Here is a 144,179-nt window from a genome sequence, read left to right as displayed (position 1 = left end):
TTGGAACTGTAACATGCTCTGGTATACAATCCCTTGATCTCTTTAGACGTCGCTCTAAATATCCAAAACAATCAGATTCTATCTCTAAAAAGTACAACGTGGACTGGACAGTAAATTGGAATTTATAAATTGATGCATCTAAGTATTACTCAAATAACCCAGCTCTAAAAATTAGCAATGATCACTTTTGAAACACAAAGCAGATTCAAACTACAGGGGTGCTACCGGTAGCCATGGATACAGTAATTGCATTAAAAGTGTGGGTGAAATTAGAAGTTCCAACTTGGAAAAAGAGCTTGGCTTTTCAAAACACTTTCCTGAAAAAGAAAGATCAAAACAGCTCAATAGTTTAGCACTCAAAAGGCAAACAAAAAAAATCTGTAAAATTGTCATTTGAAGCCTCTTTACTCAAAAGTTGGGGATTCTAACGTAGTGATTTTTTTTTATATAAGAATGAGTGAAAACACAACCAAAGCCTACCTTCCACAGTGTTGGCCACTGCAGTTAAATTAGGCCACTTGTCCAATAATCTGATCCCATTAATTGGTCATTGATCGGGCAATCTGAGGGGTTAGGAGAGCTGTTTACTGCTTATCTGTAGCAGATGTGAAGAGAGGGGAATAAATCAAATATTTATGGAACAAAGTCTGAAAGGTTAGATAAGCTATGTTTTCCTTGAGAGTTAGGCTGAGGGATCATTCTACAGTGAAATCAGATAGCACATCTTAGAAAGAATTGGAAATACATGCATTATGAAAACCATATACCATAATAATAAGTGCATCTAAGCCTTTCTCCAAGCTTAGGAGGAAATAAACACAGGCTATCGGATCCACTCATTCAAATACATGGAAAAACAGGACTCTCTGACTGTAGTTTCTAGAGTGCTAGAAAACAGATTTTCCTTTCAAAACATTCAAGATTATATTATTACATTCTTATATTCTTATAACAGTGACACTGTGTTTTTTTCAGAGTTATCACGGATTTCACCATTTTTTTATCACTTAAAAATAAATAGAGAAAACATTTGCATTATTGATGCACGCCCTGTTACACAGCATTTAGGAACCTGGCAGCCGGTTTAGTTTGGTTCCAGAAATTATTGAACACACTGCATAGAGCTGCATGATTGCTTTAAAATATCTTCAGTGACAAAGAAACTGGCTGCAGCAAAAATCTGAAATATTTCTGCTAAAGATCGCTCTGTCCCGTACAGGAACGGGACATTTCATGTATCTGTTTTTATTTTTACTTTTATTGATGTTTTTATTTGGTCATGCTTTATTTGAAGGGCTGTTATTTTTGTTTATTAACTGTTAACAAACAGCTAATAAACATGTTAATGTACATTATTTATTTTCTGTTACCTGTTAGTTAATAATATATAATAGGCTAGCTAAAACTGCAAACACCAGAGTCCTATGGTTGATCAATACCCAGTCAATCATATGCTTGAAATCGGTTCAAATTGTTACTGAAGTAATGTTTAGCAAAATTAAATCAGGTTTTTATTAACCCTAATCCATTACTCTAACCCTAACCCTAAGCTAAAAATTAACAATGTCAACAGTTCATAATTCACTGATGGTGAAAATAGAATGTCTATAAAAGGTGGACATAAAAAATAAAATATTGTACAATTTAGCATTTACTGTTTTTCACATAAGCATTTTATATATTTAGAAACATTTCTGGAGAAAATTATCAATTTGGAATGTGATGACGCTATTTTTTCTGCTTTAATAAATATTATGTTTAATCATTAAATATTTTGAAATACCTATTTTTAGACTGTGAAATGTCATTAAATAAGCATTTTTTTTTTTACCGTGAAAAAAATATAGCCATACTAATAATCTCAGCACTGCAAGCAAGTGTCTTTTCAAAAGAGCCAGGCTTGTCTCCATGTGTGTGGTTATAGAGCATTTATACTCATCTCACCGACAGGGGTCAGAATCCATCACGGCAGTGCATCACACAACACTGCCCGTTACAAATACCACTGCTGATATAGGCCCTGTCACATTCAAATAGATAGTCATCCTCCATGCACTCAACCTGGAACACCAGATAACCTCAGGAACAAGGAATGAATTACTTGTGGGTTAAAATAAACAATAGCCATGATGCAGGTTTCTTTAAATGCCAGAAAGCAGGTATGATTAATCCTGGATTCAGCTGCAGGTTGGTATTACAATGTATTTTGAAAACAAATCTTTTTTTCATATAATAGCTCAGTAACAGGGCAAGGAGCCCTGTACATGGATTTTGGTTATTTATTTTAAGAACGGGGTCTCCTCCTCTGCCCCTGTGCAGGTTATTATTTGGTGTTTGTGTATTATGATTTAGTTATTGTATTTATGTATTTATATGACGTCGAAGCGCCGTGGGTATTGTTTTTGTATTTATTTATTGTTTTGTAAATATGATGACGGGAGCTGTGTTTTTGTTATTGTATTGTTAAGTAGCGTGGATGGGTAGCCCCATCTACAGTAAATAAAAAAAAAAAACTTGTGCAGATTGTGGCCGAGGGGTAATAGAATAATAGCCAGATAGTTAAACCCCTCGGCCATGATATATAAACCTGCAGCTCTCTGCACTCGGGGTGGGTGTGTTCGGAGGAGGAACGGGAGAGCGAGCGAGCAAATTAAAAACCAAAACGTAAGGATCAGTGAATGCTCAGCCTGACCTTAGTGTTCTTTTGTGTTCGAGATCTGTTTAGTTTAATTATTTATTTTCACTCTGTGGGCAAATGTTTTCTGTTTAAACCGTTTTATTTATTTGTTCTATTTAAATAAACGGCGCGCAGCGTCTTTTTGAACTGCAGTACTTGCCTGGTGTCAGAGTTTTTGGTTCCTGCTTCTGACCTGACGTCACCACTCGTCCACCCTGTCACAAGCTCTAATCTCATTTTTGGGGGAATTCAAAATGTGTCTGAATTAGTGCTCAGGGTTTGTGATACTATCTCTTAGACTCTCATAGACCTGTCAGATTACATATGGATATAAACTGCTTAATGTAATACTGTAGACAGTTCCTAGCTTCAAATCTTACTGTTCATCCTACCATACACTTCTTTACAATTATTTAACTGTTTCATGAAGTCCAATGTGTTGACTTCAAGTTTATACTATGATTGATTTGCCATCAGTTGTTCTAATGTCATAACCACAATTGTCTTTCTTTTTTACTGTTCCCTTACCTTTTTATGAAGTTTGCAAACATAGTTTTCCAAATTTTTCAAATGTTACTAAACATCTACTAAAAATGTGTTGTTGTAACCCATACAGTACCAAACTCTCACGGTAAAATAACTCTTTAGTGCTCTGTTTTACTATGGATATGTTAAAAACCACACCGAGCTGAACAGTATTTTATTACTTAAAAGAAGATGATAAGTAAATGTTACTTTAGTGAGCATTTGAGACGATGGAGTTGGAAGTTTAGATGCAGTAGGATTGTAAAGAATTATTGTTTAATATATATTTTAAACAATTATACTTTATATAACCTACAACTTGAGAATATTTCAATTCTTACCTATTGAATATACTGGTGTATAAATCTGTACTTAGATCATTATTTGCCAGTCGTACTAACTAATATCCTTTTTAAACTGCAGTGGCTGCTTTGGAATAGACTCCCAACAGTTTCACAGGGTTAGTGGTTCCAAAATGACCACTACTGTTATGTCTGCCTTCTCTGCAGCATGACACTTGTGAGTTAGTAAATGGAAAATCATTGTACGGAATCACTGTTACAGAGGGAACAGGCACAATTTGCTATGAGCAGAAAAAAACACGTGCTGTGATTGACAAAATGCTCCTTATAATACCCAGTAACCATTAAGGGTTAAATGGTAACATAAAGCATAAATCACAGTGTAACGAAAGCAAATGTGATTTAGAGGTCTTTTAGATCAAGAAAAGGTACACGTTCAGGCTTACAAATCCAGATACATTAAAGCATTCCCAAGAGTCAAAGGAAAATGTGTCTGGCTCCCTGCCTTAGCATGTGAAGCATAATGCTGAATCCACCGTACCAGCATTAAATAATCCCTGTCTAGCGGAACTATGCATTTTAACTAGAACATTTTGAAGCTGAAAATGGGCATCAGGTGACCCCAGATGTTTGTTCTTTGAAACATGATTCCCAAAGTAGCCACTAGAGATAAACAGGAGTGTAAGACTGCAGTTGTATAGCAGAAAACAAAACTGCTCGCTCTGTAAAATGTTATTACATCTCCAGCTTGTTTCAGTTAGACACATGGAATGGTGTGAGACTATTTATTTTTGTGTATGGTAGACCCTGTGTGATGGGGTGCAGCCTATTTTGTGGTGGTTCTGTGTTTTTTTGTATTGTTTAGAGTGGATGTGAGTGAGTTTGGGGTGTGGTTCAGTGAGTATGTGTGAGGAATGTGTGGAATGTGCCTGGGCTAATGAGGTGCGAATTGCCCAATTAGCCCAGGCACCTGTATAAAAGGGAGTGGTTGGGTTTGTTAGGAGGAGAGTGTTTGTTAGGAGGAGAGTGGTTGTAACAGAGAGAGAGAGAGAGAGAGAGAGAGAGAGAGAGAGAGAGAGAGAGAGAGAGAGAGAGAGAGAGAGAGAGAGAGAGAGAGAGAGAGAGAGAGTGTGAGTGAGTGAGTGAGTGAGTGGTTTTTTTTTGGGTTTGTTTAAAGCCTGTTTTGTGTTTGTCTTTTTGGTTGGCCATCGTGCCTTTTTATTTGTGTTTTGTTAATTAAAATATTTTGGTTTCACTGCACTTTCTGTCTCTGAGTCTTCCCTCTGCCACTATCCTGCCACAGGTTGTTGTCAGAGGTGCGTCCACGGCCCGGAGAGGAGGAGCCAGTGCGTCCTAGGTCCGGAGGGGAGGAGCCAGTGCGTCCTTGGTCCGGAGGGGAGGAGCCAGTGCGTCCTGTGTCCAGAGGGGAGGAGCTGAAGGCCCAAACCCCTATTTTTTTTTGGGAGGGACGAGGGCGTGAAGCTCAGGCTCCACAGCAGCCGCTGTTTTTGCTGCTGAAGGGAGCCCAGCGGAGACGCCCGCCACCAGCTCTATCCCCGCTGTCGGAGGAGCCGGCAGCGCCAACAGCCCTACCCCTGCTGTCGGAGGAGCCGGCAGCGCCACCAGCCCTACCCCCGCTGTCGGAGGACCCTGATATTGATGTGACGCAGCCATCAGCATTTTTTTTTTATAAAGATTAGCTGTTTCTTTATTCTTGTTTAACTACATATACAAAAATAAGGTACCTTGTGAGATAATGAGTATAATATCTGCTTGTATCAACAGCATCCTATTTTATTTATATAAATATACTAGAAACTCTTTTAGCACTTGTTTACCTGATTAGGTTTGGTATCACCTTGGTGTGGAGAATTATTCTTCCGGTATACCCTGGATACCTGGAGTACCTTGATTCCTCTGGAAGGCAGATCGAATGCTGTATTTTACTGAGGCATCATTGCAGATGAAGTCCACCCAACATTTCTGCACTCGTACCCTGATAGCGATGGCTACTTTCAAGATGGCAGTGCACTCCACTGTGCCAGAACTGTGCATGAATGCTTTGAGGAGCATGACATTGACTTCAGGCATCTTGAAGAACTTGTAAGAACTTGCAAGAACTTGTAAGACCTAATGATTGAATGTATTAACATGCATTGAAACACTGAGCACCTTGTGTAGTTTATGCCACATCGTGTCAGTAGTGGAGCTCTGGACTCTTAACCGGAGGGTCGTGGGTTCAATCCCAGGTGGGGGACACTGCTGCTGTGCCCTTGAGCAAGGTACTTTACCTAGATTGCTCCAGTAAAAACCCAACTGTATAAATGGGTAATTGTAAGTAAAAATAATGTGTAAAAATAATGTAATTGAATGTAAAAATAACGTTATATCTTGTAACAATTGTAAGTCGTCCTGGATAAGGGTGTCTGCTAAGAGATAAATAATAATAATAATCGTGTCAAGGCTGTGATCAGGGCAAATGGTGGCCAACCCGATATAAGGTACATGTCCTAATAAAGTGGAAATCCCAGTGACAGAAGGGACAGAGACACAAAATTATACATACGGTTAAAAACAGAAGGAGAAGCATGTGATGTGCCAGGCAGTGTATATACACATATATAACTTTGTTCAAACTAATTCTCAACATGAATCCAGTGGAAGATATCTAGCATGACAGACAGGAATCTCAGATGCCTAGAACTGCTGCTGTAGTCAAAAACGAACCTCCTTCAAAAATGGAATGCCGTAATAACCCAGGCTGCAAAGAGTGAATGCTTTGCACACTTAATGGCTCAGGATGTTATAAATTGAAGGTAGAGCATTACCCCTTGTTCCTTCTCTGCATAACCTTAGAAACAGCACAGGTGAAATGACCAAGGAAGCAAAATACTAACTGGGAGCTTTCTTTAACCTGGTTGGTACCAGCTTTTTTAAACGAAATGCATGTTTTCTACAACAACTGTTTCTTTCAAAACTGCACATGTGAGACCTACATAGTTAACGGAGTTGCACGGCAGGTAAGAAATACTTCTAGAACCTTCCTGCAGAAGTAGTGTTGTTCTTGATTGCCGCAACTGGGAGTTATTCATGCTTCCCACTTGTGCTTCCTAAATATAGTGGGTGCATTGTTAGTGTCAAAATTCTGCAGATGCAGGCAGGTGATGATTTCCACATGGAGCTGAGGGGGAAAAAAACAGCCATCTGCTCACTTGATGTCACATGACTATCAGGCTTAATTCATTTTAATTTACTCTGCAATTACTACATTAAAGTTTAAATGGTACCTTTTCCTTTTTGTCTGAGTAGGCAATACATGCTTATTATAATGCATTGATGTTTTTCACTGGTGATTTGATCAGCTGATTGTTTGTTAATAAATAAGTGTTTGCTGCTTTATTTATTTGAAGATAATTAAACCTGAGGCTGAGATGGAACATCTTGTTTCCAGGGATTTCCTGTCTCTCTTTAATCTGGTAACTGGAGATGTGTTTGAGGAATATTGAGTTAGCATTGTTTTCCAAATCTGCCTTTAGCTTTGAACTTGTCTTAAGTATCCTAAGTGCCAGGACTGAACAGCATTCATTATTCCATTCAAATACACTATATATATCTACACTATGGGCCTCATTTACGAAGCATTTACCATACGCAAAACATGATTACTGTGTGCAGTTCTGTCCCCGTCCTATTTACTATTCCCATATATACAAAATGAAAGGGTAATAGTGCCACCACCTCATTTGTATTGAATTAATGATGTGTACGTATGCAAAGCAGCATGTTAAATACAGATAATGAGCTGCCATACATTCATGAGCTATTCACAAAGGACTGATAAGGATTTTGCGCAGGCAAAAATGATGCAGAGCGGAGAGCATAGGCGGCAGAAGCTGTGTACCGATTTGAAATGGCAGACATTTAATGTCCTGTGTAGCCAGAACATGTTAATGTGACACTATGGTTTATTTTGGGCTAATTTTAAGTAGACCAAGATAAAAATAAAATATGCTGAAATTCTATTTATGTTCAGTCGATTTATGTGTGTTTAGTAAAAATATTAATAGCCTAATAAATATTGGGGCATATTAAAATAACATTCATGTGTTTGTACACATGTCATTATGTAAAAATATAGATATGTGCAATGGGCTTCAACAGTACAGTAGTAAAATTAAATGAATACCTAGCAGGCTTTTTTTAACTAGTCTATCCTGTAATACAGTACAAAACAAACCATGCTGATACGTTGTAGGCTTCACGTTGTTGTAGGATGCGTAGATAATAAAATATTATTTTAAATTGAAACTAAATTATTTCAGCATATTTTCTTTTATCTGTCTCTCACATTTTTATCCCTGCCACCACCAGTAAGTAAGCTCCTTCACATGTTGTCAACAGAATAAATACAGTGTGCAACTTCAGACCTGTTGCCACCCACAATTTGTATGCTAATTAGAATTTTTCCAACTGGTATTTTTGCTTCTAATTAGTTAGTAAATAGGGTGTGACACTTTGGGAATTCTGGCCAAATTACCGCCGCTTAGTAAATGAGGCCCTATATATTTAAAATGGCACGAATAGAGGGAGCAATCTCACTGGCTAACAAGTGTTTTAACCTGTTCAGATATGTCACCATACCGGAACAGATTGGAGCTTTGGTTGATTCCCTTGAAAACCCATTCACTTTGGGAGGGCTGTGGTTGGGTGGGAGTGGATTTTATAAGCACAATAACACATTCCAGGGTGCTCACATATGAGCTAATATCGGCAGGCCTAGGCTGTTTAATGGAGGGGACTTACTTATTTTTCCAGCCATATTGGAGATGTTGTGTTGGTAGTCAAGAGCCAGCAGTTTGTTGGTTTGTATGTTGTCTGTGTAACTTTTTCCATTTGTCAGACGTATTTTCTTTTCGTTCCACGTGCATTGGATAGACGTGTTAACAATAGTTGTTCAGCAATATGCAGCAATGCTAACATTGCTTGTTCACCTATTCTACTATTGTTCAAACCAGTTTCTCGGTTCTATATTTCTTGTGTTGCTACTTTGGACATTTTTTTCAAACTGTTTCTGGATCGAGGAAAGATTCAACCACATGGCCTTACCAGCAGGATACGGACAGAAGGAATCAGCGCTGTGGATGCCATTACAGATAAACGGGTGAGATCAAACCTTTTTCTTCATTTAACAGCTACAGTGTTTTTTTTTCCCTTTATTCAGATGTTTTTTTTGTGTTTGGAGTACTTTTGAACTGAATCAAACCCTCTTTTGGACTTTTTGTTTGTTGTCAGAACAGGATTGGGACATTTCTTTGCTAGAGATATCTTGTATACTGCATTGTAGGTATATTTTTATTGTGTGGTCACCTGTTTGTTTTCTGAGCTGCACCGCTCCCTTGCTGGTAAATGATACTCTTTGTACCCTTTAAATTCTCTTATTACGCTGGAACTATTTACTTGCTGACTCCTCTATGTCTAATGGTTCATTTTGGGTCAGTTTTAACTAAGAAAATTGATATAACGTGAACACCATAAAATAGTAAGGGAAATAAGTGTGTCATGACATTTGAAGTAGCTAAGCCACTTACTCTTTAAAGGTCCATCGCAACAGTATCATTTTCAAAGAGAATCTTCTACCTGTACCAGCAATCATCTGCTCAAACCACAGTCATTGACCACAAAGGGAGGTGAGGTGTCCTTACCAGTCCTAAAGCAGGGTAAGATCTTCAAAGTATTTTACTCTACATTTGTAGGGAAACAAGAGCCATTACAATTATAAACCAAACAAAAATGTTTTTGTTACAAACCCTAACATTAAATTTCAGAGTTGTATATTATTGGGTACGTTTTTCGTTTCTGAAAAAAATGTGCTAATGACACTTAAATAGCTTTGAGGATGTAGTCCAACTCTGGCTCTCAAGATTAGGTTATTAGACTGGCCAAGTGTCAGTTAACTAATTTCAGGCTTGACTGGAAAGGACCCCCGGGGCCATATTATATTATATGAACTTCAGAAGCATCTGCTGAACTTGAGCAGCCATTGACAAAGGAGATCTAGAAAGAATATGTTTAGACTTGCTGTTACATATGTAAATATTCACACAAAATTAAACTTTTGTGGAATAGACACTTACACTCTTAAAATGTTTATCAATGTTTATTAATAATTAGTGTTCTCTAGTCTAAGCCGACCAGGCCAGAAAGCATACAATTAAATATATGAATACAGTAATACAGTGGTGCTTTGAGAAACACTCATTGATTTACACAGGTTCATGGAAAAGCAAACTAATTTAACAGAAGTGTTCATAATAACAGCTTTTTTATTACCTGTTTGGAATAATTAAGTGCTCCGACTGCCTACTGCCAACATTAAGCATCCTCTGTGCTTACAAACCTTGCAGTGTATACCAACAAAGAAATTTCAGACCTGATGGATTCAGCCTTTTGTAATGAACCTTAAAATAAGAGGCAACCTCTGTATAGAGGAGTATAACAGCAAACAATAGAAAGTGTCTTCTCAAGCAGCGAAAGCAAACATCCTTGGAGTGCACAGAGCAAGCCTCATTGTGAGCGTCCTTTGTGATAGTATGGAATAATGAATCATAATGGCTCTATTATAAAAATAAGATGGTATACAGTACCCTGGGAATATGCAGCTTTGAATAGAATGAAAATCACAACGCTTCACATTTAAAGATACATTGTCTCATATGGTTTTCAAAACCAGTGGCAGGTTAATTCCCAAACTTCTTATCGCCCCCCACCCCAAACACACACACACAATAAAACAAAACAACTGCCACGCAGGTGGCAACAATCATCAGCTTCTGCTTATGAGAGCCTTAGAATTGAATGGTTAGCTGGAGTCACCCAGGACTGTGAGGGAAAGCTCCCAGGGTGCCTACTCTAGCACTGTTTCTGACTGTACCGAGTGCCATTGTCCCTTCCCTTTGATTTGCACTGTTAATTTCAATGTTAAGAGTCTCTGGTCAAAAACAGGATTTTTTGATATACATTTTAAAGCTGGTTTTGTTGAATTTAGGGTTGACATAGGGTTCAGAGTATATTTGAGTACTAGTACTTAACATAATATGTTAAATGCGGCAGTGGTAAAACAAGAGGCGCTATAGCAGAAGGAACCATTTGTAGAACAGTACCACATTTTCAGATTCTGACATGGTATGAACCAACACACACTATTAATGAATAGCATTGCCATGGTATCATAGCGGTACCAATGTGCAACCTGTAATCAATTGGCATCTCAGCCCATTGAATTGAATGGAAAGGCAAGGGCTGGACGTGAACCATGTGGTTCAAAGACATTGGTGGAGTTTCCATGTGTGGTTATTTACACGTGAAGTGGTGATGCGCGTGAATGTTTGGGAGAACAACTTGAGAAGATCAGGTTTGTGGCCAAAAATAACGGCCACAGAGAGGGATAGGGTAAATCTCATTTACTTGTGAGCGTGACGTAAAACACGGGAAATCTACACCCATTTTCACATGGAAACCGGTATTTCATGTGAAAACGTCCACTGCTCACAATCCAGACTGCCTTGTGAGCATATGTGGAGCATACGTGGAGGGTGTCTGGCACAGATCTCTATAAATTAGAACCCACATGGAATCTCCCCCATTGAGAGGTAGTTGAGTGGTAAGTACATGTCTTATCCTGATGTCTTATGATTTCATGGCTGTGCAAAGTCGCCGGTCTTTACTGGGGATTCCAAAGGGAGCATCACATTGGCTCTGGCACTAACGTGGGTCAGGGAGGCAAAACCGTCACAAACTGTTTCTCCTCACCCTGCTAGAGCGGACCCTGCTGGCCAGATGCCTAGTGAGCTCAGGTGGACACATGCAGGGCTGGCCTTTGTCCTCCAGAGGCTGGGCTCGCTGACATGTGCTCTCGAGTTCCTGTTTGTAAAAGAAGAAGCTGGCTTGGTCGTGGGATCGGAGGAGACCCAGTGAACCTTCAGTGCTCTTAAGCTGTGTGAAAAATTGCAGTGAGGGGAAAAATTAATTGGACTTTCCAAATTAGAGAAAAAAATCAGGGATAAAATAATTCATAACTTTTCATCCTCCTGTTTAAGCTTATAGTGTACAATAATTACATATGTGTTGCTTTTCCAGTTAATGGAAAATGACCACTGGAAGCCCATAAAAACATAGCTCTTCATCATTATTAGCTCCATTACACTCATATTGAAAGAGGAGTGGTAGCCACTAAGCCAGAGTCTTGCATATGGACTCTGCAGTTAAAACTAATTAGATGTGTAATCAGTTTTGGAAGGCTAGCACATCAGTGTAAAAGGCTTTGGCATTTCTAAGAGTTTATTTGTGGATTCATCCATCTATTATGTTCTGACTGCTCATTGTAGCAGAAAATGTAAGGATGGTTACAAGCACAATAGCAAAAGCAATTAATTCAATTTAAGCCCACTGTCACCACCAACAATAAAGACAATTTCATATGTATAATCACAAGAGTAAATGTTAGGGTATGGTGTACCTTTCCTTCAGTGCATGCATAAGGAGAATCTTATAAACAGATAATGAAGCATGATAAGCAAGTGTAAAAAGAGCTGTTCCATTATCTATTATTGTTTTTTGCTTAGATAAGTATTTACCATGCTTACTAACCATTCCCCCAAACCATTACATTTCCAGGGGTGGGAAAGTGTCAGGCTCACTAAACAACGTCTGAAAAGTTTGCGTCCAGCCATTGCTTTTCCATTCAGTTCAATGAGCTGAGATGCCGATTCATTACAAGCTGAATTTCCGTGTAGGGTGATTTGAAAAATGACCATTAAGGGAGTGCAGCTGCCCCTCCGTAAACTTCCATTTATAAACAGTTCCAGAGAGGGCAGAAATTGGAATTATTTTCAGAAGTGGTCTTTGTTCTTGAAAAAGTACCTTTAGTAAGCCTGGTAAACATCAATCTAAGCAGAAACAGCAATACAGAAATCTCTCTCTCTCTCTCTCTCTCTCTCTCTCTCTCTCTCTCTCTCTCTCTATATATATATATATATATATATATATATACAGACGTGCTCAAATTTGTTGGTACCCTTACAGCTCATTGAAATAATGCTTCATTCCTCCTGAAAAGTGATTAAATTAAAAGCTATTTTATCATGTATACTTGCATGCCTTTGGTTTGTCATAGAATAAAGCAAAGAAGCTGTGAAAAGAGATGAATTATTGCTTATTCTACAAAGATATTCTAAAATGGCCTGGACACATTTGTTGGAACCCCTTAGAAAAGATAATAAATAATTGGATTATAGTGATATTTCAAACTAATTAGTTTCTTTAATTAGTATCACACATGTCTCCAATCTTGTTATTCGACATTCAGCCTATTTAAATGGAGAAAAGTAGTCACGTGCTGTTTGGTATCATTGTGTGCACCACACTGAACATGAACCAGAGAAAGCAAAGGAGAGAGTTGTCTGAGGAGATCAGAAAAAAAAATAATAGACAAGCATGGTAAAGGTAAAGGCTACAAGACCATCTCCAAGCAGCTTGATGTTCCTGTGACAACAGTTGCAAATATTATTAAGAAGTTTAAGGTCTATGGAACTGTAGCCAACCTCCCTGGGCGCGGCCGCAAGAGGAAAATTGACCCCGGATTGAACAGAAGGATAGTGCGAATGGTAGAAAAAGAACCAAGGATAACTGCCAAAGAGATACAAGCTGAACTCCAAGGTGAAGGTATGTCAGTTTCTGATCGCACCATCCATCGCTTTTTGAGCGAAAGTGGGCTCCATGGAAGAAGACCCAGGAGGACTCCACTTTTGAAAGAAAAACATAAAAAGGCCAGACTGGAATTTGCTAAAATGCATATTGACAAGCCACAATCCTTCTGGGAGAATGTCCTTTGGACAGATGAGTCAAAACTGGAGCTTTTTGGCAAGTCACATCAGCTCTATATTCACAGATGAAAAAATGAAGCTTTCAAAGAAAAGAACACCATACCTACAGTGAAACATGGAGGAGGCTCGGTTATGTTTTGGGGCTGCTTTGCTGCACCTGGCACAGGGTGCCTTGAATCTGTGCAGGGCACAATGAAATCTCAAGACTATCAAGGCATTCTGGAGCGAAACGTACTGCCCAGTGTCAGAAAGCTCTGTCTCAGTCGCAGGTCATGGATCCTCCAACAGGATAATGACCCAAAACACACAGCTAAAAGCACCCAAGAATGGATAAGAACAAAACATTGGACTATTCTGAAGTGGCCTTCTATGAGTCCTGATCGGAATCCTATCGAACATCTATGGAAAGAGCTGAAACTTGCAGTCTGGAGAAGGCACCCATCAAACCTGAGACAGCTGGAGCAGTTTGCTCAGGAACAGTGGGCCAAACTACCTGTTAACAGGTGCAGAAGTCTCATTGAGAGCTACAGAAAACGTTTGATTGCAGTGATTGCCTCTAAAGGTTGTGCAATAAAATATTAGGTTAGCGGTCCCATCATTTTTGTCCATGCCATTTTCATTTGTTTTCTTATTTACAATATTATGTTGAATAAAAAATCAAAAGCAAAGTCTGATTTCTATTAAATATGGAATAAACAATGGTGGATGCCAATTACTTTTGTCAGTTTCAAGTTATTTCAGAGAAAATTGTGCATTCTTCGTTTTTTGTGGAGGGGTACCAACAAATTTGAGCATGTCTGTATATATATGATTTTACACTATACTAGTCTCTCCCTCTCCCTCTCTCTCTCTCTCTCTCTCTCTCTCTCTCTCCTAATTAGTTCAGTCTGTTGTGCTGGGTTCCCTTCCTGCTGCCTACATTAACAACCAACTTACACCCCTTGTAACCATAGAAACCAATAAAACACAGCAACACTTTACATTAAGTGTCTCTTAATTACTGTGTATTTACACATTATTATTCAGTTATTATTTACACAGTATTATTATTCATACTTACAATGTACTTAAAGTATTTTTGCACAATATATGTAAGTACACAATTGTATCAGAAAAGGGTAGGGTTAGGTTTAGAGTTAGGGTTGGGGGACTAGGGTTAGGGATAGAGGTAGGGTTAGGATTGGGATTATATCGTGCAACTATGCATAATAACATTGTAATTGTGTATTTACTAAGTAACTACACAAAGAGACACTTAATGTTACCTAAAACACTACTAAATCAAACGGGGGCTTAAAGGGTTAATGAATCCATTTGTAAATTACTACCTTTCCTTGTAGCAAGTGTCTCCATCTAGAACTCTTATACAGGCCAGACCCTTTTATAATGCCCAACTGAAAATCCATTGAACCCGTTACACTGTGCAATAAGAAACATTGTAAAACATTCGATTCCTATGAGACATAAACCCTCGAAGACTAGTTATCTAAAATCAACTCCCCTTGCTGCCTTAATTGAAAAAACAATAATTTTCCTGTTTTTTTTTTGTTTTGTTTTACATTACGATAAATGATGGCAGTGATGTATGATGCAATTACTGAAACAATGAATGCTATTCCATGGTTACACTCTGTATATTCATCAGTGCCTATGGCGTCAGTCTTGATAGAGTTGGAAAAGAGTTCATTTTGCTTTTGTGTTTGGATATTAAACAAATTGCATAGACATTTTTATAGGCCAGGGTTATTTGTAATCGTGGAGAACTATGCCAGTAAAGTAGCATGCTGTATCAGCAGGGTGGTACAAAGAACAAGGTTAAAAGTAAGACATTAATCATGAGACTACAGGTAAGAGTTATGATGGTTAGGTATGTATTTATTTATTTTTCTGCAAAGCCTGGGTTTTTGTTTATGTTATAAAGATAAAGCTCTCCCCTGTGTAACAAAATATCACATTGCCTGACTTCACCATCTCATTGGATATACAGACAAATGGTCTTGATTGGTTAACACCACCAGCAATATCCTCATAAACAATAAGAGTTTAATTTACAAAACTCAATGAAACCTAGTACTTTTCTCAGGACGCTGTTTCCCATTGTAAATCTTTTGATTAATGTAGTGTAGTTAGAACAGTAGAACTGAAGAATGTCTTGTTACAAATTCAAAGAATATAATCGTTCTAGACCTTATTCAACGTGTTTAACCACTCGCTGTATGATGATTGTTTGGGAATGCATGCATTTTAATAAATAACTTCAGCCAATTCACCTTGCCAATACTAAATGAAGATTAGTACAGTCATAAAGCTTCAGGAAGTCTGATTTGTCTGGTATTATTATCTACCAGGATATTAAAAGCACAATCATGAAATATGTTCGGAGAAACGTGACGAATAACTACCTAACTGCTTTATTCATCCAGCCAGTGACACAACACTTTTCTTGTTCTTCGAATAATGAAAAAAAGCTCAAAGTCCAGAGCAGCCAGTAAAAAAAAAAAATACCAATGTGATTTCTCAGCTGCTTTAGGCAATTCAAGAAACAATCAATTATGGGAATGGAGGACTCCAGAAGGAGCTATTGACATACAAGGGAGCTGTAAAAACCAAGTGGTTTTCAGACTGTACTGTATCTCTCGAGCATTACATTGCATTGCAAGCAGTTACACTAGGTCTACCAAGAACATTGGTTGTATTTTCAACATTTTACGAATGACAGGAGGCCATTTAGCCCATCACTATTTCCTAGTGGCTGATTGATCCCAAAACTTTTCTTGAAGGATCCAAGTGATTCACCATCAACAACTTAGTAACCCATTCCATGCCTTCACTCCTCTCTGTGTAAAAAGGTGTTTCTCTGTTTTCTCTGTGTCCTCTGGTCCTGGTCTCTGAACTTTGCTTTAAATATGGGTTAGGGTTAAACTCAAAACTGTCAATCAAGTCTCTACCTCAACCCTTCTTTGATCTAGGCTAAATAGATTCTGTTCCCTCAACCTTCAACTCGTTCCTTTTAGCCCTGGGTTGTCTGATTCATCGCTCATCGTTTGACTCTCTTCAGGCATAGTGTTATTTTTGTAGTTCGGGGCCCAGAATTAGACAGTGGAAAGGAGACACATTCGGTGACACATGCTAACTATCGCACATGATTGGCAGCTCCTTGTATTGAAAATCAGAGGGCTAAACAAATGAAATTCATTAATTAAATTCACCACCAGGTAGATCAATTAAATGAACCCAAATGTACTTATTTGTAAAACTTTTTTTTTTTTTAAATGGGACTGTAACAAAAGATCGCTTGGGCAGCAGTGTGGAGTAGTGGTTAGGGCTCTGGACTCTTGACCAGAAGGTCGTGGGTTCAATCCCTGGTAAGGGACACTGCTGCTGTACCCTTGAGCAAGGTACTTTACCTAGATTGCTCCAGTAAAAACCCAACTGTATAAATGGGTAATTGTATGTAAAATATAATGTTATATCTGTATAATGTGAAATAATGTGATATCTTGTAACAATTGTAAGTCGCCCTGGATAAGGGTGTCTGCTAAGAAATAAATAACAACAATAGCTTACCCCAAGTTCTATACAGTTTGCCTCCATTGTTCGACAAGAAGAAAAACAATTGAAATGTGTATAACATTCTTTAACTGAATCTACTGTACCTAAACTCAGCTTGCTAGTTTTCTAACATTTAAATACAAATATGCTTTTGGTGTCAGTCTTTTAAAATCTTTTTATAAAGTGGATGGCCGGATTCATTCTTGATAACAAGATAAAATGTTATAAAGGATGGAATAATTATTTTTTTTATTACAAAGTGCTCATAAAGTTGAGCAAATACCCCAGTGTTCTCATAAATTAAGAAGTAATTAAAACCATAAGTCACAGTGAATATTTAAACATTTCAAAAAGGTACCTTACCAGAGCTGTCCTTGTATTTCATTATGCTGTCTAGAGGAAAATTGACAATATAGTGCCATTCATTGTAAACAAATTTGTTTACTGTTATCATTATTATTATTTATTCATTTGGCATATGCCTTTATCCAAGGCGACTTACAGGTGTTACAGGGCTTGTGGCAGGGATGGATGAGTGGTGACATCAGGCCAGAAGCAGGAATGGAAACACAAGCAGTACTGCAGGAAAAAAAGACGCTGCGCACCGTTTATTTATAATACAAAAAATTAAATAAAAGGCTTAACAAAAACACTTGCTCACAGAGCGAAAATAAAAATAAACAAAACAAACCACAAACACAAATAATATGATCAGGCTGGGCAGTAGCCTTCACTGATCCTAGATTACTTGCTTTTAGTTTCATTTCTCTCCGCTCGCTCTCCCGTTCCTCCTCCGAACACCCACACCGAGCTGGAGAGTTTCAGGCTTTTTATACCGTGACCGAGGGGTTTAACTAGCTGGTAATTATTCTATTACCCTTTGGCCACAATCTGCACGAGTTTACTAATTACTCCTGGCAGAGGACGAGCACCAACCTTGCCTCTGCCAGAACACGTTTTAAATGAAAACAAAACAAAAACAAAACAAACGCACGGCTACGCCGTCATATTTAAATTCAATAAATAAATACAAAAACAATACCCACGTGTGACAGAGAGAGAAAGAATTCAAACTGTAAATCTCCCTCCCGACCAAAGAAGGCGCTTGGTAAGGTGGATCGTATGCTTCCTCCTAGATGGACTGCCTTGACGGTAGGCGGAAACCGGAAGGTGACCATATTAGGGGGAGCGCGTAGTTGCATGTACCTGGAAGGATTCCATTGCAATCAGCTGCGGGGCGGGCCCCTATTGGAGAAACCATGGCAACGGGTTGTTTGCAAGGAGGAGGTTCTGGGTACAAAGGGGAAGCAGTTACGTTAGTACGGCCCCCTTTGCGCTGATGACGGTATCCAGCCGGAGCCTGTGTCTCTGTTATTGTTTTGTTTTGTCTCTGACAGAGGAGGAGTGAGAGTCGGGAGCTGCAGCCGCGGAGCCAGCATTAGACCCGGAGCACGTCCCTCACAGCACAACACAGCACAGCACCAGCACTCACCACGACCCCGGAAGAAAGAGCACAGTTTCGTGCACGGAGGATTGTGGTTCAGGAGTGTCATTCTTTTGTTAATAAGGACTGTAAACCTGCCGTGTTCCCCCCGATACCATCGCTGGCAAAAGGGGGGGGGGGGTTTATTATTATTATTATTTATTATAATTATTGAAATTAAAACACAGACGTTTTGGGAGAACTCTGGTCTGGACATTGCCTTTATTATCACCACTCACATCCTGTTCACAAGTGGTGTCAGAAACGGGATTTTACAATGGACCCTGCAGCACTGAACACCATGATGGAGGCTCAGGCACGTAGGCATGAAGAGACCTTGGCAGCGGTGATGGAGAGGATGAATGCCATGTTCCTCGCGGCCAACCAGAGGAGGGAACCGGTGGCCGAACCAGCAGTAGCGCCTCCGAAACCTAAAGTGGTGAAGATGTCGCTGGAGGATGATCCCGAGGCCTATTTAACATCCTTTGAAAGGCAGGCGACAGCAGCCCTATGGCCTCGGGAGTGGTGGGCTACCCAGCTGGGACCCAATCTGATCGGGGAAGCCCAGGCAGCCTACCACGCTTTAACCCATGAACAAGCCATGGATTATGATCTTGTAAAGAAAGCCATCCTTCAGCGACTGGACATCACGGAGGAGACGCACCGCCGCCGGTTCCGGGAGTACCAACGCCCAGAAGGAGTCCGACCCCGAGTAATGGCCCAGCAGTTGGTGGACCAGGTGACCCGGTGGCTCTGCCCTGGTGAACGCACAGCAGAGGAGGTGGCTGAGATTGTCACCATTGAACAATTTATACAGTTGCTGGGGCCAGAAGCCAGTAATTGGGTCAGCCGGCACCGGCCCACCACGCTGGACGCCGCGGTCAGGTTGGCTGAGGGGTACGAGGACTCTATGCCCACACCGCTGCCCACCCCGATACATTCCACGCCGACCTTCATCAGACCCAGGATGGCGGGCCCAAGGCCGGGGCCCCTTCACCCACACACACCCTTCACGTCTGGACCAGCACCCTCACGTTCCCCAACGGGTGGCCTCGCTCCACAACACTGGAGGCCGAGGTCAACCCCCAGCTGGGGTAGAACAGGGGCCCCCTCCCCGCTGTCAGGTCGGCAGCGGGACAATCAGGCTCCGTGGGCGCCTCTCCCTCTGGAATGTTACCGGTGCCATGGGGTCGGCCACCTTGCCCGGAATTGCCCCTCAGCAATGGAGTGTGGTGCGGCTTCGCATTATTTGGTACCGGCGACAGGTAAGTCCAGGGGTAATGATTGGGAGGGACCTTGTATTGTTGATGTGCGGGTTGGTAATGTGAGCACCCACGCATTAGTGGACTCTGGGTGTGGTCAGACCTTGATTTCGGAAACTCTCTTAGAAGGGGTACCTTGGTGGTCACGTGGGTTAGTGGTCATCTCCTGTATCCATGGAGATAACAAGGACTACCCCCTCACTAAATTAGATGTGACCATTGGTAGTCACACCCGCCGTGTAATTGTGGCGGTGGCAAAAAGGTTGCCATACCCTGTTATTTTAGGTCGAGACTGGCCATGTTTCGAAACAATTATAAACCAAAAGGTAGAGCCAGTCTCCGGTAAGGCCATAGGAGCAGCGGGGGAAACTATTGGAGATATTTTTCCGCTGCATGCTGATCTGTTCCCCTCTCGGTTCCGCCCAAAAAAAACTAAACGAGAGAGAAGGGTGGAAAAATGGGAGGGCGCATCAATGACACGAGGTTGGGGTTTGGTAGGAGACTCCTCCACGTCTGATAAACGCCAGGGAAAGGGAACTGGGATCCAGTGTGACCGACCGGGCCGAGTTACTGAGACCCCTAGTGCTGAGGCTACCATATCCCCGCTCGATATACCGAAAGTCTGGGACCGAGATGTTGATCTAGCGTACGAGCAAAAAAATGATCCTACGCTGGCTAACCTCTGGGGGCAGGTTCGGTCTATCGAGGGGAAGGAAGTAGATGGCAATCAGCCGCTCACATACCCTCACCACATTGTGCTTGGGCATTTGCTGTATAGAGTATCCCGAGCCCCGAGCACAGGGCAGACTGTAACACAGTTACTCGTTCCTCAGTCTTTTCGACATGAGATCATGCGGTTGGCTCATGATGTCCCTTGTTCGGGCCACTTAGGTAGCGAAAAGACTCAGGAACGAATATTGGCTTGATTTTACTGGGCGGGAGTGTACAGTGAGTTGAAGCGGTATGTGGCGACCTGTAGAGAGTGCCAACAGGTAGCGCCGGGGCGGGTTCGCCCGGCCCCATTGGTTCCACTGCCCCTGATCAATATCCCCTTTGAACGCATTGCAATGGACATAGTGGGCCCATTGAGCCAGTCTGACTGTGGATATACGCATATTTTAGTAGTGGTGGACTACGCGACCAGATATCCAGAGGCAGTACCATTGAGGTCCACTAGTGCATTAGCGATTGCAAAAGAGTTAGTGCAGATCATAGCGAGAGTAGGGATCCCCAAAGAAATTCTGACTGATCACGGAACTAATTTTATGTCACGGTGTTTAAAGGAACTGTATAAATTATTACAAATTCGATCCATTCGGACCTCCGTTTATCACCCGCAATCGGATGGTTTGGTGGAACGTTTTAATCAGACATTGAAGCAGATGCTGAGGCGGTTTGTCAACCAGGAGCAAAAACATTGGGCTAAACTCCTTCCCTACCTGATGTTTGCAGTGAGAGAGGTGCCTCAGAGCTCGACCGGGTTCTCTCCCTTTGAGATGCTGTACGGGAGACAGCCACGAGGGGTCCTTGATCTTGTAAAGGAAGGATGGGAGGAGCAAAATAAAGATGCTAAAAACATAGTGAAATATGTAATTATGTTGAGAGATCGCCTGCAATTGGTTGGTCAGTTGGCACACGAGAACTTAAAACAGGCTCAGCATCGGCAAGAGCAGCAGTACAATAAACAAGCACGGATTCGGACTTTTCGGCCAGGAGATAAGGTACTGCTGCTACTTCCCACTTCGGAGTCTAAACTGTACGCTAAGTGGCAGGGACCATATGAGGTGATGCGGGCAATTGGTAATGTAAACTACGAAATCAGACAACCCGATCGCCGGAACAAAACTGAAATTTACCATATTAATTTATTAAAACCCTACAATGAAAGGGAGGCCCTGTTTATAGCCAATGACAGTATAGAAGAGGATTTTGGTCCCTCTGTCAGTACACCAGCTACAGTTAACATTCCGATGGGGGAACAATTACTTCCTGATCAGAAGTGTGAACTCCGTGGGTTAGTGAAACAATTTGGTGATGTTTTTTCTGACTTGCCTGGCAGAACTAATATGATTGAACATGCTATTATTACTCCCGCAGGTGTCAGGGTTCGAGAGAGACCGTATCGAATCCCGGAGAGTCGCAGGGGTGCCGTTGGCCGGGAGGTGAGGGATATGCTCGAGCTTGGAGTCATTGAGCCTTCCCGGAGCGAGTGGAGCAGCCCGATAGTGATGGTGCCTAAGAAGGACGGCTCCACTCGGTTCTGCGTGGATTTCAGAAAGGTTAATGCCATCTCCAAGTTTGATGCATATCCCATGCCTCGGGTAGACGAGCTCCTCGACCGACTGGGAGGAGCGCGGTTGATTTCGACTTTGGATCTGACGAAGGGATACTGGCAAATTCCACTGACCCAGAGTTCGCAAGAGAAAACTGCTTTCTCTACCCCGGGTGGCTTGTTCCATTTCCAGACCATGCCCTTTGGGTTGCATGGAGCCCCGGCCACCTTTCAGAGACTGATGGACCAGGTCCTAGCGCCCCATCAGCAGTATGCCGCTGCATACATTGATGACGTGGTGATTTTCAGCTCTACCTGGAGAGAGCATATTATTAGACTTTCGGCCGTCCTACAGTCTCTGAGGGAGGCGGGGCTGACGGCTAACCTGGGCAAGTGTGCATTCGGCAAACAAGAAACCCAGTATCTTGGCTTCCTTATGGGTAATGGGCGGGTAAAGCCGATCGCTTCTAAAGTCCAGGCTCTAGTGGAGACGGCGATCCCGAGAACCAAACCGCAGGTGAGATCACTATTGGGGTTAGCAGGCTATTATCGCCGCTTTATCCCCGAGTATGCCACCATAGTTAACCCCTTGGTAGAGCTCACCAAAAAGACGGCTCCAAAAATAGTTAAGTGGACAGGGGAGTGTCAGGGGGCCTTTGACACGATTAAGAGGAGACTATGCCAGGCCCCAGCACTTATTTCACCAGATTTCAGTAAGGAGTTCATCCTCCAGACCGATGCCTCCCAGATTGGTCTGGGGGCGGTCCTGTCCCAGCAAGTTGACGGGGTAGAACACCCGATTATTTACATGAACAAAAAATTGGCTCCACGGGAGATTAACTACTCCGTCATTGAGAAGGAGTGTTTGGCCATCAAATGGGCCACTCATGCCCTTCGCTATTACTTGCTGGGGCGTTCTTTCACTCTTGTCACTGATCATGCTCCTTTAAGGTGGTTGCATACGATGAAGGACAATAACGCTCGGATAACTCGGTGGTATCTGGTGCTGCAACCCTTCCACTATACAGTGAAACATCGTGCGGGTAAGGAGCATCAAAATGCAGATTTTTTTTCAAGGGAGGGGGGCCCATTGGGGAACTTAGAATTGGCCGAGTGTGCCTTCGGCATCACTCTGAGGGGTGAGATGTGTGACAGAGAGAGAAAGAATTCAAACTGTAAATCTCCCTCCCGACCAAAGAAGGCGCTTGGTAAGGTGGATCGTATGCTTCCTCCTAGATGGACTGCCTTGACGGTAGGCGGAAACCGGAAGGTGACCATATTAGGGGGAGCGCGTAGTTGCATGTACCTGGAAGGATTCCATTGCAATCAGCTGCGGGGCGGGCCCCTATTGGAGAAACCATGGCAACGGGTTGTTTGCAAGGAGGAGGTTCTGGGTACAAAGGGGAAGCAGTTACGTTAGTACGGCCCCCTTTGCGCTGATGACGGTATCCAGCCGGAGCCTGTGTCTCTGTTATTGTTTTGTTTTGTCTCTGACAGAGGAGGAGTGAGAGTCGGGAGCTGCAGCCGCGGAGCCAGCATTAGACCCGGAGCACGTCCCTCACAGCACAACACAGCACAGCACCAGCACTCACCACGACCCCGGAAGAAAGAGCACAGTTTCGTGCACGGAGGATTGTGGTTCAGGAGTGTCATTCTTTTGTTAATAAGGACTGTAAACCTGCCGTGTTCCCCCCGATACCATCGCTGGCAAAAGGGGGGGGGTTTATTATTATTATTTATTATAATTATTGAAATTAAAACACAGACGTTTTGGGAGAACTCTGGTCTGGACATTGCCTTTATTATCACCACTCACATCCTGTTCACACCACGGCGCTTCACTGTCATATAAATACATAAATCATAAAATTAACAAATACAAAACAATAACCTGCACAGGGGCGGAGGGGGAGGCCCTGTTCTAAAAATAACATTCTAAAAATAACATACTCAAAATAACGCTCCTCGCCCTGTTACAGGGCTGTACAGGGTTACAATGCAAAATGTATATTTAAATACAGTATACAGGGCCAGATTAAAGGACGTGTGGGCCCTACGCTAGCCCATATTTTGGGGGCCCTATGCATATTATGGCAAATGGTGTTATTGGCATATTGGTTAATCCGGCCCTGCGTTGGGGACAGAGAGTGTGAGCAGAGTGGGGAGCAGAGCGAGTCAATTGTATATGGAGCGGGGTGGGATAGTTGCTGGAGCGGAGCGCAGAATGGACAGCTCCAGCCCACTCTTTCACAGCACTGAGAAGAACTGAGCAACAGATTTATTTTTCTTAAATACATGTTCGGCCATGGAGTTTGCACAAAATGTAAAAATGAAGGTGACAAATACAGATCCAGTCACTGTACAGTATTTTCCATCATGCCTGGGCATGGTAACCATTATTTTTCCAGTTTCAAACCAAAATTAGGCATTTTTATGCTTTGCAGACTTGAGAATTGCATTTTTTTAAAAAGCTTTTATATTCAAAGTGATTGGTGTTGCACGTTATAATTTATTATGGAGTATATATATATATATATATATATATATATATATATATATATATATATATATATATATATATATTCTCCTGATTTGTGGTGCTGCCATATACATATGTGAGAAACGTCATCAGTGTGTCCATCTGCTGCGGTTATTACATACCCTATATTGTTTTTTATACAATTCTACGGATATGCACCAAATACAGCTCTGTGAACACGCTTCATATTTTCTATCTTAAGGATAGTTCATACACTACAGTGGTCCATCAGCCCCGTTGAGACTCACCCATATGTGTTCCTGGGTTGCTTTGAGCTCCCTATGAGATATTCGGATACAAACAAGCCCAGCATAAAGCTAATTTGATACGAATCATATGATAAGTTTGAAATAGGTGAGTACACCGTAAACGACACTGTATGAACCTGTTAATTGCAAGATGATATTTCCTAACTTACTTTATTTTCAATGTATACATTTTTTCAGTACCAAACAGTAATAACAAATTGAATTAGATAACTTATCTGAGCACTTTATGTAGGCTTTTTTCTTTGCTGATCATAGCTGGGCATGAGGCTTGTTAAACTGCTATAGTGTAATTTGTGTATAGGTTAATCCAGCCATGACAATATAGTTAACAGTAAGTGCAAATAATACTACTAAAATACAAAATAGGATGCAACAAGTTATATTTAGAACAACATATTAGTAGTGCAATAATGCAAGGATATTGCATCAGCTGAGGATCCAGTAACGTGCGTAGGTCAGGTGAATGCATTGCATATTAGGATAGGTAGATCAAGAAATCTATAAGTGCAGTCTAATGTGGAGGAAGGCAGTGAGAGACAGAGCAGTCCTTGAGTAAGTACAGTACTCTATGATGTTCATGGTGTTTCTTCTATGTAAACTATGCTAAAGAGTGAATCATTTATTTTATATTAAAATACTTTCTTTTCCATACATTGTATTTGTTATATAAAATACTCCATGAATGTACATAGAGTGTCATGTGTATTTCACTCACAAGGATGATCGTAATTAACCCTTTCAGTTAGATTTTGCAAATCAACCCCCCCTTCCAATCAACTAGTATTCAACTACTTCAGATGATTACTGCGGTTGTTGCATCCCTAGTTTTGGTCAGATACAAACCCAGACCTCCTTAAGTATAAGACGTAAAAAGTAATTGAATTAGCTTGTTGTACCATCTTTTCCCCTGATTCTGTTTCTTCTAAGGTAACCAATTGACAAATATGTGTTGACAGTATTATTAGATATGGAATTCCTGCATGTTTCTCTTGAACACAGTCTGGTTCCCAGGTATAATGAGCTGCTTTCATTAGTATTCTAGTGCTGCATGGTTAAGTACCAGTAGGCAATTAAGGCCCAAATGAATCAATCATTTACTGCTTGTCATTAATCTACCTGTATTAGTGTCCTACCAAATGAAACAACCGGGCAGCAATTCTCATGCTGACACAAACATTCATTTATCAAACAAGGATTCTCTGGATATTGGGATGACTGCTAGTTTAGCGAGAATGTTTCCTTTTTTTCAAGGTGCATGGATGTCTTCGGTACATTTGCCACCTCTAAAATGACAGTTGTGTGGATCAAAATATTCACCTGACAATTAATCACCATTTAGCTGTATGTTTACAGTCCACTTGTTCTGATGTTTGCAATCTCTCAAATATGTTTTCAAAGTCGCTGTTAAGCTACTTTCACCTGAAGTCAGGAGTGCTATTAAATTCTAGTTTCCTGCCATTGATACGCGTTAGGCTATCAGTCAAAATATCTTCATATTAACAAGTGCCAGCACCATGTTGTACAGCAGTAGATGGCGCTGGCTCTTACTTCTACAAAGACACTTTGGCTAAATGTCATCCTATTGCAGGCAATTAGAGCTGAAAAGCAGCTCCTGTAGGTGAAAACACCTTATCACAAAAAAGACCATAGTATTTGAGTAACAGCAATAAGAACCACTCAGATTTCAAACATCATAAAATGGTAAGGGGACTACAGAGCATGTTAAAAGAAAAGAGTTATAAGCGAAAGGCCATTTATATAAATAGGTTTACAATCGGGATCGAACGGAAACATATTCAAACATGGAGATAGAAAGGGAGCTCCAGAGCCTTCGGCTGAATATACTTAATACTTGCAGAACACGCACATTTCATTCAGCCCTGGTCCAAAGATTCACTGGCATAGTCGAGAGATGACTGTTTCACAGAGCCAAACTGCCAAAAAAAACATTATCAGAGAAGGAAGCATCTATTGCTTGATAAATGTTAACTCACAAAAACCTAACCCTGCCCCATGTGGTGTGAATATTAAGCCTATCCAATAGCTCCATAGACGTGCGTTTACTTTGCTGCAGATCCACTAGAAGCTCTAGCAATCATAAGCCCTAAACATTTTCCTCTTAAAATGCACTGACTGTGATTATATATCTTTTTGTAATATGAAATGTTTGAATCTTTTTTAAATGGATTTTCAATATGCAAACCCTGTATAATATTCATCTGAAAGCCTCTTGTTGTTTGCTAGATAGTTAGTTATTATCCTGTTCAATTATTGTTATTATATTACTCATGAGCCATACACTTGATACAGTCTACATTTTACAGAAAATAACAATTACAAATACTCCACATATCTGCAGAACGTATGCAATTTTCAAACTTTCTGATTAATATGTAGCAGTAGTAGTAAACATGTAATAAGTACATTACACCGGACTGCAGGTTGATAGTTATTTTAAACATAAATAAATAAATACATGGATTTGCAATGCACATTTAAATGGGCTATATTATAATGAATAAATGTACATCCAACTGTATATGATAAGGTTATAATTTGTCAAGGGCTTTTTTTTTTTTAATAACTTTTATCAATATCATCAGAAACCTCACATGGTATTAAATTCATATAATCACTCAAAGTTTCATTGTTGCAGAATTTTCTTGAATTTGAATACATTTTGTCTTCTTCCTCGTAAATCAGGCAGTGATTCTGTACAGATTAAGATTTTGTACAGATTTCTAAAGTGAAGTTGGTGAAGATGTTAATCTTTATTAACTACAGATGACACATGCTGATTTATTATTATTATTATTTGTTTATTTACCAGACTTGTTTATTATCCAAGGCGACTTACAGAGACTAGGGTCTGTGAACTATGCATCAGCTGCAGAGTCACTTACAATTACGTCTCACCCGAAAGACGGAGCACAAGGAGGTTAAGTGACTTGCTCAGGGTCACACAATGAGTCAGTGGCTGAGGTGGGACGTGAACTGGGGACCTCCTGGTTACAAGCCCTTTCTTTAACCACTGGACCACACAGCCTCCTCCATTTATCATTTTACATGGGTCACACCACAGCTCTAAATAGTTTAATAAGCCGTAGACCCCTGTAGTTACTGAAGTAAAGGTTTACTACTGATTTTAAAACCTTTTTTTTTAAAGTTCAACAAAAAAGTTAGCGGACATTGAGGTATTCATTCTTTCATATGTTAATCTAATGTACAAAGATGGTCTCATAGCAAATTGCACTGAAAATAGCGTAGCTTTCTGAACTCTACTCTATACACTGTCCCCTGTGCTTTTAAATGAAATGTTCAGGCACACCATCACAGCTGCTTTCAGAATCTAGCCTGGGATTCATAAATTATTGTAGATTACATACTGTAAAATTCAAGGATGATCAAACCTCTGATTTTGAATCTATTGTAAAATATTTTCATCCTGTCTTTTGCTTTCCCATAATGTTAAGCATATTTGTAATAATTAAAAACAAATGGAGATGGTAATTATTCAGATCCAGTGGGAAAATGTAATGCTCATCTATTGAGAAAATGTTTTCTTTTCATTTAAATGTAATATATGTCACAAATGTTTCTCTTTGATTGGACAAACAAAGAGAGAAATAATCCACAATGTACCAAATGTTAATATTCCACAATGTACCAAACATCTGTGCATAAATATTTAACTGTTCATATCCACATAATAAACTGTATATTTCCCTGCCTTCTGAAATATGTCATTTGAAATGTTACATCTGTTTCTCCAATAGCAGTTTTTTGATAAACATTTGAGACATGCATCCGATTTAATGAGAAGATTGGATTATCAAGCATCTCTCCAAGAAGTGAGAGAGACATATGTGAGAAGCACATATTGCTTTAAACATCCTCGTCATACCCTGCCAGAGCTTTTCTGGCAGCCCATGGAGGCCTTATACCTGTTGTCAATTGCATGGCATTGTAACCTAAAACACCTTTATAATAATCCATATACAACAGAACCTCAGAGTTGCGAACACCAAACATACGAACACCCCACTTTTAGCCAGAAGTTTGCAAACCACCTAACCATGTGTGCAATGCAACCAAATAGGCACTCCTATAAGCAGTGTACTGGTCATGAAGGCAAAATTACTCTACCAAGAAAATGTATCCAGACAAAGGTGAGGCAGATTTCAAAGCAAGTGCGGGCAATTTTGCAAGGAACATTTTAGTTTTAAACAAATCACAGTTTTTTTTTTTTCAAGCCAAAGGAAGCTGAATGGCTGAGCAAGCTGCATGAATGCATTATGTTCAAAAACAAGCACAACGTTAACCCACATTTCCTGGATGTTTACATATGTGATTTTGCTGTAGCTGCTTCAATAGTCACTTAAATGTAGCATTTTTCCATTTGTAGTACCATTTTAAAGATTGTAGAACCATAACAATGTGAGTATTGCATCACTGTGCAATATCCCTGTATTATTCACCACATTGGGGCGGTAGATAACAGGTGTACACATGTATTAAAATCATTGAAAACTCATTTTCAGAGTTACGGCCATTTCAGACTTACGAACAACCTCCATTCCCAAGGGGTTCTTAACTCTGAGGTTATACTGTACTTTGATACTACTTTATTATTATTATTATTATTATTATTATTATATACAGTGGCTCTCAAAAGTATTCAACCCCCTTGGAATTTTATTGTGTTACAACATGGAATCAAAATGGATTTAATTTTTTTTTTAATTGGATTTAATGGAGTTTTTGCCACTGATCAACACAAAAAAAGTCCATAATGTTAAAGTGAAAAATAAAATCTACAAATTGTTCTAAATTAATTACAAATATAAAACAGAAAATAATCGATTGCATAAGTATTCACGCCCTTTGCTATGACACACCTAAATAAGCTCTGGTGCAACCAATTGTCTTTAGAAGTCACAAAATTAGTTGAATGGAGTCCACCTGTGTGCAATTAAGGTGTTGCACATGATTTCAGGTTAAATACACATGTCTCTGGGAGGTCCCACAGTTGGTTAGTACATTTCCTAACAAAAACTATATCATGAAGACGAAGGAACATTCAAAGCAAATCTGGAATAAGGTTCTTCAAAAGCACCAATCAGGGGTAGGCTATAAGAACATTTCCAAGGCATTGAATATCCCCCAGAGCACAGTAAAATCCATTATTAAGAAATGGAGAGAATATGGCACAACTGTGAATCTGTCTAGAACAGGCCGTCCTCAAAAACTGAGTATCCGGGAGAGAAGGGCACTAGTCAGGGTGGCCACCAAGAGGCCTATGGCAACTCAAAAGGAGTTACAGTCTTCCACAGCTGAGCTGGGAAACACTGTGCATACGGCAACAATAGCCCGGGTGCTTCACAAAACTGGCCATTATGGGAGAGTGGCAAAAAGAAAGCCATTGTTGAAAAAAAACTCACATCAAATCTCGGCTAGAGTTTGCCAGAAGGCATGTGGGAGAGTCTGAGACAAAGTGGAAGAAGATTCTATGGTCTGATGAGACCAAAATAGAGCTTTTTGGCATCAACGCTAAGCGCTATGTTTGGCGCAAGCCTAACACTGCACATCATCCTGAGAACACCATCCCTACTGTGAAGGATGGTGGTGGTAGCATCATGCTATGGGGATGCTTCTCTGCGTCAGGGCCTGGAAAGCTCGTGAAGATAGAGGGCAAAATGGAAAACCTGCTGAAGTCTGCAAGAGACCTGGGACTTGGGAGAAGATTCATCTTCCAGCAGGACAATGACCCCAAACATACAGCCAAAGCCACACTGGAGTGGCTTAAAAACAAAAAAGTCAATGTCCTGGAGTGGCCCAGTCAAAGCCCGGACCTCAATCCAATTGAGAATATGTGGAAAGGACCAAAGGTCCCCATCCAACTTGACGGAGCTTGAACAATTTTGCAAAGAAGACTGGGCACAAATTGCACTGTCCATATGTGCAAAGCTGGTAGAGACTCATGGCTGTAATTGCTGCCAAAGATGCCTCTGCCAAATATTGACTCAAGGTGGTGAATACTTATGCAATCAATTATTTTCTGTTTTGTATTTGTAATTAATTTAGAACAATTTGTAGATTTTATTTTTCACTTTGACATTATGGACTTTCTTGTGTTGATCAGTGGCAAAAACTCCTAATTAAATCCATTTTGATTCCATGTTGTAAAACAATAAAATGTGGAAAATTCCAAGGGGGGTGAATACTTTTGAGAAACACTGTATATATATTTTTGTGCCCAAATATTTTACTCTAATATTTCTCCCAAATGTAGAATATCAAAGCATCAAAGCATCAATCCCCACAATATCGCAGAACTAGTCTTCAGTGGATGACCTGGTCTTCAGTGGATGACCTAGTCTTCAGTGGATGACCTGGTCTTCAGTGGATGACCTAGTCTTCAGTGGATGACCTGGTCTTCAGTGGATGACCTGGTCTTCAGTGGATGACCTGGTCTTCAGTGGATGACCTAGTCTTCAGTGGATGACCTGGTCTTCAGTGGATGACCTAGTCTATAGTGGATGACCTAGTCTTCAGTGGTTGACCTAGTCTTCAGTGGTTGACCTAGTCTTCAGCGGATGACCTAGTCTTCAGTGGATGACCTGGTCTTCAGTGGATGACCTAGTCTATAGTGGATGACCTAGTCTTCAGTGGTTGACCTAGTCTTCAGTGGTTGACCTAGTCTTCAGCGGATGACCTAGTCTTCAGCGGATGACCTGGTCTTCAGTGGATGACCTGGTCTTCAGTGGATGACCTAGTCTTCAGTGGATGTCATTGAGCTACTAGCCCATGTAGAACAAGGTCAGCCCTGCAGGTATGCACTTGGAGCATGCTGGGCATTTGGCTAATAGGGTATTTTGTAGCATGATAAGGAGAAACTGTCAATATTGCCTCCCTTACCCACAGGAGTGCAAATGTAAAGCTTTCTGTGGAATTCCTAGTGAAGTTCAGCAACTTCTTACAGCCAGGATGCACACCTGCACTCCCCTGAAAGTATCACTCACCCTGCACACCAAGAGGTTATACCCTTACAAGGTGAGACTATCTGACACCCATGTAATACTACTTTTTCTATGTTCAGAAGTAGGGGAGGATAAAAGACCAAAGGCTATCACATTTCACTGTCCTAGGCTGCCACCAAAATCCATTCATTCACATAGAAAAAGTCCTCTGTCCTTGCCTGTAATTATATTCCATATTTAATAAGTTGAGCTTTTAACCACTTGCGCAGCACAATCAATCTTGCTGCAGACTTGTAATGGATTTCTTTCTCACTGTGGCAGTTAAATGAGAACTCACATTCATGGAATACTAAACAAGTATAGTGCTTGTTTAAAGTCCAGCAATCACAGTGAAAAATCCATTCAACTGTTCATATTCTGCATAGAATTGCAGGTTATGTATTGAGGGGTCATAATGGTGAGTTGGGCAAACATTTTTTCACAAGCCAAATGTATGTTATGGTGTTGGATTAAATGGGATTTTTCCTCATTGAGTGACTGCAGACAATTATGCTTTATACAGTAGTAAACAGCCAAGGACAACCAATACAATGCAAAACCAAATCAAAAGGCAGTGCATAATACACTACTCACAATTTGCTAAGGATCTTTTTTTTCATCCCTGGGCCCATAGAAATTGATCATGCATATAAATTGAAAAGTGTCCATGATCCTTTAAATCATCCAAGAATCAAGTGTAGGTGACTTGCAGTTCATTGTTCATGTGATAACCATGCATTTAAAACATAGGGTTTTCAAAGTCTGTGCAGTCACATAAAACCCTTCTGAACATGTCACAACAACACCAGAGGTTGCATTTACACCTGGCTGGCTCGTGGTATTGGAATGCTACAGGCTGGTGCATCCCAACGGCAAGTGGCAGCTCAGTTAAGCAAATTTTGAGTCATCATAGAAAACATAAAGTATGTGACCTTTAATAATCTGTTTGGATGAAAAATGTCAATGCTTGTACACTTCCTTGCTATTGGTATTATGTGTTTTTCCAAATAGTTTTAACCATACCGTACCCAATACCATGTCACTGCCTAACTAATCAAGGGACAGAAAATCAAGTAGGCAAGTTTTAGCTAGTGCCTTCTTCAATGTACACAGTAACACATGACCAGTACACAGTAATTAGGGGGGGGGGGGGACGGCATGGATGACACGACTCCCTGAACTGTGCATGAAACAGGTGCAGTAGTGAGGTCACATTATTTAGTGACTGGACCAGGGTGGTAAGATAAACAGACCTGCAAGCTAGATGGCAGTCAGATATATTGAGCAACATAGAAGGATGATACAACATCTCAGTATTAGAGCAACATTATTTGGAAACCATTCAATAACCATACTTAAAAAGGAAATGGAGGGGTACATTTCTACATGAGAAAAATGTCCTCTTTTGGAAACAGATAAATAGTAAGTTTCACAACACAGGGGTTACAATATTCATTCCTAATAAAGGCCACAATATGACAGGTTATATGTAAGGACAACCTATCCATCAACCCAAGAGTCCACCATCCCACAGTTCTAACACAGGGTTGTCTGCTTTCTTTCAGTTGGCTTTTTAAACACTCCTTCTGTTTCTGGACTTGGGAAGGGCTAAAACGTGCATGTCGCTGGAGTGTAATCTACGCAGATATTTGTTATAGGAATCACAGGGTGAAACAACAACTGTCCCCATTTATTTCTTTACAGACGGCAAACGCCACCCAGGGCATCCGCTCTAATGAGATTAACAGTTACTGTCACTACTATTTAATTGCCTTTACTGAAGAAATCGAATACAGGAGAGCTCTGATCTGTGTAACATCAAATGGAAAACAGGTGTTTGCTAATTAAAGCTCTGGATCTAATAAATGACCTGTACGATTCCCATGAATAAATACAGCTCCAGCATCTGTTGCATGACAGGGTTCCAAGTGCTTTATCCCCCTCCCCCCAGTACAGAATTCAGTAAAAACCAGCAGGTTTAATTGCTGCATCTCATTTGATCTTTTTCTTGCACTAATATTAAATTGCCTTTAGTAAAGGAATGCTATCAGTATTATGTAGTATGAATAATAATTTTTAAATGATAAGCTTTTCGGAAAAAAAAAGAGTGGGATTCAGTGCTAGTTCCTCAGACATCACTCACATTATAATTCATATTATGGTGTTTCGACCAACCAAGTCGCAGTATTGCCATGCTGTACCAGAGCAGCCAACCCCGTACTGTCATGTGACAATGATGGCATTGACGTCACTGCCCAAATTACCTTCTAAAAGCAAAGGAACATTCTTCTTTTGGTAACCCGACTGACAGCGAAAAAGAACAACAACTCTTTCTTTCATCCCACTTGTGTAATTTTGCTCATTTTAATGTGAGCACCATCTTTAAACAGCCTCAGTCTTCAATATGTTGTTTAGCATTATTAGACGATAGGTGATATTGCTTAAAGATGAAGCTCAGTTAAAAAAATGGAAACGCCTTAAAATATCTTTATGAAAAACAGAAATAAACATACAAAAATGGTCTCTCATTTTTTATACATGTTACTCGGCATACTCCTAGTATTTACTTATGTACTTACGTACTTATGTATGGCTTGTATCATTCCTCAGGCTTTGCTTCTCTAAATCCTTGGGTTTTAGGATGATCTGGTTTGTGAGTAGCCCAGTAATACTATACATGATTCCAGTGATTTTCGTTTCACGAGCAGAAAGACTACAACTGTATATCTCAACTCTGTTAGCTAAGTAAGCTAAATATTTGAAATCAATCCTAGTCCTATGTAAATTAACCATTTCTCATTGAGCTAATTCTCTCCAAAATAAAATATATATAAAAAAAGGTCGGCCAGGATGTCCTCAGCTCACCACGTACCAGCAACCCCCCTTGTCCTCTGATGCTGTAGCTCTGGATTGGCTGCATGACTGGCCTGCAGAGTGAAAAGAAGCAGTCATCTTACGGCACACGCTTCGGAGGACAGCGTGTGTTCGTCGTCGCTGCTCCCAAGTCAGCGCAGGGGTGGTAGCGGTGAGCTGAGCCTACAATTGGACATTTCAAATTGGAAGAAAAAACGGGGTAAATTCAATTGGCAACTACTAAATTTTATAAAAAATAATAATAATAATAACAAAAGCTATCAGATTCAAACAGAATGCATACATATAAAGATAATATTAACAATCTTAATTTAAACGTTAACATATCCCTACTTTTGTACACTGGGTATCAGACACCAAATATTCAAGAAAATTGACAGGAAATCATTGTGCAGTGATATTGCTACAGGCCTTAACTCTGTCAGACCAGAGTGTCCAGTAGCTATAATTAATCAGACTGAGTCTGTAGGTTGCTAATTAGAACTTATAGTTTTAATACATTTTCAGTTTAATCTGTAGTTAACATAATTATATTTTATTAATTATAACAGAAGCCCTATACATCTGATCAAATTCAGCACAGTAAACATGCTTCCTTTAACCTTTCCTTTACTGTGTAGTTTTGATTACCCTCACTGGTTTATTATGAATGACTGGGCATTTAACTTTAACTAGATTAACATTTTGTGAATACTTTTAAGAACTTAAGAAAGTTAATGAACGAGAGGAGGCCATCGGGCCCATCTAAGCAAAACATCTATTATAAAGGCAATAATGTATCTACAAATGTGCTATAGAGTTTACTATAAACAATATTGGGTACATATTAATAGTAATAACACACTAAAGCAAAATAGTGTTACAAGAAGCCTAACTATTACTTTATAACATGTGTGGCAGTGTGGAAGCGCTGCTTAAACACAGGTATGTGTATGTGTCGGGAATATTGGGTGGCAGGAAGGGAGATAAAATCAGGTGTATCTCGAACACAAACATAACACAAAACACACAGGTCAGGCTGAGCAGATTGCTTTCACTGATCCTATGTTTACTTTTAGTTTTGTTTTTACTTTCTGTCTCTGTTCGCTGTTGCACACACGTCCCTCCTCAATGAACACCCACCCCGAACAGGGAGAGCTGCAGGCTTTTTAAACAGGTGACCATCTCCCGATTAGCAACAAATTAATCACTTAATTAATTCGGGAGATGGCCACCTTCTACACAAGGTTTTCAAGTGGATGGGGCTTCCCAACCACACTGCAAAACAAGCTATGGCTTCTTGCCGTCATATATATATATTTCAATAAATACAAAAACAACCAGTAACACGGCTACATCGTCATATTTAAAAATAATAAAACATAATACAAAAAACAAATACACAGGGGCGAAGGGGTACCCCGTTCTAAAATTCTAATTCTAAATTCTAATTCAGCAGGGCTTTGCCCTGCCCCCTTTTCATGTGCAGGGCTTTCTACCACCCTGCTACAATGCGTAAATAAAATATTGCATTAATTATGTAAAACACAATAATTAGCGAAAATGATACAGTCATAAGCAACAAGTACTTATCTAATACCAGGCTCCCCTGTCAGGTCAGATCTTGAAAGTTAAAATGGCACTGAGATCTGTGCGAGCAGTCCTTTTGTACCCTCTGGGATGGGCATGACTGCATCACAGGCTCGGCAAAGCAGCTTTGGTGTATAATATTCAGGTTTCTGGGTCTTTAGGGAGTAAACCCATTAGGTAATGGTTACATGTCGTACTTGACTTGGTATTTACCCAGTTATTACCATGTTATTACATGGTTATGTATTGTAATGTATGTACCCTGTGCCATTAGTTCTAGGCACTACTTTCAGGTGTAAGGCTCCCACGTTCACGTGTAGTTGGTGGTGCATTGATACTATATTATGTCTTGTTAATGTTAACTATGCAGCTAAGCAGATATACATAAAGACTATAGTTACAGTTACTGGTGTGCATGTGTCGTTCTTAGGTTATAGTTGTGTGTGACAGAGAGAGAAAGAATTCAAACTGTAAATCTCCCTCCCGACCAAAGAAGGCGCTTGGTAAGGTGGATCGTATGCTTCCTCCTAGATGGACTGCCTTGACGGTAGGCAGAAACCGGAAGGTGACCATATTAGGGGGAGCGCGTAGTTGCATGTACCTGGAAGGATTCCATTGCAATCAGCTGCGGGGCGAGCCCCTAGTGGAGAAACCATGGCAACGGGTTGCTTGCAGGGATGAGGTTCTGGGTACAAAAGGGGAAGCAGCTACGTTAGTACGCCCCTTGCGCTGATGACGATATTCAGCCGGAGCCTGTGTGTTTGTTATTGTTTTTTTGTGTCGTTATCAGAGGAGGAGTGAGAGTCGGGAGCTGCAGCCGCGGAGCCAGCATTAGACCCGGAGCACGTCCCTCACAGCACAACACAGCACAGCACCAGCACTCACCACGACCCCGGAAGAAAGAGCACAGTTTCGTGCACGGAGGATTGTGGTTCAGGAGTGTCATTCTTTTGTTATTAAGGACTGTAACCCTGCCGTGTTCCCCCCGATACCATCGCTGGGAAAAGGGGGGGGGTTTATTATTATTATTTATTGCAATTATTGACATTAAAAACACAGACGTTTTTGGGAGAACTCTGGTCTGGACATTGCCTTTATTATCACCACTCACATCCTGTTCACAAGTGGTGTCAGAAACGGGATTTTACAATGGACCCTGCAGCACTGAACACCATGATGGAGGCTCAGGCACGGAGGCATGAAGAGACCTTGGCAGCGGTGATGGAGAGGATGAATGCCATGTTCCTCGCGGCCAACCAGAGGAGGGAACCGGTGGCCGAACCAGCAGTAGCGCCTCCGAAACCTAAAGTGGTGAAGATGTCGCTGGAGGATGATCCCGAGGCCTATTTAACATCCTTTGAAAGGCAGGCGACAGCAGCCCTATGGCCTCGGGAGTGGTGGGCTACCCAGCTGGGACCCAATCTGATCGGGGAAGCCCAGGCAGCCTACCACGCTTTAACCCATGAACAAGCCATGGATTATGATGTGGTAAAGAAAGCCATCCTTCAGCGACTGGACATCACGGAGGAGACGCACCGCCGCCGGTTCCGGGAGTACCAACGCCCCGAAGGAGTCCGACCCCGAGTAATGGCCCAGCAGTTGGTGGACCAGGTGACCCGGTGGCTCTGCCCTGGTGAACGCACAGCAGAGGAGGTGGCTGAGATTGTCACCATTGAACAATTTATACAGTTGCTGGGGCCAGAAGCCAGTAATTGGGTCAGCCGGCACCGGCCCACCACGCTGGACGCCGCAGTCAGGTTGGCTGAGGGGTACGAGGACTCTATGCCCACACCGCTGCCCACCCCGATACATCCCACGCCGACCTTCATCAGACCCAGGATGGCGGGCCCAAGGCCTGGGCCCCTTCACCCACACACACCCTTCACGTCTGGACCAGCACCCTCACGTTCCCCAACGGGTGGCCTCGCTCCACAACACTGGAGGCCGAGGTCAACCCCCAGCTGGGGTAGAACAGGGGCCCCCTCCCCGCTGTCAGGTCGGCAGCGGGACAATCAGGCTCCGTGGGCGCCTCTCCCTCTGGAATGTTACGGGTGCCATGGGGTCAGCCACCTTGCCCGGAATTGCCCCTCAGCAATGGAGTGTGGTGCGGCTTCGCATTATTTGGTACCGGCGACAGGTAAGTCCAGGGGTAATGATTGGGAGGGACCTTGTATTGTTGATGTGCGGGTTGGTAATGTGAGCACCCACGCATTAGTGGACTCTGGGTGTGGTCAGACCTTGATTTCGGAAACTCTCTTAGAAGGGGTACCTTGGTGGTCACGTGGGTTAGTGGTCATCTCCTGTATCCATGGAGATAACAAGGACTACCCCCTCACTAAATTAGATGTGACCATTGGTAGTCACACCCGCCGTGTAATTGTGGCGGTGGCAAAAAGGTTGCCATACCCTGTTATTTTAGGTCGAGACTGGCCATGTTTCGAAACAATTATAAACCAAAAGGTAGAGCCAGTCTCCGGTAAGACCATAGGAGCAGCGGGGGAAACTATTGGAGATATTTTTCCGCTGCATGCTGATCTGTTCCCCTCTCGGTTCCGCCCAAAAAAAACTAAACGAGAGAGAAGGGTGGAAAAATGGGAGGGCGCATCAATGACACGAGGTTGGGGTTTGGTAGGAGACTCCTCCACGTCTGATAAACGCCAGGGAAAGGGAATTGGGATCCAGTGTGACCGACCGGGCCGAGTTACTGAGACCCCTAGTGCTGAGGCTACCATATCCCCGCTCGATATACCGAAAGTCTGGGACCGAGATGTTGATCTAGCGTACGAGCAAAAAAATGATCCTACGCTGGCTAACCTCTGGGGGCAGGTTCGGTCTATCGAGGGGAAGGAAGTAGATGGCAATCGGCCGCTCACATACCCTCACCACATTGTGCTTGGGCATTTGCTGTATAGAGTATCCCGAGCCCCGAGCACAGGGCAGACTGTAACACAGTTACTCGTTCCTCAGTCTTTTCGACATGAGATCATGCGGTTGGCTCATGATGTCCCTTGTTCGGGCCACTTAGGTAGCGAAAAGACTCAGGAACGAATATTGGCTCGATTTTACTGGGCGGGAGTGTACAGTGAGGTGAAGCGGTATGTGGCAACCTGTAGAGAGTGCCAACAGGTAGCGCCGGGGCGGGTTCGCCCGGCCCCATTGGTTCCACTGCCCCTGATCAATATCCCCTTTGAACGCATTGCAATGGACATAGTGGGCCCATTGAGCCAGTCTGACTGTGGATATACGCATATTTTAGTAGTGGTGGACTACGCGACCAGATATCCAGAGGCAGTACCATTGAGGTCCACTAGTGCATTAGCGATTGCAAAAGAGTTAGTGCAGATCATAGCGAGAGTAGGGATCCCCAAAGAAATTCTGACTGATCACGGAACTAATTTTATGTCACGGTGTTTAAAGGAACTGTATAAATTATTACAAATTCGATCCATTCGGACCTCCGTTTATCACCCGCAATCGGATGGTTTGGTGGAACGTTTTAATCAGACATTGAAGCAGATGCTGAGGCGGTTTGTCAACCAGGAGCAAAAACATTGGGCTAAACTCCTTCCCTACCTGATGTTTGCAGTGAGAGAGGTGCCTCAGAGCTCGACCGGGTTTTCTCCCTTTGAGCTGCTGTACGGGAGACAGCCACGAGGGGTCCTTGATCTTGTAAAGGAAGGATGGGAGGAGCAAAATAAAGATGCTAAAAACATAGTGAAATATGTAATTATGTTGAGAGATCGCCTGCAATTGGTTGGTCATTTGGCACACGAGAACTTAAAACAGGCTCAGCATCGGCAAGAGCAGCAGTACAATAAACAAGCACGGATTCGGACTTTTCGGCCAGGAGATAAGGTACTGCTGCTACTTCCCACTTCGGAATCTAAACTATACGCTAAGTGGCAGGGACCATATGAGGTGATGCGGGCAATTGGTAATGTAAACTACGAAATCAGACAACCCGATCGCCGGAACAAAACTGAAATTTACCATATTAATTTATTAAAACCCTACAATGAAAGGGAGGCCCTGTTTATAGCCAATGACAGTATAGAAGAGGATTTTGGTCCCTCTGTCAGTACACCAGCTACAGTTAACATTCCGATGGGGGAACAGTTACTTCCTGATCAGAAGTGTGAACTCCGTGGGTTAGTGAAACAATTTGGTGATGTTTTTTCTGACTTGCCTGGCAGAACTAATATGATTGAACATGCTATTATTACTCCCGCAGGTGTCAGGGTTCGAGAGAGACCGTATCGAATCCCGGAGAGTCGCAGGGGTGCCGTTGGCCGGGAGGTGAGGGATATGCTCGAGCTTGGAGTCATTGAGCCTTCCCGGAGCGAGTGGAGCAGCCCGATAGTGATGGTGCCTAAGAAGGACGGCTCCACTCGGTTCTGCGTGGATTTCAGAAAGGTTAATGCCATCTCCAAGTTTGATGCATATCCCATGCCTCGGGTAGACGAGCTCCTCGACCGACTGGGAGGAGCGCGGTTGATTTCGACTTTGGATCTGACGAAGGGATACTGGCAAATTCCACTAACCCAGAGTTCGCAAGAGAAAACTGCTTTCTCTACCCCGGGTGGCTTGTTCCATTTCCAGACCATGCCCTTTGGGTTGCATGGAGCCCCGGCCACCTTTCAGAGACTGATGGACCAGGTCCTAGCGCCCCATCAGCAGTATGCCGCTGCATACATTGATGACGTGGTGATTTTCAGCTCTACCTGGAGAGAGCATATTATTAGACTTTCGGCCGTCCTACAGTCTCTGAGGGAGGCGGGGCTGACGGCTAACCTGGGCAAGTGTGCATTCGGCAAACAAGAAACCCAGTATCTTGGCTTCCTTATGGGTAATGGGCGGGTAAAGCCGATCGCTTCTAAAGTCCAGGCTCTAGTGGAGACGGCGATCCCGAGAACCAAACCGCAGGTGAGATCACTATTGGGGTTAGCAGGCTATTATCGCCGCTTTATCCCCGAGTATGCCACCATAGTTAACCCCTTGGTAGAGCTCACCAAAAAGACGGCTCCAAAAATAGTTAAGTGGACAGGGGAGTGTCAGGGGGCCTTTGACACGATTAAGAGGAGACTATGCCAGGCCCCAGCACTTATTTCACCAGATTTCAGTAAGGAGTTCATCCTCCAGACCGATGCCTCCCAGATTGGTCTGGGGGCGGTCCTGTCCCAGCAAGTTGACGGGGTAGAACACCCGATTATTTACACGAGCAAAAAATTGGCTCCACGGGAGATTAACTACTCCGTCATTGAGAAGGAGTGTTTGGCCATCAAATGGGCCACTCATGCCCTTCGTTATTACTTGCTGGGGCGTTCTTTCACTCTTGTCACTGATCATGCTCCTTTAAGGTGGTTGCATACGATGAAGGACAATAACGCTCGGATAACTCGGTGGTATCTGGCGCTGCAACCCTTCCACTATACAGTGAAACATCGTGCGGGTAAGGAGCATCAAAATGCAGATTTTTTTTCAAGGGAGGGGGGCCCATTGGGGAACTTAGAATTGGCCGAGTGTGCCTTCGGCATCACTCTGAGGGGTGAGATGTGTGACAGAGAGAGAAAGAATTCAAACTGTAAATCTCCCTCCCGACCAAAGAAGGCGCTTGGTAAGGTGGATCGTATGCTTCCTCCTAGATGGACTGCCTTGACGGTAGGCAGAAACCGGAAGGTGACCATATTAGGGGGAGCGCGTAGTTGCATGTACCTGGAAGGATTCCATTGCAATCAGCTGCGGGGCGAGCCCCTAGTGGAGAAACCATGGCAACGGGTTGCTTGCAGGGATGAGGTTCTGGGTACAAAAGGGGAAGCAGCTACGTTAGTACGCCCCTTGCGCTGATGACGATATTCAGCCGGAGCCTGTGTGTTTGTTATTGTTTTTTTGTGTCGTTATCAGAGGAGGAGTGAGAGTCGGGAGCTGCAGCCGCGGAGCCAGCATTAGACCCGGAGCACGTCCCTCACAGCACAACACAGCACAGCACCAGCACTCACCACGACCCCGGAAGAAAGAGCACAGTTTCGTGCACGGAGGATTGTGGTTCAGGAGTGTCATTCTTTTGTTATTAAGGACTGTAACCCTGCCGTGTTCCCCCCGATACCATCGCTGGGAAAAGGGGGGGGGGTTATTATTATTATTTATTGCAATTATTGACATTAAAAACACAGACGTTTTTGGGAGAACTCTGGTCTGGACATTGCCTTTATTATCACCACTCACATCCTGTTCACAAGTGGTGTCAGAAACGGGATTTTACAATGGACCCTGCAGCACTGAACACCATGATGGAGGCTCAGGCACGGAGGCATGAAGAGACCTTGGCAGCGGTGATGGAGAGGATGAATGCCATGTTCCTCGCGGCCAACCAGAGGAGGGAACCGGTGGCCGAACCAGCAGTAGCGCCTCCGAAACCTAAAGTGGTGAAGATGTCGCTGGAGGATGATCCCGAGGCCTATTTAACATCCTTTGAAAGGCAGGCGACAGCAGCCCTATGGCCTCGGGAGTGGTGGGCTACCCAGCTGGGACCCAATCTGATCGGGGAAGCCCAGGCAGCCTACCACGCTTTAACCCATGAACAAGCCATGGATTATGATGTGGTAAAGAAAGCCATCCTTCAGCGACTGGACATCACGGAGGAGACGCACCGCCGCCGGTTCCGGGAGTACCAACGCCCCGAAGGAGTCCGACCCCGAGTAATGGCCCAGCAGTTGGTGGACCAGGTGACCCGGTGGCTCTGCCCTGGTGAACGCACAGCAGAGGAGGTGGCTGAGATTGTCACCATTGAACAATTTATACAGTTGCTGGGGCCAGAAGCCAGTAATTGGGTCAGCCGGCACCGGCCCACCACGCTGGACGCCGCAGTCAGGTTGGCTGAGGGGTACGAGGACTCTATGCCCACACCGCTGCCCACCCCGATACATCCCACGCCGACCTTCATCAGACCCAGGATGGCGGGCCCAAGGCCTGGGCCCCTTCACCCACACACACCCTTCACGTCTGGACCAGCACCCTCACGTTCCCCAACGGGTGGCCTCGCTCCACAACACTGGAGGCCGAGGTCAACCCCCAGCTGGGGTAGAACAGGGGCCCCCTCCCCGCTGTCAGGTCGGCAGCGGGACAATCAGGCTCCGTGGGCGCCTCTCCCTCTGGAATGTTACGGGTGCCATGGGGTCAGCCACCTTGCCCGGAATTGCCCCTCAGCAATGGAGTGTGGTGCGGCTTCGCATTATTTGGTACCGGCGACAGGTAAGTCCAGGGGTAATGATTGGGAGGGACCTTGTATTGTTGATGTGCGGGTTGGTAATGTGAGCACCCACGCATTAGTGGACTCTGGGTGTGGTCAGACCTTGATTTCGGAAACTCTCTTAGAAGGGGTACCTTGGTGGTCACGTGGGTTAGTGGTCATCTCCTGTATCCATGGAGATAACAAGGACTACCCCCTCACTAAATTAGATGTGACCATTGGTAGTCACACCCGCCGTGTAATTGTGGCGGTGGCAAAAAGGTTGCCATACCCTGTTATTTTAGGTCGAGACTGGCCATGTTTCGAAACAATTATAAACCAAAAGGTAGAGCCAGTCTCCGGTAAGACCATAGGAGCAGCGGGGGAAACTATTGGAGATATTTTTCCGCTGCATGCTGATCTGTTCCCCTCTCGGTTCCGCCCAAAAAAAACTAAACGAGAGAGAAGGGTGGAAAAATGGGAGGGCGCATCAATGACACGAGGTTGGGGTTTGGTAGGAGACTCCTCCACGTCTGATAAACGCCAGGGAAAGGGAATTGGGATCCAGTGTGACCGACCGGGCCGAGTTACTGAGACCCCTAGTGCTGAGGCTACCATATCCCCGCTCGATATACCGAAAGTCTGGGACCGAGATGTTGATCTAGCGTACGAGCAAAAAAATGATCCTACGCTGGCTAACCTCTGGGGGCAGGTTCGGTCTATCGAGGGGAAGGAAGTAGATGGCAATCGGCCGCTCACATACCCTCACCACATTGTGCTTGGGCATTTGCTGTATAGAGTATCCCGAGCCCCGAGCACAGGGCAGACTGTAACACAGTTACTCGTTCCTCAGTCTTTTCGACATGAGATCATGCGGTTGGCTCATGATGTCCCTTGTTCGGGCCACTTAGGTAGCGAAAAGACTCAGGAACGAATATTGGCTCGATTTTACTGGGCGGGAGTGTACAGTGAGGTGAAGCGGTATGTGGCAACCTGTAGAGAGTGCCAACAGGTAGCGCCGGGGCGGGTTCGCCCGGCCCCATTGGTTCCACTGCCCCTGATCAATATCCCCTTTGAATGCATTGCAATGGACATAGTGGGCCCATTGAGCCAGTCTGACTGTGGATATACGCATATTTTAGTAGTGGTGGACTACGCGACCAGATATCCAGAGGCAGTACCATTGAGGTCCACTAGTGCATTAGCGATTGCAAAAGAGTTAGTGCAGATCATAGCGAGAGTAGGGATCCCCAAAGAAATTCTGACTGATCACGGAACTAATTTTATGTCACGGTGTTTAAAGGAACTGTATAAATTATTACAAATTCGATCCATTCGGACCTCCGTTTATCACCCGCAATCGGATGGTTTGGTGGAACGTTTTAATCAGACATTGAAGCAGATGCTGAGGCGGTTTGTCAACCAGGAGCAAAAACATTGGGCTAAACTCCTTCCCTACCTGATGTTTGCAGTGAGAGAGGTGCCTCAGAGCTCGACCGGGTTTTCTCCCTTTGAGCTGCTGTACGGGAGACAGCCACGAGGGGTCCTTGATCTTGTAAAGGAAGGATGGGAGGAGCAAAATAAAGATGCTAAAAACATAGTGAAATATGTAATTATGTTGAGAGATCGCCTGCAATTGGTTGGTCATTTGGCACACGAGAACTTAAAACAGGCTCAGCATCGGCAAGAGCAGCAGTACAATAAACAAGCACGGATTCGGACTTTTCGGCCAGGAGATAAGGTACTGCTGCTACTTCCCACTTCGGAATCTAAACTATACGCTAAGTGGCAGGGACCATATGAGGTGATGCGGGCAATTGGTAATGTAAACTACGAAATCAGACAACCCGATCGCCGGAACAAAACTGAAATTTACCATATTAATTTATTAAAACCCTACAATGAAAGGGAGGCCCTGTTTATAGCCAATGACAGTATAGAAGAGGATTTTGGTCCCTCTGTCAGTACACCAGCTACAGTTAACATTCCGATGGGGGAACAGTTACTTCCTGATCAGAAGTGTGAACTCCGTGGGTTAGTGAAACAATTTGGTGATGTTTTTTCTGACTTGCCTGGCAGAACTAATATGATTGAACATGCTATTATTACTCCCGCAGGTGTCAGGGTTCGAGAGAGACCGTATCGAATCCCGGAGAGTCGCAGGGGTGCCGTTGGCCGGGAGGTGAGGGATATGCTCGAGCTTGGAGTCATTGAGCCTTCCCGGAGCGAGTGGAGCAGCCCGATAGTGATGGTGCCTAAGAAGGACGGCTCCACTCGGTTCTGCGTGGATTTCAGAAAGGTTAATGCCATCTCCAAGTTTGATGCATATCCCATGCCTCGGGTAGACGAGCTCCTCGACCGACTGGGAGGAGCGCGGTTGATTTCGACTTTGGATCTGACGAAGGGATACTGGCAAATTCCACTAACCCAGAGTTCGCAAGAGAAAACTGCTTTCTCTACCCCGGGTGGCTTGTTCCATTTCCAGACCATGCCCTTTGGGTTGCATGGAGCCCCGGCCACCTTTCAGAGACTGATGGACCAGGTCCTAGCGCCCCATCAGCAGTATGCCGCTGCATACATTGATGACGTGGTGATTTTCAGCTCTACCTGGAGAGAGCATATTATTAGACTTTCGGCCGTCCTACAGTCTCTGAGGGAGGCGGGGCTGACGGCTAACCTGGGCAAGTGTGCATTCGGCAAACAAGAAACCCAGTATCTTGGCTTCCTTATGGGTAATGGGCGGGTAAAGCCGATCGCTTCTAAAGTCCAGGCTCTAGTGGAGACGGCGATCCCGAGAACCAAACCGCAGGTGAGATCACTATTGGGGTTAGCAGGCTATTATCGCCGCTTTATCCCCGAGTATGCCACCATAGTTAACCCCTTGGTAGAGCTCACCAAAAAGACGGCTCCAAAAATAGTTAAGTGGACAGGGGAGTGTCAGGGGGCCTTTGACACGATTAAGAGGAGACTATGCCAGGCCCCAGCACTTATTTCACCAGATTTCAGTAAGGAGTTCATCCTCCAGACCGATGCCTCCCAGATTGGTCTGGGGGCGGTCCTGTCCCAGCAAGTTGACGGGGTAGAACACCCGATTATTTACATGAGCAAAAAATTGGCTCCACGGGAGATTAACTACTCCGTCATTGAGAAGGAGTGTTTGGCCATCAAATGGGCCACTCATGCCCTTCGTTATTACTTGCTGGGGCGTTCTTTCACTCTTGTCACTGATCATGCTCCTTTAAGGTGGTTGCATACGATGAAGGACAATAACGCTCGGATAACTCGGTGGTATCTGGCGCTGCAACCCTTCCACTATACAGTGAAACATCGTGCGGGTAAGGAGCATCAAAATGCAGATTTTTTTTCAAGGGAGGGGGGCCCATTGGGGAACTTAGAATTGGCCGAGTGTGCCTTCGGCATCACTCTGAGGGGTGAGATGTGTGACAGAGAGAGAAAGAATTCAAACTGTAAATCTCCCTCCCGACCAAAGAAGGCGCTTGGTAAGGTGGATCGTATGCTTCCTCCTAGATGGACTGCCTTGACGGTAGGCAGAAACCGGAAGGTGACCATATTAGGGGGAGCGCGTAGTTGCATGTACCTGGAAGGATTCCATTGCAATCAGCTGCGGGGCGAGCCCCTAGTGGAGAAACCATGGCAACGGGTTGCTTGCAGGGATGAGGTTCTGGGTACAAAAGGGGAAGCAGCTACGTTAGTACGCCCCTTGCGCTGATGACGATATTCAGCCGGAGCCTGTGTGTTTGTTATTGTTTTTTTGTGTCGTTATCAGAGGAGGAGTGAGAGTCGGGAGCTGCAGCCGCGGAGCCAGCATTAGACCCGGAGCACGTCCCTCACAGCACAACACAGCACAGCACCAGCACTCACCACGACCCCGGAAGAAAGAGCACAGTTTCGTGCACGGAGGATTGTGGTTCAGGAGTGTCATTCTTTTGTTATTAAGGACTGTAACCCTGCCGTGTTCCCCCCGATACCATCGCTGGGAAAAGGGGGGGGGGGTTTATTATTATTATTTATTGCAATTATTGACATTAAAAACACAGACGTTTTTGGGAGAACTCTGGTCTGGACATTGCCTTTATTATCACCACTCACATCCTGTTCACATTGTGTAAGAGAAGTTAAATACACAACATGTATGCCCTGTCATTTAAAGTGGTTTAGCTAAACTTTGTTAAAGATTAATATAGAGGTACCAAGTCATTACAATGATCCTCCTATAAATCATTCCTAATTAATCAATAAATCAATCAGCCCCTCAGCCTAATTCTCCTATAAGCATAGAAGGATACAATACAATACAATAAAATACAAATGTATTTTTATATAGTGCCCTTCATGCCAAGGCATCCCAGAGTGCTGTACAAAGTTAAAAACAAAACAAAATAGCTCATGTAAACAGTACACTCCAGTTATAACCAATTATTTAAATTATTTTCAAAGAATCCAGTGTTTCAGCCTGCCTAATGGTAATCGGAATAGAGTTCCACAACTGAGGAGCACAACAGCAAAAAGCTCAGGCTCCAGCTGTTTTAAGACGACTTTTTGGAATAATTAAAAGTTCTGCATTTTCTGATCTCAAAGAACGACTGGGAACATACAGAGTTAGTAGTTCTTGGAGATAGGATGGTCCTAATCCATGAAGGGCCTTATAAGTTATTACAGCAACTTTAAAATCAATTCAGTGGATCACTGGTAACCAATGTAAGGACCTAAGCACTGTAATTCCGTCTATGGCTATTGCATGATTATAAACCATCTATAATGATTTATTAACATTCTATAACATAGTTATTAAGCATATAGTATATATTTATAAAACATTAATAAACAGCACCTTAATATAAAGTGTTACCGAGAAAGCAGTCTGGCAGCTGCATCCTGAACAAGCTGAATCCTTCTGAGTTTAGTGGCAGTGTAGCAGGGCAGGAGCCCTGCACATGAAGAGGTGGTTTGTGTGTGAACACATTGTTAATTTAATATTGTGTAAATGTGTGTAATGGTTATTTAATTTATTGCAGTACCTGACGCTCCTGGGATCGCCTGCCTGCTGTGTGTGATTGCCAGCTGTGGATGATCAGCGGGTAGGTGTGTTCCAGCACGGCGTCAGGTATAAAGAGGTGCTGTTTGTTCACCTCGGGGCTGAAGATCGTCCACGCTACCCAAGCATAGTGAGAGAAATAAGTTGCTGAAATCCTCCGATCGCCGTGATGGTGAACCGGGATTGGAGCCAAAAGAAGCTGCCAAAACCGCCGACGGCCGGAGTCGGGGTTTGTGTTGATACATAAAGATTAGTTCGGGGATGGTAGATCCCTTTATAGTATAGCGAAGTGAGCAAGCGGGACCTCCATGCATTAGGGAGTAGCGCACGCCGTTTTTACGGCACCTTTTATTTTATAGTTTTTTGTATTGTGTTTTATTTTGTTTTTCGTATGCTGGCCGTATGCACTCAGTGAGCTACCATGGTTGGTAGTGTCACGTGAGCTGTTGTGTGTATGTGTGTAAATAAAATCCTGCACGCCTGCGGGGCGTGTCAATTTCAACCTGTCTGGTCTCCTGCCTGTCACTCAGCAGCGAATGCACGCACCCACAAGCAAGAACTGTATTCAAAGCACTGTAAATAGTATAACGAAAGGAGAAATAGTCGGGTGTAATTAGGTTTTATTTATTTATTATATTATTGAGTATGTCACATAAACATTTATTTTCAAAACAAATCAAAACAAGAAAATGTAAATACATAAACATCTGAACAGACATTGGTTTACAACATACATATTTATAAAACTGAAACGATAGCAATACATTTTTTACTTTTCAACAGCAATCGGTTTATTATCAGATGAGCAAAAGCAACTGAACAATGTATACAAATAACCTTAGAAAAAAACATTTTACAGAAGCGCACAGCACAAGAAGTTATATAAAAAAGTCTAATTTATTATTCTTTTTTCGACAAAAGGGTATTCCTTTACCTTGAGTCTAAGGCTGTTCACAATCAACACAGACAATGCGCTTCTCAACGCCGCCTTTCTGCACAGGGCACAGCTGTCTGGTTTTATTTTTATTGCACTTGCCAACCTGGCATTGGCGTCTCTTGCGGCTCTCAGCTCTGTTCCAAATGCTTCTTGTGAAGTTGCTGTGCTAACTGTAAAATATATTATCTCCTTGGTAAATTATTCTCTGTGCATTCTTTGTAAAGTACCCAGAAGTTGATGGCTGCTAGGTCCAATACATTGTAAAACACCTGAACAGGCCACCGTCGGGAGCCAGCTTTCACAGAATACTTCCGTGCCATCTGATCCAAAACATCAACTCCATATTTGGTTGCATTGTAAAACTCCACGGTCTCTGGTATTTATTCTCACTAGTCCCGATGCTAATTGACTGACCAAAGCAGTGCAGCTGGCAAGCAGGCGCCAGTCTTCAAAAGGCTGATTGAATCAGATTAGAGACCACAGCTAAACACATTGCGGGCTGATAAATAAAAATAATAAAGTAGAATACTGTTCTGTATAATCAAAATACAATTGTGTTTTGAGTGGCCGTCAATGTGACTGCTCCCGGGGCTTTTAGGTATAATGTAATATATCTCCTTTATTTCTGCACTTAAGTGTTTCATGACTGCTGTGGCGCTTCTAGTGTTAATTTGGCAACATTTTTCAAATCTTTACGTTCCATCCTTCCCTGCCCTGCAAACAGTTGCACAATTGGTTGCATTGGTTTAGTACTTTCAGACTTGATCAACCATTGATGATGTCTTCTACTGGAGGTTGTCTTATATTTCATCTGTCTCGAAATGGATGCATATGTGGATAGAGTGATCATAAGCAATTTGGTTTGAGAAAGAGACACAGCTTTATTTATGCCCCTCTTCCTGGTCCATTAGTATGAGCTTGTTTGTGCTTGTTTGTGCATTCTTATGATTGTCTGGTCAATGTTCATCTTATTCTGTGGGGTCTGACTCCATTGAATAAGACATGACTAATATCTGACTAATCCTCTGACTTTTAATCCTTTATTGAGGCTACTCAAGGTTAACAGACTTCTGTTTACACAATTGATGGGTTTAGTTTTTACAGCACTGTTTAAATTCAGCATCTTCGTTTGCTGTCTTTCACTGTTTTGAGTCAGTTTTCTTACGTGAGTCTTTGATTCATGGATAATCACTTTTTAATTTAGTCCCAACTGTTGTTTCTGTGATTTGGGCCATGGTAGCGCATCTGCATAAAAAAAATACTCAATATGTTATGACCGCCAGTGACTGCAGTTTCCGGTGGTTTTCAGCACATGTTGCCGCTTCAGAGACTGTTTTGACACATTAGTCAATTTGGTCATTATGTTATGAATTAGTCAGTTATGAGGACTCCAACTATCATCCCCATTGGGAAGTCACAGAAATGATTTCACATGATTGTTGTGGAATAGTTGAACATAACTGCTATACAGCTTAGGTCTACTGGGTCACATGGCATGGGACTAGTAACTTTTTCCAGTTTTACCTACGTTATCTAATGCATTATCAGTGCAAGTGCAACGGTAGCATGGTAATTTATATTTTGACATATAAATGAAACCAACATATCCTTAACCAATATATAATGATGTACATCAGTGGTTGGCAATTAAATTTGATGGCAGGCCAAATGACCCTCGGGCCACTTGCAATACCACCAGCCGCCCTCATTAAATTTTTCATAACGGAACGAAGCATTTAAAATAAAAATGTATGCTACTTTTGGATTGTGTTTTATGTTATTCTGCGTTCCTGTTTATCATATGAGGATTCGAGTACCATAGCGAGGCATAAATGTATCATCACAATCAGCAAGTACTGTACTTTGGAAACGATATTGCAAAACACTTAATTTTCTGCTTACTCACAAGAAATATATGAAGGTCATACAGGGAATCCCCCATGACAGCCCCCTTGCGGTAATATTAAAATGAAGTTCCGCTGTCTTGGTACAGCCCTGCCAGGAGGCATCAGTGGGGCCGGATTTGGCCCGCAGGCCACCATTTGCCGACCAAATGGTACTTCCAATGCTATCTCAATATGTTACAAACATTTCTGTAAGTTTGTGTATCAAGTCTGAGTGTAGGCCAGCAGCTGTTTTCTAAGAATGTCCTCCAAAGTATGTTTATATCTAATAATACAAGAAAAGTACAGCAAATAGCAGACATTTAATGTAAGATTTACAATTCATGTATTGGCAGACAAGTCCTTAAAAAACAAACTGTGTTTTAATAGGTAGTCGTGGATCCCACAGGGCACTGTTCTCAGACTAGATAGCAGAGAGTTATGCCACTATTCAGCCTAAAGTTCCAACATCTACAAGCAGAGCGTAAAGACTTACTGAGAGGGAAATAGATCTTTTTAAACACCAAAGCATTTACTGGGCTTTATGAAGCAGTAAGCATCCCCCTGGCCTTGGTGAGAAGTGACATAGATCATTTATACTGCTTAGGCACTGTTTATTAAAAGGGGAGGAACCTAATGTAATGCATTTAATGCAGGAGTATACAGAATAATCTAAAGTGATAATAAATGTGTTTATTTATTAAAGGGACACTGATTGATCTGGATATTATACATGTTTACATGTTTTTTTTTCATTAATCTTTACCCTACAGCAGATATTCCCATCCAGGAGTAAATTCCAGGTGGTCCCAGAAAATTCCCAACATTAGTTTGTTGAGTCAACCCATTCCCATACACCAGGATCATTAATCTGCTCTCAAACTGTCAGCAGGCTCTATGCCTCCTCACAGCTTTCCATTGATATTTACCCATCTATCCTGAAGAATAGGCAACATTTCTCATTCTAGGGCCAATCAATCAATGCTAAAATGTAAAAGCGTGCTGCCGTCTGTGATTATGGACCCTGTAACAGGACGGCTTGGTGGTGACGTCCCCAGACCAGGAAGCTGACTGACACACAAGCACAGGCACTGCAAGCTGAAACGCTGGGGCGCATATTTATTATATTCCAAAAATAAACAAAACACTTGTACAAAACACTGCTCACAGAGCAAGATAAAAGTGCATACAAAAACAAAACCGATCACAAAAATAATCCCTTGACCCAAAACAAGTATCGTGCTAGTCCTTCCAGCACGAGTAGCAATTGTTCTTTTTTTAAAAATCTTTCTCCTTCACTCTCTCTCTCTCGTTCCTCCTCTTTGAACACCCACCGCATTCAGCAAACGCTGCAGGTTTTTATACATGTAGTCATCTCCAGATTAGCAAACACTTAATCAATCTTGATTACCACATTCTGCACGAGACTTTTATATCTGCGTGGTCGACAGCCAGTCTGTTAATAATTTATTCGCTGCTGACCGCGCATTCTCACGAGATGTCCGGCAGAGACGAGATGTTAACATCGCCTCTGCCAGACCACATTTAAACTAGAACCATAATACATTAAATCACCCATGCTACATAACCCCAAACAATATATTCAAATAATAATACATTTATCAGCAGGGCTTTTCACAGACCCTATTCACAAAGTTTTAACTTGTTTCATCACATGTCTGTATGTCTGAGTAAAATACTCTTTAAAATTCTCAAGACTGTTCTTGGCTGAAAATCAACAAGCCATCGGAGGTCTAGAAGAGTTTTGTGAATATAAAACTGTATTTTATTTATTATTATTATTATTATTATTATTATTATTATTATTATTATTATTATTATTATTATTATTATTATTTGTTTATTTAGCAGACAATGAGTCAGACTTACAGAGACTAGGGTGTGTGAACTATGCATCAGCTGCAGAGTCACTTACAATTACGTCTCACCTGAAAGACGGAGCACAAGGAGGTTAAGTGACTTGCTCAGGGTCACACAATGAGTCAGTGGCTGAGGTGGGATTTGAACCAGGGACCTCCTGGTTACAAGCCCTTTTCTTTAACCACTGGACAAAAACATACTTTGTTAAACGCTAATCAATGTTACATATCAACAAATAACCAGTACAGTAGTCTCCGCATATAGGAACACCTCTTAAGAGAACACTTCGGCTTGGGGAACAACCTTGTGGTGAAACAGAATTTTCCCATTTTAAATGCTCCGCTAAAGGAACAGGATTTTTGCTTAGAAGAACACCTTTTTGGCACATTTTATCAGTATGGGCAGCAGGTACTTACCAATGTTCATTCTGGGAATGGAGAACAAGTGAACCCGCTTTGTCCAGGGGATCTAGACGTTAGGTGTGAAGGTAGGAGTGAGGCCTCTAGTAGCCATTGGGAGGGATTTGGAAAAGGCCCTTGTTCTACCTGTCCTCGCTCTGACTGCCACAGCTCAGACTGCCCTTGGTCGTGTGGCCCTTAGACTGCCACAGCACAGACTGCCCTTGGTCGTGTGGCCCTTGGTCGTGTGGCCCTTAGACGGCTGCTGCTTAGAACAGCTGGTGTTCTAAGACACTGTTTGTCAATTTATACTATCCTGTAGGCCTATAGCCATATACTCTAGGCCTACAATATTCTAATCAACCTCACGATTCAACACAGCCGAGCACAGTTTACAAAACTTTAATTACAATTGTTAAAGGCAGGGATAGTTACCCCAGCAACAACGATTTTAACTAGCTAATTAAATAAAATCCACTTACCTGGTTATATGTTGAGTCGCCCAGCAGCAGCACGGAGTTCAGAAAATGAGCAGAGACACACAGCATGTGTGGCCTCGGTTGCAAGGTAAACTCCTTGTTTTTTTTAAGGCGCTACACACCGAGGTGGGCTGACCGAGGAAGCCGGTGAGGTCTACTCTACAGCGGGGCAGGTAGAAATGCAGCCCCGGTGGACACGACTGTTTCTTTTTTTTCTTTTGTCTATAAACTGCAGTGCAGCTAATCCACAGCACAACGCAGGCCAAGCGAGGTTGTGCGATTGGGTCACACACAAGTGAACATGTAACAACAGTAGGATATTATTTATTTTTGCCCAACTGCACGTAAGCAATTAGAATTGCTCAACGGCGGGGTTACAGCAGAACCTAGCCCCGGCGGAGGAACTACGTTCTCCCCAAAACTGTAGGCTGAAAAGACACACACACACTAATTCCTTTAAATCAATACTGCACAGGCAGTCGCATACAAACGACAGACAGTAAAGAAGCAAGTCTGCAACACAAGTGAGGCAGGCTGCTGAAGAAAAGAGACAAAAAAGAGACTGATTCCACGAAAGCGGCAAGCCAGCTTTCAGCACAATTGCAGGGGAACTGCAGTCGACCCGGAAAAGTTATTTTAGTGTACACTCAGTATCAGCACAGAATGTCTTACCTTTCCTTCTTGAGAGGCAAAAAGAGGAATGGCTTCTGTGGGTTGACTGTTTTGATCCCTCGGGCTTGACTGAGGACATCGCCCCAGGAAGGGGCCTATCGGCAGCTCTGATATAAAGAGCTCAGTAATAGTTAATGTATTACATTTTCTCATAATCATTGATTAGTACTGTAAAAAAGCATATACTGAAAATAATCGTAACACAAACATTAATACTGCAATGACTTAATGGCATGAAGCATATTCAGAAAGACATAAAATCGCATTTACAATTATACAGGTAGCAAAAAGAAAATCTGTCATTGTCACTTTTCAGTAATGAGTCAATCTGCAAGTAAATCATATTATAGAAAAAAAAAATGACCTGATGAAAACACAGCTTGAAATGCTGACAGGGTGACCCATTTACAGAGGAACTCTCCTTGGCTTAACACTCGCAAACTCGTATTTTGAACTGGTTAAAAATTGTGTTTGATGGAGAAAATCGCCAAGTTTGAAAGACATTCTTGTTCAATTGAAGACCTCAAGTAGTTTCAACTTACTGAAGCTCTGTTCACAAGATGCTGCCGTGACGGGTAAAATAAATACGCAAAGCTTTTTCAGTGTTGGGATAAGTGGCGCTCAGACAATACTGGTGAATGACGTTCAAAAGAATTTGTGGAGTGGCTGTAGAGCAATCTGGGAGGATGGTAGCAGCCTTGAACTAGAAACAATTTTAGCCACAATTTCAATTGCATGCAAATCCTTAGGGTACTTCATTACCAAGTCAGTCGTACACAAAGAGGCATGTTTGACAGGGCAGGCCTGGTAAGGAACTGGAAGTCTGAGGATATCTCAGACAGTGTCTCATATCACCACTGAAGTTGCGCAATCAGTGTGTCAGAAACGCTGTTTAACTGTATTTTGAAAGCTTGCTCAGCAGTGATTTTGAAACCTTTGTCGTGGGCTAGTTCTAACCTTCCATTTCCTTTTTTCAGGAAATTCTGCAGAAAGACACATGGATTGAGCATGGTTAGCTGCATCCTTCATTACTGGATCTACCCCTTCATCATGCATATGTTGCAGTCCGTTCCACAATCCGCTTATCGGTTTTGCAGCTTGGTCAACAGATAAGCCTTTGGTTTGCAAAGCTTGGCTGACACAGTCGATATTACTTAAAATTCGGTCCCACATAAACAGAGTGCAAATGAATTTGAAATTGATTTGCATTATGAGGCTCTGTTCGAATATTTCGTGCAATGCCTGGAGAACACCAGGCAGTTGCTAACATAAGGGCTTGATAGCACAGCCTTTTGATGACCACCTGGTGTCACTGTGACCTTTATTACATAGGTGCTTAATACGTGTTATGAAACATGTATTTACATTTCAGACTTTTTTATAGTGAATAAATAAATAAACAGTCATGTACACTGCAGGGGAGATGAACGACAAATATGCCATAATAACGAACTGGCAACGCCATGTTGTTGGTTTGGGTAGAACCAGGTTCTATATTCGTGCATGCAATCTTCAGACTATGCTGTGGGGGCGCTGACAGCTGTGTGAAAACATTGAGAACTGCAAAATTATTACTTTAGTGGCAATGCATTTCATTCATTTTTCTGCCCCTCATGGCTTTTTGCCCGGGGCAGCTGCCCCATTCGCCCAGCTGTAGTTATGGCTCTGGGTTTAGCCAGCTCACAGAGAAGAAAGAGACAGATCTTCTCTGAAACCCATCATCTCAGGCGAGTCTTCATGTTTGGCACTGAGATTATTATGTTGCAGAGGGATTACTACCTTGAAGACATACTGTATGTAACCAGTAGCTGAATGTATGTGCAAATGTCTGTACTCCTCTGTTGAGAAAGTGCTGTACATTTTTATTAAAAACTAATTTCCCTGAAGCATAACCTTTTGCCTGTGTATTTGTTTCAGTCTGTTGAGTCTATTCATTTTAATGTATTCCTTTACAACATTATTTTTTTTACTGACAGTTATTCTGTACCTTTTGTTTTCCTACATATGCTTTTTTTCTTTTTAACTCTGTTTATTGTTTTTCAATACCAATCAAACATTACTTCATCCACTGAAAGCAAATGCAAGGGTCTCTAGAAAGAAAGAAAGAAAGAAAGAGTGACACACTTAGTAATTCATTTATGAGGTTTATGGAAGTGATGGAAGATTAAGTTGATCGAATGTGCTAGGAAGGGTTGCCAGGCCTGATAGAACTTCTCAGTGGATCCCCTAAGTGTAAATGTTATCAACTCCAATTTAGGGAAATACATATGATCCCTGACCCTGTGAACATATGAGGGTGGGGCAGCCTGCTTTCAACCAAACAAAATCATCTGTCTGGCCAATAGGGCTGCGAAGCCTACAGATGTTTTTTTTTACTTAATTTGTTTTCAGTCCCTGTTTACTGTAGCACATAGTACAGAAGCAGCACTGTTAAATCTTGCGTAAAAGCATCTCAAAATTACAGATAATGAAGCCGACAGCCCCAAACCTTCTTAAAGTAGCTTTGAACCTACCCTGCTCACTTTTGCCCATATGTGTGATTAAATGCGAAGGTACCGGTGTCTTTAATAAAGCAATAGGGCAAAGTAGAAATATAAGTACGGATGAGCTGCGAGTTTCTTTGTTAACAGTGCAGTGTATTACCACCTGATTTCCACGGCAACCTCTTCATTGAAGGGTCACTTTGGTGGATAAAAATATGCTTTCTTTCTCATACTTATTATAAAGTGGGATCCATCTACATGTGTATTCTCTCTTATTGTCTTCCTCTTCTTACAATACAGTTACTTGGGGTGGGGGGCATGCTTGATCATGTGTATGATATATGATTGTAAAATCTTTGAAGGTAGTATTTAAAGAAGCTCCTTTTGATTTATCATCAAATCCTTTACTGAACAAGGTATTGATATTTTCGGTATTGCTACAGCCAGGCACTGATACAATTCTGCACCCAGACCTTGTAATGAATTGGCTTCTCAGCCCGCTGTATTGAATGGAAATGCAAGAGCTGGATGCAAACTGCAAACCATATGGTTCAAAGACTAACGTCTTACCATTCAACTAAGTACATGTCTTATGCTGATATCTGTATTATTAAAAAAAAGGTATAATATCTGCTATTGGCACAGTGTTGAAATCGATTTTAAACTAGTCCTGTTCAATTTCAATCAGGAGCAAGACATGATAGTAGCAGTTTTTTTTTCATTGAGACTGGGCTGGGCTCTCTCCAGGAGGATGTTCACTAATGAGCTCCGATGAAAAATTCACTATAAAAAAGACCTTTGTGTGATGGCCAGATTGGATAATTGACTATAGATTAGACCGGCAGTAGGCAGACCCAGTTTGAGTTACAGATATACTGTTTGTACGGCTGCTTCAGCTATATTCCAATTAGGACTGTTTTTCATGTTTTATTAATTTAATTGTACTGTGCTTGTTTTTAGCAATTTTCGAGTTTTATGTAAATCATTTTTTTTTTTTGGGGGGGGGGGGGGTTACTTTTTATATACTGTATGAAATTATTGTTTTCGGTTACTTTCCAAAATGCTTGGGTGTTTTTTTCTGTCAAAATATGTATAGTAAATTGATAATACTTGCACACTTAAGTTGTACCTTCTTTCCTTTGTTGTCTTCTGCAACGTAATCCTTATAGTCAAGGACATATTTTTTTGTGTGTAGACATTTTTTTACATTTCACCACAATTTGCAATTCTGTTTCAAATCCTCTGTATCTTAACTGTAATACAGCTTGAAATCCCTCAAACAACCCTCCATTCCTAATTGTAATCGCCCAGGTGAAATGTAGGAATTTGCTGCCACTCAGTAGCTGAGTTTAAAAACGAAAATCAGCAGCTCTAGGTATAATGAACCAAGATAAAAGCATGCCAAGTGCAAATTCAAAACTTGAGAAAAATAATGCAAATTAACTATGAAAAATGCTTTATGAGGAACAGAAGTATTGAAAAAGAAAAGAAAATGTACAAAATGGAACTTCTTTGACAGCCGTTTACATTTGTCATTAAGGTCAAAGCATCAGGAATCTAGTGCTGGCTGGCTAATCATGTTTTGAAGCCTGTGATAAGCTTTTTCTTCATAAACACTTTATAAAATGAAAATGAGCCAAAAGGTTAATGAGAACAGTATTTTCTTTGCAAATCTTTTGACTGCAAGATTCTACTTTGACCTGTTTGAAATCTGCTGAGTTATTTGAATGATTGAATAATGAATGCCCTTTACAGAAATTAGTGTAATTCTTTAATTACAAAATAAATACATAAAGAAGATAGATGGAGGGGCAAAAAGATACACATGACAGGATGACACCATCCCTGACAAAGCATCAAGTGCAATTAACCAAAGAACAATTTTCTTAGTCAGTATGGAAGCTGCTAAGGAATGATGAATTATAGGGTGGATTGTAGAAGCCAAACACCCACCAATCATCTTCAGCCCAGCCTATAAATGCAGTCTACCAGAAACGTTTCTTTCTAAATATCCACAGTCTGGTGAAAGTAAGAATTACTGCGTAGAACACATGTGGTACTTCTTATATCCACAAGCGGCAGAGAGCAGAAGCAGATGTTTTACTTGGGCATACCGTTTTTTTTTAGCTGTAGCACTGTGGATTAAACTGTGGATTCTGGCAACTCCTTTATAACTCAGTTATGATGAGGTTGCATAATGCACTCGTGAGACCACACTTAGAGTACTGTGTCCAGTTCTGGTCACCAGAGCACCAAAGGGACATTATGGCTTTGGAGAGAGTCTTCCTCTCGCCGTTAATTTTCTTATGTTCTTCTATAAGATGATTAGTGACCAGGAAGCAGAATATGCTACTAATCTATACAGTTATATTTGCAAAGTAGTTTAATTTATAAATCACCCTGTATCATATTATATCATATCAAGTATGCAATATATTCAACACATACCACATAGCTGGTGCAACAACACATTTTACTGTGTCAATAAGGTTAGCTTAAGCGATCTGTAACTTCCTTCGACAACAAACAAATGTTCTTAAAATACAGTAGATACAAATATATTCAAGCAACTATACCATTCAAATCGAGATTGTGCTCCGTTTGTGTTTAAATTATTTTACATTTCCTGGATAAGTATATATGACAGGGAGCGAGAGGATCGGAGCTGTAAATCTCTCTCCCAAACCAAGAGGGCGCTAAGCAGAGGTACTCGCACGCCTGTTCCAAGATCGGCCAGCTTGAAGGTAGGGGCGGAAAAAGGAGTCGGACATCTTTGTGCAGAGCGGAAGGACCATATTAGGGGACAAGATTATTGTGGTCAGCTGTGCTGCATTAGTCTCCATGTATATAAGGCAGTCATTCTGTGAGTGTGGGGCTCTGAAGACTTTGTGTTTGGCCTGTAGTGTCGTGTGCGTGTGCGTGTGCGTGTTTGTTTGTGTTCCGTGTTTATTTGTACTCGCCAGGACCAGGGAAGACATGAACAATTCCAGGAAAGTTGCTGCACTACTGCTAGTCCACACAAACCTGGAGACTGCTCACCCTGCACATGACTACTGTCAACCCGCACCCGAGCACCTCGCTGGGCTGAGAGATACTCGCCCAGCGTCAACTTTTTGTTGTTTACTTTTCTGTTGGACGGTGTTCCGGTTTTAAATAAAGTTCACCCCATTGCTGGTATCGGGGCTGTGGAATGAAGAGTATTGCTGGCGACAGTACCAGAGCTGTAGAGGGATGTTGTGGGAGGAGCTTGAGGGCAATGCATTCTGAGATTCCTGTTCTATTCTTTAAAAAAGGCACCTGTAAACACCTGTATTTTTTGTTCTCTGTTGGTTTGGCCAAATATAGAATCTTTTTTTTATTTAAATACGTGCCTGTTACACAAGTTTTCATTTAAATATGTATATAAATAAAAGACAGCTTCCACAGTATTTGTTTCTTTAAAAAAAAAAGTATACATTTTCTTGGTTTTTTTTGTTTGTTTTTTTCTGCTCTGAGGAAGCAAAGTGATGTGCTATGACGGCTCTTAAAAAAATCCAAAGGAGTGGCTTATTTTTGAAACATGACCTCAGGAACCCAGCACTACAGAGGGATCAAGCAATCAGGTTTAAAACTTCTGTATAGCAATAGAATACTGGGGCCTCTACTATTGATCTAATAGGACCCTTCATGACTTTTTTACGTATTGTTAAAGAGGGGAATGCACTCCAGAGGCTTACATGCCTGTTTAATCATTGTTGGTTCATATACTTGGTACGTAAAGAGCCAATTTTAATATACAGTGGTATTATTTAGATCTGCCACTGTTTATATCAATTGAATACAGCGTACTAGATCTTGGCTATTCACATGCACTGAGGATGGCATTAAATGGATTCTACAAAGCTTGTGGATAACACTTTACATTATGTGTTTCTAGTTACTGTGTATTTACGTAGCAGTTACATAGTAAATACATGTGAACTTAAACATAATTAAATTTATTTTATGCATAGTTACAATGTACTTAACATGTAAATATTTTTGCACAATATATGTGAGTACACAATTGTATCAGAAAAGGGTTAGGGATAGGGTTAGGATGGGGGTTATATCATGCAAAATAAGATTTACACGCCAAATACTAGGGATCCTCGTTTTCTGCAATTAAATTTTTTTTTTTTAAATTCTCCGATAAAAAAATAAAAAATTGACGTTATTCCGCAGTTTAAATAGAAGGCTAAAATTGATGTTCACGTCGATCACTAAGACTGGTTTTGTATATAGCTACCCTGGAATGCAAAGAATCTTTCAGAGTTCAGTCTACAATCATTCATGTCCCCAGGAAGCATTCTGACACCGATAACCTCAGTCTAAACTACTGTTCACTATGTGATATATATTTAAGCAGCGTCTGAGAGCAAGGATATGAGTACTGCCCAAAGCAAACATATAAAATGTATTCTTTACAAAGAAAAAAAGAAAGAAAAAAAAAATATATATATATATGCACACTGCTGTGCAAAAGTCTTAGACATTCAGGAGTTACAATATATATCGATGTTATGAGCATCAACAATTTACTCAAAGCCTCCACTAGTGTTTTCCACTATAACAACTTTAACTGTTATTAATGCAGCTTAGTTTGGGTGAGAAGAAACCAAGCTTGTCATTTAGCAATCTTTCATTCACATTGATCAGAATCTTCAAAAACTTGTGATCACAACAACTGAAAGTAATATGATGTGTTGTAGTAGCTAATCTATCACATTTACCCAGTGGTTCTCAACAAGGGGGGGGGGATGGGGGCGGTGCAAACCAATCCAAGGGGGGAGCAACAAGTGTAAAAAAAAAAAAAAGTGTTTTTTTTTTTTTTTTTTTTTAATGTATACGTGACAAGACGTTCTGTAGCTGGTGCAGATTGATTTTATGGTAGTATTAAAGCAGGTTGATTCTATGGTAGTATAACCCCAAAATTGCAAAATGCATTAGACTTTTACACAGCAGTGTATATCCCCTTATTTTGTTACAATATGTTAGTAACTTATTAAGGTTTGCCTCTGTAAAAGTAAAGTGGTAATAGCTAATAATTTGCAGATTCGTCCATGTTTTACAGATCTGTGGACAAATGTTGTCATTCAAGGTTGAGACAATGCATTCATTTAAGATCTCCTTACATCTGAGGACATATACTACCATTTAATTTGTTGTGCTTACAACCATTGCTTTATAATATGGGTTCATACTTTACAGTATGCAGGGGGAAAAACTGTATACATAGTGTGTATCCTATAACTGATAACATCTTTACAAAATAACAATAATAATAACAACAATAACCATACTGGTTTTCTCAGGAACTAGCTTCTTAAATCTATTGTTAGGTACGAAAGTGTTAAGGAAAAAAAAGAGACTATAGCTTTTTTTAATAACTTAAAATGTCAAAATTGCCAAGGAAAGTGACAAGTGAAAATCTTTGGAGGACTGTCAACTGCTTGCACTTTCCTATTGATGAATACATTTGTGTTCTTGCTACCTAATTTTTCTCTAGTCTTTTTTCAACGTGTTGTTTTTGAAACCTTGTGAACGTAGGCTGGCTTGCAGATTAAACAGGCTGTAGAATAAATATCGTATCTGGAAAAAAAAAATACAATTTCGTATTCTCTGTTGATCAATCCTCAGATAAAACATTGGCAGCTCAAATCCTCTTTTCATGGTTGCAGTGGGAGCATTCAGGTGCAAACAAGGATCTGGTGACTTCATATTCCAGCTGTTAATCAAAACGCTTGACATTTAACTATATGCACCAGCGCATGACAGAAAATGGAATAATCACGTCTCTCCAGCAACTTCCTGCCAGTACTCTCACTGCTGGTATCTGACATCTCCACCAGATGCCAGCTTAATGCTGAGAAGAGCACCCTGCTGGCTGACAGTCAGGTGATTAATATTACAAATCCGACCACGAATATACTTGTCAGTTTCTTTGTCTTCATTCTTGCTTTACACAGAAATCTAAGGAGACAAATGCTCATACAAAGCGGATGAATCACACTCCGCTGATCAGAGCTTGATGTCTGGTTAATACGAATGGAATGGTTACTGATTAGTTGGAGGTAACGTTAGGCTTCTCCACAGACTCACTAGCAATATCCCTCTTTCCCGGGTCTGTGTTTATTGAAACTAATGCAGCATATGATCTAAAACAGGGGATCTTTACTCATTTGGGTGCCCCTAAACAGTCTTCAATAAGGAACTAAACATGTTTTAAAACATCTCTCAGAGGTGGGAAAATCTCAGAGTGTCAATCTAAGAGTCATAATTTCTAGTATATGAACAAAAACAAACATGGCATCTAATAGAACGGCTTGTAAACATGGATAAAGAAAATGAATGGGATTTTTTCACAAACTGTAGTTAACACATTTCTATATATAGAGTGACCCATGGAACACAGCAATATCAGTTACCACACCTACCAGGGCCCTTCCCCCTATGTATTTGTTGAAAAGATTGAAGAAGGGTCAATGTACTATGAAGTGTTAAAGGATTATAAAATATGGCAGGAGTTTAAAATGAATGCGAAGAGAAAACGTGCAGCTGAGAATCATAGTAGATTGTGGGGTCTATTTACTTGCACTAAACAGTGGTGTACCTAATAACTGCCACCAAGATAACTTGTGTAACAGGCTTCTTTATACAACAGTATGGAGAAACCTTTCAAGAGCCATTATCAATAGTATCAATAGCTTCCTCAAAACAGAATCGGACTCAAGAAAGCAGGAAAGCACTATGTATGAAATCAGGAAAGCACTATGTATGAAAGCAGGAAAGCACTATGTATAAATATGAACTGTCTGTGAATAAATGCAGTTTCATTCCCAAAACCTGGGAGTTCCTCCTTTTATTTATTCTACTCGACAGCACACAGTTCTAGCAGCTCTTGTTGACTAGTTTGTACCTGAATTGTGCTTATTGCAACCTTGATTACTTGTCTCCCCCTTTCTCTTGCCTGATGAGTTAATTATCATAATTTAGAAAGGGGAAACATTTAAACATATGTAACTTTTGCTAAATCATTGTGATTATATTTTGAATTCCCGTTAATTTTTACATTTCTTTAGACACCTAATATGTCGGGATGCGGGATGCAAATTTTATTAGGGGTTTTCTACCTGGGTTATTCTGCGAATTTTAGGTGATTAAAGAAAAAAAAAACATTTGCATCTTTGTACTCGTAGTAATTTTAAATCAAGAGGATGTGAAATTGTCTTATATCTCTTGTTTTCTTTAAGCTAATTTAAAGTGTTTTTTTCCATTTCTTTTCTGCAGGCTTTGTGCTAAAGCCCCCTTCCCCCACTAGACATGATGATTCCACTGTAATTAAATCTCACAGAATGGGTTTGATTCATGAGTGCCTGGCGTATTCAAAGGGTTAGCTAGATAGTTATCACCAGGCAAAGCCAGACATATTAGATTAGATTGAATTAGATTTTGTTAACATATATAATATCCACAACAGTTAATAGATTTGTGATAACAAAGTCCATATGACCTACACAGGACAGCAAAATAATTAAATATGGAATTTTAAAAACATATTGTGTATAAAGATATCGTTCCCATCAAAAGGAATGAACAATGATTATATATAAGATGAAACATTAGTGGTGCTGGACCCGCATCCCAAAATATTGTTAGTGCACAGGCTCCACGCGCCCATAACCCAGTGCTTATGGGTGGTAGGTGTGCATAAATATTTATAATTTTCATACTGAATCCCTTTACATTGAATGCAAATGGGAACTAATTTACTGACCATATTTTCAATACAGAGAATCACATTATCTGTTTCTGTGATGCTGTTGTCATGTTGAGGTAGTCGACATTCTTCAGAGTGGTATAGTATTAGTTCTGCATGGTTTGGTTACAAAAATACAAAACTGTTTATGCATGCATAAGAAAAACAATCATTCTAACCATTGGTTGGATGTAAATTGGCTTCTTTTGAGAAAGCTTTAAGTTAATCGGTTTAGCACTAATCAAACTGTATGGTTAGTTTTAATTAGTCTAAAATGTATTGTACTTCTGTAGTGTAACACTTCGTTGGTTCATCACTTCTGTTTGAGTAGTGAGTACAGTCCAGTCATTTTTTGATACAGCTTTGTCAGGATAATTAATCAAGATTTCAAGGTTCTCATCCCTTTTGTACACCCACTCATTGCAGGTTGATTTTAATGAGCAAGCTTTGATGGAGTACCAGTCTAGACAGTTACCACTGCAGAAACAGAGAACAATTACACTGCATTGGTAGTAAATGAATAATAAACAGTCAAAAGGACATCGTCCTATGCTTGCTAAGCACCCATGTGTTACTGGATGGTACAGAACAATGTTTTTGAAATTGTAGTACCAGTGCACTGCTACCACTAAGGTTAGGCTGAGATTAAAGCTGAGTTTCTTTACATTTTGCTGTAGCTCCGGCTGAGATATGGTGTTGATGAATGGGGAGACGAAACAGAAAGATCAGTGGCATAAAAAAAAACATAGCAAAGTAAAGAACACATCACCAATAACAAAACATGAAACTACTTTTATCCTCCAAGCATTGCTTGTGGCTGAACTGTTCCTCTGATTGCTGTCCAAAAGAGCTTTCTTCCTAGATGGTTTTGCTTCTTAATGAATCTCAAATGAGCATGGCTAAAGGGTAGTGTGGCTGCTGATGTGCTATCAGGGAATCAGGGGGAACAATAATGAAGCCTTCCATACATCACAGCCATCTGCCATTAAACGTGATGTTCAGGGACACATTCTTTGTGTAAAGGAAATGAATAGTGCTGAGATGCTTGGCATTTCTTACTCTGACTAATTTAAATTGCACAGAAGACACACTGCTTCCTAAAACACAGTATTACAGAAGTATATATATATATATATATATATATATATATATATATATATATATATATATATATATATATATATATATATATATACACACAGTAACCTCCAAAATTATTGGCACCCTTCATAAAGATAAGCAAAAAAGGCTGTATAAAATAAACAACACAGGTAATGAGCTATATTTTATGCTCAATATATGGGAAAACCATATTCTTTTATTCTAATACAATTGCTCAGAGAAAAAAGTTTTTTATTAACAAGTAATACAATTTGTTCTCAAAAAGATAGGTGTCAGAATTATTGGCAGCCCTAAAGATTCTTATAAATAAAACCAAACACAATTAAATCTGCATTAACATTCTACTTCTTTAAGTTCATCTCAGTCTTAAGGAACTGTATTGTGGCCTTCCATGGCTTCCTGTTTCACTGGGGTATAAAAATGAGGTAACACACATTTGTCATCCATCACCATGGGTAAAGGCAAAGAACTCACAAATGAAAAGAGAAAAATGGTTGTTGACCGTCATAAATCAGGCAATGGGTACAAAACAATAGCTAAAAAACTAAATATACCACTTACCACTATTAGGGCAATAATTAAGAAGTTCAGAACCACTGGAACAAGTGGTAAACTTGCCTGGTAGAGGATACAACCTCTCTACCTGTCTGTCTGCTATTTCCTCCTGGATGCACTCGCATCACCTCAAACTCAACCTCTCTAAATCTGACCTCCTTTTCTTTCCCTCCTCCTCCCCCTCCTCTGATCTCTCTATCTCTGTTCCTCTGGAATCTACCACACTCTCTCCCTCTTCCTCCGCTAAGAACCTTGGAGTCACCCTGGACCCCTGCCTCTCTTATTCCCAGCACATCTCCACTCTGGCACGCACTTGCCGATTCTTCCTGAGCAACATCCGAAGAATCCGACCCTTCCTCACCAACTATGCTACCCAGCTCCTGGTCCAGGCCCTGGTACTCTCCCGCCTAGACTACTGCAACTCCCTCCTGGCTGGCCTCCCTGCGTCCGCCACCCGTCCGCTCCAGCTCATCCAGAACTCTGCTGCCCGCCTGGTGTTCTCTCTGCCTCGCTTCACCCGCGCTACTCCACTACTCCGCTCGCTCCACTGGCTCCCGATCACCGCTCGCATCCAGTTCAAGACTCTTGTACTAGCCTACAGATGCCTTGACCAGACTGCACCCAGCTACCTCCAGACCCTCATCTCTCCCTACACCCCCACTCGGCCTCTCCGCTCCGCCTGCACTAGAAGACTGGCTCTACCTCCGCTACGCTCCCCTGCCTCCCGAGCCCGCTCCTTCTCCACCCTTGCTCCGCAGTGGTGGAATGACCTTCCTACAGATGTCAGGACTGCCCAGTCCCTGACCACATTCCGGGGACCTCCTTAAGACTCGCCTCTTCAAACAGCACCTGTAGAACTCCTCTGTTTGTATCCTGGGACACTATCACCCTTCATTTAAATGTGCTTTATTTTGCTCTTATCTGCCCCCTATTTTACTGCATTTAATCCTGTACTTCAGGATATTGTAATCTGCCAAGTGTTTAACCTGTAGTATTTTGTACTTAATCATATCCTGATGTAACTATCACTATTTAATCATATCCTGATGTAACTATCACTATTATCTGCTGTATTATTGAATTGTGGTTTGTCACACTTGAACAAAAATTATTGTATTTCTTGCTCTTATTGTATTACTTGTATTGTAACACTTGAATGTATTTGTATTTGCTTGCGATTGTAAGTCACCCTGGATAAGGGCGTCTGCTAAGAAATAAATAATAATAATAATAATAATAATAATAATAATAATAATAATAATAATAATAATAATAATAATAATGCAGGTGTATCTTGCCCCCACACACAGTGAGGCGGATGGTTCGGGAGGCAAAAGGGAAATCTAAGGGCCACAGTTGGAGAATTACAGAACTTGGTTGCATCTTAGGGTCACCCAAGTCTCCAAATCTACAATTAGACGCCACCTCCATGCCAATAGGCTATTTGGAAGGGTTGCCAGAAAAAAAGCCTTTATTGAGAGCAACCAACAAAAGTAAGCTCCTTGAGTTTGCTAAAGGGCATTGGCACTTCGATTGGAACCGGGTGCTATGGTCAGATGAGACGAAAATAGAGCTCTTTGGCCACACACACCAGCAGTGGGTTTGGCGTCAAAAGAAGGATGCATGTGCAGAAAAGAACCTCATATCTACCTTAAAATATGGTGGTGGATCTTTGATGTTATGGGGCTGTTTTGCTTCCACTGGTCCTGGGGCCCTTGTTAAGGTCAACGGTATCATGAACTCTACCCAGTACCAGGACATTTTAGCCAAAAACCTGGTTGCCTTTGCCAGGAGGCTGAAACTTGGCCAGCAATCACAGGTGTGGCCATTCTCCATGTAGCTAAGTGAGTGCTAATTGGATAATGGCTATCTGTATAAAAGTAGTATAGTATTTGTTGCTTAGTTTAATAAATGTGCAAGCAAGTGCTTGAACTGCAGCTTCCTTGTTTCTGAGTCTCATTCTTGCCAACTAACATCTGGGTCCACAATGCTATCATGTCACAGACCCCCTTTTTTGCTTTTAGAAGACTATACACTTTCTATCCCGTCAGCACCATTAATTAAAAAGAAAAAGAAAAACCTCCATTTGTAGTTATCCCTCCCTTCCCTCACCCCTGAGCCCTGCCAACCCATAAACTGTACTGTCCTTGGACACTGCAGTCTCTCTTGGTAATATATAAAACCTTGACACCATCTTGCATTTTATCCATTTGACGAATGACACCCCTTTGTGCATTTGATGGGTAGTTTGCTTAATTATACAGCAACTTGTATTTATACCTTATATCTAAAGACAGTTAAATCAAGTAAATAGCATACTAAGCTACTATATTCATGTGTCATAGTTTGTCAAGTATAGTTCTGTAACAGTTCTGTATAAATCAATTAAAATAACTTTACTAGCTTTCACTTTAAAACCACATCATATGCTCTTTAGATACTATGGCAGGGTGACCTAATTAGACTGGTATGGAAATGAAAGGTTAAATGAATCAAGTTGGTATCTTCATAATGCTACCTTAATCTTCTGTTACAAGGATGCCCGCTTCCTTTATTGATTTTTGTTTTTGTGCAAAAGGAAGTTCACAGCGACCAGCTTAGATTAGGTTTGGCACTTTTGGTTTAGCCAGTAAGCTTGATGGCCAATGGTGTGTGATTTATAGTATGTCTAGAGATAAGTTGTGCATTTTTATATATACTTGTAAGTATACATCTGGGATATTATGTCTTACTGAAAACCCTGTTTTGTCCCAAGTGTAAGGAAATAGCAAAACAGTATCAGTGATGTTGTTATGTAGGTTAAGTAGTGAAGATGTAGGAAGTTATCTAGGAAGGTTTAAATACACTTTAGATACAGTATTGTATAACAGCATGCCTCATGCAGTTTGTTAGTGCAAAGTTTGTTAACTTTAAAAATATTAATGCGATGAGCACTTATCAATTAATGACTTTAACTCGAGCATCTCCTGTCCCCAAGTGTTGATCCAATCCAGGTTTAATAGGTAGAATGCAATGATAAGGGTTTAATTGATTACAATTAATAATGAAGGAATTGGCACTTTATATTAATTTGTCTCTAAATAACAAATTGTTGTGTATTTAATTACAAATGATCTAACTGGACACTGCTCTCCCATTGTTTTCTTTGGAGGTCAGTTGTTCTGTTATTACTCAGTAACGGAATTTCAAATAAAGCGCAGTTAAGATGACACTGGACCAACCTCGATGCTCGAGCCCTGCTCTCAAAAAGTTTCAGTGCACTACAATGATTATTTAAGACAAAAAAAAGCTTCTCTATGTAGTAATGGAACACCCTCATTAAAATAACCGGGAGTTCCATTATTACCTCGTAACATTCCACAGCAATACCATTATCCCTTAAATGTTTTCAGCTGCTATCGTCATTAACCCTGTAGTTATTTCTTAATGACATGTACTGTAATTATGCTAAGGTGCAGTTTGTCATTTAAGCAAGTCAAGATTAGACAGCATACATTTTAGTGATGCAGGACTACCAGATTTATATTGTATAGTACACAGCACATATGAGAAGATATTTAAGTTAGTGATTTCAAAGAGGTCACATGAATCACTTAAAATTAAAGGGATTTTCAGTATGTGGTTCAAGTTTAAAACAACAATTTGGCCTTTCAACCAGTTCTTTAGCAAACAGTCTCAACCTTTATTTAATCTGGCAGTTCACATTGAAAGCAATGGATGTGCAAACAGAGGCATTAAATTACATTCATGTGAGCTTTCCTTTCTTGACACATTTTCACACTGATGTAAACAGTACAAAATTAAACCATAAATTCACAGAATTACAGCCTTATTCGATTTAAATAACACACACAGTGTGTTGCCTGGGGGTAATAGTATACACGACCTTAAGACCAAAATGCAAAAACAGGAGTGAAAGCTGTGAAGGATGTGGAGACCCCTTCATTTTGAAGAATTTTCAAGTGAAATGCATAAACAGTAGTGTTTTTTTTATTATTATTATTTTAGCTAGCCAGGGGGTGCCCTTAAAAGATACTCTGGGAAGATTACCATGGTGTGATTGTGTAGTATTATCTCAGGGTTTACTGGAATTTAGGTTTGGATTAGATCATTGACTCTATTACCTTAAGACCCTACTTAAGACCCCATAGATCTACTGTAAATCATGTCAGCACTTCCTTTCTGTCATTACATATCACACCAATATAACTAATTCCAAACATATGCTATTTACATGGTGAAAATATAAACAATTGAACATTGAAAATTATAAACGTGAATGCTTATTGTACCATCATGTGAGTTCTAACATAGTCTAACCTTTCATTGTTTAAAACCTGCAATACAAGACCACCTGCTGTTAACAGGCAAGTGGAGGATATGGTCCTGGATGGTTTTGTGTTGTAACAGAAAGATAATTAATTCATGAGAAAACACTTGTGTCTTCTGTTAATAACTATTATTACTTTTATTATATGGCCACACATGGCCATCATGTATCATCCTCCATGAAAAATCAATACACATTTTTATGCCTGTACTGCATTGGTAGGGTACTTCACTTTCATGGCTTATTTTTGAGAAGTGTACAAAACCCTGTTTTAAATCAGTCATCTTTTGGAGTATTTGTTTTGAGCTGAAGTTTCTTCATTGAAACATTGTGAAACATGTTCATTGTCAGGATCCAACACTTAATGCGACCGGCAGATATACCAGGAAAACAATAGTGTATAGTCAATAAAACCACAGGGTTCAGTCCCAAAATGATAATAACAATAAACACACACTTTAAAACACCTACACGATCACCAGTCCAACAGTGAGTGCTCAGGGTGCAAGTGGTGTTGTGAATACTTGAAATAGTGCTAACAGTGGTGCAGTGCAGTCCGGGTCTGATGCTGGCTGAATAGCAACAGCTCCCAGATATTTAGCTGTCTACAGTGACAAATAACAACAGTTAATGACACAGACAATACAACACTTAACACTCACGGTTGCGTTTCACTCCTCACAGTCATTCCGTAACCATAACAGAGGAACAGATCACTCGGCCACACACCCTGATATACCTTCAGTCATGCCCCCTTTGGTAGCGAATACAATCACATCTCCTCCAGTCCGTGACTGACACATCGTCTACCGCAGTAAGGCGTTGACTTCTAGTATTGTGGCTTCGCCACCTTTTTGGATAGCTGACTTCTGACTGACCCTGGAATGAACTGTCAAACCATCCAGCCCGGGGCACACTGTTCCTATTATACCATGCCCTCACAGGTCGGGAAGGAGATTGTTGACTCGGATTCATTTGCTGTCTGTCACACTTCTGCATTAATAATGCAGTATGTTTTTGATTTTATTGTGTCCCGCCTTGTTCCAATAAGGATGTAGAGGGCTTCCAGGTTGACAAAGCCGGTGCTAGACATGATCGACTCCCTGCTTGTCTGCTTACCGTCCTGGATGTCCCCCTCCCTGCTACACTCAGGTGCTCAGAAAACAACAAATTAATTCAATATCATCGCATGATACAGAAACGCCTCGCCAATACCGCCAAGCTGTTACACAGTTAACAGGTTTGAATGATGTTTCAATAAAGAACAACTAAAATAACTATTCTTAAAGATAAGTGCTATATGACGGTATGTTTGCATTGCTTACACTGAAGGTAACAGGTGACTTGCTGTTTTGAGTGAATTTGCCCATTGAAACAGAGGAGTTGATTTAAGGAAACTAATTAGATCAGCCGCACCTGTTGCAGTTTCTTCTATTAATATTAATATGTTCCAATAATATTCCGACAGTCATTCTACAGTTTCAGAATTGAAGACTTTCTTTAAAAAATAACTTAGTGTAATTCAAAGAAAATCAGAAAATGAAAATTAGGATTTCGTGTGGTTTTTAAAGATATTTTGAAGTTGGTCATAAGACTTTGTCTTTCTTTTCAACTCCAGCAAAGTAGAGCCAGGTTTTAAAGCCATCAGCCCTTAGCGAGTGATCTGCAATGCAGTGACATTACCGTGAAAAGAAATCTCAAGCTCAATGACAGCTGCTGTAGTATGAGATATAGTTAGGATACTGGTAGCATTTTTATATTTTTTACTTCTCAGTGGTCTCACAAAGCTATGCACCTACACACAATGATAGTCAATTGCAGTACCAGTGTACCACAATACAGTGCTGTGGCAAAGTGGTTGCTGATTATGAACCGGTGCAGAGGTGATGCAGTGCAGGAATAAACAGACAGAGATTTGTAATCCGGTATGGAAAATAGATGTTTTATTTTTGTTATAATCCAGATCTGGTGACGAAATAATAAACTCTGGTTATACACAGCGTTGTATAAAACACGGAAAACAGCAACAGGGATTGCAGCCCTAAACAATAAACACAGTATCTCTCCCACAATATACAACCACGGTCACCAGTCCTGGGTGCGTGCTGTAGTGCTCGTGGTGGGTGATACAGTTTAAATAGTGCAGTGCTGTTCCGGGTTCAGTGCTGGCTCTTAGCAACAGCTCCGGAACGTGTTAGCCGTCTATAAACACACAAGTAACAATTATAGACAAGACAAACAAAACAAACTCACAATACTCTCAATACACAGTGCAAGGGTCTATTTCGAAACCAAAAGCGAAGGAAATGATTGGCCCCTTTATGTGATCATGCATGACCCCTTGGTAAATGATTGCAGCTGCTACCTCGTTTACCTTCCGGGTCAATACGTTCCTGCAACGGAGTCTCGCCTTCTTCCAGGCTGACTGACTTCCCAACTCAGGAAATTAACTGTCAGGCCAACCCGTCCAAAGCCTTTCCCTTTCGCTACTTAGCGCCCTCACAGGTCGACAGGGATTTACAACCAGAACTCATTATATTTCTGTCACAAGTGCTTGTTCCAATTCCATAGTGATTCCCATTTGCTGGTAATGCTGTGGTCTGCAAAAGGACGTGTTGGAGTTTTTTCATGATACCCCAGTTGTAATTTATGAAATTCTTCTGTATGTGTGTCTTATTTTCTGAGAACATTAGGGATACAGCATGTTTGTACTTCAACTAAAGTAACCAGTTCCATGATTATCAGGTGTGCTCCAGAGGTCTCTCATATTGGCCAGACCTGACTGCAGACTATTGATGTTGAAAGCCAGCAAACTCAATGCAACTCTTCCAAAATATATCTGAAACCGGAACACAAAGAAGTTGTTGATTTCACTTCTGTTTTTTTTTTGTTGTTTTTTTGGAAACAAAGCCCAGGTCTCTAACCCAGTGTTTCTCAACCGGTGTTCCGCAGAACAGTAGTGTTCCGTGGGACGAGTGCAGGTGTTCCGTGGGAAAAAAATGAAAACATTACTGTTACCTATCTAGCTAACGTTAGCTTAGTTAGTTAGCTAATGTTACTTTTACGTTAAGCCCTCATACACGTTTGAAATACGTAGCTAACGTTAGCTAATACAATGTCACTCAACAATTCTGCGAGAGCTATTTGCAGTTTGGATTTTCTTCAACGGGAGGACCATTGTATCCTCTTCCACTATGCCTTGTATGCGGGGAGAAACTTTCAAACAGTGCCATGGCACCAAGCAAGTTAAAGCGTCGTCTTATATCCAAACACCAGCATCTTGTCAGTAAGGACATTGACTTTTTCAAGCGTCTGAAAGTGCAGAAAGATAAGCAAGTGCGAATGATGGTGGACTGTACAACTGTTTCTAACAAAGCACTGGAAGCGAGCTACATGGTAGCTGAAATTGTAGCAAAAACCAAAAAACCACACACTATAGCAGAGATCGTAATCTTACCTGCTTGCAAAGAATTAGTAAGAATAATGGTGGGTCCTCAGGCAGTAAAAGAAATTGAAAAGGTTTCCCTGTCAGACAGCACGATAAGTCGGTGCATTGATGACATGTCTGGACATATCAAGACATAACTTTTTGATAAACTTCATTCTAGTGGAACATTTTCACTGGCAATAGACGAATCAACAGATATCAGTGGACCTGATGCTCAACTCCTTGCGAATGTGAGGTACATAGATGGGGAGAGAATTGAAGAGCATTTTCTTTTTTGCAAAGAAATGCCAGGGCACACCACCGGGGAGGAAGTATTTCATGTAACAGCAATGTACTTTAAGGAAGCCAACCTCGAGTGGAAAAATTGTATAGGTGTTTGTACAGATGGGGCGGCCTCAAAGACTGGTAAAATGAAGGGATTCATCAGCAAAGTAAGGGAACAAAACCCTGATGTGATGGTGACACGTTGCTTCCTGCACCATGAAGCTCTCATGGCCAAAACACTGCCAAACGATCTGTCTGAAGTGTTGAATGAATCAATTAAAATCGTGAACTTTATTAAAACACGTCCATTGAAATCTCGCCTCTTCTACATGCTGTGTAAAGAAACTGAAGCAGAGCACCAGTATTTGTTGTTACAGACAGAGGTACGCTGGCTCTCACACGGAAAGGTGCTTTCATGCTTATATGAGCTGAGAGAGGAGGTCAAAATGCTCTTAGCTTTAGAGAAATCGGTGTACGCTGATTTATTTGTGGATGTGGCATGGTGCGCAAAGCTTGCATACCTCACTGATGTATTCAGCCATCTTAATGAATTGAACAAGAAAATGCAAGGCAGAAAGAAGAATCTTCCCTCCAGCACAGATAAAATGAATGGCTTTAGGGCAAAGTTGTCCCTTTGGCGTACCAAAGTATCGGACAGCACAATGGAAATGTTCCCCCTGGCAAATAAGGCAGAAGCTGGTGGCTGCAGCCTTCTCAAATGTGTGTCAGAACACTTGGAGATTCTGGAGGAAAAAATCAACATATACTTTCCGGGAATTAATACTGATGATTTTGACTGGATCCGATACCCCTGGGGTTCAACTGCATTGAAAAACGCAAACAACGTGTCCATGGCTGCTTTAGATCAGCTCGCTGAATTGAGGATGGATCACACTTTGAGGATGCAGTATGACGACATGCCGCAGGACTCCTTCTGGTTGAGGGTTGGAAATGAGTATCCCGACCTTTCAAGTCTTGCTGTCTGTCTCAATTCTGTTGCCTTTTTCGACAACTTACATGTGTGAGTTAAGTTTTTCAAGCCTTACTTACATCAAGAACAAACAAAGAGAGCGGCTGCGATCTGTTTGAACAAGAACTCTGAGTGTCACTATCAACGATTCCCCTAAGGATTAAACACTTCTGTGCCACACAACAGGCAGAGGTGTCACACTGATTTTTTTATTTTTTTTTTGCCTTTCATAACAGACTATGAATAGCAGCATGCAGAACACTTGTCAACCAATTGTTTTTAATTTCACTTCAATCTTCAATTACAGTCAGAGCGCATACGCATACATTGTTGATAAACAATTTTTCATTTAAATTATTTATTTAAAATTATTTTTATAGACTGAACACGATTATGCCACGGGACTCAACAGAAAAGAATGAACTAATTAACTTCAATAAATATATAACATTTAAATAAATAAACAAAATTCATTCAAAAGTTGTGCATGCTGATGCGCTGGGGAGGCCAAATCTAGACTGATCCTCAGAGCCAGCATTGCATGATATAATAAAAATATAAGTTTATATAAAGTAGTGTTAATTAGAATTAATACAGATTCAAAGATAGAAGTAAAAATGATGTCACAATATATAGAACACCATTACATCATGTAAGAATAAATCATGGATTTGAATGTTGTAAACGATTGCACCACTCTCGGGTTCGTTGCCCCTTTAAAAATAGACCCAACACGACAGAAATGGATTTTTAAGCACTGGTGCGCTATGTTTAATAAACAAAAAAATAAACAAAATACAAAACAAACACCTAGCTCTGTACGAGCACTAACTAACACCCAGGAACTCCCTGACTAACACGGGACAGCTACGCTGTTTCCCCGTCCTCACAAAACACACTGGTTTGAAACAGCACTTTACCTCACGACTGCCAGGAAGCAGAGCACCCCTTTCTGCCTCCTTCTCCTCAGCAGCCTCGAACAGACTGCCTGCTCTCCTTTTAAACTCCACACCTGGGTCTAATTCCCCAATAACGCCTAGGTGCGGATGATCATTAATAAAACAATTAAACAATTAAATTTAAACAATAAACCAAAAAGTGCATTCTCACATGTTTCTTTTGCAGGGAGGTTTTAACCCCCTCCCTGCTGTCTCTCACAACCCGCTATCTTACAATGTAAACAATAACAAGTAGTTGTCATGCCGTCAAAAACCTATAAATACCTCCAATGTTTTGATTCAAACACAGGCTCCCTTGAGAAAGATATGTACAACATATCGAAACGTTGGGCAGCTGGCTCTTTGAGCTAATATATATATGTGTTAAGGACAATGCTTTCACTTTTGAGCATTCTGAGCATTCTGACATGGTTTTTTCTTGGCTTTTATAATGCCTAATTAGCAACATAAATTGAAGAGGTTAAACTAGTTTTTATTTGAATTAATAGTTTGATTAATAATTTAAAATGAATACAATGCTATATTAGCTTAAATCAGTTGTTTGTTTTATACTAAGTGTTTTGTTCTCGATTTGAATAGGAGTGCTCATTGCAATATTTATGATTGTCATTTGTTACATTTTAGTCCACGTCTTTAGTCAAAAACATGGATGCATAACGTATTAACTAAACTAACACAAATTATAAGTTTATAATGGTATTCTTAATTATTTTTGTGATTAATGATTTGCCCATTGGGAATGCAGTGCCCATAGTGCACTGATTGCCTATGTACAATTAATAATATAAAAAGCAATACCATCTATGATTAAACTACAGTTTTAAGATTATATAATGTGGTGTGCCTCAGAATAATTACAAGTGCCCGGGTGTGCCTTCCCTAAAGAAACCAGCCTTCAGGGAAAGGGATATTTGTTCAATTCAGTCTGGGCTACATTCCAGTTCCTACAACAAGTGAAACAAAGCCTGTATGGATAGTCCTCTATTCTCCTGGTTGTAGGCATAACAGTTAAAGCAAAGTGTTTTCATAAATTACCTTTTGTATGCAGACAAGCAGTGACAGACCTTTTGTTGCATGAGGAGTTGAATTACTGTTTTAGTTTTTCAATGAGTTGCAGAAGGATGCCACCCACATATAGATGTCCATGAAGCACTGAACACCTCTTATACCACATATCCATCTGCAACATGAAACCAGTCTGGCCTGTAAAACTGAATCTCATCTCATTATCAAACATTGCATATAATGTTATCTGCAACAGCACCATACACATCGGTCAAAGATTCCCTTGTATGCCCTTTTTTGTTTAATTCACATTTAAAAATTGATAACGGTCTGTTTTTGGTGGCAGTTTTACATTAAATATATCTAATTACTGTGTATTTACATATTAGTCACTTAGTAAATACATGTGTACTTACACATAGTTACAATGTTATTATGCACAGTTACAGTGTACTTAAGGCCTCATTTATGAAGCACTTACCATACGCTAAACATGATTACCGTGTGCAGTTCTGTCCCCGTCCTGTTTACTATTCCTATTGCCGTGTGGAAAGCAAGGATTTAGTGGATTGCATTGAATTAATGTGGTTTACATTATTATTATTATTATTTATTTCTTAGCAGACGCCCTTATCCAGGGCAACTTACAATCGTAAGCAAAAACATTTCAAGCGTTACAATACAAGTAATACAATAAGAGCAAGCAATACCTATGGAAAGAAGCATATTAACACAGATAATGAGCTGCCATACATTCATGAGTTATTCAGGATGGTCTGACAAGGATTTTGCACAGACAAAAATGACTCAATTCCGCCGACTGTATGCTGACACAAAGCGGAGAGCATAGGCGGCAGAAGCTGTGTACCGATTTGAAATGGCAGATATTTAAGGTCCTGTATAGCCAAAATGTGTTAATGCGACACTATGATTTATTTTAGGATAATTTTAAGTAGACTAAGATAAAAAAAAAGAAAATATGCTGAAATAGTTTCTTTTCAAATTAAAATAATATTTTATTATCTACGTGTCTTACTACAATGTGAAGCCTACAAGGCATCAGCATGATTTGTTTTGTATTACATGTATGATAGACTAAAAAAAAAGGCTGCTAGGTATTCATTTGATTTTAACACTGTACTGTTTAAGCCTATTGTACATATCTATATTTTTACATAATGTAATGTGTACAGGGAACACATTAATATTATTTTAATAAGTCCTCATATTTATTAGGCTATTAATATTTTTACTAAATAAACATAAATCGATTGAAAACATGCAAATACATATATAGTACTTTAATTAATTAACGGTGAAATAAATATATAGGCCTATCCAAATATATGCATAACGTACTAACTAAACTAACACAAATAAATAAAATCTCCCAAGATAAAGAAACACCTCCCAAAAACCTGAATAAAAAAATGTAGCGAAAAATGTAAATATATTCTTAACCTCAAACAAAAAAAAATAACAGAGGTCTGATCTACAATTGAATCTGGAGTCCTGAGAGCTACGCATTATACATGTATGTAGTGTGGAGTAGTGGTTAGGGCACTAGACTTTTGACTGAGGGTCCTGGGTTCAATAAAAACCCAACTGTATAAATGGGTACCAGAATTTGTATGTAAAATAACTGATTGTAAATTTGCTTTGGAAAAAAGCATCAGCCAAATAAATACATTTTTATTTTTATTATAAATAGGTGAAAGCGCCATAGTGTTATACCTTACGATAAATACCTACCTTTATTCATAAAACCAGCCAGAACACTCGGTTCCGAAGTTCCATTTGGGGTGAAAATGATGCAAGTAATAAAACCAAGTATAACAATACTACTGAAAAAACCTACCCAAACAACCTTTAAATACCTTTATTGATGTGTTAGAAGCAAATTTCAACTGTTTGACACAATGTTACAAGATTCATCACGGTTGTAATTAAACAGTTACTAAAACTGTAACTAAACAGTTACAATGTACATTTTTCTGTAGGTTCTTTCTGGCTTTAACAAAGTTGGGAGGTTACATTGTAACAATTAATCTTGATGAATCTTGTAACATTGTGTCAAACAGTTGAATTGAGTTCAAATTCTGGTACATATATTTGTTTATGTTTCTAATTAGCTAGTAAATAGGGCGTGACACTTTGGGAAATACCAAGTGCAGTCATCTCAGTTTTCCTCACACAATTCTGGCCAAATTACCACCGCTTGCTTTCCTAACATCATAGTAACAAAACATTAAAACCAATGCTATTTTGATTTCTTCCTGGAGCTCAACATGACAGTTAACGTTATCTCAAAACAAGCACATTGTCTCAGTAAAACTGAGAAACACGACAATATCCATCGCACATTACATAGGAGTAAAGAAAAACAAGCACACAAATAAATACAAAAAATGTATTTATTATTCAATTTGTAGTGATTTCAACACTGACACCTCGAAACTTGTGTTTTTCATGTGTTTTTATTCTTTATTTTTTAAATAATATTTATAATACTGTTTTGGGTGGGTGTGGCAAAGTGCAGAGTGGATACAAAACAGACAGACAATGATAAGCAAGCATTGGTGGTTCAGTGGTAGAATTCTCGCCTGCCACGCGGGAGGCCCGGGTTCGATTCCCGGCCAATGCAACCTGCTTTATTGTATTACTGGTACTGTAACACTTGAAATGTATTTGCTTACGATTGTAAGTCGCCCTGGATAAGGGTGTCTGCTAAGATATAAATAATAATAATAATAATAATAATAATAATAATAATTTCCAGGTGCAAGGGTGTTTATTGATTTAATTAACAATGTCCAGAGCCTTATAGTAGACACCTGCAAATAATAATGATGGAGTGATACAGCAGCGTGTATCATTCAGTATTTGTAAATCCCCGGGTTTGACCTGCAACCAAAAGTCCAGTTTTACACACCAACACTAAACACAAAACACAAACACAGTTCCTAGTGATAGTGAAATAAGTGCAAGTGGTGTATTACATTTCTCTGTGAAATGCAGGGGTGAAAGTGATGTCTGGGTTTTTGCTGGCTTCTGCTACAGCTCTGGATCGTGTTATAGGAAGTCTAGTTTAAAACAAACATACAGTTATAACAAACACTAACAGACAAAACAAACCGTTTTCAGGACGGTAACACAGGCTCTAACCATTTACCAAGGAACAGGTCATGTCAGCTATGACCCCTATTTATATCCTCGCTCATGACCCCTAGGTTAACAAGCGCATCCGCTCCTCCAGTCCTCAGATGCCACACCGTTTAACGTCTGGGTCATTGAGTTTGGATACTGTAGCTGCGCCCCTTTCCTAAATGACCAACTTCCACCTACCCTACAAAATAAATTGTTGTGCCATTTAGTTAAGGGTACTCTGTTCCCGTTACACAGTGCCCTCACAGGTCGAGAGGGAGATATCTGTCACAGTGGGTCATACAGCTACAACAAATTCTATAACTAACTGTAAAAGTGTAATTTTTCTTCACAACATATTTCTTTAGAATGTACCTGTAAGGATTATACATTTCTAGTAATGGTTGGGATGATGTACAACTTGACGTGATGTACGTGTGATGTACAAATCAAAGGGTTTCAGTTTAGCATAAATCTTGTCATGTTCTTGTACAACATGCCAAGCCTCGACAGCAATGCTGAAGTATTAAAAATGTGATGGGCTAAGGATATGAAACAACAGCATCTGCATGCTTACTAATGTCAAATTTGTTGATCACAGGGAAACGGTGGAATCAAATGTATGCATAAACAGGTCAAGTTAAGCCTCCAGCAATCAAAGATTTATCCTTCCATTCCAGGAAAATAAGAGTTTAATGAAAGTTTAATCTTGGCTGGTTGACAAGTGTGAGAGGTCATTTACTGTGGAGTTGCAAAGAATATGTGCATTTTAACTTCCTGTCTTCTGCATCCAAATCTAGTACTGCAGCTCTTTGTTCAAGCGATTAGGAGCTCTAGTCTCTGAACAGGTTAGGCATCCCACTACTACCAACAACTGTAAAAAAAGTTTCTTCTATAACCAAGCACAGTGGATCTCAATATATATATATGGTCTTCAGCTGAAGGTCATTGTCTATGTCACTAAGTCACTCTCAGCCAATCAAAATGCCAGATTTAAGAACATTCCAGTGCATCTTATCCAGTGATCACTACAATAGTGATCACTGGATGCAGTGAAAACTTGCAGAGAACGGAAAGCAAAAACACAGCCTTGTTTTTGATTGCATGCACATGACTGCAGGTACAGTAAGCCTTTGTCAGGCTGGAGAATCCAGGTGAGATTTCTAAGAAATGTCACCTGGCTGACAACAACCTTTTCAACTTTTTCTTCAAACCATTTTCTCTTTTCACACGTTCCAGGAGACAGATGTGACTTTTGAATCTGTAGATGGTCTTTGGAGGCCAAAGGTCTTTACTAGCCTACATAATAATCCACTTCGGTCTGTAATAGTGTACTCAGCTTTGCTTTGGGGATTTGGTGACATTTCTCTTTACTGCTCAGGAAAAGTCATTTAAAGGTACTCTATTATAAAGGTTTTCCTATTTTTTTCCACCTTCGTACATGTAAGACCAGTACAAGGAAGACACTTAATGTAAAGTGCTACCGGAAAGTATTTTATATAATGTATCACGACCCTCCCCTAATGTTTATGACTACCTCTTGGTTTTAAAAATATGTATTCTACTGCTCAGCTAACTTCTCAATATTTCAGAGTGGTTAACACAATGTTTTTAAGGGAATTGTATTTAAAAGCTAATAAGGGTTATACTCGTAGGTTACTGATAACATGGAAAAAGCACTTTGTGTTGTAAAATTAAGTGTTTTGAGTGGATTTTGTGTCTTGTAGCTAGTAAAACATTCAGGGGGAGATGTACTAAAGTGTTGCGGCTTTCACAATAGTCGTAAACCAGTTGCAAACAAGTCGGAAGTCTAGGGTGAAATACTAAACAAGCTCAATGCTGTTAGTGACTTTGTAGCGACGATGAATATGTAATTATGGGCGTTCCTGCATAAATTCGCAAAAATGGGATGGAGATAGTTCAAATATTATAATAAGATGTTCTAAAGCTACCAGCAATTCTGACACATACAATTGAATCAATTTGTTAAGAACTTTTGAAAGCATGTTTTAAACAGTCGCAATTAAAGGCAGTATGAAAAACACTATCCCCTAACCATAAGTGTTATATCAGCACAATGACTTATATATTTAAAATACATTTAACACTATAAATGTATGTTTGTGCCATTTTATTGTATTTTTAAAAAATCCGACACCTCCTTATTTTGGACTAACATGTCCAGTTTAGCGAGGAGCTACTGTATGATTATGAAAAGCTTTTTGGTAGAAACACATGTTTTATTTGGGGATAAAGTGGTTTGCAGTGTGCAGGTGCAGGAGTGATGCAGTGATTAATAACAGACAGACAACGATAATCCAGGTGCAATGGTGTTTTATTTATAATCCAAAGTCACTTGACAATGGTAAATAATAATGAATGGTAGTACACAAGGCTGTGTACTACACAGTTTAACCCAGGGGATGAGTCCCGAAACAATAAACACTAAATTTAATACACCCACGATATACAAACACGTTCACCAGTCGAAAGTGAGTGCTCATGGTGCAAATACAATTTATCGTGAAACAAGTGAAGTGTTGTCCGGGTTTTGTGCTGGCCAGTAGCGACAACTCCGGATCGTGTTCGCCGTCTAATAACAACAAACAAGTATAATTAGACACGACAAAACAAACACAACACTCATGACAGACAATACGGTTCTCCTTCTGGTTCAGTGTTAACCATAACAAAAGGAACAGATCACCTTTGTACGTCCCCTTATATACCATCAATCATGACGTCTTGGTTAACGATTGCAACTGCTCCTCCAATCCACGGCTGCCACAATGTTTCCCTTCCGGGTCGATGATTTAGTGTACTGTAGTGTACTGTAGATGGCCGGATTCTGCCTAACCCTGGGAGTTAATTGTCTGGCCATCCAGTCCAGGGCACTCTGTTCACTTTACACAGCGCTCTCACAGGTCGGGAGGATTTAATTAATTATTCAAAAAAATGCCGCTCGACTCTCGCAATGCTAGTATATTGCGGCTCTTTTCATTTACATATTTTCTCTTAGTACACACGAAAAAATGTATATTTTGTGAATTGCGGTATGTTTGCGCTGCGACTGGCCCATCTTACTACATATAACCGTTAATATTTATTATTATTATTATTATTATTATTATTATTATTATTATTATTATTGCAGAAGTATAATATAGGTTTGCCCAAATTTGTGGAACATAAATTACTGGGACATAAAACAATATTATCCATTTTGAAATTGAGAAAAACACATTTATGGAATACTGAAAAAAAACGAAATCATATTCAGTGAAATCATTCAAAGATTTAGCTTGTGCTTGAGATGGTGCACTCTCATGTGTATTTAGCCAGATTCTAAGTCCCCTCCCTTGAGTGTGTAACAAACCTTGTGAAGTTCGTTCCAGTCAATATTGAAGCATGGGTATACACAAATACAATTGTCAGCCAGCTAAGATGGAAGAGTTCACATTATCATCAAAAGCATGACTATGACCATAACACAATGAAATCTTGAAAAAGAAAATGTAAAACCATTTACTCTGAAATTATTTCAGAGATAAAGATACAACTTTCCAGAGAATATCGACCCCTAAGCCTACTTGTGAGACAGAGGCTTAGAATAATAATAAAAAATAGGATGGAAAGATTCAGGATTGAGAAAAATCAATGCCGTTATATGGTTTGCCCTGAACTCTGGCCAGCATCCAAGAAAAAAAAGGAAAGACTGGAAATGCCACAGACATTAATTACCCTTGTGTATAATCTTATCGTACCAGTCATTGTCAGAAACCTTGTACCACCAATACCTTTGAGGATTTCTTAGTTCTGTATTAAATGAATGGTCTGAAAAAAACACACAAAAAATCCAGAAAACATATGGATAGCTGGCAGAACTGAGAATCTGTAATGTTTCTATCCAAAGTAATAAAATTTTATTCATAAAAATGTTTCATGTATAATAATTATTTTTTAGAAATGTTATGAAAGGGGACTGGGGAGTTCTATCAGTCTCCTAGTTCCAGTAAAAAAAAACAACACACATTTTATTAGAGAATAAACACAGTTGACAGTTATCCTTCAGAGATCGGTTCTTGAGTTTCTGGATGTAAAAGAGGAAGGTGGCACGCCCACTGAACCTTCAGTTTTCCAGTTTTCCTGAGCTGTGTGGGGAATTGCTGCAGTGAGGGGAAAATGATTGGACATTCCAAATTGGGGAGAAAATTGGGGGTAAAATAATTAAGCGCACTATATTTAACATGTGTGTTGTATGAAACCACAAACTATGCTTGACTATATGTAGTTTGTAAGCAGTGAAATACATTTCACATGAATGATGGTGCCCCACAATCCTGCTAGTGAAGAGTGTTTATACTGGGGATCGCCAGGCTGCTAGGCCTAACTTTGCACCGCCACACCTCAGAAAATACACTTCACATACAATTATATCATTTTTGCAGAGTATTCCATGTGAAACTTTGCATAGCTTTACTGTCATCATTAAAAGAAGCTATAAAACATAGAATCAGTAGTCACATCAGTTTGGATTTCTCTGCTACAGAAAACTCAATCGAAAGCCACAGAGTGATTATGCCTTCAGGCTGCTCTTTCATTAAAATGTTTTTTTTTTTCCTGACAAACTAAGACATTATCTAACATATGTTACATATTTTTGATAAACCATGAGGCTAATCTTTTTTTAAAACTGCTATGATGAGGTGTAACAGAATATATATATATATATATATATATATATATATATATATATATATATATATATATTGTGAGGTTGCTGAAGACAGTTTACTGTCAAAAGTCATACACCATGGCAAGACTGAGCACAGCAACAAGACACAAGGTAGTTATACTGCATCAGCAAGGTCTCTCCCAGGCAGAAATTTCAAGGCAGACAGGGGTTTCCAGATGTGCTGTCCAAGCTCTTTTGAAGAAGCACAAAGAAACGGGCAACGCTGAGGACCGTAGACGCAGTGGTCGGCCAAGGAAACTTACTGCAGCAGATGAAAGACACATCATGCTTACTTCCCTTCGCAATCGGAAGATGTCCAGCAGTGCCATCAGCTCAGAATTGTCAGAAAACAGTGGGACCCTGGTACACCCATCTACTGTCCGGAGAAGTCTGGTCAGAAGTGGCCTTCATGGAAGACTTACGGCCAAAAAGCCATACCTCCGACGTGGAAACAAGGCCAAGCGACTCAACTATGCACAAAAACACAGGAACTGGGGTGCAGAAAAATGGCAGCAGGTGCTCTGGACTGATGAGTCAAAATTTGAAATATTTGGCTGTAGCAGAAGGCAGTTTGTTCGCCGAAGGGCTGGAGAGCGGTACACGAATGAGTGTCTGCAGGCAACAGTGAAGCATGGTGGAGGTTCCTTGCAAGTTTGGGGCTGCATTTCTGCAAATGAGGTTGGGGATTTGGTCAGAATTAATGGTCTCCTCAATGCTGAGAAGTACAGGCAGATACTTATCCATCATGCAGTACCATCAGGGAGGCATCTGATTGGCCCCAAATTTATTCTGCAGCATGACAACGACCCCAAACATACAGCGAAAGTCATTAAGAAATATCTTCAGCGTAAAGAAGAACAAAGAGTCCTTGAAGTGATGGTATGGCCCCCACAGAGCCCTGATCTCAACATCATCGAGTCTGTCTGGGATTACATGAAGAGAGAGAAGCAACTGAGGCTGCCTAAATCCACAGATGAACTGTGGTTAGTTCTCCAAGATGTTTGGGCCAACCTACCTGCCGAGTTCCTTCAAAAACTGTGTGCAAGTGTACATAGAAGAATTGATGCTGTTTTCAAGGCAAAGGGTGGTCACACCAAATATTGATTTGATGTAGATTTTTCTTCTGTTCACTCACTTTGCATTTTGTTAATTGATAAATATAAACTATTAACATGTCTATTTTTGAAAGCATTCTTGCTTTACAGCATTTTTTCACACCTGCCTAAAACTTTTGCACAGTACTGTATATATATATATATATATATATATATATATATATATATATATATATATATATATGTATATGTATATATATATATATATATATATATATATATATAGTGTGTGTGTGTGTGTGTCAGTTTAACCCCCTCAGGACCAAGCATTTTCAGTGGGATGCTGTAATGAAATGCCAGTACGGGGCACACTGTTCCTGTTATACCATATCCTCACAGGTTGGGGTTGACTCGGATTCATTCACTCTCTGTCACACTGATACATTTAGTTCATGAAATAGTATCTGCTTATACCCACTTGTTTCTTGATTTTCATAAATGTTGTAAAAATATATAAATACATACACATACACACACACACACACACATATATATATATATGTATATACATATATATATTAAAACACGAGACAGAGTAAATGTTCTAATATAACTAGGTCAAATACATCAGATTTACAGCATTTTTCCACGTCTTTCTTACAAGTTTCTCTGAAGCAGGTGATGTCTTTTTTCTCTGCGCTGCCAAAACTTTCTCCGCCCTTTAGACACTAAATGTCCCTCTCAGTGCCGTCACAGTGTTTCAAGCCTGTACTGCAAAATACGATGGCCCTGTAAGTCATCAAAACAAAGTGCTTTTTTATCGTGTTAACACGATCCCGGTCCTTAAAGGTTTAGAATGAGAAGACCTTTGTTCCCTGCAGTGTAATTATTTGACCACTTGATGTCACTAGTTTTTTCATATTCATTTTAAAAAATGTTTTTATTTTTCTTACTTAATTGTTTTTGCAGTAACAACAGTTTTCAATAAAAGGTTTTGAGAATCTAGCCAATGTTGTATTACTAGCACTAAAAGCCACAAGCAGGAACCTTATATTCTTGCCATACAAATGAAATAGATATATTATAGATCGGTTAGTAATTAATCTAGTCTCACTTCAACTCGGTTTTGTAAAACTATACCCTGTGGCTATTAAACAGAGGAAAAATCAATGGTTTCTACCTTACTTTGCACATCCATCATTTATTCTTTTTTAATGGTCACAGTCTTTCAATATACAGGATGTGTTATCAATTATTGTTAAAAATCAGTGCACTTGAGATTGAGTTATAAAGTGGTTGTCTGAAATCTTACCACCTTGAAGGCTGGTCTTATCTAATTGCAGATGCCAACTGCCCATCCCATGTCAAAGTAGATTAATATTGACTTGCCAGGGGTTTGATGACTTTCCTACCCCAACACCAAACCCCAAACCACTTCTGGTAACTAATCAGAACTTCAAATAAAAAAATCTGTAGGAAACATAACCCTGCCCACTTTGAGTGGTACAGATTCGAATGAGGATTCACTGTCAAATAATGTTAAAGGACTGCTGTGACAGAGATCGAATGACTCTTGGTGTTAGATCTCCCTCTCGACCTGTGAGGGCACGGTGCAAGAGGAACAGAGTACCCTTAATTAAATGGCACGACAATTTATTCCGTAGGGTAGGTGGAAGTCGGTCATTTAGGAAGGGGGCAGAGCTATGGCAAGCGGCGTGGCATCCGAGGACTGGAGGAGCGGATGCGCTCGTTAACCTCGGGGACATGGGCGAGGGTATAAATAGGGGGCATGGCTTGAGTGATCTGTTCCTTTGTAGATGGTTAAGCAAATAAACCTAGAAGGAGCCCGTGAACTTGAAACTAAGAAACCGTGAGTGTTCGCTGTATTCGTCTGTCTTGTAACACTGTCTGTTTTGTGTTGTTTGTCGTTTAAGAGTACTAGCACAATCCGGAGCTGTAGCCGTCGGCCAGCATTAACCCGGACTTCAGCACTCACTTCTTTCACTTCAGGACTGTCTTTTCACCACGAGCACCTAATTCACACACTGTAGAAACTGTGTCTGTGTTTGTGTTTTGTGTGGGTGAGGAAAAATGGGACTTTTTGGTTGCGGGTCAAACCCGTAGGATCTGTATAAACGGAGTGATACACGCCGCTGTACCACTTCCAACAGTATTATTATTTACAGGTTGTTGCCATAAGGCTCTGGACATTATAAACAATAATAAACACCCTTGCACCTGTACCATACGTTTCTGTGTGATTATTCCGCTCTGCACTGCACTCACCTGCACGTAGTTACCACTTTGCCACAACTGCCTGATGACATTCTGAGTGAAATGCATTTTTAAGATTAATCGAAGGACCAAGAGTATACAAGGAGAACTTGCCCCACACAATGACAAATCCAATCAGAGTGGCAGGTCCACATACAGGGGTGTGTGCTTTGGCAGATTAGCACTTTCAAGAAACACTTTTGAAAATAAATAATTAAATACGAGCGATGGCTTTAACATGTTATGTAGGCTGCTACTTTTTTTCTTGTTGTTTTTACATTTAATGTTGGGTCATTTGCTGCAATTAATTGTCATGAAACCAATTACCTAATTACAGGCCAATGACTCTCACTCATTGCAGAAATTAAATGCCATACATTTGTTATGAATGCAGATATTATTATTATTATTTGTTTATTTAGCAGACGCCTTTATCCAAGGCGACTTACAGAGACTAGGGTGTGTGAACTATGCATCAGCTGCAGAGTCACTTACAACTACGTCTCACCCGAAAGATGGAGCACAAGGAGGTTAAATGACTTGCTCAGGGTCACACAATGAGTCAGTGGCTGAGGTGGGATTTGAACCGGGGACCTCCTGGTTACAAGCCCTTTTCTTTAACCACTGGACCACATAGCCTCCTATAAATATTGTAAATACCACTTTAGATATCATCTAAAGTGGTATTTACAGTATTTCTCAACCGCTAACTCCCTTTTTTGGAAACTATGGCCAAAGATATCTAACGCATGACATCAGTTTTCAATTTCTTAAACTCATTTTCAGAATGTCTAATCCCTTTCTACTCTTTGTACATGAATAGCATATCCTTTTCACTGTTTTGCACAACTCTTAACACAAATGTCATCAGTGAATACAAGATTCACTTGAGAATGCTGTGCCTACAAATTGTTCACACATTGTTCGCAATTTAAGGAAATTAGTTCCATTTGTGTTAATTGTTTCAGCGACTGTGCAGACACAATAGCACAAAATACTTAATCGATCAATCAGCCCAAAGTCATCTATATAAGGAGATATAGAAAAACCACAGGGAAGGCAGAAGAAAATGGAAGCTCAGAGAGAAATAGTGAGAGGAAGGGGTGTGCGTGTGAGGGGAGGGAGAGGAGCGCAAGGTCGTCAAAGAAGTCATACCAGAACAACAAATGTTTCAAATGAAATCAGAGCCACAATTGTGGTCCATGTAATCAACCATGGCCTGAGCATGGCTGAAGCTGGCCGAAGAGTCCACCCAAATCTATCCAGATCGACAGTTTCATCTATCATGAGAATCTTTAGGATAGAAAATCGGTAAGTACTGTATCTCTACACAGCACAAACACTACAGCAATGTAATTGTGCACATATGCATGTATGCACTTCCTGTACTACAGCATACTGTACTGTACAATCCCTGTAATGTAATGGACATTGTTGTTCATGGACATTCTCCTCTAGGATTGAGAGAAGACCACACAGTGGGGTCCGAGGACACATGTTCACAGAACACCAGGAAACTGCCATTGGAAATATGGAGCGGGCAAATTGTTATCCGGCTGAGGGAAATCCGAGAGAGGATTATTGCTGACAATTATGTATTTGCTGATAGTCAGTATTGCCACAATAGATAGAGTACTGCAGAGAAATGCAGTAAGCATGAAACAAGTGTACATGGTGCCATATGACAGGAACAATGACAGGGTGAAGGATCTCTGGTGTCAGTATGCTCAGGTATGTAAATACATATGCTACGTATTTTCTTTACAGGCAATTTTTCCTCATTGTGTTGAGCACATTACGTACTATATGTATTGTAATGTAAACTTTCCTTCATCCTCAACACAGTATACTTTCATAGTGTATTGCACTACTGTAATACTGCACTTTCTATCTTTCTTCAGAGGATCATGGAGCTGGACTCAAGTGTGACTCCCCACCATTATGTAATTGTGGATGAGGCCGGATTCAATCTGGCAAAGACGAGATGACGCGGGAGAAACATAATAGGCCAACGGGCAACAGTGGAGGTCCCAGGACAAAGAGGTGGCAACATCACTTTGTGTGCAGCCATTGGACAAAGTGGGGTGATACATCATCATGCAGTCATTGGCTCATACAATGGGGACCGACTAATGAATTTCCTGGATGAACTTGCTAACAGGCTCTTGGGGGAAGAGGATGTGGTGGAGGGGCAACAACTTAGTGACTTTGTCATCATCTGGGACAACGTGAGCTTCCACCATGGCGCACACGTTCAAGAATGGTTCCAGGCCCAGCCACGTATGTCCGTGGTGTTCCTCCCACCACACTCTCCTTTCCTCAATGCTATTGAAGAATTTTTTTCAGCCTGGCGTTGGAAAGTTTATGATCGCCATCCCTATGACCAGGCCATACTCCTTGAAACCATGGATGCAGCCTGTGAAGACATCACTGCTGAGACCTGCCAAGCATGGATGTGACATACCAGGCATTATTTTCCACGTTGTCTGGCCAGAGAAAATATTTTGTGTGACGTGGATGAAAATTTGTGGCCTGACATAAATGTAGGAAGAGACATTGACAAATAGACCTTTTGTTGGTTTCATTTATTATTTTGATCTTTATGATTAAATGACTGCAAATGAATGCTTGTGTTTGATTAGATTATTTGAATGATGGAGAGAATTTTTATTTTGTTTTCTTGACCAAAGAGATATTTATGTTTGCATTAATTATTATGAAAGCATTATATGCTTATGTTGAATGTATTTGCAGTTTTGAATAAATAAGTACATTTTGCAAATGCATTTGCTATTTTGCAAACTGCAACAGATTTATGTGTCTTTTGTCAAATATTTCAAAAAGCAGCACCATAGTTTCAAAAATGCTTTCAAGCAGTCAAGAAATACTGTAAAACCTATAACTGCTTACTTACCTTTAAGTGCAATAGATACAAGTAATAAAATATTACAGTCTGAATGTGTAATATGAAAAAAAAAATGCATCTGGTCAGATTAGGTCTAGGAGGATATTGCAAGTCTGTACGATACTTAATTGAAACAGGTGGCATGAACTGCATTGCTTATTAAGAAAAGAAGTACATTTCTCAAAGCATGTGTTTGACAAATTACCTTGATTCGAGCAGACCAAATCACATGGCTTAGCATTTGCTTTCAGATGACAAGATACCTCCTTCAACAGCTGGTTATTCACCAATAGGAACTACTAAATTATGCTCTGGTCACGGTAAAGGTTCCAACCCAATAACACTCTCATAACTCTGCTTTTCTGTGATCAAATAATTTCAAAAGTATAACATGCACCCTGTGTAACATATGCACAACTGCATAGATTTGAGTATATATGGAATTTATCATAGACATTAACTAAACTCTATAGTGTTTACACCAGAAGTAATGACATGTTCATAATATTTCATTTATTATATTTGTATATCCAATGCTTTGTTTTCTCAATATTCTTTATTGTTGTTTCTGCTTAGATCATTTGCCAAGGCGTACAAACCATTCTGGCAACCACTGGGGATGCTTTGAAAAGACTCCTAAAATGTCTGATGGTTTGAAAGGGGTGTGCAGATGCAATCAGGTGATTTTGTGTAGAGATTTTCTGTTTACCAGCTGGAGTGCCAGAAAATTACTGCATGGACACGTGGTTGGATTGCTGCTACACCTTTGGGGTGACTTTAAACTGCAGCACATGAAACGATTAGGAAGCATCAACTTTGTATCTATTGTGTTGTCATAGAAAAATGTGCATATCCCAAACTGAAGTATAAAATACAAGCTGCCAAATTGGAGATATATTATCTTAACCCTGATATGTGGGAAAGAGTGCCCTACACCTCCCCGCCACCAGTCTGAGCTTCAGCTACAGCCTTTCTAGCTTACAGGACCCTAAATATATACCCCTTGGAAATGCCATTCTTCAGGTCCAGCTTAACTCATCAGGTTCCCAAAATAGCCCATGTATTTATCCATATAGTGAGCCACAAATACGGTCTCATCCCGCAACTCTAAGGGATACCCCCCAACGGAAATCCTGGCATCACTGCCAATTGTCCCAATTAAGGTGTCCCCCCTCAGGTGGTTGAAACAGTCCCCAGGCTCAGTCATCTGGGTGTTGATGACACACTACAATATCTAACCTCACAATTCCTCACAAAATGGCCCTCTTAAATTGCAAGAAAAGGCCTATGATCAGACTATTGGATTATTATTTTGATTTCCATTATGGGCCAGCAGTGTGGAGTAGTGGTTAGGGCTCTGGACTCTTGACCGGAGGGTTGTGGGTTCAATCCCAGGTGGGGGACACTGCTGCTGTACCCTTGAGCAAGGTACTTTACCTAGATTGCTCCAGTAAAAACCCAACTGTATAAATGGGTAATTGTATGTAAAAATAATGTGATATCTGTATAATGTGAAATAATGTATAATGTGATATCTTGTAACAATTGTAAGTAGCCCTGGATAAGGGCGTCTGCTAAGAAATAAATAATAATAATAATAATAATAATAATAATAATAATAATAATAATGAGAGTAGGTGTTAAAACTTCATGTTGATTTTGGACTCAGCTCTCGCCAAGATAAGCACCAACTAAGACGTAGCTTCTTTTACTGTAAACTAATGTGATCCATCTCTGTTTCCTTCCATCTGATGATGTAAATATCCTTCTGCCAGATGTTGATGGCTGAAGTGTAATGCTGGCTCCAGGGATCAGCCTATTTTGCCTCCCTGGCGCATCAGTACACACAATGGCTGCAATGCTGGCTCCAGGGATCAACCACAGTGCGGCCTCCCTAAAGCATCAGCATGACATCTGTCTGGACTGTGCTGAGTAGGGTACTTCTCTGGGGTCTTCAAGTAGGCACATTCCATCCTTGGTGTTTCGTCGACTAGGCCACGACACCTTAAGAGGGCTTGACAGTGATTCTGGCGTCCCAGCATAAGCCTCCTCCGTCCCCCACTCAGCTAAGCCCAGCTTACTTACATCAACATATTTTTTTTTTTATTTCTACTGTGCTTGGGGTCCCCAACCAGAATCTTTTCGTCTCAACCAGAGCCAGTTGCTGCTCCTCTCTGCTGCTTCAGATAAGTTCTTCACTATGCATCACAACTCTTGACCACTGAATCCGATGTCTCTGAGAAACTGGGTTGTGGAGTGTGCCACAAATCCTCGACAACCCACCTCCACTGGGTAAACCTGGAGTCTCCATCCTCACTGTTCTGCTTCAGCAGCTAGTTGAGCGTACCGAAGTTTCTTCCTTTCATACGCCTCATCCACAGCACCCTCCCATGGCACTGTTAAATCTACCAGGTGAACAAGACATGCTGATCCAGACCACAAGACAATATCAGGTCGAGAAATAAACTTTAGTTTAGTCACACACTCGGTAGGCACATTATTTTCCATTCGCATCAGTACATTCCATAACCTAACGGTGAATATTTTTTTTACAGTTTACTATTATTATTTAACTTCTTCAAATAATTACTCCTCTCCTGTAACTTTTGTCTTTCCTTAAGGTTGCTGTTTAAATCCTTGCTGTTCACCCTGGTCCACTTCTGACATGGAAAGTGATTTGAATGTATTTATGCGTGCCCTCACAAAGTGGGGTGTAGCCCCCTCAATTTTTTGTTCTGCCCCCCCTTCCACCTCATCATGGAAAGTCTGGCGCCCCCGCCGCTGATTGACGGGCAATCAACTGTCAGAATTTTAGACAAAAAGAAAGGAAATTCATTTTAATTTAATAGTTCTAAAAAAATTTAAATTAATAGCATGTAGTTTTAATGTCCTACATGGAGCCGGATCCTTCAAATCCATTGTGTCCTACATGGACCTTGATCCTTCAGATCTATTATGTATATATTTTATTGGTATTTGTATTATTAAATGGCAATCAGAAATCGTATCATTGTAAGTGGTTACCCCCAAGATACACACATCATGGACATTGTCTTATCTGGCCCTCCAGTGAATGTAATTGAATACCCCTGATGTGAATACACAGTAATTAGAGACACTTACTTTAAAGTGTTGTCCACAATACACACAAAAACACCATAGCACTATTATGTCATGCTGTCAGAGTTTAAATACTGTAAGCAGTTGAGAATGAGTCTCCTTGTGGCCAAAACAGGAGTTCAAAGCCAACAAAATCCAAAAGAACCAAATCATGTTCTATGTTATTTTCCAGTTTTCAGCAGTGAAACGGTTAATGAAATAACATCGCACTGGTAGTACCATGAAAAATGTTGAAAGGTTGCACCTATGCAAGCATTGCAAGATTTATGACGTGTACACTTTATAAAATGAAGTAGTTTATCTTGGGACCAACACCATGAAAAGCAGAAATGTGTGACCATTTTTCTTGCTTCTCAACCAAGAAGTAAACAAGTATTTTCATTTTGTATTCATACTCCAAATATTATCAAGAATAAAAAATATATATATTCCCATAAAGAGTATATTAGTACATATATGGAATAGCACAGTTATCCTAACTAATACATTCCTCTGAAGTTCACTTTATATATCAGTTTCTGTTTTATCACATCCTGGCAATCTCCTCCTGGATGTAAAAAAATACATCAGTAGGAATACATCATTGAACAAATGTGGTATTTCTTTAATCCACTGGGGAAGAACGTTGCAGGGGGACAGATTAATGGTTACACTTCGGTCTAACAGCTGTACTTAGAGAGAAGCCACATTTGAGAGTTCTATAGAGCGCTATACTAACTTTTATAAAGTCCCTAGGATGTAATGGCTGAAACAGAAAATGAAATACAAAGGGATTAAACAACAAGCAGATTTAAGATAACTGTTATATCAGAGCTGTACTAAGTTTATCTTTAATTTTCTTATTTTTTAATATTTGTTAATGAACTTTAGGATCCCACTTGGAATGCAATTCTAGCTTTGATGAGGGGCAAAAAAAAAATGAAATTACACCTCATTCTGTAGCTCAAAAAATGGTGACCCTCCCTTCTTTTTGAACATTTGAAGTTCAAGCATTTGTTTCAATCAGCTATTATGTTTAGTTTTAAAAATGAATGGACCTATAATCCTTAGGATATATATCTATATGGACAGTGTAGGTGTAATATGCTTCACAGGATTATTTTGAAGCCCAATTATCTGAGAGGAGTAAACAACTTAGTTGCAGAAAGCTGAGCAGTTTCTCTCAAGTACATTTGCTGGAAACTACTGCAAATGTGTCCACATTTGTGAATGGTAAACGGTTAGGTTAACTACAAGTGAAACTCTGAAAGTTAAAAACAAAACTTAATTGACTTTTCTAATGTGCAATGACTGTCACACATTGACATCACCTTTCCCAAACACCAGCACCATGGCAACTCTCAAGTGCCTGTATTTATAGTAGGCTCAGTTACCAATGAACATTAATTAACCCAGCTGGACTGCAATCTTCCTTAGTTAATCCCCAAATACTTGCAGATGCATGGAGATAGGGAAACACTCAAAACAACCTAATCCGTTGTAGTAAACAATTAAATAATTATAAACACACACACACACTGCACACAAGTAACGTTTTAAACTTCAATGCTGCATAATCATGCACCCACAAAGCACAGATTGAACAGATTGATTCATTGGTTATTATTTCTAGAAGATAAGCAGGATAAATCCTTTAATACCCAAATCAGTATCTTCCTAATGCGTCATTATCATCACATGTGGAAAACGTGATCGTTAATGGAGTGGACAATAATCCCACGGTTTCCATGCTTGTGGAAAAGGTATACGATGGAACATAACTGTTACAGGGACACCCTGCCATTATTAACAGTGAATGGTGAGGTAAACCAAGCCACTCTTATTGATCTGTATGGAAAAGTATCTTTTACACCATGTTTCCCATCTATGGCTGTCTTTGTAAGGTTGTATGGTTACAGATTGATATATTTGCCTACAGATTAACACGGCTTTGAAGTACAGGCTATTTAAAATGCTCCAATGACACAAGGGCTCTTGAAACGCAACATTTAACTTGCTATCTCTGAATCATGTTAAGTGATCCTCACTTCCAGTCCAAGTCCAATTAGTTAACATATTATTTAATTAAGGCTGCTAAGGGGTGATTAAGTAATTTAGGCTGTGTAGGGAGGAACACTGGGTTTACCTATACTATACCACATGTACGGATTCTATGCCAAAGCATAGGCAACATCTATATGTTCTTCCACATTAAAAAGATTATACAATCATTTGATGTTTTAATTGATCATTTTCCAAATCAACTTAGAACTGTGGTTTTGTCAAAAAGAACTGTGGATTCGACAGAAGATTGTCACTGCATCCACAGTAGTTAATTGCTAGTTTTCCTCTGTGTAAGTCGATCACTTTGAAAGCCAATATAGTATTCATGTATACGTGTTTATATAACACTTCTTACAAACCCAAAGTATTGGAATGGAAACAACCCTAACGCCATCCAAAAACATAAACAGTTTCACCAACTGTAGTGTATCCCTGTGACAAGATGGTTTTGTGGTGACATCAGACCCAGAAGAAGTAGCACACACAGACAGTACTGCAGGGTGTGAAAGGGCTGCTTGTGCATTTTATTAATAAATAAAAAGGTTGAACAAAACACAACACTTCACATAAACAAAAAAAAAGCATGGTGGCCAAAACAAAACAGACACTAAACAAACACTTACCAACCCCTAAATAAAAGTATCGTGCTGATGTCAAGCCAGCACGAGTAGCAATTCTTATTTTCGTTTCAGTTTCTCTTTCACTCACGTTCTTTCTCCCTGAACACACCAACCATGTTCAGCCAAAGCTGCAGGTTTTTATATTGTGGCAGAGGGATTAAATGGCTATTACTTACCTAGTTTATCCCTCTGCCACAGAGTTCCTCATATGTGTGATCAACAGCCAGTTTGTCAATAATCACCACGCTTCTCACAATTTAATCCGGATGGGGCATTTTAACTCCATCCAGGCTGTCAAACAATAACAATAAAACTACATGTTTTTACGCACAAACAATACATAATAATAATAATAATAATAATAATAATAATAATAATAATGAATACAAATACAAAATAATACATATGCACACAGTAAGCCACATATTGGTCAATAGCTGAAATCTGTCTTGCAGCACTCCTCTGGCAGGAACCTAACAGGGAGCAGAAGAATACTGGTTTTGTTCAACGAGGAAACAAAGTGTTCTGTTTTCGGCAACTGGGGGAAAGAAATTACCTAAAGGTGTTATTTGACCCTGCCAGCTGGACATACAGAATTGGGTTATACATTAAGGGCCTCATTCACTAAACCAGAATGACTGCATGGCAGGGGAAAGCCACACCGACGCAAACATGAAGCAGGGGTTGCTCTATTCACTAAGCTAATTATATACACAAATAAAGCAAGCTAAACTATTCATTTGCAAGTTGTCACATTGCGCGGAATTCAGCACGTGGAATTATGCACCAGGTTTACACACACTTTATTATAGTATATAAGGGCGCTTGAAAGAAAGTGTAAGTACGGTTCTGAGTTTGTCACAATGAGTGTGGGGGGAGAGGGGGTGTCTTGCTTGCCCCAAAGACTCACCGCGCCCTGCGAGACAGTCAAAGTGGAGAAAGTAATTATTAATGAAACATTTATGTTTAACTCTGCAAATCAAATAAATATTTGTTTGTTCAACTTGATCTCCCTCTGATTTATTTTGTAAGATTAATCAAAAGTTAGTGAAGCACTCGCTAACTTTTTTTTAGTCAATTAAAAGTTAATTATTTACATTTCAAAAAGTGTTTGGCGAAACGTCACTTTTTTAATGTTAAAAGTGATGTTGTTTGATTGCTTGTATTTATGACTGCACCTCAACTCTCACACTATTGGACCTTTACAGTTCCCATAATTTTCTTTTGTATATTTTAAATCTATTTTAAGCATACCCAACTTAAATAGCAAATATACATGGTGAGTATATGAATATATTAACACAGCAGAATTGTTGCATAGGGCAAGAAGCCAACCAGGGGCCCGTTTCACAAAAGCGATTTGTGTTAATTTGTAATCGCAAGCACCTTAAAAAATTGGGTTTCATAAAACTTTCGCAGGGCTGCGACATCACCGATTTTCACCAGAAACCTGCGACTGCCAGACAGCAATTTTCTGCCAAGTAGCAATTTTCATTGCAGATCCTTTAACATTATTCATTATATTTAAATGACTCGAACACTGTACTTTTTCCAAGCACTAGTTAGTGAATACAGTAGGTGTACAAAGCACGCAGCAAAGGAGCTTACTGCGTGCAAAACACATTACTGCTGTTTAGTGAATGAGGCCCTTAGTGTCTCTAATTACTATGTATTTATACATGTGTACTTAAATATAATTACAATGTTATTATGCATAGTTGCAATGTACTTAATGTGTACATTTTTTTTGCATGATATACTCTAACCCTAACTCTAACCGTAACCCTATTCTTAATATCTTTACTGATACTATTGTGTAATGTTAAGTACATTGTAACTATGCATAATAACATTGTAATTACCTATAAGTACACATATATTTACCAAGAAACGACTATGTAAATACATAGTAATTAGAGACACGTAATGTAAAGCGTTACCCAGAATTGATAGAAACCAGTTCTTTATATTGACCAAATAATAAAAAAAGCATTGTTGTTGCTCTAGCACCATGTTGAAATTGTTCACAGTTCCTGGATTTGCCCCAGTGATGTGTTTTTATTCTTGTATGCTTGAAGATTTATTCTCAAAAGTATAAGAAATAAGAATCACAATTCACCTTTAACCACCCAGCTCAGAATGAAAAGCAGAAAAATGTTCATTGTAGCAGAAATGAAAAGCAACACAAAATGCCAAACTTTGAAAAATGATGGGAGATTTTCAAAACTGGAGCTCAGATGTTGTGTGGAACCATCAAAGGACCACACAAAAAACAACCTATAATTAGCCCTTCTTTGCAATGCAAATTATTCTTTGGCTACACTTTACATTTACATGACTGGAATTCCAGAGTTATTATTCTTTTTTTAAACAAAATAGTTCTATAAATCTTACCTGTTTTACACTTCTATAGACTACAAAATTGTGCACTTTTGAAAGAAACACGTGTTTAATATTATCATTTTAAAACATGATATCTGGTACTACATTAGGATACATTTGAGAAGACTAGAAGCTGCTCCGACTAACAGGAAACACCTACTCCTTGGGAGATTGGCACGGCTGACTTTCGAGACAGAGCCACGCGGGGTGACAGGAATTCTAACAGAAAAAATAAAATTAACATGCAAAGGGACTAGAGAGGAACACTGGCATAGATGAAAGCAAGTTGTTAGTAAGAAATACAGGGTTTCTCCCTGGCTCAGGGATAGCATGTATGCTGGCCCCAGGGGAAAGAAGTGATAGAAAACAGAGATTTCAGAAAAGTGCAGGCTTGCCCCCTGGCTCAGGGAGACCCGCCTTCTCGGAGAGACTGAACTGATCAGCCTCCAAGGCTGAGGAGAATGTATGCCCCCAGGGGGAACCTTGAGTGATAGAGAGATTGAGAAGATAGATTTGGCCGGGTGCCCCCTCTGGCTCTCAGAGAACCTTCCTCTCGGAGGTCAAGGCCATCTAGGCTGGACCTAAGATTGGGGAGTGATCATCACTTGCCCCCAAAATAGGACCCCCAGCTCCCTGCTTCTGTAATAGAATTAGTGACAATCAGTCCCGGCGGAGAGATGGCCCCCAATCCGGGCATACTAGCAATAATGTAATAAATATTAGGAAGTGAAGAATGAATGCAAGATTCCACAGCGAAGAAAGACAAGTGCCCCATTTGTTTGATAAGGAGCTGGTTAACATTAACTTTAGCCTCTGAGGTTGCCACACCTATACCAAAGGAATGAGGTGAATAGAATTAAGGGGCAGACTAGCTGTAGAAATGTGAGAGGAAAGATGAGTAGAAAACCAATTTTTGTTATGATATCATAGATAGCATTGAGGAACAGAAGATCAGAAGGTTTGGAGGAGTTGTGGCAGGAAAGATAGCGAGATAGAGAGGAATAAAGACAAAGAGGAGAGTTGAGATCACAGAGGAACATGAATTGACCCTGGCGTAGCTGGTCTGTTTTGGAGATATGAAGAAAGGAGATAATGTGAATCAGGGACTAGAGTTAGGTCACAGGAAAGAAGGCCCAGGGACGGAAAACAGGCGGGGACAGCGAATTCAGAAACAACAGAGAAAACCAAAGAAGGCAGACAGACAAAGGGATTCCTTAACTAAATCATCGAAAGAAGAAAAACATCCTCGACGGAGGATTGCAAGTAGATGCAAGAGAATATCAGTAGTGGTGGGGAAATGGGAAGGCAGAGGAGTAGGGCCACCCCCTTAAGGAGAAGGCGGAGAGCAGGGATATATGCGAGACGATACTGGTAGTGAATGCCAGCTAGATAAGATTTTAAAGTTCCCAAGGAGAGGTGCAGCTTGTCTTTTGCATGAACGAGATAGGGTGAAGGGGATATTCGATTTTGCTTGCAGAAGGTCATGAAGGTGAACCAGCCAGTTGCATAGGAGGATCGGGCAGATGGAACAAGGGTAGCGGCCTGTGGCAATGTGCCCCGCCCCTGTGTGCATATTATGTGTTATATGTTGCGTGCGTGTGTAAATGTTGGTGTATAGATTGGTACACGGGATATAAACGGGTCTGTGTTTCACGTGTGATTTAAAAAGGTAGATTTATATTTAGGCACGAGGAGGGCACAAATCACTTCACGTGCTGGTTAAATGTAATATGTGAGCACGGGGTTGCACAGAATTAATTCACGTGCTGGGATTCAAGTGAATAATTAATTAGTAATTGAATCCCAGCACAACAGTATATATAGAGACACGTAGCATTCAGTCGGGGTTGGGTGTTCGGTGAGTGGAGAACGGGATTGGAGACGGAGGTATTTGTGTAAAGAATAATAGTTAAAATCTGCTCACCGTGTTTTGTTCGTCTGTCTGTGCACTGTCTAGTCCGTTTTGTTCGTCTATTTATTTTGGCCTCAAGTGCCGTGTGCTGTGTTTTGTTGTTTCAAACCTTTTATTTTCTGTTCTGTTTATTAAATGCTGAGCGAAAGCATTCGCTCAGCTTCACCAAACCACACATCTCTGTCTGTTTATTTCCTGCATCTGGTCTGACGCCACCCACTCCGGCCGTCTTTGTGACACGGCCATATAGTTTTGTGTGGAAGCGAGGAGATTACAAAGAGAAGACTTTAGTTGAGTATCAGATAGCTGAACGGAGGAACAGTCAGGGGGAAAGGATGAGCCGAGGGAACCAGACACCTGAACCGGGGAATCTGTACCAGGAAGATGGCAGGCTTGCAAAATAAAATTATTGGTAATTGAAATCCAGATGAGGTGGTGTTGGAGTTGCATGTTGAAAGGGGAGGAAGAATATTAATAATATGCACGGTAGATTGATTATCACAGAAGAATAAGATGGATTTTTCCTGCCATATTGGGCCCCAAAGATAGGCTGCGAGGAATAGTTCAAGGAAGGCTGCAGATTTATTCTGAGGGGATAGAGATTGGATTTCCAGAGGCTAAGCACTGGAGACCATTGATTGAGGAAAATGCAGCCGAAACCGGTGGATGAAGCATCCATATGAAGCGATGTAGAGGCAGTCACAAGCGTGAAGTTTGGCAGCTGGATAGCGAGGGCGGGCATAGCAGACATTGCTGTGGCTGATGCAGGGGAGGGGCGGATTTCAGACTCCAGACTCATAATCCTGTTCTCAAGCACTTCCAGGTCAGAGACTGAGGAAAAACAAGCATTGAGAGGTTGAATTAAGTGTTTAATGTCAGTAAATATTTGTAGACAAAAGTCGGAGAAAGAATCTGACGTTGCAGGGTGAGAAAGTACAGCAGGCTGTAGGAATGAATGCAAGGCAGGAGAATTGAAAGCTGGCACTGATGGGGAGGGGTGTCCGCTGACAAGCCTGGATTGCTGAACTGAAGCCAGTGGAGGAAAGACAGGGTTGTCTGAGATGCATTTACAGTATAAAGAAAATAAATAAATTAAATTGCTCCCTTTTGAAACTGGGATTCCTTTTTTAAAAATAATTTTCAAAAGCTTGTCGATGGACCAGTCTTTACAGAAATGCCGAGCTGGTGGATCTTCCCGGGATGTATGACATTTGGAACAACAGGGCGGATTGGAAGGGATGGGATCCGGGGATAAGCATGGCATGATCAACAGAAGTTGAGGCAGCAGGTTCGTCCGAGGCAAAGGGAGAGAGGCGGTAGATCGGTTTCAGCTAGAGTAGAAACAAAAGGATGGACGGATTTCTTTAAAGATTTGTTCCCTGGATTTTTATGTTAAGAATGACCAGCGGTAGGAGAAATGCAGTCGCCGCCAGAATCCAAAGAGAGAGAAAACTGCAATGGGTGAGTATCCATTTTAATATTCATTTTACTCTTTTTTAAATGTATTTATGTATTTATTATTTAACAATTAAGTATGAGTCTGCATGGTGTACGCAAATGAAAAAACAGACAGAGGATGAGTGTTCGACCCAGGGATTAAATAGGGAGGTTAATTGATAGATTGCTTGGTTAGCTAAGGAGAAAAACATACAATGATTAAAAAAAATGTTCTCAGGTTCCATGCCTTACCTTTAGGAAATGTGTTACACTTGCACTTCCTGGGTCATGTCACCTCAGCAGAGTCTTCTGGGTCAAAACATGTTAGTGTTCAGAAGCAAGTCAGTCAATAGGGATAGCAACTGGGTTGTTAATGACAGGAAATAAGCCATTGGAATAACCAAGGAAACCGTTCAGGTGAACTGACCAAGGAATTGCAACTTTATCTAGAACCATAATGCAGTACCAGCTATCATGTACATAGAAAAAGTGAATTTTAGACATATATAATGATTGGTAGTTTACAACAGGTAACATCTATGAAATTATTCTGTTAGGTGCAATCATTTTAAATTATCAGCTCTTTCTTTAAAATATCTCACTTGCTAAATATTAAACATAAAATATATAAAAAAGGTTTAAATAGATTTTACCTTTTTTATATATATTTTTATATAATATATTTTATATAATTATATTTTATATAATTTCAATGATTTGATTGACTTGGAGTTTATAATCCATAATTGATAGGATTGGCCTAGGCATTGCCCAGAAATGTCCAAATAAAAGCTTACAACTGAACTATAAAATATAAACCCAGGCTAGTTAAGGACCAGAATTGGGGTAACGTGTTACTGTAATAATATTACTTGTGTCACTAATTAAGTAATATAATGTGTTAGATTTTTAATGGCAGTAACACTTTTACAGTTACATTCCACAAAAAATAAACAAGCTCGTTTCGGTATCTTTTCTCTGTTATAGATCTACATTTCAGTTTAGTTGTAACCATAAATGTGAACTGCTCTTCACTGTATTTACAGTCAGCACCACAAACCGTCAAACCGGAAACACTTACGGCTTACGACAGTCCCTAAAGACGTACCTGTTATGTTCCTTGAACACATGGAAACCCTGCACAGCTTTCATTGTGTGCATGCGCACAATCAGGATTAACTGGCTTGAGTACAGATCTTAATAATGGCATAACACAGATCCCGACTGGTACATAACATCTTATTCTTCAGTAACCTAAGCTCCTTTTGATGCGATACAAGGACTATTTAGATTTATAAACAAAACATTTAAAATAGTGTGACTGAACGTATGCTTTGAAGAACTCAAATTGCATGCAAACAAAACATACTACAGTATAATTGATGCATAAGTATGTATCTACAAAATACATGTGTATGTATTACCAGTATTAGGTCCTCTGCTATTCCTAATCTACATTAATGATTTAGATTCTGGTATAGTAAGCAAACTTGTTAAATTTGCAGATGACACAAAAATAGGAGGAGTGGCAAACACTGTTGCAACTGCAAATGTCATTCAAAATGATCTAGACAGCATTCAGAACTGGGCAGACACATGGCAAATGACATTTAATAAAGAAAAGTGTAAAGTATTGCACCCAGGCAATAAAAATGTGCATTATAAATATCATATGGGAGATACTGACATTGAAGAAGGGATCTATGAAAAAGACCTAGGAGTTTATGTTGACTCAGAAATGTCTTCATCTAGACAATGTGGGGAAGCTATAAAAAAGGCCAACAAGATGCTCGGATATATTGTGAGAATTGTTAAATTTAAATCAAGGGAAGTAATGTTAAAACTTTACAATGCATTAGTAAGACCTCACCTAGAATATTGTGTTCAGTTCTGGTCACCTTGTTACAAAAAGGATAATGCTGATCTAGAAAGAGTGCAAAGAAATTATCCCGGGTTTAAAAGGCATGTCGTATGCAGACAGGATAAAAGAATTGAATATATTCAGTCTTCTGATTCAAGCATTCAAAATTCTAAAAGGTATAGACAATGTCGACCCAGGGGACTTTTTTGACCTGAAAAAAGAAACAAAGACCAGAGGTCACAAATGTAGATTAGATAAAGGGGCATTCAGAACAGAAAATAGGATGCACTTTTTTACACAGAGAATTGTGAGGGTATGGAACCAACTTCCCAGTAATGTTGCTGACACCCTGGGATCCTTCAAGAAGCTGCTTGATGAGATTCTGGGATCAATAAGCTACTAACAACCAAACGAGCAAGATGGGCTGAATGGCCTCCTCTCGTTTGTAAACTTTCTTATGTTCTTATGTTTGTTATACTCCAAACATTTTAAAAACCTGTTTCACACATTTAATACATGAATTTCCAGACATACAGTTAAATAGTAAACAACAGTCACAACAACTGTTTCACAGGACAAGACAAGAGAAAGAAATATAACGAGTAAAATAACGACTAATATAATGCACTACTTTTTTAAGTAATAAGTAAGGACATTATAAGTAATAAGTTATTTTTTTCAGTAACGTGCCTAACAATGCTAAGGACTAAAGATCCAGTATTAAAGCTCTCCATTATTAAACAAGAGAAAGGTCCATTGCTCAGGTCAGCTTGATGGATTTGTTTTAGTAAACCTGTTGGTCTAATTCCACCAGATCTCATCCACAAAAGTTCTCTTATAGAACACACTGTCGCGAAAGTGTCTTGTAATTCGCGACAGGCTTATTGGATTTTCATGCAGTGGCTTTACCTTCCACGAAGAGGATAATGCTCTGTGATATATTACCTTTCAGAATCCTGGATAGGAGACCTTCTTTCAAAATGCAAACAGTTACCGTTTGTGCAGCAGAGCTGTACGCTCCTAAGGGGATTTGTAATGAGGGTTGGAGAGGTAAACATGGATTGCAATTTTACGTGTGAATGGTATCTGGGCTAAATGTGTTTACCTTTGAAAAATGAATGCCTACAGAAGTGTACTGCTGTAAAGTTAATTTCCCAATAAGTAATCTCAGTTAAAACATATTACTTTTTGTTCCCTGTAAAGCACAGGTAAACCTGCATTTATTTTATTTCTTTTTTGTGATTGTGAATTAAGTGTACATGAAAATTTGAGACACTAATAAGCAGTTCTGGGCTTAGCCCTGGGTTTCCTAACTGTGTTTAGTTGAGTGTGCTATTTTAAAAATCATGACCCAGGAGATTGGTGTAAAAAAAACGTTCCATCTATCTAGCAAACAAGCAACTATTTTATTAAAACCTACAGATATATGTGTGTTTTTTTCATGCTGTGATGAGTGCTATAGATTTACCAGGGGCCTAATTGTTCAAACTGCTGGCACCTGGTCATTTCGATATCATACGTAAACCAGAGCTTGAAGTAAATCAATGTCTATGGCTCTGCCCTAGCTATACTTTATAATGGATCAGGCATGCCATCATTTTGATTTAATCCAGGTCCAGGGCAGTTCTGAAACCCAGAACTGGGTGCACGACTAGTGCTAGTTTACAGCTCTGTTTAAAACCCGAATCAGATTCAAAACCAGCCCTCCAGAGATGAAAGACACATTAGTTTGAGAATCAACAGAACCCTGTATAATGTATAACTCTAATACTATTGTATTTTAAGCAGTCCACATGCTTATTAGCAACATGTACGTGTCCAACCAAGTGATGTATGTTGTTATTGTACAACACCCCTCATTAATTCAATGAGGTCTGTCTTTCCAATTCATTGACATTACGATAAATTGAGCTGTGAATTTAAACAACACACACAATGAGTGGTGTGTTGTGTTGCAATGCAAATCAAAGCCTATACCTGTGTAGTTGCCAGAATCAACTGTCCTCTGCACTCGAGTAGAACTTTCACCGACTATGATTTATTTTCAATAGCATAGCTTCTCACATAAAAATGGACCAATCAATGGTCAGCTTCAAGATGGATTACATGTATTATTATAAAAGATCCTTGAAGAAAGGTCAGAGCTCAGTGAGGTATCAATCAGTGCAACCATGTTACACCAGCCTCCAGTTCTCATTGAAGCAAAGATGAATCATAATGCTTGTCACGAGGGACCAAGGTCACAGGTTAGGGTTGAGGCAGCGTGGAAGGACATGACAAGGGGCCATCATTTATATGACGTGAAATGATGCTGATGGTTTGATGAGGCCAGAGAAAAACAGACCATTAATTCCTTCATACAGTTTTTTTTTTAAAGGATTGTAATTCAATTCCCAGGATACTAAAATGCAATTTGGCACTTGGAATTACTGTCATTGTAAATTGGCTAATTGAGGTTTTTTTTTTTTTTTTAATCTTACACTGAGCGAGGAAATAGAAAGACAAAGGCGGGCATTTCATGAACTGGGTGACCAAAGTTTTCTTACAAAGAAATATTTATTTATTTGACGTATGGGTGTGTAAGGGAACCATAGTGCATGAGTTAGAATGAACAATTTATCTTGTAGTCAAATCCACAAATAATTATAAAATAAAAAAATACTGAAATAATCATACAATGTTCAAATAAATATGCACCTGAGTTATGTATACTGTGTACGTTATTCAGATAAAATTATAAAAAAAACATCATAAACTGGTTGACAGTCATATGGTTATGAAAAAGTAATGTGTCTCTGAATACTAGCACTGATCACAATCCTGCTAGTATAATCTATTGCAAATGAGAGATGTTAGCATATTAAGATTATAACCAAGTCCGTGATTAAAAGTAGAAACTAATGACATATCTGTGTTGTGCATCCTCCTTTAGTACTTTTAAACAGCAATCTTCATATGGATAAGTGTAATTAAAAGGCAATCTGAGTACAGACATTCTTATCCGCAAAAGTACTTTGGCATTTCCCAAGGCTACTCCTTGATATAAGGCACAGCATGTGTTAATTAAAAGGAAATAACAAGCTAAGTTCTCTGTATAACCTTGAAAGTACAGCTTTAATGAGATTTTTGTCATCTGCTTCCCCACCCGGTAAAAAAAAAAAAAGAAAAGCAATCTAATTGTAAATGATATGTTTAACAAAATAAACACAATAATGGAACAGGTCAAAAGACTATGTAAGTGGTTTATCTAGAAGATGAAGGTCATCCCTCTGCCGCATATCAATAATCCAGTGATTGTAACCTCATTATTCAATACGATTGTTATGTGTGTGTTTTGGGATTCCATTCCAAATCTAGGGCACATATAGGAGTTGTATTTGATTACTTATAATTAGGGCTTCTGTTTTTTGGGTTTTTTTAAAAAAAAATTGGGTGCTTATTTTTAGCTATTTTCAAGTTTTATGTAAATCGTTTTTTTCGGGGCTTTCGTTTTTGATATACTGTATGAAATTAGTGTTTTCGGTTACTTTTCAAAATGCGTGAGTTTTTTTTTCTGTCAAAATATGTATAGTAACTCAACAGTACTTGCACACTTAAGTTGTACCTTCTTTCCATTGCTGTCTTCCACAACGAAATCCCTATGGTCACGGGCACATTCTTCTGGGGTTTTTGTGTGTGAGCATTTTTGTACATTTCGCCACAATTCTGTTTTAAATCCTCCGTATCTTAACTGTAATACAGCTTGAAATCCCGCTACGAAGCCTCCATCCTGATTGTAATCTCATTTTAAATCTCGCAAGCAGAGTCTCCAATAGAAATGTAGGAATGTGCTGTACTTCAGTAGTTGGGGCGGGTTTAAAGTATTGAGAACGAATCAATGATAGGTGCAAGTCAGGAAGGCGGGACATTGCCCAGCCACTGGGAAATGTATTTATTATTATTATTGTAGTAGGTTTTATTTTTTAATGGGAATAGGGTAAAGTCAACGTGAACTGATTAACCATTTTCACAGTCTTTCTGGTGTTTTCCGGTGTTTATTGGCTATCCACCGATTTAATTTTCTTTGTATCAGGGGTGTTTTATCAGGTTTTATCAGTTAAAACCGAAAACACCGTGTAACAAATTTTTTTTTTTTTTGGTTCCTGGGTAGTAAGTGTTATTTCCTAATTGCTTATGCCTCAAAAGTATAGAAAATGGCTATTATTCCCCACAAACTTTGCTTTTGTGACCAGGACAGTGATATTTTGAAATTTACCTATTTTCTAGAACATTCCAGATCGATTCAGTGCTGAGTAAACTTGGAGTAACTTCTAGAACTTTCTAGAACTTTCCAGTAATATAAATAGTAGTATAAATACAGGGGCCTTAAGCCCACCAGTTCAGTTTAGTTCCAGCTGCCTAAGTGGATACATATCTGCATTTTTCTGAGATGGCATCAAGGTCATAGGAGACTTCAAAATGGTGGCATTCCTGATGGGTCTCCAAGGTGGTTTTACCAAGTTTCCCTGCTATCTTTGCCTTTGGGACAGCAGGGACACCAAGGCGCACTACCACAGGCGGGACTGGCCACAGTTCTCTGTGGGGAGGAACAACGTCAAGTGGGAGCCACTGGTGGACCCCCGGAAGGTGCTGATGCCACCACTGCACATCAAATTGGGCCTTATGAAACAATTTGTCAGAGCTCTAGATAAGGAGTCGGCAGCCTTCAAGTACCTTCAAGACTTCTTCCCTAAGCTGTCTGAGGCAAAGGTCAAAGCCGGTGTCTTCATCGGACCACAGATAAAGAAGATCCTGGAGTGCAATGAATTCCCCAAGAAGCTCACTAGTAAGGAGAAAGCGGATTGGAACAGCTTTGTCGCAGAGGTTCGGGGCTTCCTGGGCAATCACAAGGCCGAAAACTATGTGGAGCTGGTTGAGACTCTGGTGAAGAACTACGGCACAATGGGCTGTAGGATGTCCCTCAAAGTCCATATCCTTGATGCTCATCTTGATAAATTCAAGGAGAACATGGGAGCGTACTCAGAGGAGCAAGGCGAGCGCTTCCACCAGGATATACTGGACTTTGAACGCCGCTACCAAGGACAGTATAACGAGAACATGATGGGAGACTACATTTGGGGGCTGATTTGTGAAAGTGATTTACAGTATAATCGTAAATTTCGAAAAACTACTCACTTCTAAATCTTTTGTAGTCATTTTTGTATTACTTTAGTATTAATACATGTTAATTTGGATTCATATGTTTTTTTTTCTGACTTTATGTGAACGAAAAGACACAAATTCGCCCGTTTTCTCATTGGAAATAGGTAAATTTCAAAATATCACTGTCCTGGTCACAAAAGCAAAGTTTGTGGGGAATAATAGCCATTTTCTATACTTTTGATGCATAAGCAATTAGGAAATAACACTTACTACCCGGAACAAAAATTGTGTTACATAGTGAAATCAGAGGCCCTACCTATGATTACTCTTCTAAACTATCTGAATGCAGAATGTATCATTTGCTATTGAAGGATATTGTAATATCATAACCCATACATACACACTTGTGAAATGTGGCCTTTCTTTACCAAACACTTATAAGAAATCTATTGCAAGATCACTAGAATGCCAGTGTTTTGTCTTGAAAAGACTCTACAGCTGTGGGCAAAAGTTTTGCATCACACTATGGAATTAACACATTTTGCTTCATAAATTCAAATGAAACCTGCTGATTAATGTTACGATAACATATTGAATTACATACCGCTTTGTAGTTTTCCCATATGCTTAATGAAAAACCGACACCATTTAAAAAATGTGACATTTTGAAATCTAACATGAAATACTGTACTGCTATTATGGCTTCCGGTAGACTTTTGCGATATCATTGTGTAGTTTATTTGATTACATGATGTTAAATAAAATATCCCAAATGTTTTTTTGGGGGGTTTTGTGTCTCAATTCTAAAATTCTAGGTGATGCAAACCTTTAGGTCAGAGCTGGATTGTGTAAATTGTGATAAATAAATGAAAATAATTGTGGCTAGTACATTCACTTTTATTCTGTTCCATACTAAAGACTTTTTCTCTAGTCATGGTTTTATGCTTTGGATAAACTTTAAAAAATAATCAATAATAAAAAATACAGCTGTACATGTTTTACAGATGGATGAAACTGAAGTTTGGTTTCTATGGTTGCTATCAGCATGCTTTTCATTATAATAGTGTGGTTCAGATTATTATCCAGTTCAGACGACAGGGTTTGGACTGGGGAGAGAAGCCATGCCGGTATAAGGGGCCTCATTTATGAAAGGGCGCTAAAATTCATGGTGCATGATAATTGCATTACTGTACAGGTTAATGATTTCCGTATTTGCTGTTGCAGTCGTATTCATTATCGTGTGTAATAGTGGGCATATTATAGTGCACACTCATTTTATTGTGCCATACTATGGTAATCAGAATGAAGATGTGATTTGTATTGTAATGCATGATAATGTATTTAAATGAGGCACCCTGCTCTGAATAATGAGATGAGCTTCATTCACACGGTATTTTCTAAAGGGCAGTAATTGTATTGTACACATTAAAGTGAGCGATAATTAGTTTGTTTGAATACCAGGCTTTAACCACTGATAGATGTGCTATTTAAACCTATTTTTCTGGCCAGAATACTAGTGATGTGCAGTTTGATTCTTTTTACTGACTCGATTCGTTTGATTCATTCAGTTTAGATTAATTCTCAATTCTGATCCTGTGTGCTGTTTGATTGGCTATTTTACTACCTCTGTGAGCTGTGATTGGCTTAATGGGAATGTGTGGCAAAGTGACCGCCCCGTTGTGTATAAATGTGTGTGCACTTATAATAATAATAATAATAATAATAATAATAATAATAATAATAATAATAATTATTATTATTATTATTATTATTATTATTATTATTATTGTTACAGTGCGTGTGTACTGTGTATTATGATTTATTATATATTTTATTGTTGCGACACGGACGAAAGCCGCCGCCATTATGTATTATTGTTTTGTGTTTATTTTAAGAACCTTGTGAAGATGCGTGACTGACCAGCTACTGAGTATTTAATTAGCTGACAGTCACGCATCACTATTAAACTCGTGCAGCCTCTGGCCGAGGGGTAATAAGATAATTACTTGCTAATTAACCCCTCGGCCAGAATATAAAAGCCCTGCAGACTGTCTGCACGGGGAAGTGTTCAGAGTGGAGAAGGGTAGTGAAGAGTCAGGAGGTAAACGACCAGCACGGTACTTGTCTGTCTCACCGTGTTTGTTAGTGTCTGCCTGTTCGTTTGGCCATTGTGCCCTATTTAAGTGTTTTGTTTTCTGCTTAAACCTTTTATTTACAATAAACCGCTGCAAGCAAGCGCATTCACTATTTCACCTCACACTACTCTGTGTTTCTTCCGGGTCTGACGTCACCACTCAAGCCATCCTGTCACAGAATGTCACTCATACAATGCAGAATGCACATGTTGAATACACGTTATATATTATATTGTTTTAAATAATTCTAAAACAATACAGTACATCGATGCAATTTTATAAGTAATGGGCGGGCTGCCAAAAATTGACCCATGGGCCGTGTGTTTGACACCCATACTTAACTATTTATTTTAAACTATGCCATTCAGCTTTAACTGCAACCTATTTAATAAACTGTGATTTACACAAAAAAGCCCTGTTAAAGCTCACAGAAAATTATATTAAATTTCTCACAGAGGACAGGTTTACAGGACATGTGCAATTGATTGTACTCACATAGCACTGTCACCATACAGCAGACAAGGAATACATGTTAAAATGAAATGGTAAGCAGTGCAGTTTCACTTTCCATTGCCTCTGCCTGTCCTGCTGCCGAGTGCTGGGTCAGCTGATCACTCATTTCCGATCAATGTAAGCCACCTCCACCTTCACAATAAGCTACTGACCAAAAGATACGCCTAGACTGCTGGGACTTTTGATATGACGTGGTCACGTGTAGTGTCGGACATTATCGTGAACATTAAATTATTGCTCACAATACATGTAGCGTGCACTGTATGGTATGTAAATTAGCCAAATACTGTGCATGTAATTAAATGTGTTCTCTGTTAGTAAATAGGGCAATAAATGTAGATTTATTGAGCACATTACGCTCACTTCTTTAGGTACACACTAACTCCAAATTCGTAAATGAGGCCCTAGGTGTGTGTGTGTGTGGAGAAAACATGTGGGAATGTGGCTGGGCCCATAATTTAATGATTAATGGGTAATGAGGCTCCAGCCACAGTATAAGAAGGGAAATCACAGGTGTAATGCCGGTGTTGGTGGAGGTACGTGTTGCTGTCATGTTTATGTCCGTGAGTTTTTATGTAGACCTTTTGTTTTGGCCTTTGTGCCTTTTTATTTGTTAATGTGTTTTGTTAAGTGTTTGTATTTGTTATTAAACGTGCGCGATAGCGCTTCACTGCAACTTTCTTGTCTCTGAGTCTCTCTCCCTGCCGGTAACATCTTGGGCTGTGATGCTACCCTGTCACGTTGTGGTGTCAGGAGCGGGATAGCGCCCCTGGAGACTCAGAGCAGGACTGCAGTTGATAAAAAGGGAAAAAGATAAATTTAAAATGAAAAGAGAGGAAACTGTGCACGAGCAGCAGTGCTGGTTGGAGGCAGAAGGGGCTAGCATTGCTGCCAGCATTGCCGCTGCCAACACTACCGCTGCTGGAGTGCCCCGTGCCGGCACTGCTGCCCCACCCCACCCCTCTTCCAAGGGCTGTGGGAAGGCAGCTGGGACACTTACCCCAGCGCTCGCGAGGCCTCAAGTTGGTGCCTCGTCTGTGGGGAGTGGGGGCACTTTATGGTGAACTGCCCCCTCCAAGAGAAGGAGGAGGAGGAGGAACAGCTGCCGGAGTGCCCAGTACCGCACCGCTGGCAGCAGTGCCACTGCCGGAGAGCCCTGCACCTCTGCCAGCATTGCCGCTGCCAGAGTTGCCACTGCAGGAGTGTCCCGCACCCCTGCTAGCTGCATGTCCGGAGGGGTCAGTGTTGCTGCCAGCATTGCCGCTGCCGGAGTGCCCCACACCACTGCCAGCATTACCGCTGCCAATGTTGACACTGCCAGCGTGGTCACTGCCTGAGTGCCCCGCACTGCTGCCAGCGTGGCCACGGCTAAAGTGCCCTAGGCCACTGCCAACATTGCCAATGCCAATGCCAGAGGAGGAGGAGGCAAGGGGACCACCTCCACTACAGTCCCGACTACCACCCCTATGTCTCGACCTGGTCTTGATGGGTCAGAGCCCTCAATCTAGGCTCCCAGATAGCCGACATTGGTGTCCAGACCTTTGGTCGCTGGGCCTAGCTCCCGTCGCTGCATCAGCAGGCACAGGTGGTCACCTGGTCTCCTATTCCCCCTAGTCGCCCAGACGTCGCTCCCCGGTTGCCGGGGCTTGCACCTCTGCCGGCTGTGGCACCTGCCAGGTTGCCAGCCTGCACTCAAAGTGCTTCGTCCACGTCACTTGGGTCCCCTGTTGCCGGTTCTCGGTCTGGGGTCGGGACCAGCCTGCCCTCCAACCCGCCCACGGAAGTCCACAATGAGAAAGATGGACATAAGGGTAAGGGGTTGGTGTTTTAGGGGGGGAGGTGGCCGTTTGCAGCCAGGGGTGGTGTACACGGGGAGTGGTATGTGGCAGGATGTAAGCCCTGCCAGTATAAGGTGAGTGTGTGGAGAAAACACATGGCTGTGGCCATAATTTAATGATTAATGGGTAATTAGGCTCCAGCTACATGTGTATAAGGTAGGGGAATCACAGGTGTTTAGAGAGGTTAATGTCGGTGTTAGTGGAGATATGTGTTGCTGTGTCGCTGTCCTGTTTATGTCCGTGAGTTTTTGTGTAGACCTTTTGTTTTGGATCTTGTGCCTTTTTATTTGTTAATGTGTTTTGTTATGTGTTTGTATTTGTTATTAAATGTGCGCGATAGCGCGTCACTGCAGCTTGTCTCTGAGTCTCTCTTCCTGTCGGTGAGAATTGTGCCGGTGGGCTGTGACGCTACCTTGTCACAAGAGTCTACAGTATTATTGTTTGATTCAAAAGGAATTCTTGCAGAGTTGGCTATTTGACACCTACAGCATAGTTAAATAACGCTTTTTAGTTTTGTATTACTGTTGTTCAAAAACATGGTCTATCCACAATGAAGGACGCCTGCCTTTAAGAAAAATTGTGTGTACCTGTAAAGATGCTGCAGTTCACTATAACTCAATCCTACCATCCAAAAGATTTGAACATACTACACCTGTTCTTGCCCACTTGCATCGGTTTCCAGTGAAGTACAGAGTTATTTTTAATTTTATTAAAGACATTTAAGGCTGTCTCTGGAAACGGCCCTGCTTACATTAATGATGTGCTTTTACCTTATGTCCCTGGACGCCAGTTGAGATCTGCTGAGGCTGGGCTTCTGACTACAATGATAAAATGTAGCTCTTGTGGTGGAAGAGCCTTTACTCATTATGCACCTGTATTATGGAACAATCTTTCAATTGAAATCCGTAATGCTGACTCAGTAAATGCATTCAAATCAAAGCTTAAAACACATCTTTATGCAGAGGCCTTTTTGTAGATTGGGATGGCCTATTTTAGAGTTTTGTTTATATGTATTTTTTTTGTGGATGTTTTTGATATTTTATTATATATTATATTGTATAGTGTGCTTATTTGTAATGTGAAGCGCTATGGGATGCCTTGGCATGAAAGGCGCTATACAAAATAAATTTGATTGATTGATTGACAACAAATGGAGGCAGATGTGTCCTATTCTGAGTACATTTTCAGTTTGCTTATTAAATACAGAAAATATTTGCATCAGCCCTAAAATATTCACAGTGCATGATTATCCAGATTTAATTATTGGTCATACTGCAATTCCCAATTGCAATATGCAAAACTAGCTTAGTCTGAGCTGCAGTGCCAGCATACCCTAATGCAGCTTGTTTAATGACTTTGCTTACCCTTTGAGTTCTATTTAATCCGCTGTTCCTTTCAACAAGTGGACACAATTTCATGTATATCTGTTCATCATGTTAATGATTATAAGGTGATGGTTCTACATTATATAAAAAGCCATTTCAAAACATGTGAAGGAGATTGGAAATCAGTCTGATTCGTTTCTATCATTAGCAGTGAGATCAGCCTGAGCTTAAAAGTTGTTTCAAGGTGCCAATGGAAACTGCCATTAGTAGTTCAGATTTATATAACAGGCTACATAACTGACAAATGGGTACTAAATCGATCTCGGATTATAAATCACAATATATATGTCGGAGAATCAACACGAGTTTAGCCGATCGCTTCGTGGAACATCTGAGAAGTATAACATATCTACATTTCCTGTTGCCAGACATTTTAACACAAAATGACCACACTGCAGAAGACATCACAATGTGTGGGATAAATCATTGCTATGGGACAAATACAGCCAGGAAACAAAACGTAAATTAATTTTCAAATTAGCCACTTTGGAACCTGTTGGAATGAACATTCCATTCTGAAGTCATGATGTCATCATCCTCCGGAACTTTTCTTTTGAAAAACAACTTGTTTTTAACCACACCTTATTTTCGCACTGCTTTTTCCATCCAGCTGAAGAAGGACTGATATAATTGATTTGTTATCAATTATTCACAGCACCAATCAAGTGAACAAGACAAATAATCTTTCGACTAAAACATAAAATAAAAAGCATATCCCACCTTTTCCTTAAAAATACGTTATTTTTTGAAGTTCAGTTTAAATCACTGTTCCTGAATTATCAAATATATATATATATATATATATATATATATATATATATATATATATATATATATATATATATTTAAGATTTTGTAATATTGACTTTATATTTACATTATTATTATTCATTAAATTCACTTGCAATTTGAACCTTAACACGCGTTTATTGTCTTTTTATTTATCACAGATAACATCCATGTATTATAAAAAATAATAGATGGGCTTCAGTGAGCTACAGGAAAATAATTCCATCTCGGGTTTCTGTGACAGTTTATAAACTCCTCAACCTAACAGTCTCGTAGTTTATGACGTCACATAAACCCGATTTGGAATTATTGTCCTGTAGCTCACTGAAACCCATCTACGGACCCGGACATAAACAAACAAGATAGCTGCTTCTGCATCCAGCACTCAAAGAATATCACGGACATTTGCAGAGCTTTTTGAGATGTTATAGTATTAAAATAATGACTTGGATCACATTATTGAGGAGTTTGGTGATAAAATGACTGATCAGGAGATGATTTATCAGTATGCACGACTATAAAGAGGTACGCGAATGAGGGGTGGGGCGGGGCTGGAGATGCAGTACTGAGTTTCCTGTTGATATGCAGTGCTTTTTAAACCTGTTTTACTGTGAAAAAAAAAACTTTTAAACAGCGCGTCTAAACTAAACTGCACGTGTGAAAATAAATTGGACCTGACGCGCCTGAGACACGCTGAATAAATGGACCGCAAAGGGTTAAACAAACACAGGAACAAAAACAAACAGTATTCAACAATAACCATAGTACAAACACAGTACTCACAACATGGACTGCTCGGACACAGTGTACCACTTCCTGTGTCCTTTTACTCAGCAGCCCAGAAGAGACTGGCCAGGAGCAGATGATAATTAACAATTAATAATAACTGAAACCCAATAACTGTATATATATATATATATATATATATATATATATATATATATATATATATATATATATACACACACAAACACACTTGGCTTGGAAAAATAACAACTCTGATTGGTTAAACAGCATCACATAACTGTGCTGAAAAATAGTGTGTATGCACAGCTTGCTTACTAATGATTTGCTTCACACTGTATAAATCAGGGATGTCAAACTCAGTTCCTGGAAGGCCACAGTGTCTTCTGGCTTTCGTTCCACCCAGGCTCCTTTTGTTCGACCCAGGCATATTCCCACTCGTGGATTATTTAAGAAAATGGCAGTCAGGAGTTCAGTTCGAAGAGACAGACAAGCAAACCAGGGAGAGGGGAAGAGAAAATGGGCTCGCCCCAGGTTTGGCTGCCGGAGTGCGGCTGAAGCGAAGCTGAAGAGTCTTGTCTCAGCTCCTCTTGCAGCAAAAAAAGTAAATACATTAGGAAAGATAATCACGTAATAGGCCTAATATTTATTTAGTTATAAAACAAATGCTGAATAAGATGTCTGTGCCAGCGCAGCTTTTCTTAAGTTCAGATACTGCATCAAAAGGCAGAGACAGAAACGGAAGTTAATTAAGTTAATTGAGAGCTTGAGTTGCAATGAAAACCAGAAGGCCCTGCAGTCCTCGAGGACATCCCTGGTATAAATCAGTATTCTCCACATTATAAATTCCATCACAAAATTACATGATAAACTGACATTTTATGTATTTGTTATAAAACCACTGCCACAAAATGAGTGACATCCCACCCATTGTCTTCAGAACTGGTACAGCTCCAGAGTTTAAGAATAGAAGTTTTAACATCTCTGTTGACAATGAGTTTAAGGCCAGCAATAATGTCTTCCTGTCAGTCATAAAAACTAGCCAGTAAAGACAAGGCCAAACACCACCCAGCTTTACTGACCTGGATTTTAATCACCTGCGGGAACCTGAAGCACTGTCACCAGACTCTGCGGTCAGACTGGTATGCAAGGTCTGATGTTCACAATAAATGGAAAATCGCAAATTATTTTTAACAAGTGAAACTTAAAACAAATTCTTGAATACAATTTAAAGGTTATGTCCTTTGGGACTATTTAACACTGCGGATGTAAACAAAGTAAATGTTTATTTTTTTTAAAATTACCAAGTGTTTTAATTATTGTTCTTCCCCTAAACGACAATTAACTTGAAATAACCATTTTACAAGCGGTATAAACCACTTTGGGCCGTGGTTAAAGGCCTTTGGATTCAGCTGTGCGATTCCCATGTGCCTCTGTGCAGTCACTCTGAGTGGTTCTTATTGCAATGTGTTATTTTTTGCTAAATTGGAGTGTGGCGGAGTGTCTCGCCCCTTTGTTTATTTATTCATTTATTATGATTTGTTTATTACGGCAAAAGCTGATTTTGTTATTTATTATTTATATTTTAAAAACCTCGTGAGGATGCGTGGCTGATCAGCTACTGATTATTTAACTAGCTGACAGTGACGCATCCTTACTAAATTCGTGCAGACTGTGGCCGAGGGGTAATAAGATAACACTATGTAACACAATTTTTGTTCCTGGGTAGTAAGTGTTATTTCCTAATTGCTTATGCCTCAAAAGTATAGAAAATGGCTATTATTCCAAACAAACTTTGCTTTTGTGACCAGGACAGTGATATTTTGAAATTTACCTATTTCCAATGAGAAAACGGGCGAATTTGTGTCTTTTTGTTCATATAAAGTCCGAAAAAAACAACATATGAATCCAAATTAACATGTATTTATACTAAAGTAATACAAAAATGACTACAAAAGATTTAGAAGTGAGTAGTTTTTCAAGATTTACGATTATACTGTAAATCACTTTCACGAATCAGCCCCCAAATGTAGTCTCCCATCATGTTCTCGTTATACTGTCCTTGGTAGCGGCGTTCAAAGTCCAGTATATCCTGGTGGAAGCGCTCGCCTTGCTCTTCGAGGACGCTTCCATGTTCTACTTGAATTTATCAAGATGAGCATCAAGGATATGGACTTTGAGGGACATCCTACAGCCCATTGTGCCGTAGTTCTTCACCAGAGTCTCAACCAGCTCCACATAGTTTTCGGCCTTGTGATTGCCCAGGAAGCCCCGAACCACTGCGACAAAGCTGTTCCAAGCCGCTTTCTCCTTACTAGTGAGCTTCTTGGGGAATTCATTGCACTCCAGGATCTTCTTTATCTGTGGTCCGACGAAGACACCGGCTTTGACCTTTGCCTCAGACAGCTTAGGGAAGAAGTCTTGAAGGTACTTGAAGGCTGCCGACTCCTTATCTAGAGCTCTGACAAATTGTTTCATAAGGCCCAATTTGATGTGCAGTGGTGGCATCAGCACCTTCCGGGGGTCCACCATTGGCTCCCACTTGACGTTGTTCCTCCCCACAGAGAACTCGGTCCGCTGTGGCCAGTCCCGCCTGTGGTAGTGCACCTTGGTGTCCCTGCTGTCCCAAAGGCAAAGATAGCAGGGAAACTTGGTAAAACCGCCTTGGAGACCCATCAGGAATGCCACCATTGCAGCCTCTTGATGTCATCTCAGAAAAATGCAGATATGTATCCACTTAGGCAGCTGGAACTAAACTGAACTGGTGGGCTTAAGGCCCCTGTATTTATACTACTATTTATATTACTGGAAAGTTCTAGAAAGTTCTAGAAGTTACTCCAAGTTTACTCAGCACTGAATCGATCTGGAATGTTCTAGAAAATAGGTAAATTTCAAAATATCACTGTCCTGGTCACAAAAGCAAAGTTTGTGGGGAATAATAGCCATTTTCTATACTTTTGAGGCATAAGCAATTAGGAAATAACACTTACTACCCAGGAACCAAAAAAAAAAAAAAAATTGTTACACGGTGTAATTAACAGCTAGTTAACCCCTCGGCCAGAGTATAAGAACCTGCAGCTGTCCGTGCTGCGGGGTTGAGTGTACAGAGGAGAGTACGGGGAGCGGAGAGAGCGAGGCGAATAAGAGAAACAACTGCTAAGTATCTGCTTATTTGTTTTTTTTCTATTTGTTTGGCCAATGTGCCCTTTTGTTTTGTTTGTTTAAATATTTTGGTTTATTGATTTAATAAAATCAGCTGAACGCCGTTGCGTTCAGTTTCACCCGCCCATCCACTGTTTTGGTTCAGTTACTTCCTGGTCCATGACGTCACCACCCCTTACCACTGCAAGCCATCCGGTCACATGGAGTTACAGTGCTTTCACTTGAGTTCCCCGGCTGCTTTTCAGTCCTTGGTGCCTGCTATAGATATTTTTAAAATAGGCTAGACCCTCAGTTTCTTTATAGAAGTAAGAGCCAATGCCATTTAGTGATCTACACTTTGGAATTCCTGTTGTTTTGCTAGGAATGGACTGCTCTAGATTACATATTGTATATTCATGGCAGGCAACAAGACAATGAAGAGCAACTCCTGAACTCATTGTCCATATACTTAACAAACACCTAAAGAAATGGAGTAATTTCAATTAGAGCCAGTCACAATAATTATCATAATAGTTATCATAAAAAGTTAGGGAGCAGTAAGATAAGTAAATGTCACTTGAAGCTGCTTCCTCTTTAATATTTACCTTTCTTCCAGAGGCATGTGCTCTTTTAAGCCTGCATTACCACCTATGAGCAATAAACAGCAATCCACAGCTGAACAGGGATGGTTCGCCTCAAGCAGTTTTAATTTCAAACCACAGAAAGTGGCTGAGGATCTATTGACCTGCATTACTCTGATTCTCAGTAAGGTGAGATGAAATATTGTCAGTACGACTTGATTGATGTCCCTGGTTACTTGAATCTTCAGGAGTTGAATTCCTGTGTGGGACCAATTAAACTTGGAATTACAGAATGATGCCTTGTCAGACAGATCTGTAAGCAATGTATCTTTGATGTCTCGAACACAGAAGAGTCCATTCCAATGAAGCAACACATGACGGTAATTTCTGGCCATTAAAAAAAATTACTGGGCAGTATTTAACATTTATAAAACTACTGTCTTGTTATTTTACTGGCCAGTAATAGTTTTGAATGTGATTTACTGTTACAAATTGTTACAGAGAGAATGTATCGAACCAATTGTCAGAGGTATGCAAATAAGCCGTGTCCCCTACTTAACACTAGAACCGCCACGGCAGTCATTTTGACGGTTTGAGGTTTTCAAATTTAAATTACTCTGCGCGTCTGAAAGTTATGCGGTTGTCTGTTTATGACTATTCCTAAATACATGGATTAAATAACCTGACGCCATTTGAAAGGCAGGATCACAAAAATAAGGAAGTTATAATCCTGCTCACCTAAAACTGCCAAAGCAGTCATTTTGAATACCTTTTACAATACGTGTTTTTATTTTGAATATAACCTTCAATATTCTCTTTTTTATATATATATGCCGCTTTGTCCGAAAATTATTCTGATGCAGGAAATGTGAGTGATCACAACAGCGATGAATCCTGGATTTGTGAATCAGACAGTTACACCAGTGAAAGCGAGGAAGGTGCCACTGAAGTAGCAGTCCTGGGGAATCCTCTGCAGTGACAGCCGCTTTGCTTGTATCATCTCCTGCAGCAGCTGCAGGCGTGGCAGCCATGCCAACCGTCCGCAGCAGTACCAAGGTGTGCCAGGCTGGCTGGGTTGTGTGATGTCACAGACCCGGAAGAAGTAGCACACACAGACAGCACTGCTTGTGCATTTTAATTATAAATAAAAATATTTAACAAAACAGAAACACTTTATAAAACAAAAAGGCATGCTGGCCAAAACAAATAGACAAACAAATAATAACTAAAACAAGTATCGAGATGGTGTTGAACCAACACACGGAGCAATTGTTTCTTTTGTTTTCTTCTTTTTCCTCTCTCTAATCCCGTTCTCCACTCCTGAACTCTCCAACCTTGCTCAGCAACAGCAGCGGCTTTTTATACATGTGACTATCTCCAAATTAGCAATAAATGAATTAATCTGGGGGCAGTCACATTCTACATGAGTTTAGCATGGATGGGGAATTTTAACCCCATCTATGCTGCAAAATAACAATAAAAACATAGTGTTTTTACAAACTAAACAATACGTTTTAAATAATAATATAGCACAAATAATATAACACACACAGGGACAGGGTGTACCCCGTCACACAAGGACAGTGACTCCAGCATCATAGCCAGCACGAACAGGCATTCAGGAGACTGGAAAGGATGGCACTATTTGGGAAATTATAAATCCCGGTGTTGAAGCTGTGGGAAGATGGGCTACACAAAATGTTTTGACTGATATGCGAATGTTACACCACATTCAACGCTGTACTGTAGCAGAGGTACATAGGATACACAATAATGATTGGCAAAGGAGTTGAGGAAAAATAAAACCAGCCTGGTTGGAACAGTGAACAAAGCAAGAAGAGAGCTTCCACCATCTGCGCAAAACCTAACTGTTTGTAGTTGTACTCCAGTACAATTTTGAAACACAATGACTGTGCTATGCTAACTGTTTACAAGTGCAAGCTGAGAAAGAATGAAATTATTCTCAACTCCCTTCATATGTCAGTTGCCATCGGGACCATTGCCATCGGAGACTGTGGACTTCTACAATGACACAAAGTACGGCGTGGACGTTTAAGACCAGAAGGCATGTCAGTACTCCGTTAAAGCCGGTTCTCCCCGGTGGCCAGTTGCTGTATTTTACAATGTACTGGACCTGCCAGCCATCAATTCCTTCGTTTTGTACAAGGAATGCACCAGGGAAAATATCAGCAGGAGAGATTTAATCTTGAAGATAGCCACAGAGCTTCAGCAGAAACATCAGCAAAGCAGCAGGCAAATGCAGCTCAATCTGGATTCAGTGCAGCACCCAGTGACACACGCAACAGAAAACAATGCCAGGTAGCTAAATGCAATAAAAATAAAACTTTTTATATCTGTGCCAAATGTGAAAGTGCAGTATGTGGTAAATGCACAGGAACAGTTGAGAAGCGTTACATCTGTGTGGATTGTGCTACTTAGGGTGCTACTTTGAAGTCAGTTTCCCTGAAAGCGCATTCACGTTACATAATGGGAATTGAGTTATTTTCTTGTTTTATGTTACTTTAAAAAAAAAAAAATGTATGTAGATATACCTGTTTACACACTAATTCCTTTTGAAATGTTTATTTTATTATAGTTTTTCATTTTTTGAAGTAGTGCTTTATATGTGGTAAGTTAGAAAATAAACCCTTTTATGTTTAATTATTCATTTAAATATGGTGTTTCAACTGCGCAGAGGTTTGATAGGATGTGCTTGAAAAAAACTTTTGAGTTGTATACAATAGTTTGTCTTCCATTTTGATATTGATATTGTTTTTTAAAATGTAACCATCATAATGACCGCCGGCGGTTCTAGGTATGAGTATAACCGTAATGGTTCTAGTGTTAAGACGACAGTGGCATACACCGTCTGTTTACCCATCACATAATGCCTATGGGACATGTCTGGAGACAGGCTGTCAGAAATATCAAGATGTCAGGTTTAAAAAAGGATAAAGAAATTGCACACAAACCCACATATTTACAGTGCTTGGTTTATTTAAAAAGTATAAATCATTACGCTGAAATAACATTAATGTATTCTCCGTACGCATCACATTACGTACAAATATACATATACAGCTTTGGCCAAACGTTTTGCATAACCCTGTAGAATTAACATAATGAGTTACAAGTCGAATGAAACCTGCTGAAAAATGTTACGTTAATCATCGAATTTGTCGTTTTCCATATAATAACGAAAACCATTATTATTAACAGCAAAATGTTTGTTGCACAACAGTAGATTTAAAATCTGTATTGTTAACAGTTATTGCACAATAGTTCATTTAAATGTATATTAACAAAAAAAAACTAATTCAGGACACAGTACTTGCAGTAGTGTAAAGTACACCATGATTATTAAATCTTCAAAATACATAAGTGTTAAAATAAAACTAAAAAACAAACCAACTGCACAAAACTGTGGTAAATAAACACCACAATATTCAATTTGTGAACAAAAATCCAAACCACACAAGAAAAAAAATAAACAAAACAATACAAATTCTACTAAAAGTAAAATACTCCCGATTTCACCTTTAGCCGACTATAATTTATAAATTAATTAAATCAAATACATTAATTTGAAATAGCAATTGTTTCACTGTAAGACAGACTGACAAAAAGCATTAGACCCTTAAAATACAATCTATAACTCCATAAATGTACTAAAAAACATGTTGTTGCCTGTGACAGAGAAAGAATGAATCTTGGATCTAAATCTCCCTCCCGACCTGTGAGGGCGCTGTATAAGGGAAACAGAGAGCCCTAAGTCGGAAGCCGGCCATCCGGAAAGGGGGCGGAGTCACAAAACCAGAAGTCGTCGCCTTAATGCGGTAGGCGATGTGTCAGTCATGGATTGGGGTATACGTGATTGCACTCGCTACAAAGTGGGCGTGACTGAGGATAAATCAGGGGATGTGACAAAGCAATCTGTTCCTTTTGTAGTAGTTATGAAAGACAATTGCTAAAGGACCAAAAAGTACTGTGAGTGTTTTGCGTTTGTTTGTTTGTCGTTCTGATTGTACTTGTTTGTTATTGTTAGGCGGCTAACACGATCCGGGAGCTGACGCTAAGGCCAGCACCAAACCTGGACAACACTGCACTACTGTTCATCAATAATTGTATTTCACCAGTTGCACTTAAAAGCACTCACTTTGGACTGACTGTGAAACCTGTGGTTTTTACTGAGCAGTACACATAGTTGTGTACTGCCAGTAATTATTATTTACAGTTGTCAAGTGACTTTTGGATTATAAAATAAATCATCATTTCACTTTGTTGTTTGTCATTACTTGAGCACCGCATCACCTCTACACCTGCACACTGCAAATCACTTTGCCACATTGCCACATAAAAAGAATATCGGCACAGACATATACAAACCGATGGAATATTGTGTGTGTGTGTGTGTGTGTTTAATAGTGAGAGAGAACAGATGCATGTCTCCAGTCATATGTGGTTTTCATGATCACGTCGCCTTAAGTCCTAGCCTAAATTGTAGATATTTATTACTGCCATAGCCTTATCTTTTCACCTATTCGATTCGCCCCATTGCCACTGTACTTTATGCATCCATGCATCCCTTCTTGCGATGTCACTGGGCAGTGTGTTCCGGGCTTAAGGTTACAAATTGTTAAAACAAGTGAACAAATCTCATTCATAACCACAAGTATATAAATGTCTAAATTATTTCCATAACTACAAATTGGATTATCTAGTCTCTGTATCGTCGGCGTCACAGCCGCGGTCCGTTAAATTTCTGTTTCAAGGTGAGTTATAGTCTTTCGTTAATTAAAACCCTCCTTTTCCAAGTGCAGATTAATTCCTGATACATTATGACAGTTAACACGGATTTGCTTTTAAATTCCCACGCAAACAAAAGAAATAGTCGCAAGAAGCACTGCTCGTTAAGATATTAACATTATTTCGGAAATCAGCATAATTTCAGAAATCACGTTAGCATGATTATTTAATAACGAGAGAGGCATAACGACCTCTTGAAAATGCCAAAATCAATGCTACATACCGATTTGTTGATTAACACTGGAGTTATCATTTATGAACTTTTGAAAACCCTGCCCACAACCTGTAACATGGAGCGTTGAGGTCAATAGCAGTTTTAGCTAATTTATAAGAAACACAGTATACTTATCAGTTTCAAAAGTAACCCTCGCACATCAGTCTATGCAGGAGGTTGATGATAGCGTTACTGGCCAGGAAAGAGAACGTGCGATCAATGCAATTAAGCATGAGTCAACCAGTAAAAATAAAGTGGTATTGATGCCAATACAAAATAGGGTGTGGATTTTAAAACCTTGGGAAGCCATATTTAGGTACTGATAATTTTTCTTAATATAGATGAAGTGATTTAGAACAGGTGCCGTTAATTAGTGTTATTAATAACAGAATGACTGACTTCCACAGAAAACAGTGCCTGTTTATTTTATATTCTATTCTATTATTACTCTATAAGAAAGCCTGCCTTTACAGAGCTGTCCATGTCAGGCAGATACCTATTTCGTTTGTCAGCAAAACAAAGCTGGGTTTCATAATTCTTTATAAGAACAAAACAATAATAATCTAGAGGGAGCCCCCCTCCCGCCCAGGGAAAGCATTTCTGACAAGAGGGGGAAGATAGCAAGACAACAAGATCAAAAAGAGAATTGCCAGACAATTTAAACAGCACATGCAACAGGACTCTTGAAAGAAGCAGTGTTGTCTTTGGGGATCTGTTCTCAATAGAAAACACAGTTCAGCCTCTCTCCCTCTCTTCATTTCTTTCTTTCTTTCTTTCTATTATCAGCCAGTGCTATATCCATATCTTCAGGGCTACATACTTGCATGCGGTTGACTTGAATCTGTTGTTGTGTAACACAACTGGCAGTACAATCAGATTATACAAGTACTTGGTCAAAGACATTATTTGAAATCCTCCCCACGGCACAGACAGTATAAATACCTGATTTGGCTCTCATCAACCTACTGTGAACTGTAATATCTTTCAACACTCCACTAACTGAAGGCTCTTCAGACATACAGTATATGGTTACCTATCTGGATATGTGTAATGGAAACAGTGCTTTTTTTGTATTTATTTATTTTTTAAAGTTTAAGACAGGATTTATTGGTCATTTGAGTCGGACAGTATGGTGCATTCATAACACCTTCATAAGGGCTGCATGTGTATTCTATGTGCATAATCCTTCATTGTGGCAGTCTGGCTCGCAGTGGTGTGGTGGATGACGTCACGGACCAGGAAGTAACTGACTCCAAAACAGTGGATGGGCGGGTGAAACCGAGTGCAAAAGCACTCAGCGTATTTAATAATAAACAAACAAAAGATTTAAACAAAATACAAACAAAAGGGCACGAGGGCCAGACGAATAAATAAACAAACAAGTAAGTGCCGTGCTGGATAATCCAGCACGTATTAGCAATTGTTTTTTAAATGTTATTCCTTCTCTCCGCTCCCCGTACTCTCTACTCCAACACCCCAACCCCGAGTGCAGAGAGCTGCTGGTTTATATACTCTGGCCGAGGGATTTAACTAGTTGGTAATTATCTTATTATCCCCCGGCCAGAGTCTGCACGCGTTTGGTAAGGATGCATGACTGTCAGCTATTTAAATAATCAGTAGCTGATCAGCCATGCATCCTCACGGGGTTTTTAAATAATAATAAAAGACGCGGCGCTTTTACCCGCGCCGCAAACAAAAATACAAATAATAATAAATAGGGGCGGGACACTCCGCCACATTCATACACTTTGGAAACTCACATAGCATGGATGTAAGTATATGGATATATACTTATATTACTGTAATTGCCTTTCAAGTGCATATGCGACACAAAACCCAGAAACAATGTATCTGTTAAGATATATTAAATAATATCATACTGTAGGCTGTTTTCAAAGACCATGAACAGCACTAACCTTGAATTACCTTATATATGGTAGTCCAAGATCAGTGCTACTCGGGTCTGTTAAACCAGCCAAAACAGTATTAATCTTCTTTAAACGAGCAATGTTACAAATATCATTTTTTTGATCTAAATAATTCTGGAACATAGTGTTTAGAGATGTACTGATTTATTTGTGTATTTAATAGCTTTGTTATTATACTAAAATGTTCAAATATTATTTTATTTTAGCATTTCAACCATGTCCTTAAAATAAAATTAGACCCATTAAACTCCTGATCAGGTCTTCAAACACTTAATCATTTCATTATATTTAATAGACCTGCAACTTCAAGGTTTCAGAGGCTTTATGATTCAGATTCCATTTTAATATACACAATGGCAGGTGCTTTAAGAAATTACGGTTCATGGATAGCTCTGAGATAGAAATGATATGGGTTATTATGCTGACAAAGTAATTATCTAAAAGACATGTCAGCTTGGCTTGTGTTTCCTATAGTATTAGCTCAGAATCGGTGGTTGGTGTTTAAGAATCTCGCCAAGGTTGTCTATGTGACCTACCAAAATATGTGCAGCTTAATATGTTGAATAACAGAATTGCAGAGGATTTAGTTCTGAACAAAGCTATTATTGAAAGAAGCTTGTAGGCAATGAGATCCATTCAATCAGATGACCTCACAGTATTACAACTGCTTGTAACAGCTAGAAGAAAATGTATAGCTATCGGTCTGATTATTCTGTGTCTTCAAAGGCTAATGTGCTTTGGTTATAACAGTTAAACACTCAAAGCAAAGTTATTTAGCACTAATTACTCAGCCCATAATGAATGTAACTCCCAATAACGCTTCACTGTATAATCAACCATTTTATTCTAAGTGGGATCAATTTGCTCCCATCGATAAATCAACAACCGTGCTCAGAAAGCTTTTTTTTCAGAAAACATAATTAAGTATTGCTATTTAAGGAAAGCCATCACTCGGTACACAGTATGTGTCAGGGGTTATGTTTGTGTGACTTTACAGGTAAGTATATTTTTTATAATAACCTTCTATAGCCCCCAGATTGTTTGGATCTCAGACTGACCACGGCCCACCCCAGGAGCGCACAGGAACCACACAGACAGGTGTGTAAAATGGTTGTTCTTTATTATGTCAAACAACAAAAAACCAACAGAACACAGTTTTTTTTCAGTCAGAAATGTCAACAAGAACACTTATAATAACAATAACTTATAATAATACCCCTAAAATAACAATGATTTCCCCAGGGATGCTATAATTTAATATCCACACAGTAAGTATTCAGGCAAGTAAACAGTACAGTTCAGTCCCACCGGAGCATTTCACAATGCCACACACTGTTTAGAAGGTAGATTAATTATGTCCACAATACCAGTATAGTGTCACCTGACCTTCAATGACTGCAGAGTGTCTCATTCCAGATCCCATGCCCACCTCCAGGGGGTACTTCCTCCCTCTCTCTGTGACGTCGATCCTGGAGAAACAATGAAAACAATCCGTCCTTAATACTCGCTCTCCCCTCCCCATCTCACTCTCTGAGCGGGGCTAATTCACACACCTCGCATTCGGCCCCTCCCTACAAGAGCATTAGTCTTCTGACCCGGCCACTGATACTGAACTCTAGTAGGTGAGAGCCTCGCTAATCGAGGTGTCTGCAGGTAATACAGCAGTCCGTCTTCTCTGCAATCCCTCTTCTGGAACGGAGGGAAAGAGAAGGCAAGCCCTGGAGACAGACAATGTGTCAGCACTCATAATACAATAAAGATATCTTCCAGTCCAACAGTATACTTATTCCATTCACAGTCTCTATGTACTGGAGTCGTGTAACAGTTAACTAGAACACTAGCATCCATCAAATGGGACGTTCACATAAACAACACGAGTTATACTCGCAGTCCGTTGTGAAACAGTATGCTCTTAATCTCAACAATGCAAAGAGTACTTCACTTTCTTTTGTGTGATGTAGAGTCTTCACTGTATTTTAGTTGTGCTGTTTTGTTTCCTTCTGCTTCTCTTCAATGTATTTATTGCTTAGGCTCCAGTGCAACGACTATTCCTTCCATGTTCAAAATGGCCACGGTCCGCTTCCAATGTGTTCCCCCCTCTATTCTTTTAGTTCCAATTATAAGAAAGTTTACAAACAAGAGGAGGCCACTCAGCCCATCTTGCTCATTTGGTTGTTAGTAGCTTATTGATCCCAGAATCTCATCAAGCAGCTTCTTGAAGGATCCCAGGGTGTCAGCTTCAACAACATTACTGGGGAGTTGGTTCCAGACCCTCAATTAATCAAGTATTGTTGATGACTTGCACCAGACTAAAATTAAGGTCCCATTCACTTGTGACCGTGGTAAAATAAAAGGGTAAAAACACATACATAAAACACCTTATTGGGGTCTCCCTTTGGGTATAAAAATAAATAAAACACAGTGTAAAAAACACATTAAATAGTGCAACTAAAACAGTATAGAATAAAACCACCAGTGAATAAAACAATTGAAACTTTGGGCATTTGTGGCATTTGCGCTGTTTGACAATATACAGTTGTGACAGGCTAGCTGCAGGGAGGACTTCAGGCCAGAAAGAAACACACAGAGACAGACAGTACTGGGGTTGAAACTGAAAACACAAACGGCAGCGCACAGTATTTTAATAAACAAATAAATAAACGGTTGAACAAAACAGGACACGGCACTTGAGGCCAAATTAAACAGACAAACAAAACGGACTAACACTTAAACAAACGGTGGACGGACAGACACACAAACACGGTGAGTAAAAATAAACAAACAAGTATCGTGCTGGTCCTACCAGCACGCGATAGCAATTGTTATTAATTTATTTCTCCTTCTCTCTCTCCCGTTCTCCACTCATCAACCACACAACCCCGTGTGAGTAAAACGTGCATCTATATATACTGTTGTGCTGGGATTCAATTACTAATTAATTATTCACTTGAATCCCAGCACGTGAATTAATTATGTGCAACCTCGTGCTCACATATTAAATACTTTAAATGCACGTGAAGTGATGTGCAATCCTCGTGCTTAAATACAATTATACATTATACAGACCCGTTTATATCCCGTGTACCAATGCCTATACACCAACATTAACACAGCACACGTACAACATATAACACACAAATGCACACAGGGGCGGGGCACATTGCCACAATAGTCTTGAAACAAATGTAACGATTTGAGATTGCGGTATCCTTGGGGAGTCAGATTCCCCAGAAGCTTAAAGTCACAAACAAATCACAGCTTATTCAAACCAATGAAGGTACTTTGAAAATACATTAGATTGTCATCCATACCTTGTTTATCTATAACTAAAATGAGACACTGGTATTTTCCTCGTATTCTTTTCTAACCTACATAACCTCTATTGTCATGTTAAGGTGACCTGTGAGAAACTAATAAATGCATGTACCGTGCTGTTGAAGATTGCTTTGCAGGTTTCACCAAAAAAAAAAAAAGTGAAACCCTTCCACTATACCCAAGAGCCTATCCATTTTTTGTCTGTGATTCATTTTTTCCTTCTATGTATTGCAATGCTGACATCAATAACATTACTGCCCAGAGCTAAAGCATAGCTCAACATGGTATACACTCATTTGTGTCTCCTAGCTTCTACAGGCAGATGGTGTTATAATAATCCATTTACCAACTGGCTTCTGTGGAGATAGAAGCATAAACATTAAAAAAATGACAGTACCTCAATGGAGGAGGCCTGTGTTCCCTGAGTTCTTTCAGAGCGGAACTAAAGCATATCCTGGCTAGATTTATATTCTGCTGGAGCAGGCTTTTTCAGGCCTCAGCCTTCATACCTGAAATCTTATAAGAGTAACTGCTCATAGTTTAGTTTTCACTGTCCCCTTATCTTTTTATGATGTACACAAGCATTCTGGGCTTCTGATTATAATTACTGAAATAAAAAACAATTACTATAGTTCAATAAAATACATACATCAGTTGTTTCTGAAGCTTAGAACCTGAAGTTTAGGATTTTCTAAATAATACATTTTAAGAAGCATATGAAATATTAAACAAAATATATTGTTTACCGTCCAGGCGTTTAATATTATTAGTAGTCGTAGTTGAAGGATAAAGATAATGATTATTATTAGTTATTGTGACAGGATGGTGGCGAGACAGAGATTCAGAAGGCAGGAAACTGCAGTACAAGCACTAACACGCACTTTAATAAAGAAAAACAGAAAAGTACAAACAAAAAGGCACAAGGACAAAATAAAGGTTTAAAAAACATAGCTCGTGCTCTGCCACGTCATGTTATTGTTATTATGATTATTAAACTTTTTTTTTCTTCAGGAAAAGTAGAAATAGTAGTTTCTATACATGTTACAGGGGTTTTATAAAAACAAACAATACACTGGATCTTTTATTTTGCACACAAACAGCAACCCAGCAGTTAAGATTAAGAATGCTGTATCAATCTTATGACAAGACAGCTCCTAGGGATTACAGTTTCTTGTCTTCTTTATTTTCTCCATTCATCTTTATCAATGACCTTCCCAGCATTTGCCCCAGTCAGAGGACACATTAAAACAGATGCAGCCCCTGTACACTGCCTAATTTCTCAGTTGTCCATGGCATAGACCATCTATCTTCACAAGTCACTTACATAATTTGATATGGGTATGAAATCTCTTAACTAATGTGTGTTCTTTTTTTATTATTATTCATTTTGTATAATTTTATGTTCCAGTTATAACATGCAGGTCACTTTTGAAAACATTAAAAGTGCCCTTCAAGGCTTCAAGGTCCTAGAGTGGCACAACCATGTGGTGTGCAGGGTGAGTAGTCAGGGGAACGTAGATCCTGGTTGTGCAAGGTTGCTTAACTTCATTGGGGATTGCACAGGGAGCGCTGCATTGGCTCTGCCGCGCCAGCGGGTTAGAAAGACAAAATCACCAGGGACTGTTCCTCCTCACTGCGCTTCACCAGACCCTACTGGCCAGGCATCTAGTAAGCTCAAGCAGATATCTGAAGGACATTGAGTTCCTGGGTGTAACGAAGCAATAGGCTCAATTGTCCTTAGCTGTCGTGGGGAATTACTGCATTGAGAGGACATCATTGAATATACAGTGTAGGTGTAAAATTGGACATATGCACATGGAGTAAAATAATTGTGCATTCTAAGAATAATAAGATGATAAGATGATTGTAACAATTAACTTGTCCCCCTGCTACATTTTCGCTCTACTACAGGGTTTCTCAAACCCCCTGGGGATCCTGTGTCATTTGGTTTTCATTCCAACTGAGCTCTCAATCACTTAACTAAACCCTTAATTGAACTAATAATTTGCTTAATTAGACCTTTTAAATTGTTTTCAGCTTTTGCAGAGTTGGAGAGTTCAAGTTGCTTATAAAATGTTATAGCTAACTTGAAATCTGCAACTGTTAAAGGCAGAAAACATGTACAAATGCCTAATTAAGCAAATTATTATTATCAGGGAGGTCATACCCGCTACTAACTTTGTAATATTTTCATTCTGATAGTGTGTCACGTTTTATGCTGAAAACATATCATGATTCTTTGATCTGTATTTTTGTTCACATTTCTGTCATTTTGTTTAATATCTATGTTTAAATAATTTGATTAAATCCATTAGACTGAGTGTTGTGTTTCTTTTGTGCAACAGTATATATATATATATATATATATATATATATATATATATATATATATATATAGTACTGTGCAAAAGTTTTAGGCAGGTGTGAAAAAATGCTGTAAATGCTGTAAGAATGCTTTCAAAAATAGACATGTTAATAGTTTTTATTTATCAATTAACAAAATGCAATCTGAGTGAACAGAAGAAAAATCTATATCAAATCAATATTTGGTGTGACCACCCTTTGCCTTCAAAACAGCATCAATTCTTCTAGGTACACTTGCACACAGTTTTTGAAGGAACTCGGCAGGTAGGTTGGCCCAAACATCTTGGAGAACTAATCACAGTTCTTCTGTGGATTTAGGCAGCCTCAGTTGCTTCTCTCTCTTCAAGTAATCCCAGACAGACTCGATGATGTTGAGATCAGGGCTCTGTGGGGACCATACCATCACTTCCAGGACTCCTTGTTCTTCTTTACGCTGAAGATAGTTCTTAATGACTTTCGCTGTATGTTTGGGGTCGTTGTCATGCTGCAGAATAAATTTGGGGCCAATCAGATGCCTCCCTGATGGTATTGCATGATGGATAAGTATCTGCCTGTACTTCTCAGCATTGAGGAGACCATTAATTCTGACCAAATCCCCAACTCCATTTGCAGAAATGCAGCCCCAAACTTGCAAGGAACCTCCACCATGCTTCACTGTTGCCTGCAGACACTCATTCGTGTACCGCTCTCCAGCCCTTCGGCGAACAAACTGCCTTCTGCTACAGCCAAATATTTCAAATTTTGACTCATCAGTCCAGAGCACCTGCTGCCATTTTTCTGCACCCCAGTTCCTGTGTTTTCGTGCATAGTTGAGTCGCTTGGCCTTGTTTCTACGTCGGAGGTATGGCTTTTTGGCCGCAAGTCTTCCATGAAGGCCACTTCTGACCAGACTTCTCCGGACAGTAGATGGGTGTACCAGGGTCCCACTGTTTTCTGCCAATTCTGACCTGATGGCACTGCTGGACATCTTCCGATTGCGAAGGGAAGTAAGCATGATGTGTCTTTCATCTGCTGCAGTAAGTTTCCTTGGCCGACCACTGCGTCTACGGTCCTCAATGTTGCCCATTTTTTTGTGCTTCTTCAAAAGAGCTTGGACAGCACATCTGGAAACCCCAGTCTGCCTTGAAATTTCTGCCTGGGAGAGACCTTGCTGATGCAGTATAACTACCTTGTGTCTTGTTGCTGTGCTCAGTCTTGCCATGGTGTATGACTTTTGACAGTAAACTGTCTTCAGCAACCTCACCTTGTTAGCTGAGTTTGGCTGTTCCTCACCCAGTTTTATTCCTCCTACACAGCTGTTTCTGTTTCAGTTAATGATTGTGTTTCAACCTACATATTGAATTGATGATCATTAGCACCTGTTTGTTATAATTGTTTAATCATACACCTGACTATATGCCTACAAAATCCCTGACTTTGTGCAAGTGTACCTAGAAGAATTGATGCTGTTTTGAAGGCAAAGGGTGGTCACACCAAATATGGATTTGATTTAGATTTTTCTTCTGTTCACTCACTTTGCATTTAGTTAATTGATAAATATAATCTATTAACATGTCTATTTTTGAAAACATTCTTACTTTACAGCATTTTTTCACACCTGCCTAAAACTTTTGCACAGTACTGTATATATATATATATATATATATATATATATATATATATATATATATATATATATATATATATATATATATATATATATGTTAAAACGTCATGCTAATTTGAACTCGGCTCTCGCCAAGATAAGCACCAACTAAGACGTAGCTTTACAGTAAACTAATGTGATCCATATGTGTCTCCATCCATTTGTGCTTCCTTCCATATGATATTCTTCTGTCTGGTGTTGGTGGCTGAAGTGTAATGCTGGCTCCAGGGATCAGCTTATTGCCTCCTTAGCGCATCAGAACACAACGCCTGCGATGCTGGCTCTGGGGATCAACCACAGTGCGGTCTCCCCAGCGCATCAGCATGACAACCGTGTGGATTGAGCTAAGTAGGGTACATCTCTGGGGTCTTCAAGTGGGTACCTTCCATCCCCGGTGTTTCGTCAACTAGCCCATAGATATAGATATAGATATAGATATATAGTAGAAAATATAGATACCGGGACTACAGAGATGTTTCCGTCCATTTAATCAGACACGAGGTGCTTCGTCCGAGGAAAAGTTAAATAGGAAACACTTCTTAGATTTTGCCACAGCCTAAGTGAAAAGACGACAAATCCCGCTAAATAAGTCTATATGCCAAACGTGGTGTCTCAATTATTCTTACTTTATTCAATAAAACAGTGTAAAACTGGTACGCTGGTTTTTGACATGTTGTCTTCATCAGAGCGTATTGAAAGCAGGACTCATTAGATCTATTAAATGCACCTGGTACTCATTGTCATTTAACACCATTATCCGATTACTAGAAACAGTAATCTAGCAATCAATGCATTCAATTCACATTCCAGATACTTAACAATCTGCTATATCTTGTAGAGGCGGCGTATCTGGTCCACAGCAGGAAGAAATGGAGACGGCACAGGATGCAGTTTAAAGCAATGAAAACTGCTATTTTTATTGAAGCTTTGGAACAGCAGGCAAATGGACGCACTCTTATTAAATGGTTTAGCTCAGATAAACAGCTCCAGGACACACTCCCACACAGCTACGTGAAAACCACAACACGACCCCAACACAGGCAGCTTCTAAGTAGTGATTCCCCCAAGGCCTATTGGTTCACACATAAAGGGGTACATTTACATACACACAGTCCAATCGCTCAGACCCTTGGTCCTGCACAAACAACTGGCTGACGGATCCGAACACAAATCACAGTGCAGACAACAAAGACCCCATCTACATACAGCTGCACTGTGCACATGACACCCCAGGTAGTGCGCCAGCACTGCCTAGACACAAAAAGTGCTTCTACTCACAGACTCACGCAGGGTTACGCACACAAATGGCGGGGAAGACAGGACAGCACACACACACACACACACACACACACACACACACACACACACAGCAATACACTCATACTCCCCCTCCCCCAGATCTGCCCTGTTTGTTAAGTATAGTTTACCACCTGCATTTAATAAAACAATGTTCATTGCCCGACATAGTAGTGTGGTCTAGTATATTTTCCTTCTGGTATCCTGCCTGGCTGATCCCACCCTGATCAGAAAGAACAAGCGCCCCTCCCGGGTGCTACATATGTTCAGCAGTAATCTGCCACATAAATTAAAGTGTATTTCTTTAACCCATTTATTCAGCACCTGTCAGTCGCATCAGGTCTAATTTATTTTCACACAAGCTGTTTAAAAGTAATTTTATTCACAGTAAAACAGGTTTAAAAGGCACTGCATATCAAAATGACACTCAGTACTCCACCTCCAGCACTGCCCCACCCCTGGTTCACTGAATTTATTACATATTTCTTCATAGTGATGTATACTGATAAATCTCAATTATTATTATTATTTATTTCTAAGCAGACGCCCTTATCCAGGGTGACTTACAATTGTTACAAGATATCGCATTATGATTTTTTTTTATTTATCACCAAACTCCTCAATAATGCTATCCAAGTCATTATTTTATTACTATAACATCTCAAAAAGCTTGGCAAATGTCAGCGATTTTCTTTGAGTGCTGGGTGTGGGAGCAGCTATCTTGTTTGTTTATGCCCGTGTTATGTCTGTGGTGAAGGGACTATGCGTATTGCTCAGATCCGCCTCCATTCCGCCTTCTCTCAGCTCTCTTGGCCATTGAAAGATTTTCTCGGCTTTTTCCAGGGAAAAACTGACTAGGGACCTGTGATTGATGCCTTTTTGATGATGTTGGACAAGGTCTGACATCGGACCGCAAAGGGTTAATAAATATAATAATTGATTCAGCATAATGCAATTGACATATCCAGATTCGATCATGAATTCATATTATTTCATCAACAGTATACCACAAATACATACAATAGAAACTATCAACATTGAAGATACTTTGACACAATGTAACTGACATATCTGACTTAAATCAGAGATTTCATATTAAAGAACACAAACTGACTCTGTCATTGAGACCAATTGGTTCTAATGTTTGGAGGGCAAATATCCAGTATGCTTCTCTCCATAGTAACAAAAGTATCACATTCTTACTTTCTCCACCCCCACAAATCATAATGAGAGTGCAGATGATCTGTGACGATGATCAGCTTTTTTATAGAGTTTGGCTATTGCATATTCTTGATTTTGGTTCCTAATTGATGCTCTATGTTCAGAGACCTTTATTTTTAAGGCCCCTTTCGTTTGACCTATGTAAACCAGTCCGCATGGGCAAGTTAACATATAAATTACTCCTGTGGTATTACAGTTCATGAAACCTTGAATTTGTATCTTTTTTACCTGATCCTGGGTGATTAATAGTTTTAGTATTTACAGTATTTGAGCAGTGGACACAATTGCCACATTTATAATTGCCATCCGGTGGATTAGATAACCATGTACTTGCTTTGTCCACTTTTGGAATAAGTGAATGAACCAATTTGTCTTTAATGGGTTTTTTTTGCATGTTTAAAAGCAATATCTGTTATCAAATTCAACGAATGATAACCTTTTAGTACCTGCCGATGTTTGAAAAATATTCCCTTTATATCGTTAGACAAACAATTAAATTCAGAGGTAAAACACATAGGTAGATCACTTTTACTGTTTTTAACTTTCTTTTTAAGAAGTATCTCTCGATCACAATCTTTTAGCTTTGTACCTTGTTTCTTTAAGAATATGGTCGTCATAAAATATTGACCTTCAAACACAAAATAATTGGAATTTAAGCACAAATCAAGTAAATCTATAATTAATTGAGAGGGTGGAATAACCTCAGTGGGTCTGGAATTTAAATAGAAATTGACAGCATCAATGTCCCCTATGGGATGTTGGTGTACAAATTAGTGACACAAGAATATTATCAGGGAGCGCCCTGATTTCATTAATACGGTTAGGAACATCACATGTATCAGAAACAAATGAATGGGGTTTACGGACAAAGGGTTGTAAATAAAAGTCTATATATTGACATAGTGGTTCAATAACTGAACCTATACCTGTGATAATAGGTCTTCCGGGAGGATTAGTGTAATATGACAATTGCATGATGTTAAATTGTGGCAAAGTGGTTTGCAGTGCGCAGGTGTAGAGGTGATGTGATTACAAAACAAAAGACAGACAACAAAGTTCATGATCCAATGCATTTAGTGCTAAAGTGCTCGTGGTGAAATACAGTTTATTTGTGTAGTTGTGAAGTGTTGTCCGGGTTTAGTGTTGGCCTTAAGCGACAGCTCTGGATCGTGTTAGCCGTCTCATAAGAACAAACAAGTAGATTTTTAGACACGACAAACAAACAAAACACTCAGGGTTAAATCACAGTTCTCCATTCTTGATTCAGCTTAACCATAACAAAAGGAACAGATCACCTAGCCATGCCCCCTTGGTTAGCGAGTGCAACTGCTTCTCCTCCAAACCGCTCTGCCCCTTTCTAGATGGCCGACTTCCACCTAACCGTTGGAATGAATTGTCTGACCATCCAGTCCGGGGCACTCTGTTCCCTTTACACAGCGCCCTCACAGGTCGGGAGGGAGATTTATAAACAAGATTCATTCTTTCTCTGTCACATGAATCAACAATAATGTTTAATAAGATTGTTAAGTATCTGGAATGTGAATTGAATGCATTGATTGCTAGATTACTGTTTCTAGTAATCGGATAATGGTGTTAAATGACAATGAGTACCGGTGTCCCAGGAAATAAGTTGATCAGGAAATAAGTTGATCAAGCTCTAGAATTTAAAGGGGAGGTTCCGTTGTTTCTAATGTAAACGAGATGAAACATTTTAATTTCGATTAAAGACTGACAACATTTTGACGTGTAAAATCATTTAATATATAAATAAGTCTCCGCGATCACACATAAACTACATCTGATTGACAACAATGTTATAGAAACATAAAAAGACAGGAATTTAAAACATTTTACCGTATAAAGAGTCGTCGATCACACATTTTAAAGTTCATACGAAAAGACAGTGGCACGTACACGCACCAACATACACAGTCTAGTAAATAAAACAGCCAGATAAAAATAAAAAGCCATGCAGTGAACCTCCCCTTTAATCAAATTGTAGCCCCGCCTTACTTTTGTCTACTTTTGCCTTACTGCGCTTGCGCGATCAACTTATTTCCTATGATACCGGGTGTATTTAATAGGTCTAATGAGTCCTGCTTTCAATACGCACATAAACAAAATGCATTTAAATTTTTTTTGAAGTTTGCAATATAAACCCTATGCGGGAATCAAACCCAAGATATGCTTCTAATGCAGACACTGTAGTTTTTGTGCCACGAAATTTGTACTTCCATTTCACAACATTTGCAAGTAGTATAGCAGTAAAGTTACAGTTTTTAACAAGTAACGAGACAAACAAGATTTTGTAAATAATGATTATGTATTATCCCAATTTTATTAAAAGCTTTCATGTGATTTTGCAAACTATCATAATAAGCTTTATCTGTTAATTTAGTATATAACTGTGACAAGCAGGCTGTAGTGGATGACGTCAGGCCAGAAAGGATCACACAGACAGGAAGTACTGATGAGTGAAACTGAGACGCTGCAGCGCTCAGTATTTTATTAACACACAGAAAATAAAAAGATTGAACAAAACAGAAGAAAGGACATGGCACTTTACGCCAAAATAAATAGACAAACAAAACGGACTAACACTTAAACAAACAGTGGACGAACAGACAAACAAACACGGTGAGTAAAAATAAACGTATATTTACTTTGTTTAGTTTTTTTAATTCTCTCCTCTCCACTCACCGAACACACAACTCCGAGTGAATGAGATGTGCATCTATATATACAATTTTTCTGGGATTCAATCACCAATTAATTATTCACTTGAATTCCAGCACGTGAAGTAATCTGTGAGAATATCCCGTGCAGCAACTACAATACACCAACATTTACACACTACATACAACATATAACACACAAATGCACACAGGGGCGGGGCACATTGTCACAATAACATTTTCATGTTTAGGAAGTAGTGCCGAGGGTAGAGTTGCCACCTTTCCCACAGACCAAACATGGACATATTTCTCAGTCAGTCTTGGTCTATCAAAACTGCAGTATACTGTAATACAGTTTAACACAATTAAGTGGGTTGGCTATTCCCAGTCCTTACATAAAATATGCCTTTACCATTAACTGAATGCATTATGCTACATGTATTATTTTACGGAACTAATATGAACTCACAGAAACATCATCATTTATAACATATTTAAAAGCACAATAATTGCAAACAGCATCCATCTCCCTATAATTTTAGGCAACTTGAAAACTGAACACAAATCGTAATGCACGCACCTTACATATTGTTAATGCTGTGCTCCTTTTTGCACAGCATAGTCCTTTTAGTGCAGTCTCCTTAGCTTAACCGTATGCCGCCTACTAGGAATGACTATAAATTGTGCATGTATCCAACAACTTTTTATTTTAGCGCTTGTAGTTTAATAACCATAATTAAAACCCAATATATCAACAGAAAGGTATTGAGTAGACCTTTCCAGTGATATCATCTGTTTTGTTGTAGGGTATTTTATAGATTTTGTCTTATAAGCAACACCTCCAAAAAAATATGAAATATTAATAATAATATTTTAAAAATGTGCAAATTGAGTGTATGGGAGAGGATTTCAAATATTTAACCAGAACTGAAATTGCTTGTACAGCTGCAGAGCTACATAAGGTTTTGTAATGCAGAAAATTGTGCATAAAAGAAGCAAAATGGCAGATGTAGAACTGAAAGTGAAACTGAAGAAACCTGGAAATATAATATAATCCTGTTTGTGATTAAAGTTAATTATTTATGTGTAGAGGTATCAATATGTATGTCACACAAGATGTTGAATATGTTTATTATTATTATTTTTATTTCTTTATTTTTGTTTTTTTTAAAGAAGAAACTTGTGAATACTGTATATGGTAAAAAAAAAGACTACCAATAATAAACAGCTAAATAATAATAAAAGTAATGACTACAGCTAAATACTTATCCATCGTTTACACACACAGAAACGAAGTACACTAACATAATGACATAATGATAAAACAACATTGACACAGCAAATATACTAAGTTAGCTAGCTAGAGATCAGACAGATGCACATGGATTAGGGAGTGGTTAACATGTAGAAAACAGAAAGTACTGATTAGAGGAGAAACCTAAAAATGGAGCGAGGTAACCAGTGGTGTACCACAGGGATCAGTATTAGGTCCTCTGCTATTCCTAATCTACATTAATGATTTAGATTCTGGTATAGTAAGCAAACTTGTTAAATTTGCAGATGACACAAAAACAGGAGGAGTGGCAAACACTGTTGCAGCAGCAAAGGTCATTCAAAATGATCTAGACAGCATTCAGAACTGGGCAGACACATGATAAATTACATTTAACAGAGAAAAGTGTAAGGTACTGCACGCAGGCAATAAAAATGTGCATTATAAATATCATATGGGAGATACTGACATTGAAGAAGGGAACTATAAAAAAGACCTAGAAGTTTATGTTGACTCAGAAATGTCTTCATTTAGACAATGTGGGGAAGCTATAAAAAAGGCCAACAACCCTTTGCGGTCCATTGTCGGACCTGGTCCGATATTGCAATTATTCCTATCCGGTCCATTGTCGGACCCTGTCTGACATCATCAAAAAAATGCAAAAAACAGGTTTCTAGTCGTTTTTTCTCCAGAAAAAGCAGAGAAAACCATTCAATGGCCGAGTGGGAGCGACAGGAGCCGAGACAAGCCGATAAAAAATAAAAAAAAAATAAAAAATAGGCGTATCTCATGAATAGTCATACTTGCCCCTGGCATCCCATATGGGCGGTCATAAGGAAACAAGCTGGCTGTTACTGTATCAGCGCACAGAGACTATCACGGACATTTGCAGAGCTTTTTTGAGATGTTATAGTAATAAAATAATGACTTGGATTGCGTTATTGAGGAGTTTGGTGATAAAACGAGTGATCAGAAGATGATTGATCGGTATGTACGATTATTATTATTATTATTTATTTCTTAGCATATGTGAAAACGATAGCGAACGAAAGGGTGGGGCGGGGCTGGAGATGCCCAGTGAGTGCTTTGTTGATACGCAGGGCCTTTTAAACCCATTTGACTGTGAAAAAAAAATACTTATAAACAGCGCGTCTAAAATTAACTGCACGTGTGAAAATAAATTGGACCTGACGTGCACTTAATAAATGGACTGCAAAGGGTTAAAATGTAAACGTCAAATTGACACGCCGCAGCAGTTCTATGTAGTCAGAAAATATGGCGGTTCTAGTGTTAATATAAATGATGCAGACGTCAAAATAAATGTGTTCCCTAGTATATTTCCATGTTGACAAAACAAGTTAATTGTCATTAAACTCGGATATTCTGTATAATATATATATGGATGGATAAAAGTGTCTGGGCTCTGCAAAAATATGTTGGGAGAAAAAGAAAAGGAGGACGAGAAGGAGAAAGGCATTTTTACCTTACTTTTGCAACCTATTTCTCTTACTGTATGACAGGTTGTAACAGAAATAGAATGATTCTTAGTGGTAAATCTCCCTCCCAACCTGTGAGGGTGCTAAGTACAGGGAACAGAGTACCCTGGACCGCATGGCCTGACAATTCATTCCCAGGGTTAAAAGGAAGTCGGTCATCTAGAAAGGGGGCAGAGCTCCGGTGCACTAATTCATTGACCTGGAAGGGAAACGATGTGGCAAATAAGGAACCCCTTTTGCTGGGAAGACTGTCAAAGCTATTATCTCTTCACTGCTTCCTGCAGCTCTTGTGCATTATGTCTAATTATTGCAATTGTTAGTGTTACAGCACCTTTACAATACCATCTTCTCTTCTGACCTGTTACCTTTCTAACTGTCATTATGTGGCTTCTTCAAACCCTCCTCAATCACATCAACTGGTAGTTGCCATTTGTTAATCTTGAAAATATTCATCTTCCTTTTCTGCTCCCTCTCACTCTCCCTGCATCTAGTCATCTTTTTAATATTACTACTTGAATTTTT

General features: G+C 40.0%; 2 protein-coding genes and 1 non-coding gene across 3 annotated transcripts; all 3 read left to right on the top strand.

The window, feature by feature from the left end:
- The first annotated feature begins 18,628 nt into the window (after positions 1-18,628).
- LOC131706861 (zinc finger and SCAN domain-containing protein 29-like) lies at positions 18,629-23,670 on the top strand. The gene is made up of 2 exons (XM_059008735.1): positions 18,629-19,685; positions 23,452-23,670. Exons 1-2 carry the CDS (start codon positions 18,698-18,700, stop codon positions 23,460-23,462), a joined length of 999 nt encoding a protein of 332 aa, XP_058864718.1. The 5' UTR covers positions 18,629-18,697; the 3' UTR covers positions 23,463-23,670.
- A 14,633-nt stretch (positions 23,671-38,303) lies between these two features.
- On the top strand, positions 38,304-114,283 carry LOC131706758 (uncharacterized). Its single transcript, XM_059008442.1, has 4 exons — positions 38,304-38,361; positions 42,126-43,472; positions 45,567-45,631; positions 114,026-114,283. The coding sequence occupies exons 2-4, from the start codon at positions 42,485-42,487 to the stop codon at positions 114,281-114,283; spliced, it is 1,311 nt and encodes a 436-aa protein (XP_058864425.1). The 5' UTR covers positions 38,304-38,361; positions 42,126-42,484.
- trnag-gcc (transfer RNA glycine (anticodon GCC)) lies at positions 80,242-80,312 on the top strand. Its single transcript has one exon. It is a non-coding gene; the product is annotated as a tRNA-Gly (tRNA).
- Positions 114,284-144,179: the final 29,896 nt, after the last annotated feature.

This window comes from Acipenser ruthenus, chromosome 37 (assembly GCF_902713425.1).
Source record: "Acipenser ruthenus chromosome 37, fAciRut3.2 maternal haplotype, whole genome shotgun sequence".
Classification (NCBI taxonomy): Eukaryota; Metazoa; Chordata; class Actinopteri; order Acipenseriformes; family Acipenseridae; genus Acipenser; species Acipenser ruthenus.
Note: the sequence above shows the minus strand (reverse complement) of the source record. Positions and strands in the feature narration are given on the sequence as shown.

Excerpts from the sequence above, each read along its gene's own strand:
- LOC131706861 (XM_059008735.1), top strand. The coding sequence starts at position 18,698 with ATGGACCCTGCAGCACTGAACACCATGATGGAGGCTCAGGCACGTAGG.
- LOC131706758 (XM_059008442.1), top strand. The coding sequence starts at position 42,485 with ATGGACCCTGCAGCACTGAACACCATGATGGAGGCTCAGGCACGGAGG. Across the intron at positions 43,473-45,566 it reads TTATTTGGTACCGGCGACAG|GTGTCAGGGTTCGAGAGAGA; the intron begins GTAAGTCCAGGG and ends TTACTCCCGCAG. Across the intron at positions 45,632-114,025 it reads GGGGTGCCGTTGGCCGGGAG|AGAAGGAGGAGGAGGAGGAA; the intron begins GTGAGGGATATG and ends GCCCCCTCCAAG.